Consider the following 144,179-nt stretch of genomic DNA (forward strand, 5'->3'; position numbering starts at 1 on the left):
AGTCTCTTGCAGGCAGCATATTGTTGGATTTTTCTTTTTAGTCCAATCTGCCAGTCTATGTCTTTTTATTGATGAGTTCAGGCCATTAACATTCAGGGTTATTATTGTGATATGATTTGTATTCCTAGTCATTTGACTCATATTTGTTTTTTGACATGATTTGGTTTCTCCTTTATTTGGCTATTCCTTTAGGCTAGTTCCTCCCGTTGCTGATTTGCATCATTGTTTTTCATCTCTTCCTCATGGAATATTTTGCTGAGCATGTTCTGTAATGCCAGCTTTCTTTTTGTAAATTCTTTTAGCCTTTGTTTATCATGGAAGGATTTTTTTTCATCGTCAAATCTGAAAGTAAGTTTTGCTGGGTATAAGATTCTTGGTTGCCATCCATTTTCTTTCAGGGTTTGGTAAATGTTGTTCCAGGCCCTTCTAGCCTTTAGGGTCTGGATTGAAAAATCTGCTGATATTCTTATTTGTTTCCTCCTGAATGTAATTTGATTCTTTTCTCTCGCAGTCTTTAAAATTCTATCTTTATTTTTTTGTGTTAGGTATTTTCATAATAATGTGCCTTGGTGTGGATCTGTTGTAATTTTGTATATTTGGAGTCCTATAAGCCTCTTGTACCTGGTTTTCCATTTTATTCTTCAGATTTGAGAAATTTTCTGATATTATTTCATTGAATAGATTGTTCATTTCTTTGGTTTGTTTCTCTAAGCCTTTCTCAATCCCAATAATTCTTATATTTGGCCTTTTCATGATATCCCATAATTCTTGTAGATTCTGTTCATGATGTCTTACCATCTTCTCTGTTTGGTCAACTTTGTTTTCAAGATTAAATATTTTGTCTTCGATGTCTGAGGTTCTGTCTTCCAGGTGTTCTATCCTATTGATTATGCTTTCTATGGAGTTTTTAACTTGGTTTATTGTTTCCTTCATTTCAAGGATTTCTGGTTTTTTTTTTTTTTTTTTTTTTTTCAGTATCTCTAACTCTTTATTGAAATGATCTCTTGCTTCCTGTATTTGGTCTTTTAACTGTTGATTGGTGCGATCATTTAATGCCTGCATTTGCTTTTCATCTCCTCCTTCAATGCCTCTATTTGCTCTTTCATCTCCTCATTTGCTTCCCTGATTGTTTTAATTATGTACATTCTGAACTCCCTTTCTGGCATTTCTTCTGCTGTGCTGTCATTGGGTTTTATTGATATAGTATCTAGGTTTGTTTGAGACATTTTCTCCCCTTGTTTTCTCATATGTGTCAGATATCAGTGGGACTCAGAGATATTGCAGATTTCCTCTTTGGCTTATAGTGTCCCTGTAGATTTTTGGCAGCAGGCTCGTTACACAGCCAGCTTCTTGGAGCAGGCCGCCCAGTGAGAGCCTTTCCGCACAGAGCCAGCTCCAAGCTCTGGACCCAGTGGTGGTCCCTGGCCCGCAGGTGGCTTCTGGGACCAGGGCAGGGAAGCCAGAGACTTCCCCAAGCAGCCCTGCTCCCTTTGGCAGCAGGCCCTATCTATAGCCAGCTTCTAGGAGCAGGACCGCCCAGTGAGAGGATTTCTACACAGAACCAGCCCTCAGCCCTGGAACCAGTAGTGGGCTAGGGGCAGCTTTCTTCGGAAGCACTGCATTATCAAGTTCCTCCAAGACTTCAGGCTACTGAAGGCTGGGAGGTCACAATTTCTTTATGCCGTCCATACACACAAATATATTTGAAATGGATTAGGTTTAGCAAGAGCTTAAACTATAAAACTTAGAGAAGAAAACATCTTTCTGACAACAGTTTAGGAAAATATTTCTTGAACAAAACCAAAAAGAACATAAATACATTGCTGATAAGGACAAAAAAAATTTCAGTCATTTGTAAATTAGTAATACGTTTTGTTAAAACTTCAAGCCTGCACTTACCACATAGCAATACCACTCCTATGTATTTACTTAAAAGAAATGAAAACATGTCCACGCAAACTCTTTTTTTTTTTTGGTACTGGGGATTAAACTTAGGGGCACAGGATCACTGAACCTCATCTCCAGTTCTGTTTTTGTCTTTTATTTAGAGACAGAGTCTCACTGAGTTGCTTAGTGCCTCACTTTGCTGAGACTGGCTTTGAACTGGAGATCCTCCTGTTTCAGCCTCTGAGCTGCTGTTGACATTAGGGACTTGCACCATCATTCCTGATCCCCACAAACTCTTGTACACAGAAATTTTTGTATAACGTTAATTTACCAATTGGTGAATTTGGCACATCATACTATGAAATACCACTTAGCAATAAAAAGGAACAAATTACCATGGATCAATCTCAGAACAATGCCAAGTGAAGGAAGTAAAAAATAAAAGACCACATTGCATGTTCCACTGAAACTAAATTCTTAGAGAAGTAAAATTCAGTGAACAGCATCATATTGATATTTTCCAGAGATTGAGAGTGGAAAAAAGGCTAAACCACAAAGTGGCATAAGGAAAATTCCTTTCAGAGGAGAGAACACTCTATATCTTGGTTATGGCGGAGGCTACAGTGCTGTATATTCCTGAAATTCGCCAGACTCTACGTTTAAGATGAGTGGGCTTTTATTACATGTAAAAAGTACTTTACTAGAATTTCAAATATGTTAAATTATATTCTTACATCACAACATATACAAAATTCTCTTCCAGGTATTATTTAGATTTAAAGATGAAAGCCAAGATTTTAAGCTTTCTCAACAAAATACATTTTTTTCCTGATCTACGAAAGGAAGTATTAAATACAGTAAACATTAACCAAACATGCAAACATTCATAAATTTAATTATGTTCAATCTAAATATTTAAAGTCACCTCAAACAAGGGCGACCGATTTGCCCTGGTTTGCTTGACGTTTAGCACTTTAAAGTCCTGTGCCTGTGCCCGGGAATCCCTCCCTCATGACCATATGGGCAGCCAGTAACCCCACTGAAAACTCATTCCAGAAAGTGAAAACAGGTCCCAATCACGAACCAAGTAACCAAGTGTAAGTGACAAGGAATTCTCTCTTAATTGGTAAAAATGGCAAACATTTTATCAGAGAAGTAAACCAAAGGTTTGAAGAGACAGTCAAGGAAAGGAAACCTGAAAGACCAGGGAACATAAAAGGACATTCTGCTCAGTCTCACTTTCAATCTGTGAGATGCAAATTAAAATAAGAAAGTACAATGATAGACGGTTAGAAACCAACACCACTGTCAGAAATCTTTAAAGTATAATACCACCCTGGAGAGTCATGTTTTGGTGTTCTGGGTGATTTTACATGTATGCGATCCGTGGAAATGCAAGTTCATTACAATAAAGTGATGTGTTTGCATATAATTCCCTACATTCTCCTATATACTTAAAATCATCTCTAGATTACTTGTAAAACCCAATATAGCATAAATGCTATGTAAGTAGCATTTTTTAGGAAGTCATGAAAAGAATAAAGAGTACATACATATTCAGTACAGATGTGATATTTTAAAAAATGGTTTGGGAGCTGGTGAGGTGCTTGCCTCACATGCACAACACCCTGGGTTCAATCCCTAGCACCACAAAAAAAAAAAAAAATGATTTTGATCCAAGGTTGGCTGAACTCATGGATGTAGAACTCAGATACAGAAGACCAACTCTACAGGCAAGATTAGAAGAAATAAGGTGGCTATCATCAAGAACACAAACAACAATAGGTGTTGGCATGGATGTGGGGCAAAAGGCACACTTTTACATTGCTGGTGGAGCTGCAAATTTGTGCAGCCACTCTGGAAAGCAGTGTGGAGAATCCTCAGAAAACTACTTGGAATGGACCCGCCTTTTGACCCAGTTATCCCACTCCTCAGTTTATACCCAAAGGACTTAAAATTAGCATACTATAGTAATGCAGTCACATCAATGTTTATAGAAACACAATTCACAATAGCTAGATTGTGGAACCAACCTAGAGGCCCTTCAACAGACGAATGGATAAAGAAACTGTGGTATATATACATAATGGAATATTATTCAGCCATAAAGAAGAAGAATATTATGGTATTTGCAAATAAATGGATGGAACTGGAGAATATCATGCTAAGTGGAATAAGACAATCCCAGAAAACCAAAGACAGAATATTTTCCCTGATAAGTGGATGATGATATATAATGGGGTTGGGGCATGAGGGGGTGAGAGAAGAATGGAGGAACTTTAGATTACATGGAGGGAAATGAGGAGGGATATGAAAAATGGTGGAATGAGACAGACACAATTACCCTATGTACATGTATGATTACACAAATGGTATGAATCTACATTGTGCACAACCATAAAAAGGAAGAGATGTACCCTATTTGTGCACAATGAATCAAATGCAGTCTGTAAAAATAAAAAAAGAACTAGTATAAAATTCTAACTAATATATAAATTTATAAAACTTAATTAGAAAAGTTGATGAATTATGAAGTGGAAATTGATATCTCATAATCTAGCAATCTCATCTCAAAGAATAGAACTACATAGACTTTGAACATGTTTATCAACTGATAGTTTCAGGTATCTTTATGGTAGTCTCAATACTAATAGAAACAAGTAGGAAGACATAGAAATACAAATATCCATTCAGGGAAAAATAAATAAATAAATTAAACAATCCACAAAGTGGAATAGTATTCAGCTACGAAAAGAGAACTGTGGTCACACTTTTCAACATGAATTTTAAAAAGATAAAGTGAAATAAATCAAGTTGTAAGAAATATCCATAGAAGGATACAGTATTTTCAAGTTCAAAAGGAGAAAAACAATTATATATTTTACAGCTATATTTGCATTTGGTGATGTTTTTAAAAGCAATAAAAGAATTCTACTTTTGATTTATTATCTCACTAATATAAAAATAATGATAGCATCATGTGCTGGTGAAGATGAAGGGAAATGCTAGTTCAGCTCTGTAAACCACATCCCCAGCATTTTGATTCAGAAATTTAAGGCTTAGAATTGATCTCAAAGAAATAAAATTACTTCTAAATAAAGAAATGTGCAAGAATTCATCACTGCTTATTTTAAAATGAAAGAGGAGACAAATGAAATATCCATCAACAGGGAGAAGACAGAGTAAACTGCAATATGATTTTGCACAATTATCTAGCCATGGAAGAGTCAAACTGAGAGAGAGAGAGCTATAATTTTGTTCAATGAGTATAAAAAGTTGTAGAACAATATGTAAATACCATTTTGCTTTTGTAAATAATTACTTTGGAAAAAGTAACACCAGTCTTAAATATTTGTGTACACGTATGTACATGCAGGTATGTGTATGTATTGGGACTGAGCTGGATTCATGCATATCCACATGCTAATGGAAATGAAAATTGGATAAGAAGAGATGATTAACTTTAAGACTGCATCATTTTACTAGTTCAAAAGAGGACATGTTGCTCATAATATGAAAACAAAGGAAAAAAATCAAAATATTAAAAAGATTTATGTCTGCTGAAAAAGTTTAAGAAGGTTTAGTTCCCAAAATGTGTTCTAGGTCATTGAATTGGATATGATACGAAATTTAGAGGATTCTCCTAAAAAGTTTGAGTATCTGGGGTAAACAAAGTCAAAGGTAAATTTTACTGAGTGCTATCACATCCCTTAATAATTGTGGAATAACCTGAGAAGTGGATTTCAGAGAACAGCTTTTCCCTTGTAGTATTCCTAACCATGGAGCAATGTGGAATAGCTCAAGGACCTACTCCTTTTTAGAACTAACTTCTCCAGACAACACCCCCATCCTTCCCCTGGATGTAGCTGCCGTCAACACAAAGCACAGACTTTTCTAATCCTTTGGCTGACATTTTTACTGAGCCTAGAACTTACGGTACAAATACTTTATTTCCTTTCCTTCCTGAGCACTCTGCCTTGAATAGGGTCCTGAGGATTGGACACATTTTCATGGACCTCAGTTAATTATTGTGAGTTGCAATTGCGAAGTAAATATGGAACATTTTACTGACACAATCCTAAATGCTGATGCGGGATAGTAAAAAGTGTGATTGAACCACAGATAATAGTACCCACTGAACGTTCATAAGGGGCTGACCAAAACTAGGTTTATGGAGATAAGAGAAAACCTGTCATCCAGGAAAGGAATTGGGGCAAAGACAGGAAGACGGAAGTTAGGCCCAATGCTGCCTGGTCAGGAAGGGCAGGTGCACCTATCCTGGATGAGAAATGAGCATGCTCCACCGTGACTCAAGGTTCTAGCCAGAGAGTCACCTGACTGGCTAATGTAGGAGATGGGAAGACTCAGAATTCCCAGGAAGTGATTCTAGTCATTAAGAGATGCTGGATCTGAAATTTGGCCATTGAGACCTACAATAAAAAAGGGTTTTCTGCACACATGGAGTTTGTCTTTGCGGTTCTACAAACCCATTGCTCACGGAAATGACTATCCCCGGAAAAGTAAGCCGAAGCCATTGCGGCCGTTCAGCTGGAAAATGCATTAGTCCTGGAAGAGTAATAATCGGTACTGACATTTTTAGAGTAATTTACAAATTCCTCTTAGAGGCATTATCTAATTTTATCTGCTCAACCAACCTGTGAGAGTTAGGTATCATTTTCTTAATTTTATCTGTAAAGCAAAGACCCGAGTGGTCTGCTTACAGTCACAAAGTTAATTCTGAGGGAACCAGCTGGGATTTCCAGATGTGCTGTCTTCTGCTCTTTCCGCTGGACCACCTTCCTCCTCCAGCACTGGCCTGCTCCTGATAAGGACAAAGGATGCTAAACTGATAACGATATTACTTGTCCTTGCTTGGCTTTCATTTAAAATTGGGAAGTCCTTTGTTGTCATTACTTCAGGTAATTTTTTTTCCTCAATAATGATACAAGATTGGCATATTCTAAGCGATTCCCCATCTGAGAGCAACATTCCATTGTCAGATGCACCAAGATAGCCTGCACAGGTGTGAAGATTTGGGGTCATAATTTCGTTCTCTTAGAGCGGATGAGCCGTCATAGGCTCATCCTGACTTGTGGCAAATCTGAGCCAGGTGGAGCTGGGCTCTTCGTTGGCACCTGTTTTGCTTAATTTTTTTCTCAACTGAGCTCTCGTCTGTGTCCTTTATCCCAGTATATCACAAATTTTGTGGGAGTTTGTCTTGAGTCTTTTTTTTTTTTTCACGAATTGCATCAGAGAAGCAAGAGTTTTTATTGTTGTTACATTCTGATCTTATTTCTTATGAGGATTTTTTAAAAAATCATACCTTTGTTGCCCATTTGGCAGTCACTTGGATTTTTTTCTCCCCCTGGTGTGAAACCTCAATGTATTTCAAATATTCTTTCTCTGTTTTCCATATCTATCCTTTCTGTGGTGATTTTGTGACTTTTCTTATTTTTAAATTTTCTCTAGCACTCCAGAATAACTTCTCTGTTAATTCTCTATTCCAGAAACATCTACTCAGTGTTACTCTGTCATTTATAAGTGTTAGAGATACTGTAGAGAATAGGAGAAAATCCCTGTCTTTGTAGAGATTAGGAAAGAAAACAAAGACACCAAGATAATTTTAGATGGTCCAGAATACTTTCAAGATAAATAAGCAGGTCAGTGAGGGTTGGAAGTAGGGAGGTTTCACTTTTAAACTGGATGGGGAAGCAAGGTCTTGCTAAGAAGGAGATATTTGAGGAGAGACTGAAGCAGATGAGGAAGTGAGAAGATGGATATGGACAAGAAGGTCGTTCCAGGCAGCAACAGCAGGTGCAATGGCCCTGAGGCAGGGAGCACGTGTGTATTCAAGGAGGAGCAGAGAGCAGTGTGCCTGTCAGGGTGATCCAAGGGGTGAGTGATAGGATGGCAGGCCACTGAGGTCATCTAAGTCAGATCAGGCAGTTACCTGGGTAATAGTATAATTTGTTTTACATTCACAGATCTGTAGCAGGAGTAGGTAAACTTTCTGGAAAGGGAAAGATAGGAAAAGTTTTGGCTTGCAGATCAATTTTTTTTTTTAAACTAGGTATTGAACCTATGGATGTTTGACCACTGAGTTACATCCCCCGTACTTTCAAATTTTATTTTGAGATAGTATCTCACTGAGGTGCTGAGGGTCTCCCTCAGTTTCCCAGGCTGACCTCAAACTTGCAATCCTCCTGCCTCAGCCTCATGAATCTTTGAGATCATAGGCATGCACCACCATGTCTGGCTAGACCAGATGGTCTTGCAATTACTCAACTGCTGCTATAGTGTGATGGCGGTCATTACCAATACATGAAGAACAAGCATGGCTGTATGTTCAGAAGCACAAGTGGTGGGCCAGATTTGATTGACAGGCTGGACTTTGCTGATAACTGAAGTCTGTCATTCTACTGTGTAGACTGTACCATGGTTCATTCATTATTCCACTGTCGGTAGGCAATGAAGTAGTTTCAGTTTGGGGTATTAAAGAAGGCTCCCCCCAATCTTCTTGAGTATGTCTTTTTGTCTGTGTGCTCACATTTCTGTTGGATAAGCATAAAAGTGGAATTGCTGGGTAATGAAGCAGTATTTAGTTATGATCTTACTATATTGTTTTCCAAAGTGATTCTATAAATTTTACTTCCACCCTGTGTGAATGAGAGTTCTTGTTATTCCACAACCTCACCAACAGTAGGCAATTATCAAACTTTAATTTTAGTCTTCTCATGAGTATTGGTTTTAATTTCTATTACCTAATTACTGATGAGGATGCACACTGTCACACTCCTATTGACCACAGAATTTTTGTCTCATATGGGATTGGTTAAAGGACTGTGTGCATATTCCTGAGGCCATTTTATTTTCTTATTATTTCACAGATTTATTCATAAATTCTTGTTACATGTTGAAATTATATTTACCCAGGTGTCTTTCATTTTAATGTCCTGTGTTCATTCTTGAATTTCTCAGCCTCTGTGTCATGTCTTCTCTCTGCTCTGAGGAACCCTTTCAAGTCTTTGTGTCGGTTCAGTTGTGCAGGTGATAAAATCCCCTAGTTTTGTTTGCTTGAAAAGAATTTAAATTTACATTAATTCTTCAAGAATATTTTTAGCATTTTAACTCAACTATCACTTTCTTTCAGCACTTTGAAGATACTATTCTTTCATTCTCTATTTTCATTGTTTCTATTGATAAAACAACTACTCATCTTATTACCGCTCATCTGAAGCTAATGTCTTTCCCACCTCCTGTTTGTTCTTATAATTCTAATTATTGCCATTAGTTTCTAGCAGTTTTCATATGATGTTCTTAGGTTTGGTTTTCTCCATATTAATCCTGTATAGGATTTAGAGGTTTCTTAAATTTGGATCTTGTTTTCTTCTGCCATTTTGGATAAATTTTAATTTATATATCATTCCTTCTGCTCTTTCTCCTTTCCTTCTGGGTCTCTAATTATATTCATTGAAGACTTTATTTCATTAGATTTTCTATTATAGTGTACTTTTTCCTGTATTTTCCATTCTTTTGTCTTTATATCTTTATTTTAAATATTTTCTTTTGACTTATCTTCTAGTTAACTAATTCTTCGTTTAACTTCATCTAATCTGATTCTTAACAATAATACATTGTTATCATTTTAAGCTATTATATATTTCTCATGTCTAGAATTTCAATGTATTTCCTTTTTCTAAATCCTCAAAATTATCTATCCTATACTCAATATTATAGAACATATTTATCAGAGTTTTTTTCTTGCATTTTAAAATCTGTGTCTGAAACTTTTATTGTATGGATAACCTCTGGGCCTATTTTTGTTTGTTATTTCTCTTCACTTTGTATCAAGTTATCTTGCTCCATAAATTTATGTTGATTTTCTACTTACCACTGAAAACTCTAAATAAAAATACATGAAAAATTAAGCCAAGGATGTTTCTGCCCAAAGAAAGGAGAAACCTAGACTAGCTTATATATATTTTAATCCTATAACAATTATGAAATGATTCAAAACTAGACTTAAGTCCTTTGGAGTTGACTTAGTAACCCTTATTCCCATGACTTGGGCCTTTGGGGTTATGTGGTCATGTTCTAAGACCTGGATGAAATACTATAGTTCTTTAACCAAACATGAAATCACTCTCTAGCCCTACGAGGTTATTGAAATATCTGATTCAATTCTCTATCTCTAATCCTCTTATTGATGAGTTGGTAGGACTCTAGGAGGAAAAATCAGTCTAAATGAACAGCTTTTCTCAAATTTTGTTTTATTATGGGATATTACCATTATCTGCCATAAGGAAGCAAACTTTCTGACTCTTCCTCCTATTTTCCCTATCTTCAGTAATTATTTTAACTGTGCTATGCATATTTTTAGTCTCCATGACATCTTCCTATCACTTATCTACACCTTCATCTCATCCTAATATTTTACTCAGTCCATTTTCCCTTACGGTGTTATGCTTCGGTTTTAGAGAAGCTATGTCTTCTTGTATCCTGCTGGAAGTACCAGATGGTTTTCTAAAATATGTTCATAAATTTGTGCTCTTCTGAGTCTTTATGGCAAAGTATCTTTTCTTTATTCTGCAATTTTCCCAGCATTTACAAAATTGGTCTCTCTGTTTATTGCTCTTTTAAGAGATCTTTTCAAACTTATTATTGACAGAGTTTGTATATCACTATTAATTTGCTTTTTGCAAGTTAATAGTTTTGTTCAAGATTAGATTAAATGAAATAAACCAAACCCAAAAAATCAAAGGCCAAATATTTTCTCTGATATGCAGAAGCTAATTCACAATCAGCGGTGGATAGGGAAGAATAGAGCTACTTTATATTAGGTAGAGGGGAGTGAAGGGAGGGAAGGGGTAGGAAGGGATAGGAAGGATAGTAGAGTGAAACAGACATTATTACCTCATGTACCTACATGACTGAATGACCAATGTGATCCTACAATATGTTCAATCAGAAAAATGAGAAATCACTCTTTATGTATGATCTATGAAATTTATAAATGCATTCTACTGCCATGCACAACTAATTAGAACAAATAAAATTTTAGAAATTTAAAAAAGATTAGATTAATACCTATAGCTGAGTGTCAGGTTGGTTCGTACAACTCCCAGGGTAATGTTCAGAAGGCTCTTGTTGAGTCGATTTTAATTAGGCTAAAATAACCTTTGCTTTTGATACATAAAAATTTTAAATAAGAAACATTGTAAACCTTAGGGTAAGTGTGCCAGCAGAGTTCTCCCTGTTTCTGCCTTTCCTCTCCTTCCCACAGCACCGCTTAGCAGAATGATGCCTCCAGGATGCAGTTCTATGCGGCATGCAAGAGTGTGTATTTAAAATGGCCCAACCCTAACAGTTTTATTAACCTTTCTAAATCTTATATTTTTTATTTGTAAAATGAGAATCCTAATATAACTGCTCTTGTAAGATGATTAATTGAGATAATCAGTGTAAACTCATTAGCATAGTTTCTGACACTTAGAATTAACTAAATGCTAGTTGCAGCTAATATTTTCTGATATGTGTCGTTGTGCGTGCCTGCCCAGGGTGGGCCGCGGCAGAGGCATGACGCCATCTCTTTTGCGCGTAGTAAGCCCACTGTGACTCAGGGACTGACGGCAGCCTGCAGCGCACCTCAGAGGGCTTCGTATTTCCTCGGTTGCTATACTACAGCTCCAGTTCATTTATGCTACCTGGAGATGTGTGTTGAGTCCTTTCCTCAGAAGACTGTCATTGAGATTTGTAGGCCAAAGATTTTCATGCTTTTATGAACGCATTTTTAAACAATATCCTGACTATCACACAAAATCTCTATCAGCCTTCATGTGTGCGGTCTAGTATTTTGTGACTTTTAATTTAAAAGATAAGCTGATGACCTTGCAAATAACATCCTATGACCCAACTTCAGGAATCTTTCACGGAGTTGGTTTTCATCTTTTCTTGACTTTTCTCTTTTTACTCAGGTGATGCCAAATGCTTCCCGATGTCATGACTGCCTGCTCAGCCCCAGGCCTGCGGCTTTCCTACAGGTTTCCTCCCCCCCCCCCCCGGTGCTGGGGATCGAACTCAGGGACTTGTACTTGCAAGGTAAGCACTCTACTGACTGAGCTATCGCCCCAGCCCCAGGTTTCCTTCTTTTGAGTCACCAACGGACTTGCTGCAGAGTGAAGACACGTGTTTTCCATCAGCCCATTTACCCACAAACTCCTTGAAGCTGAAGACCGCATTGTATCCAGAGCATCTAGCACAGTGCCTGGCAGATACAGGCCCTCAGATAACATTGGTTGAACTGAATTCAGTCCGTTGCAAGGAATGTGGTGTTACAGTCCATCTTCCCACGAGGAGAAATGGAGAGGAGCATGAACAGAGACATGTTACTCATTATTCTCCTTACTCTTAATTTTTGAGTATAAATAACCAAAGATCTTGAAGGCAAAATATGTGTCAGTCACTTCCAAAAGGCTTAGTTTCCCATATAACAGTCAAAGAGCAAAGACAAAATTAGCGTAATATAACCACAGCCATCATTTATTTAAGTGGCCATGAAACAACTTTCTTTCCTAAGCAATTTACAGGAAATATTTTTTTCAGTCTTTATGCTATCCACAAAAGTCAGATACTATTAGGATTCTCATTTACTAGATGAAAAATTTCAGACTTAGAGATATTTTTCACATTGATACAACAGAAACGGGCAGATCCAGGATCGAAACCCAGGTCTCACTTCACTTCTTTACACCATCTTGCTAGGGACCAACCATTACATCAGTGACCTATGGATGATTTTCTTTCCTGAAAAACCCGCAGTCTTTTGTGATTTTTCTCATGACACTTTTGATGAGGCAAAGAACTGGAACAAGATCAGAGGCACCATGGATAAAAAATGACTGCATTTCCGAATCCTGATTGTGCCTGTAAGCGTTCTTTCACACACACTTTTAGAAAAAGGGCACCCTAACTAATAGAGAGATTTTGGAGAAATCACTTCTCCCTGCCTGTGCATGCTGGATAAGGCAAGGACCCTGGAGTCATGTATTCTTGGGTTCAAATCCCCACACTGTCATGCGGTGACCTTCTATGAATTGATTATGTTCCTTCAGACTTATTTTCTTCATATTTAACACACCTAATAATAACACAGCTGGATTCACACGTTTGTTATGAAAAGCAAATGGTGAATTGCCTGGGAAAGAGTTTTTGAAACCGCAGGGTGCCCTACACCCAGGAAGAAGACTACTGTGCTGTTCAAATGTTACTCCCAGGTTGTGGAGATGTGGGGCAGGGATGAGCGAGGCCCTGTGTGTAGTGTTCTTGCTTTGGTAACAGTGCAGTGAAGTGACCAGGAAATCAGTGGAAACCAGGCTAAACGCGATACATTAGCATGGACTTTGACTTTGCCAAGGGACTATAATCCCACCCTGTAATAAAACAACGCACATATTTTTCTTCAATACACATTAATGAGCAATGAAATGCAAAAAAGAAATAACCACAAGAGACTCCCAACAGAAAAGCAGATCCCTATGGAGATGGAGAAAAAAAAAACCAGTGTGTGCTTTTTGTTAATACTGTGTAGCACTTATCCAAACTTGTCTTTATAAGATCCTTAAGCAAGCAGACATGATTTCCATCATATTAGGTCTACACAACAGAGAGGAAATTTCCACTCAACTGACAAGTGATGCTAAGAAAAGGAAGCAGGGATTTTTCTTTTCCCCAAGCTCTATGTGTACTAAATCCCAACCTTCTGATTTAAAGCTGTCCTTTGTATGATATTCAGTTTTACAAAACAAAACCAATCTCTCTTACTCCCCCATGTTCCTTTTACTGGGAAGTAAACAACTCATTTATTGTTGATTTCTCTATCATAGAGTCACTCTGAGAGTACCACGGGACTGTGGGACTCCGTGCTACTGACTTACCAGATGCGATTTTGATAACATTTGATAGCAAGAGAGAGCCTGTCTCACCAAGAATCCCCCTGTGGACCGTCAGTAATTAATAAGCAGCAGATGAGTCTGCGCAATAAAGAAGCCAGTAGATAAGTGAGAGGCGTACCCGTGTGTAAGAGGACAGGCTCACTAGGGAGGAGAAAGGCAATTTGAAACATCTGAAGTAAGAATGACGGTGATAACAGGCGTTCACGGCTTACTATTTACCAGGCACTACACGAAGCCCTCATAGGTGCCATTTAATTGTCACACAACCTGTAAGGGACACAGCATTAGTATCTCCACATTCTAGATGAGACCACTGAGGCAAAGACAGGCCAAGGAAATTCTCAAAACCTTATAAGTGCAAAGAGACAAAGAAGCAACAAAGTCCAACACAAAATGAATCATTCACTCTTTTTTGACCAATGCCTTTGATTAATACACAGAAATTAATAAACAAAAACAAACAAACAACAACAGCAAATCATTCCTGACTTCCAAGAGCTACTTTCTAACTACTTCGCTTTTTCTTTCTCTTGCTGACCTCAGTGTACCTCCTGGGCCACTACCTCATCTTTCCACTTGATGACCACCTTCTACTTCCTGGATCATGACTGATCTTTTTTTCTTTGTTTTACTGCCCTACTTCAACTTCCTGGGTCAAGAGCTCACTTTTCTGCTCCTTTCTGCTTCCTAAGTCTTTAGCTCACATTTCTTAACTGACTTTCATTTACCTGGTTATTCTGCCTAGAATGCAGACATGTTTAGACCACAAAACAAAGATGCAGAAGCATGAGATACGACCTTCATGGTTTCTGCTTTGTAAGAAACACCAGCAAGGCAAGAGGCTTTTGTCTGAAATCTCTTTATCCCCAGAGTAGCAAGGCATTAAGGAACCCAGTGTTTAGACATAGGCCACAAGGGTCTTCTGAGATTGTTTTCTCTGAAAATAAGAAAGGGGTGTCACAGGGCTGGGGATATAGCTCAGTTGGTAGAGTGCCTGCACAAGGTCCTGGATTTAATCCCCAATACCACAAAACAAACAAACAAACAAAAAAAAAAAAAAAAGGAAGAAAGAAAGAAAAAAAGGGGCTATCACAGATATGAACTCAGCTACTGCAGCTCTCACAATACAGACAGTTCTGCCTAAAAACAGTGAATCCAGAAAAAAACTCTATGGGTCTTTATATTTTTATGGATATGTCTCTTTTTCTTTTATTAAATTATTACTTCAGTGGTTCAAATTTATGGATTACTGTGTGGTAATTCAGTATACCTGTACGGTGTTTAAAAATCAAATCAGAATAGTTTTAATTTCCATTTCCTTAAACATGTTTTAACATTTTGATGAACACACAGCAATTGTGCATATTTATGAGGTTCACGGTGAGATTTCAACCCATGTATGCAATATATATTAATCAACTTAGGGCAATTGACATTTCCATCTCCTTATCATTGTTTTGTGTTTAGATCCTTTGAGTTTCTCTCTTCTGGTTATTCATAAAATATATAAGAAATTATTGTGAACTCTAGTTGTCTCACCATCCTCTTTAATGGAGACTTCTATAATGAATCTTCTCTTAAAAATAAATAAATAAACTAAACATTGTGGCACACGCCTGTAATCTCAGCAACATGGGAGGCTGAGGCAGAAGAATTGCAAGTTCAAGGCCAGCCTCAACAACTAATGAGACCCTAAAGCAACTTAGTGAGACCCTGTCTGAAGATAAAAAATAAAAAGGACTGAGGATGTGGCTCAGTGGTAAAGTCCTCTGGGTTTAATCCCTAGTAGCCCCCCCCCCAGATAAATAAATAGACAAATAAATATATGCATAAGGCCTTTGAAGCTTCTGCTTATTAACTTTCTGAAGTTAAGACAAATGTGCTGTACAACAGAGGTAAAAGCAGGAAAAGTAAGGTTTGGTTTTAAAAATGATGGAAATCAGGTCAGCCCCAGAAGCGTACACTGTCCACGCTCTTGCCACCCACTGCTGAGGAACTGAGGCTCAGCATCGGAAGGTCGCGGCTCTGGCTCTGTCACATCCTAGCTCAGCTCTTTGAGCTTTAGATTCCCCATAAGTAAGAAACACCCAACACACACACACACACACACACACGTACTTGTTCTCAAATAAGAATAAACGACCTTGTTCTCAAATTGTTCTCACATAAGAACACCTAAGTTTGATCAAGAGCTTGCTGAGTGCCAGGCACTGGGCTGGACTTTGGATGAGATCACCTGAGGCCTCAAACTGTGCATTGCGTGTGTTATACACGTTTGGATGAGTCTCACCTACTCCACGTGCCATTCTTTTAAAATTAATCCTCCTCACTTAAGAATGCAAAATTTCTCTGTGTCTGTTCCCTTGTCTGGCTTTTCTTCTTACGGAATGAGAAAGCTGCGTAGCAGATGCCTGCGTTCCGTCAGACACTCGCTCTCCCGTTGCTCAGGCCCAGCCTGCCCTGCGGTGGGCATCGCTCACACTCACCTGACTATTGCGCACCATCTGCTTCCCACCTATGGACTTTCAAATTCGATGAGCCTGCATCACATGTGATCATCTAAGAAGTTCTGTGAGCTACACATTGCCTTTGTGTGAGAATGTACATGTAAAATCTATTTATTTTATTTTATTTTATTTTATTTTATTTTATTTTATTTTATTTTTGGTACTTGGGGATTGAACTAAGGGGCACTCACACTGGGCCACATTCCCAGCCCTATTTTGTATTTTATTTAAAGACAGGGTCTCAGTGAGTTGCTTAGCCCCCCACATTAGCTGAGGCTGGCTTTGAACTTGTGATTCTCCTGTCTCAGCCTCCCAAGCCGCTGGGGTTACAGGCGTGCACCACGATACCTGGCAAGCTTATTACCTTTAAAAATAAAAAGTTGTTCAATATATGCTGTTAACTTTCTCTCTCCTTTGTTTTTATCTGTCAAATTTGGTTTCACTTCGGTGTCCATGGGAAGATCTATTCCAAAACATTTAATTAAATATTGCTGAAATAGAGACTTTGATAAAGGTTTTATCCCAAGCACAATAATCTGCTATTCAAAGGGAATCCAAATGCAAAAATAAATCCACCACATATCCACTCTTGTTACTGAAGATAGATGAGACATACTTGATTTCAACCAAACCACCTATTACAGGGAGAAGGTTTTAAGAATATGTCGCCAGCACCACAAAAAGAAAAAGAAAAATAGAAAACGTTTGGAAGTGGGACTTGGCTACTACTGCTGCTGTGCTACTGCCCGGAGAGTTCAACGTTTGAAGAAAAAGAAATGCATAGGGACAAATTTTGGAGATGGGTTGTACATAATTTATGGGCCTTTTGAAACAAGTCAGCATTTTTACTCGACTCCATCAGGGCCCTCTGAGGAATGCAATACTGCCATTCTAGATACTTCTTTCTTAGGAAGCCTGCTCTTTATTGGCATCCTGTCTCCGTGGTGATGGGTTACTACTCATCCCCTCTACCCCATGCTCAGCCTCCCCGCCCACAGCAAGCTTTAGCAGGGGGAAGGGCTCCCTGGGGCCACGTTCTGAGGCTCTAGGACATAAACAACTTCAGGGAAGGTTGTCACCTCGGTTGTTCATCCACAGTGTATTGACCCCAAGGCATGTTGGCCCCGCACTCAAGTGCATCCAAACAAGAACTGATACATTTCAATAAATCACTCCAACTCGGTGGTCGCCAAGCAGGGTTCTGAGAAGCTGAGGTTACCAGGCTACCACCATCATAATTCATCATTAGTAACAGAGGTAGGACTGGGGTCCAGGCCAGAGTGCTTCTCTAGTTTTAAATAAGACCATACAGCCCCAAGGAAAGAATATATCAAGCAAGTTCGAATTTAGATCCGAGTAAACCTGGGGCTGATATCTGTTTCACTTAGCATTTGTAGGGACTGGGTTGGATCACTTCACCTGGCTGAAGGCAGATTTGCTCATTTGTAAAATGCAAGTGATAATATACACCTCATGAAATTTTGAATATTAAGGGTTTGTCATACAGATAGTGACCAACATATGATGGCAGTTATTAATATTATTTTCATATTATAATATGAAAGAGGGTCTATAATAAAACCCTATAATAAGAGGGTCTATAATAAGAGGATATTTTAAAATGGGTCTATAATAAGAGGATATTTAAAAATGGAAGGTAGACAGGGAGTAACTGAAAGATAAAATTTTCCAATAAAGAGCCTATTTTTTCTCACTCCTCCATACAACCACGTACACATACCACTGTGGCTAATACCTCCTTGTATTTGAGGATCCATCCTGCAGCTGGGGAGCTCAGGTCGACACTCCACACATGCCATCCACAGTTCCATTCCTCCATCCCTTACTCTACTGAGATAGCACGCATTCCATTCCACAAAGTGGACATCTCTCCCCATGCCATCAATAATAAGAGCGGCATATCTAACTGAGGTTCAAAATTGTGTCGATAAAAAAATGAAACTCGGCGTGGATGCTCTTTCCTCCAAGGCACGTATGTGTGCAAGTATGTATCACCTCCAGTATCAAGTCTGTCTTTCTGTTAATACTTCATCATCCACCATTCTTGGTTTTCCTGATCTTAGAATTTGAACATTCTCCCTATCAGCAAAATTCAGAGTTGCATGAACATTATCATTCCTACTTTAACAAGAAAATTGAAGCACTGAGAAGTTCATGACTCATCCAAGTCCAGAAGGTTTCTGAGTGGCAGTGCTGATGAGCATGCAAGTTGCCTGATGCCTGCTCTTAATCCATTATCCTGCACCAGGATGCTTCTCATAATAACCTGTTGAGTAAATTATTTCATCATTGCAAGAGTGCTACTGATACTATCAGAATTAATTCCATGTTCAAAGACTCAGTTATTTCAAGGAAAGGTAGAAAGAAATCTCATCGTAATTGAAGTGGTTGAATTCTTTGAACAATCAAGGTTGAAAGTCACTTGTTCTTTGCTCATCTCAGCTTTTTCTTCCTAATCACAGAGATTACCTGCTGAATCCCATGGATACCTCCTTCATTTTAGTTAACTTTGCTGGTAATGTTCATGCTTATGTTTAATTCCATTTTTTTTTTCTCTTTTTTGGGGCCAGTACCTGGGTTTGAACTCAGGGGCACTCGACCTCTGGGCGACATCCCCAGCCCTATTTTGTATTTTATTTAGAGACAGGGTCTCACTGAGTTGCTTAGTACCTCTCTTTTGCTGAGGCTGGCTTTGAACCCAGCCTCAGCCTCCTGCCTCAGTCTCCCGAGTCACTGGGATTATGACATGCACCACCACACCCGGCTTAATTCCATTTTTGATCAAAACTGCCATAATAATATCTTTTTGTAGTACATGCTATGAGAGGAAGATAAAAGCCCTCTACCAAGTCAGCCTGCTTGTCTGAATGTGTTATTTTAATTTCAAGTTATCCCTGCCCTTAAGGGATTCAGGACTGGAAAAATTCTTGGTCATAACTCATTGTTTTACAAGTTGTCTCTTTTATAACCAGCCTTCTCCTCTTTGTCAAAGGTTTCACAACTTTCTCTATCCTTCAAGATGGAAACTTTTACAGATTTCTAACATCAGCATAGGGATCATGTGGTTATAGAGAAAGCCTGTGAATGAATGTGTGAGTGCTTCCGGTATCTAAATTGGAGTTTTCAACCCTCCCTTCAAAATTCCTCATGTAAATGGACCAGGAAAGGCATGCTTTCCTTTAACATGAAAAACTGTCTGTGTGGCGATAGGACATTTTATGGGCCCCCATCTGTTCTTTTATGTTAAAATGTATATATTAGGATATTTGCTATAAAACTTCCCTTGCAGGTGTGTGAATTCAGCCTCTAAGAGAGCTCTGCTTTTATCATCCTGAGCTTTGCTGCAGCCGTATGTTATGTTTCAGTATCTGCCTGATCTGTCTGGGGGTGAGCGTGTGAGTGTGCATGCGTGTTTGAATCGCACTTCAGTAGCACAACTATGTGGTCACTGTCGAGTCATGAAGTGCTTTCTTAACTTAGACACAACCAACTCAGAATTCAGGCTCCAGGACGCACAGGTTGAGGTACTTCATTGACACTGTAAAGGTGAGAGAGAAGGAGGTGTTAAGGTTATAACAAACAATTTTCAAAATTTGATCCTTGCTCTTTGGGCCATAAATGTATGTAAATTACAGATGATTCTCTAAAGTTCACTGAATTCACCTTAAATAGTTCCTTATGACCTAATAAACTAATTACTTTGTTAGATGCCTATTGAATTATTGTGTTATATCAAATACTAAACCTGGGTGCTTATGGTATAAAAGCACACTTTTCTCTCACGTTCTTTTGAATTAATGGAGTTTAACGATTCATGAGTTTTTCCAATATTATCCGAAATTTCAAATTTCAAAGTATTTTAGCAGAGGAGACTGTGTCTCACTCTTTATACATATACACACAATTTAAATCAGATGCAACAAAAATGGATGGTGCATATGTGATACAGCCTATGTAAATTTTACTATTTATTTATTTATGGTACTAGGAATATAACCTAGCCTTTTTTTTTTTTTTTTCCGATGCTGAGGATTGAACCCAGGGCCTTGTGCTTTGAAGAAAGCACTCTTACTAACTGAGCTATATCCCCAGCCCTAACCCAGTCCTTTTTAATTTTTATTTTAAGAAAGGGACTGGCTAAGTTGCTTAGGACCTTGCTAAGTTGCTGAAGCTGACTTTGAACTTGAGATCCTCCTGCCTCAGCCTCCTGAGTTGCTGGGTTACAGGTATGTGCTACAGCACCCAGCTTGCAATTGATTTTTGTAGGTTGGTGCAGTCCAGAATTTCTCCACTTGGGCACCATTGAGATGATGGACCATTGGGATGATCACCTTTTGTCCTGTGGGACTCTTGTCTGCTTCAGAGGGTATTTAACAGCATCTCTGATCTTACCGTGTTACATGCTCACAGTACTTTTTCTCCCTATTTGTGTCAAAAAACGTCTCTGGACATGGCTAACTGTGTCCTGAAGGAAATATTGCCCCCACCAGTGAAGAACCACCAGACTTTTCTTTTGTTAAAAAAATTAATTGTGCTTATTCTAATCCTAGTTAGCTCAGCTGTTTAGTATAGAGGCATAGAGTCCAAGGTCAGAAGACTGATCATCAGGAGGCTTAACAGTGAGCACGTATGGAGTGATCTCTGATTGTGTTGCGCTCTGTAAGGGGCTAAGGGAATACCACAGAAGGAGGAAAGCCACACAAAGCCCACCAGGAGTGCATCCTGCATGCTTAGAGAGAAAGAGGCCAACAGTGGTGGAGTCAGTCAGAGCTGACCAGGGGGTCACCACGGGTAGAGAAAAGCCATGCCTGATTCTGATGTTGAAGAATAGGAAGTCCCTGGATGGGCAGACAGCAAACTGGGTCGGTTCCTCCCAGGAAGGATGATTATTTAGTAAAACTTTAACATGTGCTGAGTACCTGAGACGTTTGCTTTGTTGTATCATATTCCACACATGCTGTCTCTGGCACCAACAGACCTCCGTATGATTCCTTCCTTCTCCTGTTGTACTGGACAGGCAGGATGCCATCCTCTGTATGTAGTTTCTGTGTGTACAATGGTAATGATTATATAGTATAATTGTTTGGGGGACCATAGAAGATAACATATGAAAATTTATTTAGTATAGTTCCTATACTACTGATAAATAGTGAATATTTTTATTCTGCTTATTTCTGCTATTGTTATTAAATAAACATTTCCTTGGTCTGTCTGCCTCTGGGCTGTGTATTCTGCAGTTCACTCTTTCCTGGGGTGCACAGTTTGTGTTGGAGCACCGTGGAAGCTGCGTGTCCCACCTGGTGTAATACATTGGACTACATAATGAAGAGTTTGCACTATTCACAAATAAATGATGGGAGCTGCTTAATGATTCTGAGCATTGCTTATCTGAAGAACTATTTTTAAAAAGGGTAAAAAGAGTAACTGGAGTGAAAAAATGGAGTCAGGCAGAGGGAAATAAATTCTCCATCTGGAAGAGAAAGGGCCCCAGAAGCCGAGTCACGCAAACCCTTCTAGGTGATGTTAAGGAGCCTGAAGTGGGAAGTGTTGACGAATTAAACAAAGCAGTGGCAAAATCAGTTTTTCCCTGTGAGAAGATTGTCATCACTATTTGAAAGATGGAGAATGTTTGCAGATATGACAAGCCTAGGAACAGTAAGGTCTATGAAGAGGCAGAGTTATAAATGATGGCGGCTGAGGCTTGGCTAGTTATAGAAAGTAGAGACTAGTAGATGGTTCCAGAAGTAGGTGGAGAAGGGGTAGGTGAAGAAGACATTTTTGATGCTAGAACTGATAGGAAGTTCTTCAGCTAAGTCAATGATAAATTGGAGTATTTGTCTCTAAATCAAATACTTTTAACCCAACTTTTCAGGTAACTCTCTTCTGTCCTAGGTAGCTATAATCCACCAGATGCTGAGAGAGCAAGAATAACTACATACATAAATCAGTGTTGCATCCCCAAAAGTGGAAAAATAGCTCAAATTTCACAGTCTTCGGATTTTTGCTGAAAATAGTAAATGCATATGGAACAAATGAATGCATATATTGGGTCAGTTGTATAATCTCTGTATATGAGGGAAACATGGCTTGCTTGGAATGTGGTATTTACTTCAGTGCACCCAATTAGCATTTAGCATTTACCAGATTACCCATTCTTTTCCAGATCAAGTTCAAATAAGTGTATGCTTTAAAAACAGACTGAAGCTTGTGGTTTGGTTTCCAGTAGACTGCCATCTTAAAAAAAGGTAGGGGCGGATGAGTGCTTCTCCATAAACACATCACTGATCAACTCTGAATGCTTACTGATCTAGGTAATAAATATATTTTGATCTAATATTCTGTGCCAAGTATTGGGTTTGAAATTGGTCATATAATGAAAACAAGAGAGAAAATCTCTGTTCTCAGCTGGGTTACAGTCTAGGGAGGGATAGAGACAGGTAAACAAGGAAGGTCAATGAAGTCAGCAATGGCTTTGACGGAGTCATCACAGGGTAATGAAGGAACAGAAGGACATCTAATCCCTCTGGGAGGAGCTAGTATGGCTGTGGAGTCTTAGGATCATTAGGACTGGCCTGGCCAAAAAGGCGTAAGAGGGAAAATGTTCCATGTGGAGATAAGAGTGTTCACAAAGTCCAGAAGTGACTATTAAAATAACATATTCCTAGAACTGCACATATTTCAGAATGACCAGAGTGGAGAACTTTACAAGCAGTGTTCCCTTTGGGACAAAAACATAAAGGAACTTTTAGTTCATGCTAAATGGCCTAAATTCATCCAAATGGCAAGAAGAAAATGAAAGAATTTTCAGAAGGGAATTGACATAATCAGGTATGAAATTTAGAAGTCTGCTTTGACTGCAGGATAGAGAATATATGGTGGGAGTAGTGAGGTCAAGTTAAAAAAAAAAAAAAGCAAATCCAAGCAAACAGGGAAGTTGATTGGAAGTTTGACACATTGTTATGGATTGGAAATTGTGCCTTCTTAGAAACCCAGGGGAAAGGGAGAGAAGCAGGTCAATTTTTGAGAGTGAGTTTAGTTGAGAGAAGGACAGGTGTTGGGGACAGACTGGATGTAACAGCTGAGTTGGAGGAGGTGTCCAAGACAATGCCCAGATTCCTGACTGGCAGCTGAATGAACAATGTTGCCAGGGAGTTAGGGGATCTCAGAGGAGTGGTCACAAATGATAAGACATGGTAGAAGCTGTACCTGGACATGTTAAATTTCTCTGATCTACAGGTCACTTAACTAGAGGTGGCCAGCAGGTGGCTGGATTTCCTGAACTCTTTGTGCCAGACTGGGAGCTCTGGTTGACCTTAGCACACACTGCAGTACGAATTTTGATTGAATACAGTGCATGGACAGAGGAGTCAGCGATGTGAATTAGGCCTTCACAGCTGCCCTGGGGCTGCTATAATTCCTCTCTATAATCAATAAGGCACCGAGGGAACAGTTTCCTAAGGCCCATTCCAATGACCTTGTTGCATTAATCTATTATTAATTCTTGTTTAATATGATTAAAATCTGCAGGCAGTATGCTAATCAATACCAATATATCGAGTGGCCCAGATGTGCTCAGCACAACTATCTGAACCTCCTTTAGACTTTTGGACATGGCAACCAGGAACTAGAAAATCTTGCAGAGTACATCACAGTCTTAGACATAAAGAAGAAGAAAATGTCATTTTTTTTTCTTAATTCAGTACCAAAGAACAAGCAGGTGCAGAAACAAGTCCAAGTGCCAAGAAGCAGGTAGAACAAGTTAGAACAGGTAAAAATCCAGGAGGAGAGCAGAAGGGTCCAAACAATTATGGGTATGAGTATCCGTCACTTGACTTTATTTTTTATTGAGGACCTAGTATTTAGATGGGCCAAATCAGCTTAATACAACTAAGCTGTGACAGGCAGCAAGTGCTTATTTTAGTTAGATTCCTTCACAATTGTGGAAGTTCATTCCAGCCACTTTTGATTAAGGAAGTATTTTTCACTTATGATAATCCCTCCATTGTCTAAATTCTTTAGAGGATGTCTGAAATAATCATAAGTAGATCCTTCTTAATGGCCTCTTTTCTCTACGTCACGAAATGGGAACTTTGCATATTGATTCCACTAATCCTCCTAACAATCATATGGCATAAGTTTTGATTTCGTTATTACGCTTGTTCTACAAATGAAGAGAATGAGTCTCAGAGAAGTTAATTGATGTGCTCATTTCAAAATATCTATTGAATTCTCTTGGATGTCGATCAACACTAGAACACACAAATAAATTGTACTCATGATGGAGTACTACATAACAATGAAAATGAATAAATTAATGCTACATGCAAGAATATGGAAAAATATCACCAGTGTTATAAGAAAAAGAAGTTATAAAAAAATCATATGAGTCCACTCTTCCAAGATTCAAAGGAGGCAAAATGTATTCAATGATAGCAGAAATCCAAGTAGTGCTTAGCACCAGGGGAGGGAGGGTGGCAGCAGGATGGGAGCTGGAGACGGGTGGAGAGGGGTGGTAATACATTATTCCTTAAGTAGTGGTGCTGCTATACATGCACACTTTGAGGCTCCACCAAGCTGTCTATTGATGATCCATGCACTTGTCCATATGTGTATCATATTTCCATAAAATGTATTTACTTGAAGAAATAGAGACGATTTTTCTTTTAGCAAGTAGTCCACAGGATACTAGTATTGGATTTGCTGAGGCTAGTATTAATCTGCTACTTGATGTTCATTGCAGTGATAGGGAGAGAAAATATTCATAAGAAAATGGATCCGGCTTTGTGAACATGCAGAAAATAATGACAATCTGTTGAAAAGTAATACTAACAGTGAAAGTTAGTTCGGAACATGGACTGAGGAAATAGTTTATAGCATGCCTACTGTATACCATTTCAGTGCTGTATGATTTACATGAGTAATCATCTCTTTACATCCATTTCCCCGGCTTTTAAGGGAGGAAATTGCTACTGGGAAGAAAATCAAAACTCTAAAGGTCTCCTGCTAGACTCTTCTTTCTGGCCTTGCTTCTCTCTGAGAACTTGTTCCAGATCACATTCTTTTCTGCAGCAACCTTGCCATTTTTTCAGTTTAATGAAGTTACCTTCAACCAGACCCCAGGGAATTTGCATATGCTGTTTGATCAGTCGGAACTGCTAGTCTCTCATTCCCTTTGTTTTCTCTCCTGTTTCTCCATTAAATCACAACTCAAGATACACCTCAGGGAAGCTTTCCCCATATTCCCAACATCAGCCAGTTCCTGTGTTTATGCTGTAGGGACCATGTTTTCTGCTTGCCCAGCCCAAAGGTCAGGAGGAATAACTTTTCTATTAATAGGACTGGTGTTTAAGAGTTGTCACCCGTAGTGGACTGTGAGCACAGAGCAGGACTTACCACGCATTTTTTTGGTTGGCACAGTGGTATACATGAACTTGTTGGTATCCCTGACACCAGCCACAGGAGTAGATAGGATAAACATTTAATGAGCATTGGTCAGAAATAAACATTCACAATGGAGTTTAGCCATCCATCAAGAAGAGTGAAATAATGCCTTTTGCTGGTAAATGGATGGAACAGGAGAGCATCGTGCTAAGTGAAGTGAGCCAGACTGAGATGTTTCTTCTCATATGTGGAAGCTAGAGCCAAATAAAGGAAAAAGGGGGGCGGAGATCCCCATGACAATAGAAGGGAGGTCAGTGGAAGAGCAGAAGGGGATTGAGGAGGTAGCAAGGAAGGGCAAGTGGGATCTGCAGAATGAAATTAACCAAATTTTGCTGGGTACATGTATGGACATACCACAGTGAATTCCACCTTCATGCGTATCTATATGCACCAATTACAAAGGCAATAAATAAATAAAAGAAAGATCAGTAGAATGGAGGAATAAAAGCAGGCAGAGGGAGAAAAGGAGGGAGAGGAGAAGCACGGGGGAAGGAAATGCAGCAAGTTTTATTCCAAGAAGGTACGATTATATCAAAATGAACCCCGCTGTGGAACCATAATGCACTAAAAGCTTTGTATAGTTTATTGGACTCAGTGATACATTGTCCACTTACTGGATTGACTCGTGAGGAACATGTATTTTTGGTGGGGGGACCATGTTACAATTAGGGGCATTCACTTCATTTTAAAAATAAATAAAATTCTGATATGACCATGAAAATAAATGCATGAACAAGGTTGAACTTCAAAATTCATCAGCTGGTATAAATCTACATGTATACTATTTCATCAAAATCCTACAACGGAGTTAATTTAAATTATTTTGTAAACTGAAAATGTGGGCTAGAAAAATCATGACTTGCCTAACATCAAACAGCTCACTGATTAATATAGTAACTACAGCTTAGAGCTCCTGGTTCTACACTCACTACCTTTCAAAAATCTTAGTTCTGTTTTTCTTTCTCTTTGACTTCCTTTAATTGCTTCCATTCTGATAATATATACTGAAGCCCAGACAGTAGGTCCACATGCTAGAATTAATATGAGCTCCAAGAATACACCAGAAAAATAATTCACCATAAAATTATAAATTAAAGCCATAACTAAAAATATCACTTCAATCTAACAATGGCACTTATCCTCTCGGTTAGTGCAGGTTTCTTAATATACTGCAGATTCCCCTTCAGAGAAAATTGAGAGCCTCTATTGAATTGTGCCAGAAAGAGTCGTGGCTGTGTTGAGCATTCTACAAACATTCCTTTAAAAGTATGTATCATCGTGATGTTTTATTTAGATATATCTTTCAACAAAGAAATCGCCTGTGTGCTGTCAGTTGGTGGAAAGTAACTGCATTTTCTCTCTGAAACCATTTGGGCTCCAGGGGACCGACAATTCAAATCATGGCTATCCAGCCACCACTTACGAGTTCAGCCTCCCTGTGGCAAAGTTCTTGGTTAAGCCCATGGATCATATTATTCCCAGTCAGTTGATTCCTCTTCAAATGTTATTGCCTGTGTGTCTACAACTAAATTTAAAGATGAGTCTTTGCAGCAATAGTGATGCAAATTCTTATATTTTTTTCTGGATTATTTCTGCTCTCTTTTTTCACCTTTCTCTTTGTTTCTATTTTGTCAGGTGCAGACGCTGAACAGGAAGTCTTAGAGCTAATAAATGAAAAATACGTTCATTCACTTAAAATGTGAGGATGCTCTGGTGCTTTCTAGAGGGGTTTTCCTCAATCCAGCTGAATCTTTAGGTAATAACCGATGGAAGAGAGCAGCTGAATATGGGTCACACCAATTTACCTTTCTCTACTCTCATAACATCATTGACCAGGTCTAAAATCAGAAATCCATTCACATAGGGCTCTGCTGAGGATAAGGCACTATCTTCATTAACACTTAACCAAAAGACTTAAAAGCTACCTGCCTTTTGAGAAACAGCATTAAAGGTGGATACGAGGAGATCCGGAGAAGTGATAATAAAGACCTCAGCTTTGGACTCTGCAGATAACTGATGCACAAGAGCAAAAAGCAAAAGGAGAATTGGTCAAGAACATTCCAGTTAATTTCCAGGCACAGGGAGGACATTGAAGAGAGAAGAGGGGCACAGGCTCTGTCACACACACACCTAGGTTAGTGGGTTTGCACATTCATTTCTTTATTCCTTCATTCCACGGTGTTAGGATGACATCGTGGCTGGAAGCAGAAACTCTACAGCCAGACTGGAACTAAATCCCAGCCCCACCCTGGTCAGCCTCGAAGGCTTTGTTATGGTGACGTGTTCCCGAAAAATTCGTGTGGGACATTGCAAGAAGGTTCAGAGGAGAAATGATTGGGTTAATCCTGATAGGAGGAAGCCAAGCTGAAGAAGGAGAGAAACCCTGGCCCCAGAGTTACCACTGGACCAAGATATTCCAGAAGGTGCACCTCTCCTTGAAATATCTAACTGAACATCCATAGCTTCCAATCAAGTCCTCTGTTGCTAGTGCCTAACAGATCCCTTACTGGCACACGCCCCAGGAATCTTCCAGATCCTAATATAGACCTCCTTTCTCTCTCTCTCCTCATATAATTTTTTTCTGTGTCTCCTTATAGCATTTGTTTCCATACCTGTCTTGTGGAATTTATCACTTTCCCTCAGTTATCACCATTGCTTATGTGTATGTCTAACTTACTACAATTTAATCTTCTTAAAGAAACTAATCATTTCTGATTTGTCTCTAAATTCTCCAACTTTATTCTTATTAGGTAACCAAGAAATGGTGTAAGAATAGAAGAAGGTTGGATATATTTTGGTTGGTTCCCTACTTTCTCTGATGGTGAATTCCAATTGGAAATCCCTGAGCAGTTGTGGTTTTATTGAGAGTTCTTCAAATCTATATGCATACTAGTCATTGCATGATAACCAAGTCATTTATGTATTAGTAGCATGCCTCATACATAAAATGCAGTAAATACACCCCATCTTTTGTGTCTGTTACTCTGTCATGATTAACAAAATATAATTTAATCCTAAATCTGTTAGGGAACCCAGGGAGAATATTTTTCGCTATGTATTCTCTCAGTGAGCTTGATTCTGGCTAGGTATATACCTTAACTGAGCCCTTGAAATAAACCAGGCACCTTGGGAAGCACACACTTCAGATACATCATGTTGCCTGAGCCTCTTGGAGCTTGGCAATCTGGGGAAGTCTTCCATTGGTCGCTATTACTTATAGCAGCCTTCCTACAGAACTTTACATCATAGCACTGGCAGGAAACAATATTTATAGGCTCACTGACATCAAAGGTCAAGATGGTTGCATCTGGAAGTGATGGGCAATGGGTGTAGCTCTTTGAGGTCCCACCCAGTCACCTGGAGGACTGAGGGATGGGTCTCTTGGTAAAACTCAACTGTGTTCCTGACACTGCCTGTTATATACCAGTGGGTCATTTCCAAGTCCATGGCATTGTATATAGCAGCTTAAACATCACATGACTGCCACACACCACAATCTGGCCTCTGCAATCCCTCCAGCCCCAACACTTACACAGATGCATGTATGCAAAACAGCCCTACATGAATACACACAGGCACATAGGTATGTACATATTTGCTACCTTATTTCTGCATCAGGTTATCACAAATTCCTTGCATACATCTTTTACGTCTCATCTGCATCCTTTTTTCAAGTGAGAAACTGAAGCATAGAAAGTCTGTTGTCTTCAAGGTCAACATTTGAAACCAGACAAATCTTAATCTAGAAGTAGCAACTTATTCATCACTGTATACTGATTGCTATTGCAACTTGAATTTGAATCTCGTTATCTTCTGACTTTGTTCTGGCTGAAGAATAGGGCTGAATCAGATGACTTTCAGATCGGATGTTTGCTCCACATTGTCCTTTAATTTAGACCTGTGGAAGTATGGCTTAAAAGTTCTTGAACCTGCCCTTACTTCGTTCCAGGTGAGTATCCTCCTGAGGTCCATTTCACCACTCTCTCCGGTTTTGGGTGGCGGCTTCATGGCTTCCCCCTTCACAACAGTTGCCTTTGAGAATTATTGGTTTATATGATTTCAATCAAAATTATATACAAGAGGGACCTTGTATGTATTTGGGTGAGAAAGGAGCCTGAAGTCCAGTCTCCACAGTACAAGGATTCCAGTTGCCTAGGGTCCTTCTGTTAATGTGCCATGTCAGCCCAAAGTTGAAGTACCAGGAGGTGGCAGAAACAATTAAGTTATACAGTGTTAATCTGATACAAGTAACTGCTTGTCAGCACCTTGGAAATGCAGGTTGATTAGGCTTTGGTCTTTTTCTGATAAAAGTCTTGGTTTTAATAAGACAAGAGGTGATATCTGTCAAATTCTAATTCTTTTGATTTCTCCACCCTCCAAATTACTCACCATCCCTGGGAGAATTTAGAAACAAGTTTTGGTATGACAATGCTTCATTGACTTTGATGTTTGAAGTCATGCTTCAAGTAATTTGCTTATTTTTAATTGACAAATGAAATTCCTTATATTTATGGGATACAATGTGGCATTCTGATATTTGTAGATATTGTAGAATAATTAAACCAGGTTAATTAACATGTTCATCATCTCAAATACTTATCTTTATTTGTGGTGAGAACATTTAAATCTACTCTCATAACACATTTCAGCTGTAGTCACCATGCTATGCAATAGAGCTCCAGCAGGTCTGTCTCCTGTCTCACCGAAACTTTGTACACCTTGACCAACATCTCCCCATTTTCACCCCCACCCCAACCCCTGGCAACCAGCACTCTACCCTCAACTTCTGTGGATTTATCTCGTTTGAATTTCATATACGAGTGAAATTGCGGGGCACTTATTTTATTCAGCATAATGTCATCCAACATTCCCATTGTGGCCAATGACAGGATTTTTCATAGTGGAGTAGGTACAAACCATGGCACAGTGTAGTCATCACTAGGGAGAATCCAGAAAGAAGACTAGAAAGGGGGTATAACTATGTTTCTATCAATACAGAAATTACTCAATGTGATAAATAAACAAAGGAACTAGCAATAGCATTTAGATAGTTGATGACTTCCTCTCCCTACTTTAATTCCAGTGAGGTGGTTTGTCCCTAAGTCACATAGAAGAAAGTTGACAGCATGCCATGACCAAGGAGTTGTTGCTTATTAAGGTTAATTTAACAGTGTGGAAGCAGACTTTCTGGGTTCCAAGCTGGATATCAGTGTGACCTTGAACAATGACTTAACTGTGTATCATCTTTGCCTCCGGAAAATGCTATTGAGAGTATTTATCTCCTAGGGTTGTTATGGAGTCAAATACATTGATATAAGAAAAGAACTGAGAGTTGAACATGATCAAAATTACAAGAGATAAATGTTGGAGAGGATGTGAATAGAAAGGAAACTTTTATATTATTAGTAGGAATGTAAATTGGTATGACCATTATGGAAAACAGGATGGATATTCCTCAAAAACAAACAAAAAACAAAAAAACAAAAAAAAACAGTAGAACCCCCATATGATCCAGCTATTCCATTCCTGGGCATATTTCCAAAGAAAGTGACATCACTATCTCTCCTGTTCATGGTAGGACTCACAATAGCTCAGATATTGAAACAATCTAAGTGTTCTTCAATGGATAACAAAATTATAGCACACACAAACACACACATACAAAGTGGTAGTGGAGTTAATATTCAGTCTTTAAAGAGGAATAAATTCTGTCATTTGACACAAACAGATAAACCTGGAGGATATTATTTTAAATGAATAAGCCAGGTACAAAAAGACAAATACTCAAGATCTCCCATGTAGAATCCAACATCACAAAAACAGAGAGTAGAATAGCAGTTACCAGAGGTTAAGGGGTGTGGTTAATGGGGAGATATTGGTCAGAGGGAACAAACTTGCAATTCCAAAATGAATAATATCTAGAGACCTAATGTACAGCATGGTGAATATACTTAATGATAAGGTATTACATACTTGAATTTTCAGAGAGCTAGTCTTAAATATTTTCACCACCAAAAATGTAATCATGTGAAGCAGTAGATATTCCAATTATCTTAAATGTGAAAATCATTTCAAAAACATGCCTATAGAAAACACCATATTGATCCAGGTGAGGGGGCACCTACCTGTAATCCTAGATTTTTGGGAGGCTGAAGCAAGAGGATTTCAAGTTCAAGGCCAGCCAATGCAACTTAGCAAGGCTCTGTCTCAAAAATAAAAAAGGGTGGGAATATACCTCAATGTTAGAGCATATTGGGTTCTATCCTCAGCACTGGGAAAAAAGTCCTATTGTAAACCTCGAATATATATAACTAAGGCATAATTTGCAAATGATGCCTTCATTAAGAATTGGACTTGGCACAGATGAAGAACTATATGCATGTTAGTTTTAATCATTAATATTAAGATCACTTTACCTATTATTTCCTACTTAGTGATTCTAAAGAAGTAATGTGGTCTGAGATTAGAAACTGGGTAAAATCTACACATACCTAGTACATTATAGTCCTGTTTCTTGTGAAGCATTTGAACTAGAATTTCATTTCCTTCCTCTACTGCTAATAACATGATAACTTTAAGATTTGCCAAGCAAGTGTCACAAAAACAGGATACTCTTCCCCCCAGCTTTAAATCGCAGACTGTACACATGGAAGGAGATGAAAGGGAAAAGTGGTAAGCAGATAGAATTTTGATCCAGCCACTTTTATGGTGACTTTTCACATCTTGGGTTGAAGAGCTGAAGATTTTTGCCCAAGGTAATAGCTTCAAGTAATAGGATTATCCTTTTTTTTGTCTTATCCTTTGTGCAAATTTTGTGTTCTCCTCCATAACCTTCCTCATTCCAGATATCCAAATGGTGCTCCAGGATTTTTAACTGAGTCTATGACCTGAATCTTCTTTATCTTCCTAGAATATTGTTGGCTACAGACGATATTCCTCTGTGTACTTATACCCTAATTTGAAAATCACAAACATGCCTCTTCTCACAGTTTCAGAGGTCTCCATCCATAGACAGCAGGCTCCATTCCTTGGGGCTCGAGGTGAGGCCCAAGGGGGACATCATGGGGGAAAAGTGTGGCAGAGGGAACCAGCTCACATTATTATCAGAAAGCAGAGAAAGAGAGAGAGAGAGAGAGAGAGAGAGAGAGAGAGAGAGAGAGAGAGAGAGAGAGAGGTCTTCACTTGCCAGATACAAATATAAACCCCAAAGCCACACCCAATTCCCACCTCCTTCAGCCACACCCTATCCCTTCAGTTACCACTCAGTTAATCCCTATCAGTGGAAATCACTAACTGGGGTAAGACTCTCACAACCCAATCATTCCTCCTCTGAACCTTCTTACACTGTCTCACATGTGAACTTTTGGAGGAAACCTCACATCCAACCCATAACAATTCCAATAACCCACTCTGTGCTAGTGGCTCTCAAAGCTCCATCTTTAGCCTTGCATATACCTCTGAGTTCTAGATTTATATCTTTCTGATTAATCCACATACTCACTGGGCATCTCAAACGTGGCCAAGAAAGCATTCCACTCTCCCTGTTGACACAACAGCTTCACCTCTGGACTTAGGAGCTACTCCACCATTTCTCCTCCTGGTCTCTGCTCCCAATGAATGACACCACAGCTGTTCAGTGGTACAAGTGAGAAACTTCAACTTCAATCCTTGAGGTCTCCTTCAGCTCCAATAATTTCTCTGTCTCCATTTTCATTCACTTCAATTCCTTATTTTTCTTGCATCTGCCTACTCTTCTCCATCTTTCCTGCCACTCTCTTGGTTCAAGCTACTATCGAGTCTTTCAAAGACCCCCAGGGTTTACCCTTGCTCTGCTCTAATTGGGTCTCCACACTGCAAGCCAGATTGCTATTTTAAAATGCAAATCCAATTGAGTCACAGGAGGTTTAAAACCCTTGGGTAGCTTCCCATTGCTTTGGGGAAAATGTCAGTATTTCCTACCCAGCTCTTTAAAATCCCCTGTTATCTGCTCCTTGTCCAACTCTCCAACTTTGTTACCTATCACAGATCACCCCTCCCCAACTCTGTTCCTGCCACATTGTCCTTCTTTAGTTTCCTGTACAGGAATGTCACCCTTTCTCCCAGCTCAGAGTCTGTGCATAAGCTGTCTCCTCTTCCTGAATTGCTCTCCATATTTGAGCCCTTCTCCAGGTTGAACATCCCATCCTCCAAATCCAACTCCGACATCCCTGCCATGCTGTCAGGGCACCCTGAATCTTCTATTCTTGGCACCGATCACAGTTTGCACTTGAACATTTAGGAAATCCTTTAATAATGGTTTAGTTTTTGCAACTGTATACACTCAGAGCTCTTTACAGGAAATGATAGTGACAATTTTACTCACTGTTAGAGTCCCTTCTAACCATATTCACATCAGAACAGATGTTCACTAAATATTGAGTGAATGCATGGCTAAATTAACAATTCTGTGAGTGAGTAGGTGTTACTATTTCACATTTTATAAATGAGTAACAGGAGACTCAAATAGGTGAAATGATTTGCCCATGGATACATGCTCAGAATATGGTAGTCAGAATTTGAACTCAGATGAGTCTCTATAACCATTCTGTCTTTGAATTTTAAGAAAATCATGTTAATTTGCTAAACAACCAAGAATAGATAATTACACTGTAAATGTAATGTAATGTGATATTCGGGTAAATAAGTTATTTCTCAAACAATTAATTTATACTTAGCATATACCTTAGAAAAACAGGATTCTGTGTGACTCTGCCAGTCACCATACAGCTGTTGGAATTTTAGTGGGTGGACTTGGTCATAGTTTTACATTTAATCAGTACTTCAGTTGAATCTTGGGTACCATTAGCACTACATCATTTAATTTAAATTAACTTCTTTCTTTTTAGTAGGGTTTTTGTTTGGTTTTCTTTTTCTTTTTCTTTTTTCTTTTTTTTTTTTTTTAGTTCTTAGTATTTTGGTTTTTATATTTTAAGTGGCTTCTGGGATCAAATCCAGGACCTCACATACGGTTGTCACATCTCTACCACCAAGCCACTCCTCCAGCCCCATTCCACAAGCTTTATCGAGGTATAATGGACAAATAAGACATGTCTATTAATTTTAATACCTATTTAAAGTGTTTTCAGAACAATTACGCTTTGATTCAGCATCAAAACAAAGTAAGTGGTTATGTTTGTACAATAATGATAGGAGATATGTTAATATTCAGTGAAACAAATATTCATCATTGGAGAAATTAACTTAAATTCTGTACTTTCACGTAAGAAGGCAGTCAAGTGCTTTATGAGACCTAAGGAAAGGGACACTCATAAATAGTGGAAGTTCTTTTCCTCTTGACTTCTGAATTAGGTACCAGAGAATGGCCTAGAATAAGTGAGGAAATACATCTGACCAAAAGAGAAATGATTTCTCAGAAGAGATGAAAGGAGCTAAGGAGAAATGAGATGCTGGTCTGATCAGTTTATGTGATGCACAGGACTATTATTAAGGCTACAAACACAAGAAACTTCTTCATAGAAAGTCAAGTTATGTTATGCATCTGTGCTTTGCCAGAACCTTACATTCAGTGAAATATGAAATTTTGGAATCGCATCACATGCACACATTGTCCAGGGCAATGTCTTCACAGTCTGTGAGGATGTCCTTCCTCTTAGAACTTCACCCATCTGCAAGGCTAGACCCAGTAGTCATGTTTCTGCCCTATAATATGATTCTCTGAGCAGATCCAGGGTGGACTCCCACATCAAGGTAAATAGCTTGGCAAAAGGGTCTCAGACCATTTCCTGTCTTTTGGAACCTAAAGACACTCTGAAAAAATCCATTTATGGCACTATTGTTTGAGTTTGGTTACCAAGCTATATGAGAAATCAATGCAAATGATAAACCTTACAAATGAAGCTGCTGATGCAATTCAATCACAAATAGTTTAGATTTAACTACTGACACTCTATGCAATTGGCTTCAAGTCTTACGGGTTCTTTTGTCATTGTTGACTCTTAACATTAGGTTATTTGAGAAACTCAATCCCTCAATACCCAGTCAACTGGCTAATTAGACTGTCTCAGCCTTCCTTGCTTGATGAGAGTCAGAGTCAGGATTACACCAGCTGTCCTGGTGGCATCTCATGTCCCTGTATCAGGACAGTCTAAGACAATAGGACATACTGTGCATCTGGGCAGCTGCTGGTGTGTTTCTGTCCCAGGAGGAAATAGGAGCTCCTTCTTCATCCTTGGGAAAAACTGATCATTGTATCAGAAGTCAGCAAACTATGGCCAATAGACCAAGACTAGCTTGCAGTTTATGTAAATAAAGTTGTTTTGGAACATAGTGACACACATTACTTTATGTATTGTTTATAGAGGCTTTTGTGCTACAAAGGTAGGGCTTAGGGTTGAGAAGGACTGTATGACTTTCAATATCTGCAATACTTTGCACACAGCCCTTTACAGAAAACAGTTTGCTAGCCCCTGAGTTAGGTATGATCATTCATGCAACCAGTTTTATTTTATTACTTATTATTTATTTTTTTCTGAGCACCATGCTGGGTAGGAGACTGACTGCTGAATTATGTCATAGGAAAATGGATGTTTTGACTGACAACTAGTGTCCTCCTTAAACACAATGAACTTTAAATCAAAACAAAGTTTTTCCCTTTTATTTTATTAGACACTTCTTAGGTGCCTTTGTCTTCTTACAATTTCTATGCAAGATGCCAGATATCCCTCAAATCATTTCAAACTCGGCACTGCTTTATTAACAGAAATGAAATCTGTCTTCAAGTTTCTGGAGGCTTTGAATATCAACTAAGCTGCCAGATAAAGGAAAGAAAAGGAGGAATGAGGGAGAGACAATTAGAATTACGCAGCAAGCCAAACTGGAGACTTGAAGGCCACTTCTGGATTAAAGGACACACAATTTAGGATCAGACGGTTTTAGGATTAAGTTCAAAATTAAATCCTATTGGTTTTAGATTAAAACCTTACTGGTAACTTCATAAAAATAAATCAGATTGAATTTAGTCACTAATAATAGCTTGACTTCAGAAAATTCACTTACAGTCTCTGAATTTCAATTTCCTTGCCTATAATATGGAGAAAATAAAAAGTTACTGATAATATGAATGTATATATATGGCATTTGTGTATCAGCTATAAGTACAGCTTAAGTCTCAGCAAGTATTTATAAGAAGTGAAGTAATTATATAAGTATGTGTAAGTATTATAAAATAGTACATGCTATAAAAAGAATTATATTTGTTACTGTTAAAGTTAAGAATTTACTCATATGACATATATGTGATTGTATATAAAATTTTCCATGTAAATTTATTTATATGGATGAGTTATCTGTTGGCAGCTCATAATAAACATTCTATAAGTACTTGTGGGACAAATAAGTGAATAAATGAATCAATGAAAATTGCTGTTTAGTATAAAAAGTAAGTGAAGTGTTTGTTCCTTTTGATTCTACAAATTTGTTGGAGTCCACAGAGGCTCTGAAGGTAGAGAGAGACATAACAACATCTGATTTTAGATGCTGCCAGGTTAATCTTTAACTGTTGATAAGGAAATGTGCACAGTATATTATTCTACCCAGGTCTAGAAGCAGACATTTACTGGGTTTACCTGAAAGGATGCTATTAGTCAGCTTTTCATCACCGTGACTAAAACACCTGACAAGAACAACTTAGAAGAGAGAAACTTTATTTTGGCTCAGGTTTCAGATATTAAATCCATGGTCAGCCAACTCCATTTCTCTGACCCCAAGGTGAAGCAGAACATCATGGCGGAAAGGAATGGCAGATGAGTGCTACACTGCTCATAGTGACCAGAAAGAGAGCAAGCGAGGTGCCAGGGAAATACAAACCCCAAAGGCATGCCCCAGTGACATACTTCCTCCAGCCATATCACACCAGCCTACTGTTACCACTAATTAGCCCATTCAGATCATTACTTCAATAAATGGATTAATCCACTGATGAGTTTACAGATCTCATTACTGCTGGACAGTCCTGCATTAACACAGGAGTTTCTCTGGGGCACCTCATGTCCAAACCATAACAAATATTGACCTGGATTTCCTGAGTGCAGTTTCAAAAGCTAGCCTTGATGATATCCTATCTTTTCTACTCTCTTCAAGGAAAAATAATTGTCAGATATATTTTCATGGTTCTACAAGTCTATAACAATCAACCAGTCTTAGGGGTTCTGATTACTATAGGTAGCCCAGGTCAATGGAAAGTCATTTCCCTTTGTGTCAAATAGACTCAGTGCTCATAAACACTTGCTTCTGGTGCTTCCTAATAGAGTCTTTCTCTTCCTACTTGTACTCAAGTTTCTCAGAGGAAAGCACACCCTGCTATCAAGTTCAGCAGAAATTAAATTTACCACTGATGGCAGGGATGGGCATTTGAAGACCTCAGACTGTTGAGTGGGTCTAGAAGCAGTGACATCCCAATAGCAATGAGCACACATAAGCTTATTGTTTGTTACCATTCTCCCCCAAAATGAACCAGGGATGCTTGGAGAAATTGATAGTTACAGGAGGTATGTTTTGGGTGGGAGATGAGAAAAGACAGGCAATAAAGTACAAGGAGGGCCTGAACTGATCTGAGTCAGAGAGTATGGAAGGCTCTGGGAATGATGGGGAACAGTGGCAGGATGCCACCTTGAGTACGATCAGAGTGTCAAGACAAATAGTGCCCATAACAGACTACGGCTTACGGAATAAAACAGAAAACCATGAGTACTATGTACATAAATGAACAAATTAGCGGAATCAATAAATAAATACATACCTAGAAACTTTTGATGACCAATGGGACATTTACTTAGTATCAAATAACCTCACTAAATATTTATACACTATGAGGAATAGCATAACTTTATAGTGAGAAATTTGACACCATGTTAATCCAATTTTCAGAGTTATGGGACAAATCAATATCATGTGGTTCCTGATAAGATACGATGAGAAACGTAAGACATCATTTTGGTGATCTCCCTTTCAAAGATGCATAACCTGAAACCAATCATAAAGTAACATCGACAAAAATGAGGGGCAATCTACTAAGCCCTTGATAATATCAAAGACTGTAATGGACAAGAATGTCAAGGTCATGAAGGTCCAGGAGACCAAAACACTGCTCCAGGTTGAAAGAAAACAAACAGATGTGATGACTAAATGTGACTTGAGATTCTGGACTGAATCCTTTTGCTATAAAGACATTATTGGGACAGGCGGTGATATTTCAGTGAGGTTAATAAATTAAAGTACATTTCCTATACACAGGCTATTCTCCTTTATAACCAAATGCAACATCAAAATCAGTTGGGCTAGCTAACCTGCAGACCTCACTGAAATTAGAAATTCTCAAATGGTTTAAGAGAAACACCTTTGTTCTGCACTTAAAACTTGGTTGTAAATTTGAGATAATTTCAAATTAAAAGTACCGATAATCCATACGTAGAACGTGCCTGGTAAGATGCACTGCAATGGGAAGAGAACAGGGGTCCTCCAGGGAAGAAATTCACTTTTCATGCTGTTGAGATATGCTATACTGTAAATTTAAATCTATATGAATAGAAATGGTTATGTGGGAATGTTTGGATGAAAGTTTAAAAAAAATACATGCATATTCATTATCAAAACATTGAAAATTACAGTTATGAAGAGCTTGACCAGGCCAGTATTTTGATGTTTTTTTTCTGTGACTACACATCATTCCCCATCTTCCCCTGGTGTTACAACATTGTGATCCTGTAATCTTACAGTACATGCAATTTCAGTTTTAAAATTAAGGTTATTTTCCATGCTAATGAAAATTCTTTTAAACATTAAAATATGAACAAATAAGGAATTCCTTCCTTCAGTCTGTACCTCTAGGCTACTTAATTTTGATTGCCAGTACCTATCGCTATGATAACATGTATAATTAATTCTTTTAATTGTTTGATTTTTTTCTGTGGCTTCCATACTGGAATCTCGACTTCCCTGGTAAAACTATAAGACCGAGGACTTTGTTTTTTTCTGTGCTGAAACTTTGGTATCTAATGCTATACCTGGCACACAATAAGCACTCAATAAATATTTACATAATCATTACAGTAACAGAAACTAACACGTTCCTGAACAACTCTAAGGAAATGACTGCCCCCACATGCGGATGAGCATCATAAGCTTAGAAATGAGCCAATGGATTAAGGTCACCTAGCTGACTTTTGGGGACCTGAGAGTTTAACCCAGGCCTTCCTGGCTCTTGAGTCCTGGGTCTGCACTGCCTCCTTCATCACGATGCCTGCAGCAGCTACATCAGCAGTGACGTACACCGCCCTGCTCCTTGTCCTTGGCTCAGTTCTTCACTGCCTCTCCTCTGGACTCCTACTCACCCTGGAGTTACTGGTCAGATCAGGCTTCCAAAGAAAAACCAGTGATGCCTCCATTCTGACCAACCACTTTCTGGGACCATTTGTTGCCTACAGCAGAATTACCCAGAGCTTGAAGAACATTTAGACCAATGGAGGACAAAGTGGGGATTTCTCTTCCCAAAGCAATGGGGAGGAGAGGCAAGCATTGCAACCAAAAGAAAACTGAAGATCACAGTGTTCAAATGGTGATCCGCTTGATAAACAGATTGTCAGACTGGGGTACAAAAATGTCCCTAGGGCTACAGATGTAAATAGCAAGGGGTGGGCATGAAGCTCATTAATTAAATTATGAATCAGTTGTTTAGTCTTTACCTTCCCAGATAGTATGGTTTAAACATACCCCCGAACCCAAGAGCTGTCAGCGTGCTAGTAGAAGGTGGTGATTAGCCATGATGGCGCCTTCCTTGTGAAGATGATTGGGTGCCCAGGTACAGGGTCTTCACAGGCAGTTGGTCTTTCTTGCCCTTTCATCTTCTGGCATGTGTAGATAGAACAAAAGAAAAAAAAAAGTCTTCATCAGTTGCTAGAAGCTTGATTTTGAACTTCCCAGCCCTCAGAACTGTGAGAAATAAATTTCTGTTCTTTGTAAATTACCCAGTGTCCGGTGTTCCATTAGAGCAGCACAAAATGAACTAAGATGCCAGAAATATTCCATGAGAGAATAAATAAAAGAGTAGGGAAGAAATTAAAAAGGGAGTTATAGAGAAGATGCAATGGCACACACCTATAATCCCAGCTACTCGGGAGGCTGCGGCAAGAGAAGCACAAGTTCAAAGTCAACCTCAGCAAAAGGGAGGCACTAAGCAACTCAGTGAGACCCTGTCTCTAAACAAAATACAAAATAGGGCTGGGGATGTGGCTCAGTGGTTGAATGCCCTGAATTCAATCTCTGGTCAAAAAAAAATAAAATAAAAAGGAGATTATTGTAAGGCAGGAAAAAGATTCTGGGTTCTTTTCCCTTGAAACCATTCAGAGATTATATTCTAAAGAATAATTCTTTATAAAAGCAGAAGTTGCTTTTTACAGTTTGCTTTTCGTTTGTTTTCATTTTAAACTGTGATTAAGGGAAATAAAAACTCCAGAACTGAAATCTATAAGGATGATTATCTGGACCTCACACAGAAATGTCCCGAGTCCCACAACATTTGTGACCATTCTCACAACATGGCCCTTTTGCTTAGAAGTTCAAGTGGTCACTTGGTGAGATGTGGTGGAGGAGTCCTGAGCTTGACGTGGGTGCTTTGCTTCTTGCCCTGTTTCAGTGGCCTACAACTTACTCATCTCCTTATGCATTCACTGAAGAACCGCTCTGTGCCGGCTTCTCTTCTGGTCCTTAGGTGTCCAGAGTTGTGGTCCCCGCCCTCCAAGAGCTCACAGTGTCAAGATGGACATGCTGTCATTAAATGTTGCCTAGACTGGTAGGACAAAGGAGGAATGTTGGAACGATGCCTTGTGCTGGAATTGCTCTGGGGTGACTTTGCAGAGATCACGGAGCCAGGTTTTGAAAGCAGTTGAGAGTATGTGGGGCACATGCGTGTGCCCAAGGAGGTGGTGGGGAGCAGGGGTGAATTTATGGATGGACTCTGGCATAGTGATTCATAAAGAGCAAATATTGACTTCTCTTTGCTTTAGTTTCCATATTATCCAACAAAAAGGGGGAAAATGGTGAACTCTAGCATTCTTTCCAGCGAAGACTTTAAAACCTGGAGTTAAAGCAGAGACTCATGAAAAGAAAGAGGGTTGTAACAGAAGTACAAGGTTCCTATATGCACAGAGAGCCCCTTCCATCCTCTGCCACCAGCATGAACTCTAGGGACTCCAAAACCAGCTTGCCTTAGTCATATCCCAGCCCTGCCTTTTAATAAATCCCTGACCTTGGACAAATTATCTCTAAGTGCTTCAAATATCTGTATCTTTAAAGGAAACTTCTAGTTTGTACCTCATCATATTGCAATGGAGATTATACAAGGAAATGTTTCCAAAACTTAGATCTGTGCCTGGTATGTGATAAGGCTATACAAGTGGATCGCTGTGGTGATAATAATGGGGATGACATAGTGATGTTGGTGGTGATGTTGTATATGGTAGAATGGATCCCTCTTCTCCATGTGCCATCCTTTGGAAACTACTTTTTTTATCCATGTCACCCTGTGACTTCTATTTAACCCTGTTTTATCTGTATTCATATAATTGGAGAGAGATGTTCTCTTGCAGTGTGATATTGCACAGTGTGAGGAATCATAATTATAGTAGGAAGAATGATGGTTGTCTTATGAAATCTAACAATGACCTCTATACTATAATTGGCATATCTCAAGTCATGCTCATAGTAGTCCTCTTTTTCCCCATGTTTTTTAAAATTTTTTTTAATTTGTTCTAATTGGTTGTACATGACAGTAGAATGCATTTATACATTTTGATAGATCATACATTTTTCTGATTATACATGTTGTAGAATTACATGGATCATGCAGTTATACATGTACATGAGGCATTAATGTCTGATCACTCCACTATCCTCCCTACCCCCTCCTGACCTTCACTCCCCTCATAGTAGTGCTCTATGAGAAAATTGATGCTTATAGCTTTGATAAACTTGCGGAAGTTCACCCATGTTCAAAAGGATAAAGGTATCTCCAAAATCTTGATACATGATTCCTGACTATCTTAATTTAATTGTTCTCATGTTACCCCCTGGGGTAGCTTTGAGATAGGAAACATGAAGAACAAATGCCAGAAGATATAAGAGAAACTTCAGAATAGTTTTTGAGTTCTAGATCATGGCCAAATCAGATGGAAATGGCCTGAGAGACAGGCATGCTTGGAGTCTTGCATATCTGACTATATCTGGTTCAATATATTCCTTCCCTATGGGTATAAGGAAGCATATTTTAGTATGCTCACTCACATATTTGACTCCCTTTGAACTCTCTCCCACGTCTACCACTTTGTGTGGGTGATTTTCAAACAAAGAATGATATACCAAAGAGTATCTCCTGGTGTACAAATGGACTATGAAAGACCCTGGCATCCAGCCACAGGATATCAGTTGACTGTGTGGCCAGAGATGTCCATCACAAACTGAATTCCTTCAGACGGACTCACCAAGTGCTACGTGCATGGGGCCATCGGTAATCCATCCTAAAGCAGCATGGTACAGGCTCAGTAAGCTCTAGGAGGAGGTGGCCCATTTCCTCAAGTCACCCAAGACTGTTGAATTGTTGCTTATTCATCATTTCACAGAGGAAGAAAGGGGCAAGCTTGGTCCTCTAATGGGTCAGCTTCAAATGTGAATTGAAGCTGAAAATGAACTGCTGCTGCACCGAAGTCCCACTGAGGGGTACCCCTGAAAACAGTGGTGAGTTCAGTTTTCCCAGTGAGCAGAGCTTAGGTCAATGCACCTGGCCATCTACTTCATATTGGAAGAGAAGTGGCCCGAAGTTTGTAAATGTGTGGGCACAGGGCATGCAAATGAAAGGTTTGGTGGGCACTGGTCTGGAAAAAAGATATATGGGTGATCAGGTCCCAAGTAGTTTGGAGAAGAGACCTGAGGATGGCACCTATGACAGAGGAGGTCAGAGGACTATCTTTCAGTTGCAGTTCGTTGCCTATGAGAGCATTCCCCATGCATGTGGCACTAAATAGCCAGTCAGACAGAAGGACTCCGTCAGCTGACATCAGCCAGTCCTTGCTGCTGATGGTAAAAAGACATGACAGTCTTCTTACTCTTTAGATCCTGATAGATAAGCAAGCTATTTCTCAGGTTCACCAGAACTCCTTATGGTGCCCTGCATCTATATTCCATTTTACAATTTCCTATACCCTGTTTATTTCCCAGTTCACAGAAGAAAGGTTTTTAAATTACAACCTTCATACTTGGAACATGTTGGCATCTTGTAAAAATCACAGGTGAGCTTTGAAGGCAATCAGCTCTATCCTTTGCCCCTTTATTTACAAACAGAATAGCCTTGAACATAATTATAGACCTCTCTGAAACTTAAATAGGAACAAAACCGACCTTTAGAGCTACTCACAATGACTGTATTAAATGATGTTTTTAAAAGGCTTAGTGCAGTTCCTGCTGTACAGTTAACCCTGGGTGAGGATCGGATGTTGTCTTCTGCTGTCAGATCTCTCTGATCCTTGTTATCCATCTAGAACTCTCCCTCTCATCCTCCATCAGATTTCCAGATACTTTTATCTTAGTCTGTTCAAGCTGCTATAACAAAATAGCCTAAACTGGATAGCTTATGGATAATAGAAACATGTTTCTCCAGTTCTGGATGCAGGGAGTCCAAGATCAAAGTGCTAGCAGTTTCAGTACCTTGTGAGAGTCGCTATCTAGTTCATGCATCGAATCTTCTCCCTGTGTCCTCACCTATCGGTGGAGCAAGGCAGCTCTCTGGGGTCTCTGCTGGAAGGGCACCAATCCCATTCACAAGGATTTTACCCTTTGGACCTAGTCATTTCTAAAGGTCTCATGTCCTAACACCATCATCCTGGGAGTTAGGGTTTTACATAACATATGAATTTTGAGGTCCACATGTTTTCAGAATATAGCATTTTAAAATGACATTACACCCAGAATGGCAACAAGGTGAAGATCTTAAGCTACTTCCTATCCCCTGGCAATGACTTTCAGAAGGGCTATGTTGAGATACGTTACCCTTGATTTCCACCTCATTTTTCTGTATGCTCTCCAGAGCATTCTAGAGGCCCCGAGAGTAAAGGCAGTTTAAATTCTACTGGCTTAGAGCAATTGCTGTAAGCCTGTGACCAAAGGGAACTTACTTAATGAAAGGTCTGAGAGATATATATCATTTAACAAAGCAATTAAACACATCATCCAAGGCCATGCCACCTGGGCCCTGCAGACCCCGGCAGTAAGCCTATTAGCACCACCGTGATTATGCACCTGCATCAGCCCCCAAATGCTGGTTAATAAGAAAATGCTAATGCAGAAAAGACACCAGCTCAAGAGTATAGAGAGAGGGAAGGGTGACAGGTTAACATATCCCGACCAACGAAACACACCTTCTGCAAATTAACAGAACCAACAATAGCTTATTGTTAGAGCCATTCTCACAGCATTGGTTTATTGGTTAATTTTCCCCATAAGGTGAGGAAACATACAAGAAAAAATTGAATTCTAGCTTTAACTGCATTGCTAACTTGTGATGCTCAATGAAAATGTTCTCAATGATAAGTAACAAAATATAAAAGCTCATGTGACCAGCTCTTCCAGGAGACCTGTGACAATTCAAGTCAACTCTTTCTTTGGTTTTTATCTCAATGTAAATATTAGGGGGAGGGTGAAATTAAAGGCTAGAGAGGTAAGGGGAGTGTTCATTTCTGAAAGTTGGTACTACCGTTACTATTCTCTAATCCAGTAAAGGTATTTAACCCAACGTGGAAACAAAGAGAAAAACAAAACAAAGCCAGCAAGCACCTGGCAAAAGGAACAGGTTTCCTACAAACAGAGAATCAACAAATCCAAGGGAGTTTGTGTTCCTTGGGCCCAGAATTATGCTAAGTATGAAGGGGATATGAAATCTAGAAAATAGAGTGCTTGCTAAATTAATTGAGTATTTACTTTCAGTGTTCACATTTCTTTCAAGGTTCATGAAGATTCTAAGAGAGCTGGGCGTGGCAGGGCACAGTGGCACACATCTATAATCCTAGCCACTTGGGAGGATGACAAATCTGAGACAGGCCTCAGCCATTTGACGAGACCCTGTCTCACACAATAAAAAAGAGCTGGGGCTGTAACTCAGAGGGAGAGCACCCCTAGGTCAATCCCCAATACCAAGAGGGGAAGAAAAGGTCCTTTGAGGTAGTGAGCTTAGTTTTGAGGTCATTGACCATTCACTAGAGCGCTTTGGCTAAAAGTGACCCTGTTCTGAGTCCACCGGTGACGAAACACACCATCACCTGGAACTGAGAATGTCATAGCACTGTCGTCTCCAGCTATCCCACAGGGACCTAGTTCTTCCCTGTTGTCATTGTCCCAGCTTCATCTTCTCTATGGGCCACCTCATGTTCATGCAGGGTGTGTCAGAGTCAATCTGAGACCAATGGCTTTTGGCTCCAGTCTCATCGCAGGTGTGTACTATCTATTCTTCCCTTGGAACTGCCTGGGAAAACCTGGATCTGATGGTAATGCCTAAATTAATAACTGCTGCTAAGGAATGTCACATGTTGGAAGCTAAAGCCAGGAAGTCCATTCCCAGAGTGGAACCACCTTCCCCTGAATCAGGAGGGCAAAGGATGCATACAGGAACGGAAGTAGGTGCTCGTAGGAGGAGGAAAGGAAATGGAGGCTGGATGTGTCAACAGTTGGTTTTCCTTCATTTGTTCAAAATCCAGCAGTTGGCAAGTGACGAGGCCAGCTCTGGATCAGGTAAATATCTCACAAAACAAAAACTAACTTCTCCAGTTGAGAGAGCTATTTACCACATCACCAGGCAATTCTTTTCCCTGACATACAACAATCAGGCTCTATCTCTACACCCCCAAAGATGCATGATGACCATTCTTACCCAATAGCAGCAATCAATCAAATTGCTTGATCTAAAGAACGGCCCACTTAACAGAACAAGAGAATAAACATTTGAAGTCCAGAAAGTCAGAGACTATGAAACGCATCTGAGTGCCATGCCCACAGAAACCATTTGCTCTGAATGAAAGTCAACTGAGTATAAATATATAATGACAATATCTGCACAGTAATAAATATTGATGTGCCCTTTAACCCAACTTATTGATAGCTGTTCATTGGAAAGCAACACTGTTGTATTTAAAAATTGCAAAAGGTATAGGAAGCAATTATGATGTTTTTAATGACTTGTCGTAAACAAAACACCTCTGCCTGATAAGCCTTCTCTAATTTCTTCTGGCTGCTACTGATAATGGTCTGTAAATAATGCTGCCTCAGTGTCTGGTGTCTCTAAAATATTTAACACGGAGACAAAGATGAGCCGGCTGGGGGCCGGCCTATTTTTCAGTTGAGATCTCCATCCCAAAATATTCACTCCTGATCTAGGGTTATACCACTGCCATAGAAATAAATATCCTCTTTACAGCAAAGAGTTTTTGTCCCCTGGGGGAAGAGGATGGACAGCAGGAGCGCAGGACAGCAAGTTGGTCTACAGGGTTAGTTCCAGTTTGCTCTGCAGGACACAGGCCAGGAAATTCCACCATTGGAACATCTCCCAGTCACTGTCTCTGCCTGGGGGCATTACCTGGTGTGCCCGGCTGAGCCACTGAACCTGTTAGGATTCTCTCCCCCTCTTCCTCTGAATAGATGCTGAATAATGTTTTTGGTGAACGAAAGATTATAATAGACAATAAAAATCTTTGAATTGAATCGGAATGCCAAAATGAGACACTCTGAAATAGGAAATGGCCAGGTTTATAGTTGCCTTTATTATTTCTACAGTATTCCCCCTTCTTTTTATTCCTCCTGCTGCCATTCTTTCATCTGAAGTGTCATGGGCTCTTGCCCTTCCCATCATGAATTCAACAGGAAATTTACTCCGGTAGACATCTCCTTGCTCAGTACTTCCCTGTTCATAAACCTTCATTGTAATCCCAGTTTCTGTGAAAGATATTCTCGACCAGGCAAAGGCAGATGTTTCCTGTACAGGGTCCAATGGTAAATACTCCTGTCCCTGGGAGCTGGATGGTCTCTGTTGCAGCAGATCAACTCTGTACTCTGTCTCCGGCGTAGATGATCAGCAGACAGATGGGTTCACACAGTCAAACAAAATTCTATGTCTGAACATTGAAATTTGAAGTTCATGTCATATTTACATTATTTTTCTTCTGATTTTTTTCCAACTACTTAAAAATATTAAAATTCCTCTTAGATTATACACTATCCTAATACAGGTGACAGGCCGGATTCGACCTGTGGAGTACAATTTGAAGACTTCCATGTCTTCAGCATCAGCTCTCCTTCTTTGACACTATCATTCCTTCTGTTCAGCTTGCAAGAATCAGCCTAAGTGTCCTTTCTTTCACAAAACTTTTCCTAATGATTTTAGCTTAAAATGATGTCTTTGTTCTTTACAATAATCTTTGCCCAGCTGTGCATTAAGCAATTTGCATACAGTAGGCCCTGCAAATCTTAGACGATGAAATAGGTGTTATTGAAACCATTTTACAAAGAAGAAATTGAGATTTAGCATGATCGCCTTCTCACTGTCATAATAAATGGCCACGCCAGGATTTTATCTGAGATATTTTGGACTCCAAAGTCTGTGCCTGGCCTTTTAAACTGCAAATGCCCACACATACTAGCACTGCAATGCTTTTATGATGCTGATTTCATTTCTATTCACTATTAGAGCTATTTGTGTGAATTTCCTCATCTCTCTTTCTATGCCTGGGATTCTCAAAGGCACAGTCCTGTCTTACTCCTGTTTGTATCCTCAGAGGGATTGCATAGAATAGGTGCTTAACACATCCTTGTTGAGAGAATGAGCTCCATTCAGTAGCTACTTGTCTCGAACTCCTATTATTAACGTTTAGATTTGATTTCCTGTAATCATTACCCTTGATGAAAGGGAATGGACCTGATTTTTTTTTTCTTTCCAGACGGCAAATCCAGAAACAAACAGAAAATCAAAACTGATTTCATCAGGCTGTGTGGAAAGATTTTGTTTGCGGTCAAGTAAAAACTGCACAGCTACAAATACGAAGTGCATTTGACCAATTGTAATTGTTTAGGATTTTAACAGTCATTTTTATGTTAAAAAAGAAGGCCCAGAATTGTTGCTACTGAGTCCCACCAGCATGGGAGCTCTGAGGTTGGCACGACCGTCCGGGGTCTGCACAGAGCCCCTGACATCAACAACTGGCACTGTGGGTCACTGGGCACATGACCTGCTCCCAGCCTGGCTTCTGACAGGAGGCGGTCTCTATCTAGATGGCACACTTGGGTCATTAAGAATAGGACTTTTGTCTGGCCATGGCATTTGGCAACAAAGACAGGCACAGCAATCAGCAACTGCCATTCTTTCCGTGATGGAACTTGCCAAATCTAAAAAGAGACCGATTTCCCTGTCTTCTGGGATTGGGTTTGTTGAATCTCTCCCTCCTCTAGATGTGATGCCTGCTGTGTTATCAAGTAAGGCACTTGGGGTGCTGAGTAGCCTTGCACCGTGGCCCAAGCTGAGCCAAGGACCACCAGTGTCTCCCTGAGCAGCCTCCCCCGTGTCTTATCATGAGTCTGACCTCGGCATACATAGCTTATTTAATAGAGAAAATAATATTCTTTATAGACTTTTACATAAGGAGACAGCGTTTGCATCATCCCGAGTACAGCATCTGGCACTCTGTAGGTGCTCTTCACCAAACACCCTTCCTTCCTTCTTTGCATCTTTAGATACTGCTTGGGGGAACAAGCACTGACCCTAGTTTATAAATTAGTTTGTTTTGTAACCACAGGGTTTCGTTGCTTGGTTTTGTTTCACATGGCTTGGTTGCTCTCTCAGGAACGTGACTGGATTTTACTCATGAACTGCATCATAATTAAGTCTATCTTAAGTGAGTAATGAGTCTTAAAGTTAAGATCCCGGATTTGAAATTGATGTTTGGAGAGCAGAGAATAAGTTGTGCTACAGAAAAACTGAAAGTCTGTGACTTATCAACACAAGAAGCAGAAATGGAGATGTGAAGGGAAGGGACCATCGCATGTGGTGACCTGGAGGGCTCAGGGACCAACAGGGTGGCTGCTGAGGGGCACCTTCCATCTTCAGCTAGCCCTGCCCTTGGATCAGGAGAATCTGCTCCCTATGAGTTTCATTCATTCTTCCATCCACCCACCCATCCATCCACCCATCCATCCATCCATCCACCCATCCATCCATCCATCCATCCACCCATTCATCCACCCATCCAGCCACCCATCCAGCCACCCATCCATCCATCCACCCATCCATCCACCCATCCATCCATCTATCCACCCATCCATCCATCCATCCATCCACCCATCCATCCATCCATTCATCCACCCATTCATCCACCCATCCAGCCACCCTCCAGTCACCCATCCATCCACCCATTCATCCATCCATCCACCCATCCATCCACCCATCCATCCATCCATCCATCCATCCATTCACCCATTCATCCACCCATCCAGCCACCCATCCAGCCACCCATCCATCCATCCACCCATTCATCCATCCATCACCCATCCATCCACCCATCCATCCATCCACCATTCCATTCACCCATCCACCACCCATCCATCCATCCATCCACTCATCCATCCATCCATCCATCCATCCATCCATCCTTACTTCCTTTTTTTCCTTTTAGGGCAAATTATCCCAACCTTACTGTTTTCTCTCAGCCTTTGTCCTCTAGTCACAGTCATGTTGATGTTGTCCTGCATAGATTTTTTTCTTCTAAAACCATATGCATTCCACTTAGATGATTTTCCCTACCCCTTCTTCTTCATATTTTCTTCAATTATTTTAAGAACCTCTATCTCCTTTCCCAACCTGTTAGTGTTTTCAACATCCAAGCAACCTAACTTCTTGAGCTTTCTATGAGTAGGTCACTCAAATAAGAGAAAGTCTCGAAGATGCATAGCAAAATATGTACAATTTTTAAGTGCCCTCAACATCTGAAACCCATGAATTTGTGCAGGCGTCCCCCTCAGAAATCTCATCCTTTGTATTTTTCTAAGTTTATTGTTCAAATAAATGAATTCAATTACTCACACAAATGAAACTATATTTCTCCATCAAGACTTACCTGTTTTGGTATTATTTAGCTGCTGCAATATTTTACCAGTTTTTCAATTAGTGAATTTGTCTTTGCAGTTATAGTATTGTTTACATTATATTTGGGCAGGTTTATGGCCTAAATAAGATATTTAACTACCATTCCTATATAGGGAGGAGGGGTTACATTTTACATGATCCACGCTCAATTACATATTTAGGATAGAAGTTATTTGACTGGTAGTTGCTACTTGGATGAATACTATAGTCAGCCTTTTGTATCATGGATTTTATGTCAATGGATTCAACCAACAAATAATTAAAAATATTCAGGACAAAAAATTGTGTCTGTTCTAAACATGTACATACTTTGTCATTATTTCCTAAATAATATGGTCTAACAGCTATTTGTATATCATTTACATTGTATTAGACATTATAATCAATCTAAAGATGATTTAAAATATATAGGAAGATATATGCTGGTTATGTGCAAATACTGAACCATTTTATATAATGACTTGAGCATCTGCAGATTTTGGTATCCTCAGGGTTCCCAGAATCAATCCCCCGAACATGCCAAAGGATAATTACATTAGTTGAGTTTAGAAAATTCATAGCTTTCTTGGTACAACTTGTTTTTCTTATATTCTTAGGGAATGTTTGTTGTCGTGTATTTACACTGCTGGAATTTTTCTCAGGAAGGTGAAGGACACACCTTTACCTACGTTAGGTAGCATGATTACTGATGATTAAGAAGTTGTCCTGTTAGATAAACGGCTTCCAGTGGTGGGATTTGGTGAGCCTGATAGGTCTCTCCCTAACTCTTTACCAACTGTTGTGTTCCCACAAACATTAGTCTGAGTGACTTTGGTCAGGTTTTCAAGTGTTTATTACTAAAGTAGCATAAGAAACAGAGCAATTTCACAAACTGTGCAAGCTTGATAATATCTCTGTGTCAGAGTGGCCCATTTTAACTTTTGAATATAGCTGCTTATTTTTAAAAGGATATGCCTTTTCTTTTCCTCTTCTCCCTCTCCCCTTTTCTAACCTGGAGGCAGGGAAACAGATTACCTTGAATTATCTGTTCTCAAAAGGAAGGAGAAGTCACCAGAAGAAGTAGGAAGTGACTGTCTCCCAAATTAACAGGTGAATTTCAACACACCATCCAGGACCACAACTGGGACCCTTTCAGGGCACACCTGGAATGCAGCCTTTGAAGAACTTCTTTAAAAACCCTCTGCTTTCCCTGAAGGGCAGAACCTCTGCCTCTGGGATTGGAGTCCCCTGTTTTTCTCGTTTGCTAGCAAAGCCATAAACCTTCTTTTTCCTTTCCTCAAAACATTTCCTCATTCTTAAATTGGCATGAATTAGCATCAGAGACAAGAACTGAGCTTTTGGTAATGGCCGTTGTCTGTTCTCTTATACACCTGACAGATGCCTTGGAGAAGAGCTTCTCTTGAGGTGGTTTCACAGTAGCCTGGAAGTAGGTTTGGTTTACTCCTCGAGGGATTAGGAGATAGAATCCTGCATGAGGAGCCCTCAGTGGCCTGGATGGCATCCAGAGGTTAAGGTTGTGTTCTGAAGAAGAATGATCTTATCAATACAGTCTTCCAGTGTGCTCCTGTAGAGTCAGAGGCCTAAGGATCCATCTGATCAATTCATATACCTTAGACCCACTGATTTCTCCAAGTTAGAAGCCAGGTCTAACATCCATTATACTGATTAATAAAGTCCCTGGTGTGGATCATTCATAAACCTGAATTGTTTCATTTTAACCACCTCTTTACGTTCTGGTGAGTTTGGAGATCAGCAGATACTCCTGAAACCATCACTGCAATGCCATAAACACTTTTTTTTTCCAATACCACCACTCACCTGTGGGCTTCTGATTGGCCTTTCAAGGGCTAGCTTAGGATATCAATGTTGTCAGTGAAGGTGCTTCAGGTGTTAACCAACTGGAATGAATATAACACATATGCACACACACCTATGTACAAGCACAATACAATGATAAATTCTAAGTAATTTAAAACACTTGAAAATTACAATTTTTATGACTTTTTAATTTTTTTGTTCTAATTAGTTGCATATGACAGAAGAATGCATTTATACATTCTGATAGATCATACATAAATGGAGTGTACTCTCTCATTTTTCTGATTATACATATTGCAGGATTGCATGGGTCACGCAGTCATACCTGTACAAAATTTAAAGCATTAAACGTCTATAGATTCTTGTCTTTTCACACGGGGGGTCTGCAGCAGTCACACACATATGAGAGAGGAGTGGGTCGAACACAGAAAACACAGGGCGGCCCTAGAACACCACAAGAGACTGCTGTCATTTTGTGTTAGGGAAATGTTGACAACTTAATTAAGAGAAACTAAATAATTCTTTAAACAGTATTTCTGGACAGATATAAATGAAGGGTGGGTTGGGGACCATAGCAAGGTAGGAAAAGAACACTTAATTGAAGGATCTGAAATTAAGAAAGAAATATGACCAAAAAAAAAAACTATTTTCCTGCCATGTGATATTCTTTTAATAATGAGTGTTGTTTGTCCCTTAAGAAAAGCAGATACGTAAAGGAATTGCTATACAGAATATACAATATAGATTGGTATATTTGCCTTTATTATCCTAGTGAAATTTATACTTCCAGTTTCTAACATGTTGATTGAAGATTGGCTCATACAATTAATGTAAAATGCCACAGGGGTGATAAGTGTCTATATTTAGGATTTTATTGACCCTAAAAGTTATGTTTATGATAATGTTATTTATCTGAAATAAAGCCAGCATGGTTTAATTTTATAATTATTGAAAATGTATTTTGATTCATAAAATATTTAAGTCATTAAATATAATTTAACAATTAACATGCATTAAAATAAATTATCAATATTTAATCATTAATAATTAATTTTAAATCCAACCAGTAAGTCAATTAGGTGATTTTTTCTTTTGGTTATTTTTCGTTAACTATTAGCTGAGTCTGAGATTTGGACAGGAACAATGTTGCTCCTTTAAAATAGGGTGGACTGGGGGTGTAGCTCAGTGGTACAGTGCTTGCCTATCATGTTTGAGGCACTAGGTTCAACCCCCAGTAACAGAAAAATAAAAATAAATAAATTAAAACAAAATATGGTGCTAGTTACCCTTGATCTATTTATAAACTAGGTACTGGCAGTGTTTCAAAAGATCAAAATACATTTAATTACCACTCAATTCTCAAATGCTTTCCACAAGATCACTGCCAAGATTTGTCCAGCCTAAGCTCGAGTCTCTTCAGTGATGGGGCTCTCATTGCACACTGAAGCCTGAAATTCAGTCTTGAGAGCTCTGACCATGGTAGACCTATTCCCATGTGTTTTAGTTCAACAACATGTACGACAGACTTCCACTTAGAGCACCATCATTGCCCCGGGATCCATCATGAACAAGTCCTTCTGCCTTCATGGCAAGCATTATAGCAGGGGAGACAGTCAGTAAGGATAAAGATCAGTGCGTGAAATATCTAGTCTAGGTTGAGAGAGAGAGAGAGAGAGAGAGAGAGAGAGAGAGAGAGAGAGAATCTATTAAAACCCCCAAAGCAGGGAAGGGTAATGGCTAAGCCCGTGGTGTGAGTAAGGTCCTGAAGAAAGTGAGTTATCAAACTGAGAGGGTAGCACAGGCAGGGGACCTTCAAGTGCCAAGACACCAGGAAGAGATGTACCTGGAGAAATCAAGGACCTCCAGGACACCGTGTGGCCACAACATTGTAAGGAAGGAGGGAACCAAGGAACTGAGGCCAGAGAGGAAACAGGGTGGGACAAGGACAGGTATGGAGGAATGGGCAAGGTAAGAGCTATCTCCCAGAAAATGCCAAATATGAGGAATGGAAGTGGGGGGCCCAGATAAAGAAGCCTTCAAATGGTAGAGTTCTGAGAAATGTCCTCCTGTGTCAGTTTCTTTTGTTCCTCAGATTCAACAAACCTACCTACTCCATTCTCTTGCTCTCCCTGTTCCCTGGATGAATAGTTAGTTAACCAGGGCATCTTTACACTTGAGTAGTGACGTGCTGTGCCCAGAGCCTCACATGTACGTGGTCCATATAGTTGAAACAGCCTCATACACAGCTGGAGTTAGTTGGGTATTTACAGCTGAAAAATCTGAGGCACAGAAATGGTTAGCAATCTGTCTCTAGTCACAAAGTTAGTTAATAGAAGAGGTAGGAGCTTCCCCCAGCAAGCAGTCTGTGTGAAGAGTCTTTCCTCTGACCCCACTGGAGAATAAAACACTGATGCAGCTTCTTACTTCTCTTGACCGTCTTCCTCAGTAGACTCAGAAACCCCTGGGCCAACAGCTGTGTCACCTTCATCATTGCATCCATCATACCTAGCAAAGTGCCTAGCAAGTTGGGATCTCATTGTTGAACAAATGGAAATTTGTGAAAGTTATTTGGCTTTTGATCTTATGGAATTAATCTAGCTGAGGGCATAATCGATGGCATTTGCAAAAAGACTGGATTTCATATCAATTGATCAACATTTGTGCAGATGTGACACATGCAGCATGGCACTCAAATGGGACAGAATTATCCTCTACTTGCTGTGAACACAAACATGCCTGGGTCACCACCCATGGCTTTGGGGGACCTCAGAGAATGGAAGTACAGGCTCGATTCTCTTAAGTAGGGAAGATGACCCAGTACAAACCAAGCTCCCCAATAAGATGGATAGCTCAAAGAATAAAGAACACATGAGTGGCATAGGGATAGCAAGTTGGTAGAACAGTAGTCATTTTTGTTTTAGAGGGCAGAAAAATGGACTTTTGGTTGATTTTATCGCTGTACATCAAACCAGAAGACAATGTTGCTGTGGAGAGCAGCTGTGCCCTGCTCAGAGTTAATCCTTGGTGCAGAGAATAGCAGTTCTCAGACTGTGCCTAAGCCAGAGTTGCTCCATTTCTTAAAGCAATAGTTTGCCGTAGGTGGCTCCATTTTGAATTTCAGTGCTGAGGTGGAATGACTCAACACTTCTTTATGCAAGTAAACAACCACCATCTGCCTAGCACAATCATAAGGCACAAACTGATGAATAAATTAATTATGCCAATAAAATGACCACCATGATGTTTTCCAATTAATTAGAAGCACATGGATGCATAGGTGTAATAAACTCATTAGAAAAACCAGGTCCAGAGCTTCTGGAAGACACCAGACCACTGAATGAAGCAATACCTCATTTGAGGTCTCTAAAAGGAGCCACAGTGTGAGACTGACGTGCTGGCACCCTGACACCATCACCTGGTCATACCCTACAAGTCTCACCCAGGAAAATCATCACAGTGACAAACTTCTGCATCTTTGTCCTTGAGCTTCAGCAGAGCACGGTTGCTCCTGTCTGTGATGACCACACAGCCCACTCCAAGATGATATTCCAAACTGTCACTCCAAGCTGACACTGTGAAACCGCCATCTGTCTGGGCCTTGGCCTAGAATAACTTCCTGTGCTTTGACAGCTCTGTACCTGAGCAAGTTCTTCAGCTGGATCATAATCTTATCTTACCACCTACAGTTTGCATGTATCTGTTCTCTGCCTTTACTCTCATTTCAGCCTCCTGAACCTCTGTGGCTGCCTTAACCTTAGCCTTTCTGTAGTATCTCTATATCTACATCTATCTATCTATCTATCTATCTATCTATCTATCTATCTATCTAAATTATGTAAAGTGTGAAGTGTGACTTGAGTGTTAGAGAATATTAGAAATTAAGATTGGAATAAAAGAATTTGTGATTGACTAGCCTATAACTACCAGGGAATTCACAAGTATTCCATGAATTTATTGTTATTCAATAATGTCTGACATCATGGAAGAATACAACCATGTTTGATCTATGTTAAGGTCATAGCTCTCTCATGACAGTTGCAATGTAGTACTTCAGGCAGGTCTTGAACTCAAAAAAATCAAACCCAATCCCTGACTCTTATTCACCTTGAGTTTTCTGTTTTGTAAGACAAGATAAAATCTTCATCCTTCCTGCCTCCAGTGGCTTCTAGGAGCTTTCAATGGAATCATGTAAACAGCACTGATATGCCACACAAGCCTGCCTCGTGGGATGTAATCAGAAGGTAATTTTATTTTGTTCTCCATGACCTCTAATTAGATGCATTTCTTGGGGGCTGGCTGCTCTGTCACTGAAGGAAAGCTTGATTGGCCCCTGTGGCATTTCCGCCCACTTTAAGCCAAAATTAATGTCAATTCAATCACTCAGAGTGTCTAGTCTATATAATAATCACAACATCAAGCTTGATCCAAAAGTAAAACTTCCCTGCATCCCCACAGCTAGGGTCTTTGTGAGGCGGTCCCCAAATCTATTCCCAGTTTTGATGAGCTGCTGAGAAGACCTACGGGATTCATCCTATGATGATACTTGTGATGATTTATTATGGCAAAAAAGATACAAAACAAAATCAGGAAAGGGGAAAGGTCCATGAGGCAGTGGAAGGAAAAGACATGAATTTCCATCACTTTGCTGCTAATGGAGTTACGCACATGAGCCCAGTTCCTCCATCTATGTGTTGTGACCACGCATGTAGAAGGTTGACAACCAGAGCTGCTTGTGAGAGGCTCATCACAGGCTCTCCTTGACAGCTCATCACATAGGCACACCTGCTTTACATATTCCAAAACTCCAGACTCCCAGGAGGAAAGCAGGAACTCAGTAAAACACACACTCCACACAGTTTAAGTGCATAAGTTATCCTATCAGACAGAGAGGGCAAATCTTCTGAAATCCACATTTCCAATGCAAGCCTAAGGACCAACCTTGTGCAGGAGCCTTTCTAAGGAAAAGTTGTCGACCCACTAGGTGACCTCTAAAGGTTAGTTGCCTTCAGTGCAGAAAAAACGAAAAAAAGAAAAGATATGAACCCTCCTCCTTTTCTTCTGCATCTCCTTCTGGCCACCTAGACGTATGCAGGTAATGGAGGAGAGAGGACAGAGGGGAGGAGCCGGAAGTTTTTTACTTAACTTTGCTTCAAATTCTGGGTCTGACTGGTGGTTAAATGTTGGCCCTGTGTCTTACCGGCATTCCTGTGTGTTCTTCAGATTTCCCCAGATTTAGCAGGACTTTCTGTGATGTGGTGACACATTTTGGGCAGAGGTAGCTTCTGAGCTCCTGGTTTTTCAGTAGACACCTACATGTAGCCTATTATCCATGACACCAAGCTTCCGAGTATCCCTCCTTGGCAGGATTTAACAGCTGCAAATGATCTCTCAATTGTGCACAGCCTGCATCTGGCTCATGGGAAACACTTGGCATTTCTACCTCCAATAAATACTCACTCTGGGTGTCCATGACCCAGTAGAGTCACCTCTCCTTGATTGCCACTGCAATCTCCCTTTCAAGTCACCAGCTGTTGCTCCAGCTGCACAGGCATAGCAGCAGGCTTTCTGGAGACCCCACTGATGCATGTCTTCTCACTTGATGTAAAGAGTCTTCCTCACCATGGTGACTGGGGCGGGGCTCAGGGAAGATGGAGGAGCTCAGGCACACAGCAGCTCTCTCCAGAAATTACTTCTATAAATACTCCAGGGTTTTCTGTCAAAGTCACTTTGATATCTAAAATCCTGGTGTAAATCCAAGTTTCAAGGTGTCTGAAGTTTATAGAATTTGGGAGAAGCACTTTCTTTACAAACAAAATATAATTATAATGCAACCCTAAGTGAAAATTTATTTTGAATCAGATAATAAGCCACAAAGAAATGAAAAATTTTAAAAGCCAGTTGTTTTGGAATTTATTTTTATTATTAATGAGCTAGATAATTTTCTTTCAGCATCACGACATGTCATGTAAATATTTAGGGTCATAGTAAAAATTGGGACAGTCCATCAAGTTTCTTTCCTACACAGGATTAAGATTTGGGAGAGATCTCCACTGACTGGCCTGAGGTTCCATCATCTTCAGCTTTTCTTTCTGCTCTACCCCATGAGCTGCCCTGTTCTACACCTGTCAGTGGGCACTCTGGAAAATCAGAATATTTATGGAATACATGCCCATGTTGGAACTATTAGCTATAATGTCAACTATGACACACACTGTCTTTAGCAACACAATCAAATATACTTATAAATCAGCTTCCCCTTAGTTCAATGGTTCTCAGTGGTGGGGGGTTCAATTTTGTCTTCCCAAAGAACTTTGTCTCAAATGTGGGGAGGATGGAGAGTTGCTGCTGGCTTCTAGTGGGTAGAGGCCAGGAATACTGCTACCTATCCAACCATCCCAGCAAAGAATTGTCTGACACAAGATGTCAATATTGACGAGATTGAGGATGGTAAGTGGGTACTGCCACCTGGACCTCCAGAAAATTGACAGCAATTGAGGAATCTTGAAGTTTCAACTTCATCTCTTTGGGGGTAAATACATTCTAATCTCATCTTCCCACACTTATGGAAAGAGTGATAACATGTACAGGTCAAGATCGGCTTACTGCTAGACATCAAACACAAACAAACATTTTTTAAAAATATGTATTTGTAACAGATTAACATATTATTTCACTTTTATCAAGTCTAAAGCAGAAACAGGCTATAAACTGACCAATGGCAGGCCGGGACCTAGTATACAGATATGATTCATTGAGTCTTATAGGAACTGCCAGTTCTTCTAAATTATGATCTATACTATAGAACTTCAGATTTCAGGCCTTCACTGAAAAATCCAGTAGCAATGGGCTCCCACTCTCACCTGGTAACGGGTTCATCTGCTTTGGGAGTTCTTTCTGTTGTTGTCATTTGTTTTGTTTTGTTTTTCAGCTTTCCTAAGATCCCACTCAGTCAATGACCAATCCTCCCTGCCTGGCCCTCCAGGTGTTTGAATCTACAAGACTTGCCTATGTTATCACGTGGCCACTTCAGATGAAAGGCAGTGCAAATATTCAACAGAGCTATTGGTGTTTATTCTAAAACTTTTCCTTCCAGCCTCTTCTGAATGCTGGACAAACACTCCCTTGTTTGTCATGGGTCACTTTGCTTTTCTTGGAGAGTCCCCAGGTATGTACTTTAATCGAAGCCACAAGATCTCTGCAATTTGCTATGTGCTGGACCTCTTAGGAAAACGCAAGGTGTGGAGTGGAAAACGAAATGTCTTCTCAATGTCACAGCTTTGATTCACTATGACCAAAATGCCTGACAAGAACAACTCAGAGGAGGACAAGTTTATTTTGGGCTAACAGTTTCAGAGGTCTTAGTTTTGGGTTGTCAGACTTCATTGCTCTGGTCCTGAGGTGAGGCAGAACTTCATGGTGTAAGAGTATGGTAGAGGATAGCTGTCAGCTCAAGGCAGCCAGGAAGTGAGGCTGAAGGGAGGGACAAAATATAATCCCCAAAGGCCACCCCCAGTGACCTACTTCCTCCAGCCACACACCACCTGCCTACAGTTACACGTAGTAAGCCATTCACACCATTACCCATTAAATGGATTAATCCCCAATGAAGTCACATCTTTCATAACCTAAACATTTTACCTCTGAACACCCCTGTATTAATCTAAGAGATTTTCAGGGGACAGATCATATTCAAACCATAGCATAAACCAAAAGACGGCAGACCTTGGAGAGATGACTAGCAGTCAGTTGCTCTAGGAAAGCCATGTTTTGAAGAGACCATAATAATTTCAAAGCCCAAAAGGTCAATTAGTCATGGGAAAATTAATGAGCAAAATTAAAGGCAAGAATCAATAAGGACAACACAAAAATCTCAAGGTGTCTAAAATTAAAATTTGGATTTATTTTTCATTTGGTATAGGAAGATGCTATGCATTGACATGTAGCATAAAGAGTGAATGCACCCCTTTTGAAGCCAAGTCTTCAGGTCCCACCCACAAGCAATAGGGATTCAGGGGCAGGCATAAGGTATATGTTAGATGTCAGGCATCAGAAGAGGTAGAAGTATTTTAATATCCTTTACAGAATCCTGAAACTTGTCCTATGAGTTTTGTTCCTAAACAGATAATATTTTAATTTTAGTTGGAAGGTATCAAATCTACTTTTCTTATTTTTCATTGGAGGAATTTAGATCAAGTTGATTAGAGACTGTGTGATAATTAATATTATATGTCAACTGCTCTGGGCCTTTGTGTCCTGGTATGTGGTCAGACAGTATTCAGGATATTTCTGTATGTTTTCGAATACTTTGAATAAACCAGATTGATGTCCATAATGTGGGTGGGTAGGCCTTATTCAATCAGTTAAAAGCCAAGATAGAATGAAGGACTCTACTGAGAAAGAGAGAATTCTGCAGCAGATGGCCTTTGAACTTGAACTCCAGCATCGACCTGGTTTGTCCTAAACTGCAAGTTTTGACTTGCTAGCCTCTGTAATCACATAAGTCAATTCCTTAGACTATCTATCTATCTATCTATCTATCTATCTATCTATCTATCCATCCATCTACCTATCCTTACACACACACACACACACACACACACACACGTACACACACATTTACGTATCTTATTGGTTCTATTCCTCTGGAGAACTCTGACTAATACACTGCTCTAGGGAAAGATTTTATAGTACAACTCATGTTTTTTGCCTTTTCATTCAGTGTTCTTTCAATATCTAATTATTAGAGGACAGACAGATGTGAATTGTGGGAACACAAGGTTAAGGGAATCATTCTATAAAATGGGCCCACTGTGCTCACCCCCACATGGAGCCCTGCCTGGCCTCAGTGGACAGGATATGTCACATTCCTCAAACTATCTGTTATCTGCAGGAGAAATGCAGGCCTAAGATACTGTAGATGGGAGGAACCCAGGAGACTTTTGTGACCAGATCCTGAAACTCAGGGAGATAAGAATAATTTCTCCTAACAATAAAATCTATAAGAATGTATAGTTAGGAATCAAATTAGAACTTCTCAGCGTGGGCCAAGGAGATCTAGAATCATCATGGCAGTGGGGACTTGAAAGTCTGATATCACCTTGCTGTCAATCAAAAGTCAAGAGGTAGACCTGGAAACTTCTCTGAGATCCCCAATAAAATTGGAGTACCACAAAAACAAATAACCCAATCCATAAATGGGCTGAGGAAATGAACAGACACTTCACAGAAGAAGAAATACAATTGATCAACAAATATATGAAAAAAATGTTCAACATCACTAGCAATTAAAGAAATGCAAATCAAAACTAAGATTTTATCTCATGCCAATCAGAATGGCAATTATGAAGAATATAAGCAACAATAAATGTTGGAGAGGATGTTGGGGGAAAGGTACACTCATACATTGCTGTTGGGAATGTAAAGTGATGCAACCATTATGGAAAGCCGTTTGGAGATTCCTCAGAAAACTTGGAATGGAACCACCATTTGACCCAGTTATCCCACTCCTCAGTTTATACCCAAAGGACTTAAAATCAACATACTACAGTGATGCAGCCATATCAAGGTTTACAGCAGCTCAATTCACAATAACTAAACTATGGGAACCAACCTAGGTGCCCTTTAGCAGATGAAGGATAAAGAAAATGTGGTGTGTGTGTATATATATATGTTTATATATATATATATATATATATATATATATATATATATGATGTAATATTACTCAGCTTTAAAGAAGATTGAAATTCTGGCATTTGCTGGTAAATGGATGGAGTTAGAGAATATCAAACTAAGAGAAATAAACCAAACACAAAAAACCAAAGACTGAATGTTCTTTCTGATATGTGGAAGCTAATTCACAGTAAGGGTGGTGGGGTAGGGAAGAATAGAGTTACTTTATATAAGGTAGAGGAGAGTAAAGGGAGGGGAATGGATATGGGGGAAGGAATGTTAGTTGAGTGAAACAGACATTATTACCTCATGTACATGGATGACTGCATGCCCAATGTGATCCTGTAATATGTATAATCAGAAGAATGGAAATTATACTCTATTATGTATGATTGATCAAAATCTATAAATGCATTCTACTTTCATGTACAATAATTAGAATAAATAAAATTTTTAAAATAAAAAACTGGAGTGCAGAAGAGGCACATTGTCCCTCTCCTCTCTGAGGACCCACTCTTTCTTGAGGGTGACCCTTTCCTTTTTCCTATCCCTACAATCATCTCATTCTTGTTACTCTGAGCAACGTCCCGGAAATCTTTCTGACTTGATCACAAGTCAGGGTTTGGAGGGTAGGTATTTGCACAGCCTCTGTTTCTCAGAAGGCCCCAGCTCTGTAAGATAATGGCCATATTACAGATGCCACTAAAGCAAGTTAAGCAGGCGAATGGCTCCTTTTGGGGGGAGGTATCACTTGGATGTACTATTCATCTCCATCACCACAAATATTTTCAAAACCCCTCACCTTGAGACCAAAAAATGGCCCAGATTGGACCAAGAGCCAAAGTCCAGTGGCAGATGTGGGTTCTAGAAAACTCTAGACCTGAGGCAGGAAGTGCTGTCCCAAGAAGGTGGAAGATGTCAAGGCCTTGCCAAAAGACAGAGTAAATAGCAGGCAGATACCAAAGCACAAACTGACTGCAAAAAGGAACACAATGGATGCTCCCCTAGTGCCAAGTCAATAAGTGCCACCATGGGACAGATGGGAGAATAGTGAAATGATACTTCTTGCAGCAAGTGAGGAGGGTGCCGGAGATAACTTCCAAGCCAGTGCCTCGCTGAACAAAGAAAGCAAGGGGCTTTTATTGCAGAAACTTATACAAAGATCATCACATGTGAGGCTGGAACATTCCTGAGCATGTTCAGTTCAAGGTTATAATTGGATGTTAAAAAAAAAAAGTTCAATGGAAATGGCCCTGAGTGAAGGATTTACTACTACAATGGGCAAAGTTTACTTTAGTTCACCTAAAAAATGGAGTCAGAGTGACTCGGCAATTCTGGTTGTTTCCTTGTCCGTCTCTCTGGAGGCCCTTATTTGAGAGAACTTGGAAGAATCCTTAACAGTCTTTTAAAGGGACAGCAGCTCTCCCCACCCCCAGTAAGAATAGGTGATCGCCTCGCCTCTGAAAGTAAAGGCCTAGCAACTAACTCATGGAAAGAAGCTAAGATGAGAGGGAAGTCCTGGGGAGACAGGATTAGGTGTTCGGGAGTCAAGAATTCAAACTAGACCAATAAAAGCAGGAACAAATACAGAGGGGGTTGGAGGGAGCATCTGCCTGGTGACAGGCCCTGGGCTAAGTACCCAGGATGAACCGTGAGCAAAGGGCACCTGACGTGGTCCCTGACCTTGCACCTGCATTTAGAAATTACTGGGAACGGTGATTCCCAGCTGAGGAGCAGAGGGCGTGCCTTGCCAGGAGCTAGTTTGTGCATCTCCAAGGGAAAAGAGAAGGGATGTGTGTTTTTTGTTGTTGTTGTTGTTGTTTTAGTTATAAAGAGCTATTTTATTGCTTTAATGGCTTTCTCTTTAATGTGAATGTGTCTGTGTTTTTTTTTTTAATTATTTATTTTTTAATTTTTTACAGACTGCATTTTGATTCAAAATATAAAAAAAAGGAGAAAGATGTGTAGTTTTTAAAAAGCACATTCCAAATGATCCTACTCATTTCTACTAGAAAAGAATTCTTAAAAATCTATTGTTTCCATAACATAAACTACCAAGAGTACATCTTGGCAAATACTTCTTGCAGATAGGGCAGTTTGAGAAATCTTTGCCAAGAATAGTAGTGAACATTTGCAGCTGGCTTTTCTAAAGTGGCCAGGCTGGTGTAAGGAAGGTTGTCAGCTTGATTTAAACCACCAGAGTGGAGCAGATCATTGTATGTTCACGTGTATGCACCAGTTACACAGCTGCCAACTCCTGCTTCACTCCTCCCACCCCACATTCGCACATGCTAATGGAAAAGGGTCTCTTCCCCTTCCGCCTCCTTCAGTAGGGTGAGTCAGACCCCATGCGAAGCAACGTAGCTCTGCCTTCACACTAACTTTCCACATGCTTGACTAATATTTGCTCCTTCCAAACCAGGTGCATAGCTAGAAGAGAAAAACATGGAATATGACAAGAACACAGCTAAAGGGCTGTGACCTGGCCCACATTGTCAGGAGGAAGTTGGAAATAAGAGATTTGACATCGTTAGGTATGAGACATGGTCCTTCTTTTCAGAGTTGCGGAAACATCTTATTTTCTCCATCCCATTTTTTATGTGCATATGAGACATGAAGGTAGCAAGAAAAGGGTGGAGAGCATTAAATTCAGTGTCAGAGTGATTGATGGAAGTGCCAGAATCCTTCTGAAAATGTTACTTGAAGATCATTCACACCATACGTGAGACTCTTCCACAGTTCTTTAAGATTTTCATAAATCCTGAGAAAGGGTGCTGCTAACATTCACGACACAGCAGTTATTTGCAGCCTTTTGATTTTCATCAGGTCGTGCACAATCATTACTGATTCAGTCAGATAGCACAGCTTCAATAAGCCATTGACCCCAGCAGTTCCTGTGTGGGGGAGGAGGGAAGGCAAAAAACACCACATATATTCCAGGTCATGTTAATGACCTCGATGCCATTAGTGTTTAGGGATGTTTCTTTATGAGATTTTCTAAAGGAACCAATATGTTTGTTCATTTTTACCTTGGCCCTCTTCAGATAAATGAGACAATTGGGTTCATTCCGGCAACTCAGACACATTTATTTACCTCTGCTGATATAATCAGTAAGCATTGTTGACTATCCACTAGGAAAGGGCTCTGGAGTTCCTGACAAATAAGGGGAAAGAGAGATGCAAATGAACAAATGCAGAAAACCGGGGAAGTGTGAGTCTGGAGGCTGAGACCCGATGCCTGAGAGGGGAGAGGTCCAGGGATTGCTTGGCAGGGAAGGTGCTCTGTTAGCTGCTGTGGAAGGTGAGCAGCAATTGGCCAGGCAGGTGGGGAGAGGAGAGCGGGAAGGGGGAGGAGTCTTCCAAGCAGAAGAGGGACCACCTTCAAGGCACAGAGGTGAGGTCCTGTCAGGGCAGGTCTGAGTGGTAGGGAGCGGCAGCAACTGGGCTTGGAAGCTATCAATGCCGTATTAAGAAGTTTGGGCTTTTTCTAGAGGCAAAAGCAATCTCTGAAGAATTTTCAGCAGAAATGATATTACTATTGGATTTATGTGTCAGAAGCATCACCCTGGTAACTGTGCGAAGGATAAACTGGAAGAAGAGAGCCAACGCGGGGACAGGCACCAGGAGGCCACAGCAACAGGGGTTTGGGCCCAGAAAAGCTGTTTTATCTGCCTTTATTACTCCCCAAGCCTTTTCCCTTCACATCAGTCTCTGCTCCAGGAATAAGCTTTTAGCCAGAAATTGTTGTGTTTATTTGTATTTATTTTTAACTTCTCTCCTGGGATCCAGCTCTAGGTATGCCAAAATGGGCAAAAGTCAGGAGGTTTGAAAAGCTTGAAAGAGCCAATGTTCCAGGTCCCTTCCTGTGCCTCCCCCGCAGCCTCAGTTCTGGAGAGTGTCATTCTGATCACTGATAATCCCTGGTTTAGATTCAGGCCTTTGTTAGCCCTTAATTGCTCTCTCACATAACATCATGAAAACCTGTACTTAGACACAGAGGACACCTAATCCATACACTTCATTTTGCAGAGAAAATAGAATCAGTGACAGATAAGTGAAGTGACCTGGTTCAGGTTATCACAGATAGTTAATGGCAGAGTCTAAACCATTACTGATCCCGAATGATGGCTTTTCAGGGTTGTTTAAAAGCAATATGTTGGTAGGTGAATGGATTAATACCACTACTTAATGTGGTTCATTGAGACAATGGAATATTATTCAGCCATAAAAAGAAATGAAGCATCAAACCCTGGAAAGACATGGAAGAAATGTAAATGTATATTACAAGAAAAAGGCCACCAAGGCTAAATGCTATATGATTCTGACCATATGGCATTCTGGAAAAGGCAAATGGAGGCCATCAGTAACAAGATCAATAGTTTTCAGGGGTTGATAGGGGAAGGATGAATAGGTGCAGCACAGAGAGTATTTAGGGCAACAAACTCCTCTGTATGATACAACACCAGTGGAAACCTGCCATGTACTCTCTTCCAAACCTTAGAATGTGTAATGGCAAGGGTGAACCCTAGCATGAACTCTGAACTCTGGATAACAACCATGTGTCGATGAAAGGTCCTCATTGCTGCCAATGGACACTCTACTAAGACATGTGGATAACGGGGGTGGAGGAGGCTCTGCGGGGTTAGGGGCAAGAGTTATATGGGAAATCTCTACCTTCTGCTCGATTTAATTATACACCTAAAACTAAGAAGTAGCCCCCTGTTATGTACAATAAATTAGAACAAGTTAAAAAAAAAGAGAGAGAAGTAGTCTAGTTTGTGTACAAAGTTGTATGTCATTAATATTGGTGGTTATCATGTGTTCTGAAATGTTTTCTTGGGTTGGTGAGAAATGGGTAGAGATGGTCAATAAAAGAGATCCAGTGTGGCCAGTTCTCTGTCCTGTCTGGATAGCACTGTAGCTAGCTGGAGTCCTTGCTATGAGAATATGTGGTGGCTCTAGTTGAGTTTAGCTTCAACACGAAGGGCAAATGATTCCAATCCTATTTAAATGCACAAAAGGCTTCAGGTAGTCTCAAAATAATAGGAAGCTCTCTAACCCCGCAGGACCGCCCCCATTACACATTTTTACTCTGTCCTCCAGAGTACAACTGTCTTCAGTCTCTCAAACTCTCTTCATCCTGTTGGCAGAGGTGAAAAACAGGAGAAACATGGTGGCTGGAGACTCACAGACCACGCCTCTTATCTTTACCCAGGAAAGAAACTACGCCCCTCCTCCACCTCCGGAAAGGCAAAATATAATCAGGGAAATTGTGATTGGCCTGACTTACACTGAGTTTCCCACCCCCATCAACCGATGAGGTTCTCTCACTGGAAGCCACCAACATAGCCACATAGCTGTATCTGGGGAAGGTATACTTTCTCAAACGAGGAAAAGAAGAGATTCCCCCAAAATCATCTAAATTGTGGATGCTTTCTGTAGCAACTGGTTTCACTGATGTACTGAAGTACAAATAATTATAGAACTCTATTCTCCTGCAAAATCTTCTGTAGATTTCATCATTGTGAGGATGCAATGTGGTTTATGTACCTGTCTTTACTGTGCATATTGATTTCTGTTTAACGTATACGAAGACTGTTCCCCAAACGAATCTTTAAACTTAGACAAAGTACAATCTGAGGAATATTTTTCTCATTCCCTCCCAGGACCTAGCCGTCAGTGCATGTGACAAGTACTTGAGCTACACTCATCCCAGCACCAGGCATGCTTATATTTAAGTGGAGGAGAAGAGCTCGCTAAGGAGAGGAAAGGCCACGTTAACTACAGGTGATGTCTAACCTCGGGGGCCAATCCATGGTCATCAGTCAGATATGCTCTCTGAAAAATATGCAAGAGAAAGAGAAGAACCGCTTTCCAGTTAGTGTGGACCATGAAGAACAGGTGAAGGGGCCCGGGCTGAGAGGGTGGAACTCTGAGATGCAGGGTGAGCTGTGATAGAACAAGAGGGGGTGTTGAGGTACTCTGCCCACAGATGCTGAGGAAAGCTTGGTAGCACTGACCTCTGAACACGTCCTTGAAGAGGGAATACAGGCTTTCCAGGTAAAACTAGAAGAAAGGCAACAGTGTCGGAGAATTGCTGGATGCAAAGTAACGGCACATGGAAGTGTGTGAGGTGTGTTCTCGAAAATACTATTGTAGTTGTAGGGGAAATAGACTCACTGAATCTAATGGAAAGAGAAAGACAGGGTAGAGAAAAGAAAGAGAAAGAGTTTGAAAGTACAGAGCTCTGCTGCTGGAAATCCAGGGCAAGAGCTGGTGCACAGCTGGGGCACTGGGGGGTCACACAAGCATGAGAAACACGGCCTTTCTCTCTGACGCTTGCAAGCAAAGGCTCTCACCTCACTCCCCTTCCATCACCTTTATGCCTTTCTGCACGTATCTCCTCTGTGGTTTTGCTCAGGGTTTTCCACTCACTCATCAGCCTGCACGTGGCATGAAATGACCACTTACTCCTAGCCTCAGGCCCCTTATTGGGTACAATCTTTCTCTTAGAGTCACACAGCTCTCTGAAAAATCCCTATGTCCCTCTGAAAATTAAAAAAGGAAAAGCAAAGCAAAGGAAAGAAAAATCTAGGTGTTTGATGGTCCCTGTGGTTTGCTTTCCTGATTGAGATTCATCTTTTGAGTGTTTACTGGAGTTCTTGAGAAAGGCCTGCCTGGGGGTCTTTTAAGGTTGAGAAACAGGCATCTGGTAGATGAATTGAAACCTCAGGCTTGGCAACGGTGTGAAGCATGGGGTAGCCAGAGCACCGAGCACAACTTCACTGGTCTGTTGGTGAACTTTAGGAGAATCAAAACCACAAACAAGCAGCCTCCATAAGAGAGAGGTAGGACCAGTTCCTGGGATGAGGGGCAGAGTGACCACGGGCAGTTTTGGACAACATGTGATAATAAAAGGAGATGCCAGGATCCATTCAGTGGTGACACCCAGGTTGGAGTGACAAATACCACTGAGTCAGCCAGGTTAGCAATGACCATGTGACTATAGGGTCACATTAGTCCTACAAGATAGACATCTTGTCTCATCCTGGTACTCATTGAATGGACCAGTGGCATAAAAGTCAGTCACTGCTCGCCATGTTTTCCAGATTACAGGTGAACATTTTTTACAATAAGTGCATCTTTCTAACACTTCCTGATGATCTTCCAAATGACATGGCCATATTCAAATCTGATCTCATGGCATGAAGTATTTCCTCCCTGTTCATGTTGTAAGAGCTGATGTTTTAGAGTGAAATGGTTAAAAAGAGAAATTTTCTTTTAAAATTTGTAGAGAAACAGGGCTGGGGTTGTGGCTCAATGGTACAGCACTTGCCTAGCACGTGTGAGGCACTGAGTTCAATTCTCAGCACCACATATAAATAAACAAAATAAATAAAGGTCCATCAACAACTAAAACTCATTTTTAAAAAATTGTAGAGAAACAGAAACAGAAGTTTTATGTAAGAAATATAAAGAGTTCTTAGGACTATGTTCTTCCAGGAACCAGCAAAACCCTAGGAATGAGCTGACTGAAGCTCTCTGTCCCATTCCCTGTCCTTATTCAAAGCTGGCAGAGAGAAGAAGAGAAGAAAGTAAAAAACAAGATCCTTAGCACTTAAATCTACGTAATGTCCCTCTCACCTTTGCTGAGAATTGGATTTAAATGAAGGCTTTTCTGTGATTTTTTTATTTATTTGTTTATTTGGGGGCCAAGAGTTTGTTTTTTAAGGCAGAAGTAAGAGGAGAATTGGGAAAGAGGTGAGCAAATCTGTCTTCAGTATTACCATGTCAGTGGATTAATCTATTGATTAGGCCATGACGCATAATCTAATCGTTTCACCCCTGAACATTCTTGCATTATCTCACACATGAGTTTGGGGGAACTCCTCATACTAGACCATAACACCAGCTCATAGAGAGAGCATTATGGAGAGACTCAAGGACTGCTGCAGTTCACCCATCAGTAATCTTTTGGTCTTGGCAAAGTTGCTTACCACATGGACCTTAGTTTCCCCATCTGTGCTGCCAAAGGTTTGGAGCAGTTGACCTCAGAGTTCTCTTCCATTTCTGTCATTCTGTGACGTAGTACTTTTTAATAACTACCAATCCACGCTGGGTTTCCTCAAAACCAAAGAGCAAGTGGTCTCAGCTTGTTTGTTTGTATTTCAATTGGCATCCAAGTACTCTATTAAGAGAGGTCAACATCCATCTGATAAGTTTTGCAAAAGTCAGGTTCCTGTTCAATCCCTGTGTCTAATCTTCTCCCACATCTCGAAAGAACAGCTCCTCCCACGGCCCTCAACCAGGAGCAGATGCACTTAACCCCCTGAGGCTCTGCAGACTCCAAAAACCTTAAAGACTGAAAAGGATAAGCAACTCTTACTTTTATAATCACATTCTTTGCCTCATGAAAAGATCCACTAAGTGAACCCTTTAAATAGCAATCTTTTTTAGCACATTTAAAAGTAATTCATTTTACTTCTTTAGAAAAACACTTAACATACCAAGCAAGACCTACCTTTATCTCCAACCAGAGCTTTAATATTTATCAATCTAATAGAAGCAGGGACAGTCTATTCTTAAAAGTGAAAAGATACAGATTCGCTAATTGAGTGCATGCTCATTGCTGGCCTATTTATTGAGCACTGACCTCTGGGCCAGGCCCTGGTGAAACAAGTGTGAATGAGATTGATGTGGCAACATTCTGTACAGCATTCTCAAGTCCCCGATATTAGTATGTAGTTAAGATGTAATAACTTAAAATAGAATGCATGCCATGCCAGGAGAAGTGGAGGTTTTATAGGTCTTCCAGTGTGAGCATGGCATGGGAGACTTCCTGGTAGAAGTAACATTTTACTACAACCTACTGCCAAGAGATAGGTGAGGAAAGGTGGAGGAGTAAAGGAAGGGATTTTTCGGGTAAAGGAAAAAGTAAGTACAAAGACCCGGGGGGGCAGGAGGGGAATGTGAAATACTGAAGTAGCTCATAGAAATATAAGAGTTTTTTGTTTTTTGTTTTTTGTTTTTTTAATGTAGTTTTTCAGGTAGGTGGAAAGCGCCCATAGCTTTTTCAAAGGCCAGTGTGGTGAATTCAGGCAGGTCACTCCACTTCTCTGATGCATAAGTTCCTTATCTGAAACACAAGTGGCTTAGAATAACAATATCTAAAATCCTTTTCAACTACAAAACTCACTGGCATAGCTAAAGGCAGAGGAGGAAACCAAGAAAATAACTTCACCAGTTCTTCAGTGCAGTAGGAAAGAGATCAGTCTGGGGTTGCATTCATTTATTCAATCAATATTTCTTTGATACTATGTTTCAGTTACAAAATTAGGGATAGTCATTAAAATAATTACAAAAATGAAGATAAATATCATTAAGTAATCATATAGTTTAAAAAATAATTATAAGTTCAAATCTTATGAAATGTTATGATGGAAAATTAAACTTTGATAAAGAATATTTATCATCTTTACCATAAACCTAGAGAAAGAGTATTTTATCACATTACCTGACAAAATGTTAGGAACACATCAGGAATAAAGCAAGGCTGATTCTGTCATTTCTAATCCATGTTGTACAGAAGATCCAGCCAGTGCAATAAAACAAGAAAAATTAAAAACACAAAGGTCAGAAAGATGCTTTTAGTAAACAATAAGATAATCTAAGTAGAAAGTTTTGACTGCTTTTAGTAAACAATAAGATAATCTAAGTAGAAGGTTTTAGAATATTTCAAACCATTGGAATTTGTTTTTAAAAAGTGCATCAAAGTTGAAGGAAAAGGTGGATGAAGAAATAATCAATTGCCGTATGATATAAGTATACAATTGTTTCATAACTAATTTAAAGTTTAACATGTATTTACAATACCATTTCTAGTTAGTCTTGGTGATGCATGCCTGTAATCCCAGTGACTTGGAAGACAAAGGCAGGTGGATTGCAAGTTTGAGGACAGCCTCAACCACTTACTGAAACCATGTCTCAAAAAATAAAAAGGTCTAGGGATGTAGATCAGTGGTGGAGCACCCCAGTACTAAATAAATAAACAAATAAATAAATAACATGTTTAGCAAGATATGCAAGGTCTTTAAGAAAAAACATGACAAAACTTTAGAAGCACACTTAAAAAATCCTAAACAAATTATTGATACCTATATTAAAAATAGATTAACCCAATATTATAGCAATGCCTTTTCTCCCCCAATTGATCTGTAGATTATGTGCAATTCTGATCAAAATCATAAAGAGCTATTCACAAAATGTGGCAAGCTATTTTTAACATTTATTTGTAAAATGAAAGAATCAAGAATATCCAATATCCAAATATGATTTATAAGATATAAAGTTTATGGTAAATCTTTAACATTGGAACAGGGTGGCAGTTGCCTATTAACAGACCAATAGAACAAAGCAGAGAGTACAGAGACAGATTTGTGACCATTTGATGCTTGACTAGATAAATCAGTGGGGAAAGAATAGACTATACAGAACTGGAGAAATTATCTGTTTTAAAAAATGAAATAAAATCTTTACATAACACTTTATTCCAAATGATTTACATGAATTAGAAATTTAAACATAAAGAAGTAAAATTTATGTGGGCGGGAAAGAGGTATGGGGGAAAGAATGATAGTAGAGTGAAACGGACATTATTACCTCATGTACATGTGTGACTGTATGACTGATGTGATCCTGAAATGTACAATCAGAAAAAGGAGAGATTCCACTTCATTTATGTATGTTCTATCAAAATGTATAAATGCCTTCTACTGTCATGTACAACTAATTAGAACAAATAAATTTTTTTAAGATAATCATCTAACAACTTTTTCATATCAAAGAGTTCATAAACTGACAAAACTGTAAGATATTGTATGGACTAAAATAAAACTTTAAATTTCTGCTTTGGAAGACATCATATTTCAAAACAATGTCTTGAACAACTTATATATTTATTCAAGAAAATACTAGTATACAGAATACATGAGTAATTCTTATCAATCAATTCAAAGAGGTAAATAGCCAAAAAAAGAAAGAATGGGAAAAATACATAAATAAACAAGTCACAGAGGTGGAAATATAAATGGCAAAGAAGCACAAAACTCTGCTCAATTTCCCTGTAAATGATAAAACACAACTGATATCCATTCAAAGGAAGGAAGAAAGGCAGGAGAGAATTTTAAAAAGGAATAAAAAAAAGAAAGCCTATTCATACAAAATGTAGGTGAGGGTATGAAGAAGTGTTGTTTCCCACACAATCAGAGGAAAGCACAAATTGGTACAACCATTTTAGAGACTATATTGATAATATCTAGAAATGTAAAGATGAGTGTACACCTAGAGGGACTCTTACATATAGAGTGAAGGATTCCTCCATAAGAATGGCAATGCAGTAATGTTAGTAGGAGTGAAAAACAGGAAACATGTAAGTGCCCCCACGGGAGAGGTGACAAATAAGTCCTGGCATAATCACAGAGAATACTGGTCACTATGAATGCTTTTGTGCTACCTGTGTCATCATAGATAATTCTTTTTTCCATATTTTTATTGGTGTCTTATTACACACATGTCCACTATACATGATAAAATGATAAATGTACATAACATGTAGCTTTAAAAAATTATAAAAACATGCATGGAGATGATAAACAAAAAATATAAAAAATGATTACCTATGGAGAGGTAAGAAGGAAAATGACATTAATAAAACACTGAATTTTATTTTATTTTTTGAAAACTGAGTTTTATACAAGAGGTATTTTATAATAATTTTTAGAGGAGAAGGAAGACATTTCCAAGTCTTGTGTTGAGGGCAGGTAAGTGTCCAAGACTGGAAAGGATCCACAGGGTTCCCAAACATGCATAGCATTGGTAGTCTACTATTTTTATGTAACAAATTACCCCCAAATTTAGAAGCTTTGAGCAATAAACTATTATCTCAGCAGTTTCTGAGTGTTAAGAATCCAGGAGTGACATAGATGAGTAGCTTTGGTTTAGGATCCTTTATTGGTTTGCAGTCAAGATGTTGGCTTGGATTCCAGGCACCTAAAGGCATGAGTGGGACTGGAAAATTGCTTCAAATGTGGCTCACTCACAGGACTGGCAAGCTGGTTCTTATAGTTGGCAGAAGACCTCAGTTTCTCAGTGTGTGGGTCTCTCGAGTACCCTTGTGACATAGCAGCTGCTTCCTGTCCAAGAGAGTGATTCCAAAAAGAACAAGCAATAAGATACAGTATCCTTTATGACCTAGTCTCTGGCATCACATACTATCACTTCTCCTTTATGTTATTCAATAGAAGCAATTTGAAAACTACGGACTACACTCAACAGGAGGCTAATTAAGTTTCATCTTTTAAAGGGAGAAGGGTCAAAGAATTTCTGAATTTAATAGCCTCCCCTTTTCTCTGAACGCCTTAAAACATGGATGGCACCAAACTCCATTTATACTATGTTTTTCCTCATACATGCATGCTTATGATAAAGTTTAATTTATAAATTAGACACAATAAGAGGCCAATAGTAATCATAAAATAGAATAATTATAAGAATACATTTCAATAATAGGTAGGTGAATATAGTTTCTGTCTCTGTCTCGAAATATCTCATTGTCCTTTCACCTTTTCACATGAAGGAAGCACTTTACAGTTTCCCTTTGGCATATTCAAATTCTAACAGTAAAGAATTCTATTCAACATTTTTAAAAATCTCATACTTACTTTACCTCCACATGTCTTACATTCTGTTAACTATGGTAATAATAATGTATGGCATGGTGCTGGGAACTGTGTGACATATTCACTGGCCCCTCACAAGAAACTTGGATGTGGTATCCTTATATTGCCATGTGTAGATGAGAAAATCAAGGCACAGAGAGGGTCAATAACTGACCCCAGCACAAAGAGCTAGGAAACAGCCACATCAGGGTTTGAACTGGGTCTCCTTGGCTGCAGGTCTGTGGTTTAGCACCAAGTGAGCTAACCTGTCCTGGGGAACATTTTATGGAAAACATTTCCCTCACCCCTTCCAGTGCTACCTCCTTCGTGCCTGATGGTATGTCTCCACCTCTTCATCCTAAGATCATCCTCTAGTCTTCTCCCCAGACTGTCCTGGCTCATGGTAGAAGTGGATCAAGCATTCTATGAGTGGATCATCCCTACTAATCCTAACTGTGCAGTGGACAACTGTACCCTGAGGAAAATCATTCATCATATATTTCTTGCCAATTCAATACTTGAAGAGAGGCTGCTACAAAGTAAAAATATTTTATATTTAATATGGTGTGAATTTATTAAAATATATGTATAAATAAAATATACCAAAATGTATTTATTATAAAATATTTAATATAAAATATTTTAAAGAATAATTTATAGTTTTCTCATAATTTCTTAAAGTTTCCCAGTTGCCTCTGTTTATCTTCATCAATCCTGTGCATTCTAGAAGGACCCCTCATAAAAACTACTCAGCTGATTAATGCCCACTTTTGCTAAAATTAACATAACACACAGCTTCTGCTTGAGCAGCTCTTGGTGGGTAAGACTTCTCGCCCTGTTCAATGCTGCGGAACCAAGAACGGTAGCAAAGGGATCCCCACAAAGGACTGACCCAATTGCCAGAGATGAGGCCTGTGGGATTAAATGAAGGATGACAAAGGCATTTACTAGGGAAACTTACCGTCAGAGGGGTCTGCAGTGTGTCCTCAACACGGGCAGTGAGAGAGATGATCTGTCCTGGGGTGTGCTGCATCTGGGGTCGAGGTCTGGAGCCCGCAAGGCGTAAGGGATTTGACTCAGGGCAGAGCTAGTTTCTTTCAGTGTTTTAAACACAAACTAATAAATTTTGTCAGAACCTGAAAATATTCAAGGCCCCATCTTGGGTTCAGGGGTACAGAGGAAAACACATAGCTGGCCAAGCCATAGAACGGTCAAAGGACTCTCTACTTCTTGGTCAGGACAGACAAAAGAGCGGGGATACTGGCGGGTCCCGGCAGACACGCACGTGCTCACACACACTGATTACTATTTCACCGTGTTAGAGGGACCACAGAAAAACCTCAGCACTCCTCTTTTTCAGTTCCCAAGAAGCGCTGAACATCAGATGAATCTGGCTTGACGCACAGCTCTGAAATGGCAGGTGCTAATGAGCTTGCTAATTATCATCTGGGCATCCCTGGCTAGTCACCTCATCTGGCTACTTGGAGGAGATCTGCCATCTCTCCTTGGGAATCCCCCGTGTCTCTCCTCTGAAAAAAGACTGTCAAGCTGGTAACCTGAAAAATCTCTCCAAATGACCCGCAGGTGTCTAAGCTAATAAAGAAATTCAATGTGAAATATTAATGTCCCTCACTGAATGTGAACTTCTGAGGGTGTCAAGGCCCTCCCGAGCCTTCTCCACGTGGACCTTGGTCTCTGTGTTTTATTGTTATTGTTATTGACGTTATTCAGCCAGAGCTTAGACTGCCCTCTAAAAGCACCACTACTCCCACCCAGAAAGTCACTTGTGTGTATCTTATGGCCTTGAAGATGATTAAAGGATGATTTCTATTCCCCTCTCGTCATTTGTCATTTTGCCTTGGATCATAAAAGTCTAGGGTAAGTTTCCAGGGAGATTTAATCAAGTGACTGGAGTGGAATTTTACAAGACGTCTCTCCAGAACTGAAGGAATGGAAAAGGATGATGCTGAGTGAGACAGATCGGAGTTCTCTCCATTTTCTGAGTTTGAGAAGCGTCAGGCTCCTTCATCTCCCTGAGCCTCGGCCACATTATCGGTGGAATGTTCTGATGAACTAACTGATATTCACAAGCACATTTGCAGGTGTGGCTGCACATGGTTGCTCTCTGAGTCCCCCACACACTTTTAAAGACAGTTCTGAGTGTTGTCCTTGTATGACTGGCGGCTCCCCGAGTAGGAAAGATCTGGAACCTACAGATACACAGCTGAGATATTTCTGGAAGGCCATGGGGAGACCTCAAGTATTGGTGGCAGCAGAGCTGTTCGACATGTCCTTAGGGATTATGGCTGCTGTGCCCTGCAAGAATATTAATTAATTAATTTTCTACAGGAGAGTTTACATTCAGATGGGTTCAACAACCTCTTCTAACTCTGGAAACCATCCCCTACCTGAGGTCTGCACATCCTGGAAGCCCTGGCAACACGCGGACACACTGTAATACTGCATGACATGCCTTTTTTGGTTCAAAATTTTGACTTTGAGTTTTAGCCATGTTGATTCACTCATGTTATTTTCACTGAAGTGTATTAGCCCATTTATCTAAATATATAACTTCTGTTCCCTCTCCTTGTTCCTCTTCCTCCCCCTGCCCTTCTTATCTCACTCTTTTATTTTGTGTTTCCTTTCCTGAATTCTGTGATTGTGGTGGCTTCACAAAGAGCTCAGGATGGGATGGTTTTCAGAGGCGGCTGGCCGGAGCAGGCGGCCAGCTCTTAGCATCACTGGAACAGCCAACCATTAGAGGCTTGCTTATCTAGAAGAGCCTTATTCTGGGGTATAACTCAGAGACCATTCCTGAAGTCTCCAACTATTTTTTTCAGTGCATCCCCTAACAATTTTCTAAGCCATGGAGTATCCTTAAATGTTTCTCATTCAGCTTAAATCACCCAGGGTAAATAAAGAGTCCTAAACCTAGATCTTTACAAACCTAGACCTGATACAAATTATCTACCCAATTTATAAATTTATTTACTAATTTATATAGGATATTTATATTTTTTAAAAATTTATGTTGTTATAAGTAATGCTACAATAAATATCCCTATATGTGTCTCTTTTACAGTATATGCAGGATTTTTTCTGGATACAAATGTATGTCTTCAACATTACTAGATAGCACCAAAGAGTTATTTTGTTGCTTTATGCTCCCTCTAGTGAATTATGAGACTTCAGTTTCTCTGCATCATCAACAACACTTGGAACTATGGTACAATTTTATTTTTGCTGATCAATGTGAAATGACATCTTTGTTATTTTATCTCTTTTAATCACTAGTGATATTGGGCATTTTCTTCATAAATTTACTCATCATTCACATGAGCTCCCTGTAAATATCCTTTGCAACTATTTTACTTAGTTGTTTTTCCTTCCTTTATTGATTTGCAAAATTATTTATGTAACATGGACTATAATCCTTTGTTGGTTATGTGTCTTATAAATGTAGTCTTCCATCTGTGGTTTGTCTTTTAACATTTTATAATGTCTTTCAATTATGCAGAGGTTTTAAATTTTTAAGGTAGTTCAGAGCTACCATCCCATGGTGATATTGAACAAATCTCAGAAAGAGTTGTGAGGTCAACTGCAAATTCCCAGCCACTGGTGTCCGTGGTTTCAGTCATGCATTCAAAGCAATACACATATTTTTGAGTCAAGTACTGTAAGTATAATTCTCTTTTTAAAAAATATTTAGTCTAATTTGACATTTGTTTATACCAAGAGAGTACATGAAAATGTAAAGGAACCGTTTTCAGTCTCTGAGTTGCTCTATTCAAGATTCAAACTGGTGTTGGGGGGTTGGGCAACAGGCAACCAAATCAGTCTAGTTTGAATCATGTGCTGATTCTTGGCTAGGAGAGGGTGGGTCATTTTGTTTGATGGTTCCACCAATTATGCCAGTAAAAGAGTAGCAGATCCTGTCTGTGACTCCCACGTGCTTTTCCGGCTTTAGAGCTTGTTATTATACTACTGCAAATGAAAATCTGCCAATTTAATCCAAGACCAGAGAGGGACTATTCCTCATGTTCACCCTGGCTAATGTCTCTCTGAGAGTGGCAATGTCAGAGTACTAACTTCTCAGCTGTAGTAATAGAGTTTTAGTTTGCAAAACAATTTTTTAAGAAAGTGATCAATTCTTTATAACGTATTTGCAAATGGTACAGTGGGAACAAAAGGGAAAGGACCCTCAATTCAGTCTGAGGAATTAGAGGATTCAGAGCAAGTAATGCTTCAGCCAAAGGGAAGGGGACTACTCTAGGCAGAAGCAGCAGCATATACAAAGAAAGAGACATATAATAAGCAAGCCACCATTAGAGAACTTAAAATACTTTAGTGGGGCAGGAACGTGAGCCACAGGAAGGCTGGTTGTAAGTTAAGCCGGATAGGATAACACGTCTATGACCATTGACTAAAGGAATGTCTTCAGAGAAATGAAAGAGGGTGGGAAGGCATTTTTAATGATGGAACCCAAAATAAGAATATTGAATTTAGGTGTTAAAAATATCTCGAGCTTCATGGAGACTGCCCACTGTCTCACAGTAAGCTGCCGCTGAGAGAGAAAAACACCTGCCAGGGTAGTTCCTCTTGTGTTTTGGGGTAAAATTGACAGATTTCCATCTGTGGTGACATAGGAACAAGCCCTACAGTTTGAGCAGCAGGTGTCAGTCATGGGAGGAGAGAATGCAGAGTTCCAAATGAACAAACTGGGGTTTCCTCCAAGATGAGCTCCTCGGGGGTGTTTCCACTGACAAACTCCAAACTGGGTGTTTAAGAGTTATAAAATGGATCAGGGCAGGGCAGCCAGAGACCTCTTCAGGCGGCTCTGCCCACTCCGGCTGCAGGCTCTCTTCACGGGGCGATCCAAGATGGCAGCCTAGAGGGAGACTGCACCCCCTGTCGCTCCAGAACCCAGGAGTTAAGAAGGGGAGGCATTGAGAGACTCGGACTGAAATAGAGCCACGGGTGAGTCTGCCCACTGGGTAAAGCTCGGCCCGGGGGGCAGGCCCAGATAGAGGTGGCTTATCGGAGCCGGGCAGGGCAGCTAGAGTCATCCACAGGCAGCCCTGCGCACTCCGGCGGTGGGCCCCGCCCACACAGCCAGCTTCTCCAGGTTCTCGGAACGGAACTGGCCCGCTAGTGAGAGCCTTTCTGACCAGAACAAGCTCCGAGTCCCGGAGCCAGCGCATCGCAGCGTACTCCAGCACGCAAGCAGATTCAGGGACCAGATAGGGCAGCCAGAGACTTCCCCAAGTAGTCTGGACCCCTGCGGTGGGAGGTGCCGTTCAAGGCTAGTTTCTCGGAGCAGACCGCCCAGTGAGAGATTTTCTACATAGAACCAGCCAGAAGCCCCCGAACCAACAGAGAGCTTCGATCCGCAAGCAGCCTCTGGGATCAGGGCAGGGCAGCCAGAGACCTCTTCAGGCGGCTCTGCCCACTCCGGCTGCAGGCTCTCTTCTCGGGGCGATCCAAGATGGCGGCCTAGAGGGAGACTGCACCCCCAGTCGCTCCAGAACCCAGGAGTTAAGAAGGGGAGGCATTGAGAGACTCGGACTGAAATAGAGCCACGGGTGAGTCTGCCCACTGGGTAAAGCTCGGCCCGGGTGGCAGGCCCAGATAGAGGTGGCTTATTGGAGCCGGGCAGGGCAGCTAGAGTCTTCCCAAGGTAGCTTTCCACACTCCGGCAGTGGGCTCCTCCCACACGGCCAGCTGCACGGTGCAGGCCCACAGTGAGAGCATTTCAGCACAGAGCCAGTTCCAAATCGTGGAACCAGTAGGGGGCTAGGGGCAGTTTTCTTCGGATGCGCTGCTTTATCAGATTCCTCCAAGACATCAGGCTCCTGAAGGCTGGGAGGTGATACACTGGAAATCTACCAGGACACTATAAGCCAATAGCGGAAAACTGCAATATCTCAGGGTCCCACTGACAACTGACCAATATGAGAAAACAAGGGAAGAAAATGTCCCAAACAAACCTAGATACTACATCAATAAAAACCAATGACAGCACAGCAGAAGAAATGTCAGAAAGGGAGTTCAGAATGTACGTAATTAAAACGATCAGGGAAGCTAATGAGGAGATGAAAGAGCAAATGCAGGCATTGAAGGAGGAGATGAAAGAGCAAATGCAGGCATTACATGATCGCACCAATCAACAGTTAAAAGACCAAATATGGGACGCAAGAGATCATTTCAATAAAGAGTTAGAGATACTGAAAAAAAAACAAACTGAAATACTTGAAATGAAGGAAACAATAAACCAAGTTAAAAACTCCATAGAAAGCATAACCAATAGGATAGAACACCTGGAAGACAGAACCTCAGACATTGAAGACAAATTATTTAATCTTGAAAGCAAAGTTGGCCAAACAGAAAAGATGGTAAGAAATCATGAACAGAATCTACAAGAATTATGGGATATCATGAAAAGGCCAAATTTAAGAATTATTGGGATTGAGGAAGGCTTAGAGAAACAAACCAAAGGAATGAACAATCTATTCAATGAAATAATAACAGAAAATTTCCCTAATCTGAAGAATGAAATGGAAAACCAAGTACAAGAGGCTTATAGAACTCCAAACATACAAAATTACAACAGACCCACACCAAGGCACATTATTATGAAAATACCTAACATACAAAATAAAGACAGAATTTTAAAGGCCGCGAGAGAAAAGAATCAAATTACATTCAGAGGGAAACCAATAAGAGTATCAGCAGATTTTTCAATCCAGACCCTAAAAGCCAGAAGGGCCTGGAACAACATATACCAAGCCCTGAAAGAAAATGGATGCCAACCAAGAATCTTTATCCAGCAAAACTTACCTTCAAATTTGACGATGAAATAAAATCCTTCCATGATAAACAAAAGCTAAAGGAATTTACAAAAAGAAAGCCAGCATTACAGAACATTCTCAGCAAAATATTCCATGAGGAAGAGATGAAAAACAACGATGCAAATCAGCAACAGGAGGCGCTAGCCTAAAGGAATAGCCAAACAAAGGAGAAACCAAATCATGTCAAAAACAAATATGAGTCAATTGACTGGGAATACAAATCATATCACAATAATAACCCTGAATGTTAATGGCCTGAATTCATCAATCAAAAGACACAGACTGGCAGATTGGATTAAAAAGAAAAATCCAACAATATACTGCCTGCAAGAGACTCATCTCATAGAAAGAGACACCCATAGACTAAAGGTGAAAGGATGGGAAAAAACATACCATGCACACGGACACAGCAAAAAAGCTGGAGTATCCATCCTCATCTCAGATAATGTGGACTTCAAACCAAAACTAGTCAGAAGGGATAAAGAAGGACATTACATGCTGCTTAAGGGAAGCATAAATCAGCAAGACATAACAATCATAAATATCTATGCCCCGAACATTGGCTCATCCACGTACGTCAAACAAATCCTTCTCAATTCCAGAAATCAAATAGACCACAACACAATAATACTAGGCGATTTTAACACACCTCTCTCACCACTGCATAGATCCTCCAAACAAAAATTGAATAAAGAAACTATAGATCTCAACAACACAATCAGCAATTTAGACTTAACAGACATATATAGAATATACCATCCAACAAAGAACGAATACACTTTCTTCTCAGCAGCACATGGATCCTTCTCTAAAATAGACCATATTTTATGCCACAAAGCTACTGTTAGCAAATACAAGAAGATAGAGATACTACCTTGTACTCTATCAGATCATAATGGATTGAAATTAGAAATAAATGACAGAATAAAAAATAGAAACTTCTCCAATACCTGGAGACTAAATAATACACTATTATATGATGAATGGATAACAGAAGACATCAGGAGGGAAATAAAAAAATTCTTAGAAGTAAACGAGAACAAAGACACATCATATCAAAATCTCTGGGACACTATGAAAGCAGTACTTAGAGGAAGATTTATTTCATGGGGCGCATTCAAAAAAAGAAGTAGAAATCAACAAATAAACGACTTAACACTACAGCTCAAAGCGCTAGAAAAAGAAGAGCAGACCAATACCAAAAGTAGTAGAAGACAGGAAATAGTTAAAATCAGAGCCGAAATCAATGAAATCAAAACAAAAGAAACAATTGGAAAAATTAACAAAATAAATAGTTGGTTCTTTGAAAAAATAAATAAAATTGATAAATCCTTAGCCACACTAACAAAGAGAAAGAGGGAGAAAACTCAAATTACTAAAATTCGGAATGAACAAGGAAACATCACAACAGACACGAGTGAAATACAAAACATAATTAGAAGCTATTTCGAAAATCTATACTCCAACAAAAAAGAAAACCTCGAAGACATCAACAAATTTCTAGAGACATATGAATTACCTAAACTGAACGAGGAGGACATACACAATTTAAATAAACCAATTTCAAGCAATGAAATAGAAGAGGTCATCAAAAGCCTACCAACAAAGAAAAGTCCATGACCAGATGGGTTCTCAGCCGAGTTCTACAAAACCTTTAAAGAAGAGCTCATTCCAATACTCCTCAAACTATTCCATGAAATAGAAGAGGAGGGAACCCTCCCAAACTCGTTCTATGAAGCCAATATCACCCTGATACCTAAACCAGACAGAGACACATCGAGGAAAGAAAATTTCAGACCAATATCCTTAATGAACATCGACGCAAAAATTCTCAACAAAATTTTAGCAAATCGCATACAAATATATATTAAAAAGATAGTGCACCACGATCAAGTGGGTTTTATCCCAGGGATGCAAGGTTGGTTCAACATTCGGAAATCAATAAATGTCATTCACCATATCAACAGACTTAAAGTTAAGAATCACATGATTATTTCAATAGATGCAGAAAAAGCATTCGATAAAATACAGCATTATCACGCTCCCTCTGGCCACAGAGAGAGACACGACAAATGTCTGAAGCTTTGGAAGTTTATTATGCACAGTCCCTCTCCTACACTTCTCTTACTCTCAGCTTCCGCGCACTCCCAGCTTCTCTTCTCTCAGCTTCTTCTTACTCCCAGCTTCCAGCTCAGCTTCAGCCTTCTCCCCCTACTCTCCCACCCACCAGGCTTATATACACTTCAACCAATCAGGGGAGAGTACACGAGGTAAACGCGGACAGCTGCAAGCATAGGATAGGTACACGAGGGGGGCATGCTCTAGTCACATCGTTAACTAGCCAATCATTGGAATTCGCTGGTTGTTTACTGTATAGCTGGCCGCTTTTGGCTCAGCGTCAGGCGCCATCTTGACCATGCCCAAGGCTGGGGGTCCCGGAAACCCCGACACAGCATCCCTTCATGCTCAAAACACTAGAAAAAATTGGGGTAGTGGGAACATTCCTAAACATTATAAAGGCAATCTACGCTAAGCCCATGGCTAATATCATTCTAAATGGTGAAAAACTGAAAGTGTTCCCCCTAAAAACTGGAACAAGGCAGGGATGCCCTCTTTCACCACTTCTATTCAACATCGTCCTTGAGACTCTAGCCAGAGCAATCAGACAAACCAAAGAAATTAAAGGGATACGAATAGGAAAAGAAGAACTCAAACTATCCGTGTTCGCTGATGACATGATTATATATTTAGAGGAACCTGGAAATTCCACCAGAAAACTTTTAGAACTCATAAGTGAATTCAGTAAAGTAGCAGGTTACAAGATCAATGCTCATAAATCCAATGCATTTTTATACATAAGTGATGAATCTTCAGAAAGAGAAATTAGGAAAACTACCCCATTCACAATAGCATCGAAAAAAATAAAATACTTGGGAATCAATCTCACAAAAGAGGTGAAAGACCTCTACAATGAGAACTACAGAACACTAAAGAAAGAAATTCAAGAAAACCTTAGAAGATGGAAAGATCTCCCATGTTCCTGGATAGGCAGAATTAATATCGTCAAAATGGCTATACTACCTAAAGTGCTATACAGATTCAATGCAATTCCAATTAAAATCCCAATGATGTACCTTGCAGAAATAGAGCAAGCAATTATGAAATTCATCTGGAAGAATAAAAAACCTAGAATAGCTAAAGCAATCCTCAGTAGCAAGAGCGAAGCAGGGGGTATTGCAATACCAGATCTTCAACTCTACTACAAAGCAATAGTAACAAAAACGGCATGGTATTGGTACCAAAATAGACAGGTAGATCAATGGTACAGAATAGAGGACTTGGACACAAACCCAAATAAATACAATTTTCTCATACTAGACAAAGGGGCCAAAAATATGCAATGGAGAAAAGATAGCCTCTTCAACAAATGGTGCTGGGAAAACTGGAAAACCATATGCAATAGAATGAAATTAAACCCCTATCTCTCACCCTACACAAAACTCAACTCAAAATGGATCAAGGACCTCGGAATCAGACCAGAGACCCTGCATCTTATAGAAGAAAAAGTAGGTCCAAATCTTCAACTTGTTGGCTTAGGATCAGACTTCCTTAACAGGACTCCCATAGCACAAGAAATAAAAGCAAGAATCAACAACTGGGATAGATTCAAACTAAAAAGCTTTCTCTCAGCAAAGGAAACTATCAGAAATGTGAAGAGAGCCTACAGAGTGGGAGAATATTTTTGCCAACCATACCTCAGATAAAGCGCTAATTTCCAGAATCTATAAAGAACTCAAAAAACTCTACAGGAAGAATACAAATAATCCAATCAACAAATGGGCTAAGGAAATGAACAGACACTTCACAGAAGAAGATGTACAAGTAATCAACAGATATATGAAAAAATGTTCAACATCCCTAGTAATAAGGGAAATGCAAATCAAAACTACCCTAAGATTTCATCTCACCCCAATTAGAATGGCGATTATCAAGAACACAAGCAACAATAGGTGTTGGCGAGGATGTGGTGAAAAAGGAACACTCATACATTGCTGGTGGGGTTGCAAATTAGTGCAGCCACTCTGGAAAGCAGTATGGAGATTCCTCAGAAAGCTTGGAATGGAACCACCATTTGACCCAGCTATCCCACTCCTCGGCCTATACCCAAAGGACTTAAAATCAGCATACTACAGAGATACAGCCACATCAATGTTCATTGCTGCTCAATTCACCATAGCCAGATTGTGGAACCAACCTAGATGCCCTTCAGTTGATGAATGGATAAAGAAACTGTGGCATATTTATACAATGGAATATTACTCCGCAATGAAGAATGATAAAATTATGGCATTTGTAGGCAAATGGACAAAATTGGAGAATATCATGCTAAGTGAGATAAGCCAATCTCAAAAAACTAAAGGACGAATGATCTCGCTGATAAGTGGATGAGGACATATAATGGGGGTTGGGAGGGGTTAGCGTTAGGTTTAGGGTTAGGTTTAGAGTTAGGCTAAGGAGAGCGGTAAGAATGAAGGAAAGAAGGACTGTATAGAGGGAAAAGAGGGGTGGGAGGGGTGGGGGGGAAGGGAAAAAAAATAAACATCATTACCCTATGTAAACGTTAAAAATTAAAAAAAAAAAAAAAAGAGTTATAAAATGATAGGGGTTTCTGTCCCGAATCTCTGAGTTTGCTAAACGGGGCATTTATCTTGAACTCTGCCATTTCACTGAGCCACGCACGTCAAGGGCCCATACAGGAGGATTTTTGTTTGTTTAATACCTAGATATTGTCTTGTATAGTCTTTATTTCAAATTCCATGCTCTTGTCTGAAACACATGTTGATTTCTGGTTCAGAACAAATGAACAACTTAGAACCAGGCATGCCTGTGGCAAAGGAAAACGGATGCCATCCAGCCTCTGCCACCTGCCAGCTTTGCAGCCAGACTCCTCCAAACTTGAATTTTCATACACATAATGGTAATTAAAACGACCACAGACCCACCTAGACCTGAAGCAGAAGAACAGACCAGACCATGTTCTGCACACCTATGAAGGCAGCTGTTTGTAAGATCTGATTACATAGCACTCCTTTAAAAACTACAGGCCAACATAGAGTGGATCATTGCTTTGAAGTAGCTCAATGTTTTTCAGTCCATAGGTTCAGAATCAGTTGGCATGATTTTGACTAGCATTTAAAATGTAAAAAATAAAAACAGAATAAATTACAGCAGCCTGGAATAAAACAGATTAAATAGAAAATGTTAAAACAATATTGCAGCAAAGAACATGTCAGTTTTAGAAAGATGTACTTTTGTGAGTCTTGGAGTGTGTGTGTGTGTGTGTGTGTGTGTGTGTGTTATGTATCAGATTAAAAATATTGGCTCAAATTAAAAATAAGTAATTTTAAATTGGATGAATCAGGATTTAAAGTAGAACTTTGGGCTCCAGGCCTAGGTCTGTTGCTGAACAGAGATGTTTGTTCAGTGGAAAGAAGGGTCAGGTGCCCTGTGAGTCCATAGTGAATATTAACTGCTACTCATGGGATGAAAGATGAAATTATCCAGAGATATGCCTAGGAATTTGTGTCCTATGGGGGAACTGACACCCTACTGAATGACTAAGGGCTCTAAGCACCAGCTCAGCTGTACCTCACCTCTGGGGAATGGTGAAATCCAACGTCAACACTGCTCACAAGAATAGCAAAAGGAGACTCATAGGCCCATAAATTCCCTCTTCGATGGTTTCTGGACTTGTGTGGCCCAGCTAAAAGGCAGGGTTCAAAAATCAATGTCCTGTTTAGCAAACCCAGATGTTAGGGGCTGAAATACCTATTATTTTGTAATTTTCTTAGAACCATCCAGTTTAGAGTTCAATGAATAGAAACTTCTCTGAGGAAATTATCTTTGAAGACACCTCAGCTTGTTCATTTGAAATTGAACTGTACGATTGGTAAGTTTTCATTCAATTTAACAGTCTATGAACTGAGGCAACGATTCCACCAACAGTCGTTAGTGAATGAGAACGCAGTGGTCTTGGAGCTTCAACTTTAATTCCTTCATTCACTCAATTATATCTTAAACAGAAGTGTACTGTGCTCCCACTGTGATTTTAGCAACAGCTCAATTGAGAAATTGGAACTGAATGAGACAGACATGGTGAGTATGGGTGTATTGAATTTATAAAAGATGAAATTCAGGATGCTATGGGAGAAGGACAGGAGTTCATGCAGTGTGTGCATCATATCTGCCTCCAGACTCATGGGAAACTCTTTTGAGAATGTAACATTTAAATTAAGACCTCCTGATAGAATTATTAGGAACTAGTTTAGTAAAATCTTGGACTTGGGGTCGGAAGTGTTCCAGGTAGAATATTAACATATTTGAGATTACAGGAGCAATAAAAGGGGCTTCAGGAAGGAGTGGAGATGGAGAAGAAGCCAGAAGTCCAGCAAGGCCTTAATGCTCTATCAATACACATGGAATTATCTAAGGGCAAGGCAGAGCCACACAGAAGAACATAAGCAGTGTTCTGACAAAGCCAGTGCCTGACACTGAAGAGTTAACCAGAACTGAGTCTTAGGGCTCTGTGTAGAGTCTATGATGGATGAAGCAGCAAGAGAGGTTTAGGAGTTTCTCACTGATGTTCCAGAAGATGTCTGTCCCCACTCAAGGGGAACTGGTGGACCACTGGCACAATTTTGAGGTCTACCTTACTAGTATTTCAAAGAGTTTCTTCCTACACTTTCTTTTCCCCATCTTACTTTTGCACCACAAGACTGCTGTGTAACAACTATCCCGAAAATCAGGGTCTTGTTTTCATTTCGACAAGCACTGTAATTATAGCTATTAGAATAAAGTAACCTCTTAATGCTTTCAATACACAATTAGTAATCAACTGTTTTGTATACTTGTTTTCAGTTTTCATTTTGAAAATCAGGGTCTTCCACCATCATCATTAATCTCATTCAGTCAGTCCTGTGTTGCTAAATTTTGTCTGATTTTAGCATGGTGGATCCTAGTGATTCTGTCTTAAGCTGTGGTTGCAAATTCTGGCTTTTTCCTGAGGTTTGACTCAAACTTGGTTTGTGTGTGTTTGTTTAGTCTGAAGTTCAGACTGAATGGGCTTCAGCTATGCTGGGGATATAAGGCACATAAGGCCCCTAAAGACCAGACTCAATCTTGGCCCACTATCACTCGGCCTCCTTAGAAGTATGACTGGCGCATTCACCACAAGATAGTAGTGTCGTCCATGTTGGAGCATGTGTCAGAATTCTCTCTCTTTTAAGACTGACTAATATTCCATTTTATGTGTAGACCCCATTTTGTTTGTCCATTAATAAACCCTTGAGTTGCTTTCACATTTTGGCATTCACAAATAATACTGCTGTGAAAATGGTTGTGTTAGCCAGCTTTGTGTCACTGAGACCAAAATACCTGATTAGAACAACTTAAAGGAGGAAAGTTAACTTTAGCTCATGGTTGGAAAGGTTCAGTCCAGAGTCAGCTGGTTCCATCACTCTGTGCCTGATATGAGGTGAAGTACCATGGCCAAAGAATACAGTGGAAGAAAGCTTCTCAGTTCATGGTGACCTAGAAGCAGAAAGAGAGGAGAGGAGCCCCAGGGAAGAGGTACCCTTCCAGGGTAACCCTCCCTCCCTGCAGCGATCCACCTTCTCCAGTCACATCCCCCCTGCCTACAGGTATCACCCAGTCAGTCCATTCAGTCTAGGATGGATTAGGTGACTGCTTTCATTTCACCTCTGAATATTTCAGCACTAACTCAGAAGCTCTGGGAGGACATCTCATATTCAAGCCATAACAATAGTGGATAAATGTCTGAGTCCCTGCTTTAGCTGCTTTGTGTTAAATAGAAATCACTGGATCATTTGGCACTTCTGTTTATATATTTTTTTAAGAACCTCCAGTCATTTTCTAGAGAAACCATACCATTTTACCTTCTTACACATGCACAATTACTTCATATTCATGCCCAAACCTTTTATCTGCTAGTTTTATGATAGAAGTCATGCTAATGAGTATAAAGTGATATCATGATTTGTTTTTCATTTCCCTAATGATTGGTGATTTTGAACATTTTTCATATGCTTCCTGGGCATTTGGATACCTTCTTTAGAGAAATGTCTGTTCAAGTCATTTACAGTTCTTAAATTGGAACAGTGGGTTTTCCTGTTATTGAGAGGACTTGGAATTCTTTATATATTCTAGATATTACTCCTTTATCAGATGTATGTTTCTTCAACTATTTTCCCCCACTCCAGGAGTTGCCTGTTTGCTCTGTTGATGGTGTCCTTCCATCTGTAAAGTTTTCAATCTTGGTGAAATCTGACATCTATTTTTTTTCTTTTGTTGCCTCTGCTTTTGGCATCATACCTCAGACATCATTGCCAAATCCAGTGTCATGAAGCTTCCCCCTGACTCCATCCACCGCTAGGAGAGAAGGAAAGAACTAATGTTATATAGCAAATGATAAGGGAGGAGTGGAGACAGATTGGTGCTAAGAAATCAACCTGCTACTCCTCTTTCCCTCCTGCAAATGCTCACCCTCCTCATATCCTCTTCCAGCTCTGTCACCTTCTTTGCTCTTAGGAAGAAACTCAGTCAACTCTGAGGTGAGTGTGACTAAACTTGCCTTGAAGAATGACAGCCAGGACACATGCACGTCAGCCACTGGAACAAAACTCTAAACCCAGGGAAAGAAGACACGAGTCTGACGTTTTGCTCTCATCTCTAAGAACGTGATAGAAACCTCCCCACACACTGAAGCCACAAATTAGAAGACTGGCTCTGTTCCCCAGCTCCACACTGTGCTACTGCAGCCTTAGGCATCAAGCTGCTTTGTTAATAGCAGCGACCAGGATCCGACTACAGATAGGCTCCAGTGGGGGAGTTACCCTTCAGGCAAGTGGACCCCATTCATGAAATAAAATTCCTAGAACCTGTCCCCATAACGTCAATCCCCTCTTCAGGGGGACTTCCCCACTCTCACCCTAGATAACTGCTTTTCCTTCTTTCCCAGCTGCTTTTCAAGTCATATTTATACTGTGGAATTTGTTTCATAAAACAGAAAAAGATGGTTTCTCAGCATCTTCTCCAAATGTTGTCAAGTTGTTTTTTATATTGTGTGATTTATATAAAACAAAGGATTTCTCTCCTGTCTTCTAAATGCAAAGTCATAATGCTGAATAGGCTCTCTCAAGCTATAACCCGGTACCAGAGATTCGGATTTTATTTTCCCACTAGTATCCCAAGGTACCCACACATAAAACATGTGTGCATTTGCACACACACACACACACAGAGTCAGAAATCAGAGGGACAGGAATGGCTGCTGTTGTTGGTTATTGTTTTTTGATGTATCACAGAGAATGTAAAGACTAATAGAAATGAAGGGTTGTCTGTACATCATACAGAGAGGAAGGAATTAGAGAGAGAGAGAGAGAGAGAGAGACCCATGAACCAGGCTGGTTGCCTGAGGACATCAGGGATCTGGGAAGAATGAGGTGGTTGGTAAGAGCAAGTTTATTAAGGAAAAAAATGAGAAGAAAGTACACAACTGGGAAAATAAACTTCATCCTCCACTGAGTTATGCCTTGGGTGAGCCCTGGTTAAGTTCACCTATTGATGTCCACTGTGAACTCACAGATGTGGGCAAAATAAGCAGATTGGTACTTCCTGTGGCCTTTGCACTAAAAATCTCAGAGAGGCTTAGGGATAATGTAGAGATGCAAAAATTATGCTTGACCAAGGTTAAAGGAAAAGCTTTCTAGGCCTAATTGGTTGCTGAAATTATTCAACAATAAGTCATCTGTGAAAATTTGGCCACGGAGACACTACCAAGGTTAGTGTGAATCATTAGGATCTGTTAAGAAAATGCTGGCTACGTAGTCAAAACCTGCTTGGTTGAAGCTTCAACTTAAGTAGCAATTTTTCTCATCCCCAATTTTAATAGGGTAATGGTGTGGGGAGCAGGCTGAGGTGACCACTTTACAGGTGATTGTGCTGAAAGGATGAAGTGGCTCCCGGTTTTTGTGCCAGACATTTCTGCTTTCTTTTGTTTCCTCTCTCTCTTTTCTCCCTCAGTACCTGGGAATTCACCTCAGATCCCACACAGAAAATGACAGGAACACACTGGTGTTGCTGGGGTTTTATCAGAGACCTAGGAACAGTTCCATTTTCATTCAAATTGGTCAATTCTTGGCTACATTCAGGGACATAAATAAGAGCCAAACAAAGCTTGAAAAGCAGAAAAAGGGGGCTAGTGAGAGTGAAGGGCTAATCACCTCATATGGGCCATAAATTAATCAGTGCCTGCAGATGAAAAGCCTATTTGATAGTTCAATGACTATTCTACCAAAGGTAGATTTCCCATCATTCCCAAACTTTTAATTTTGCTCACCACCATCCAATAGAATTCTCCTCAGATTTCACTCTCTAATGGCCATATAATAAAATGTAATATATATTCTTGCATGGAGCAATAAATAGGGAAAACTCAGCAGCACTGTCTTCCTGAGGAAATCTCAGGTCTTCTGGGATGCATATTCATTCGCACAATAAGGAGACACAAATCAACATGGTGGCCGAACCAGTGCAGGGTGAGTGATGGCCTTGGCTCCTAATGAAACCAAACCACAAAAGGCATTAGGAAGATTGATTGGAGTTAAGTTAGCTACCAGTGTTAGCTGGGGCACCCGGGGCTGTAATGAAACTGCCAGGGGTTATTTATGGAGACAGAAGATTTGAGGTGTAAGTTATGTCCAGCAGGCTACTGTTACAAACAGACAGACACATGCTTGAACCTCCACAGTGAAGGGAACAGTGGACACCCAGTTCCATTGAGCCCCTCTTCCACTGGCTGGGGTGACGTGCTTTCCCAGGGCAAACAAAGGTATGCCCTCACCTGGAAGGAAAAGCAGGTCACAGGCAACGTATTGTTTGAAAATGTTGACTTTGGATAGGACAAAAGAAGGAGTGGAAACCCATACTAAATAATGGATTTAAAAGCAAATCAAACACATGTACAAAAACAGTGTTTTTATCTAAGTCAGAATACAAGATATATGCTTACTTTCAATATTTGTTAATCTTCTTTTGACCATGACTTCTTTCATGAGAACCAAAAAGGAGGAAGACAGAAGGAAATCAATATTAATTGCATGCCCTAACAAAAACCCTGAGAAGGAGATACCCGAAGGCTCACTGGGTAGTTGCAAAAAATAAGTAACTTTTCTAAAAAAAAATGCTGCTAGACAGTAGTTTGGCATTAATCAGTATCATGGAAGGAAATAAATGGCACTCTCAAACAATGTTAAGTAAGAAGAATTCATAAACATCTAATGCATCAAAGATGAAGATAGTTAAGGCATTCATTGTGAAGCACCCAGGCAAAGCTCTGACCAATATATGCCTGAAGGTCCACTAAGCGAACTCAATCAAAGGCCAAAAGGCAAAGAATTTGAGATAATGCAGTACACACGTTCAGTCTCCCAGGGTAGGGAGGAGGGTGGAGAAGGAGGGAGGGTGAATTTGAATAAGGAAAGAAAATAACCAGCACATTGTTATCAGATTCTTTAAACCAGCTTCATCTGCCATGTATTTTGGGGTTGGTGAAAGGTGAGTCTGGGGGAAAAATGGAAGTAAGTTGAAAAACAGGACATTTGCAGAGCAACTAGGAATGTGATTATAAGAACAATAGCACAGCCAAGATGTTGGAAATGTTGGCCAATCAGAAACTCTCTTTAATTTCCTGACTGGCTCAAACAGAAGGAAAAAAGAAAATTGCCCATCAGCCTTGTGATCCAGCTGTAACTCCTCAGACATGCCTCTCAATCCATTGACTTGAATTCTGCAAAGGTTATCAAAATGTTGTGGAGGGACCTGTGGAGGGGACAGATCAGAAGTCACAGCAACAATAGTTGGGGCCACAGAAGCTCATAACTATGGAAAGGAGAAAGAGGGGACCTGGAGAAAGTGGAAGGTGAACCAGGCAGAGCTCATGCTGCGTGGTCTTATCAGGGCTTCATCAACATAGACCCTGAGACAGAGACAGGTGGCTTGAGGTTTGCATGGGAAATGCACACGAGAAATATAAGTGAAGAAATGGAATAAAGAAAAACCAAGACACTGAGGAACTGTAGAGAATGCCTTTCAGAATTAACCCACTAGGGGAAAAAGAGGTTGGAATTCTGACCTGCCAAGTCTCATTCTCTGTGTTGGTCCCACAGGGTATTTCTGGGTTGCAGTTACATGTGCTGGAACAAGTTTTGAAATGACAGAGAAGCTGGCAGAGAAGAGAACAGGGTGGCTCACCAGAGCTGCAGGTGATTTCAGGTGACTACGCTCATTATGCCTCAAAGTCATCCTAACTGGGTCACCTGAGGACACTACGTTTGTTGATGTGGTCAGGATTGGCCTTCAAGATGTAAAGTTCAGAATGAGACTGATGAAATTGAGCACCAATCACAAAGATTCAGGATTAAAAATCAAGAATCTTTGCTAATATCACTTGACTTTCACACTAACTCTTGCCAGGATGATTTTTTTTTTTTTTCAGGAATGTGGCAGGCTGAGAAATGGCTTCCTCTATTTCCCAGGCTGTTGTAACTACTACAAACTGAGTAGCTCGAGAAAACTGAAATCTATTCTGTCACAGTTCTGCAGTCCAGGAGGCAAAAATCTAGGTGTTGGCAGGGCTATGGTCTCTCACATGGCTCTAGGGGAAGGCAGTTCTTTTTCTCTTTCTAGCTTCTGGTGTTTCCAACAATCCTTGGTGTTCCTTCACCTGTAATACCTCACTTCAATCTCTTCTTCCATCATTGCAGGGTGTTTTTTCTATGTGTTTCTGTATCTCTGTCTTTTCTTCTTCTAAGGACACTAGTCATTGGATTGGGGCTCTCCCTAACCCAGTACAAACTCATCTTAACTAATTACTTTTACAAAGACCTATTTCTAAATAAGGTCACATCCTGAGACTTCAATTTTGGGAAGTCTGATATTTAACTCAATTAACTCCCTAAAAGATATCTATATGATATGTCTGAGAACTGTAAATATTATCTTATACTGACATTACCTTACAGGCAAAAGTCGTAATTACATTTAATATTTTGAGAAGAAGGGTTCATTTTGGGTTCTCTATGTAGACCTCATTAAAATAGCAAGAACCCTTAAAAAAGAGGAAGAGAGATTAGAGTTCGGGGAAGACACATACACAAAGAAGAAGGCAATGTGGTAATGAGGTTGAAGAAGATGCAGCCATAAGCCAAGGAATGCCAACAGCCACCAGTAGCTGGAAGAGGTGATGGGGAGATTATCTTATGGCTTCTGGAAGGGGCACAACCCTGCCAACCTAGATTTTGACTTCTGTTTTCCAATACTATTAAAAAATAAATTAATGTTTGTGCTACTTCATTGAAACTATCTCAAGAAACCAATGTAAGAAATTTTCTGAAAATCCTTGTTTGACACTAGAGTCCTGAATTCCTTCTAATTAAAGATCCCTTTCTTAGTATGCAAATAGCATCAGATGACTAGTACGTCTAGATATATCTTGAAACTTTCACCTAACTCTGGCCATCAGTCCTGAACTTTATATGCCTACATTCCCCCCAAAACACTCCCACATCAAAAGACCTGGCTTTAACCTGACCCCAGAATCCCCACCAACATCCTATTTTGACTCCTCTTCAATAAATCTACTTACATCCTATTGAAATAGTGATCTGCATGTCAGTTTTGGGGGGAATCTTCTTTCAACACTGATAACTATGGTGTGGTCTTTTTCCATACTAAACATTTAAAATAGAAAATATGGCCTAACAGAAGATTGAAAAAAAGGTTTGGAGATTTCCCAGGGGCTCCTACCCACGCCACCCACCACATACATATCCTCTCCCATTATCAATATCTCTATTCTACGTTTTCATCCTTCCTCACCTCCCACTGACTCCCAGCATCCACTGATCATTTTATTGTTTCCAGTTCATCCCTTTTTCAGAATGTCATGTAGAGGAATCATGTAGTGTGCAACCTTTTCAAATTGACTTCTTTCACTTAAGTTTTCTTCTTGTCTTTTCATGACTTGATAGCTCATTTCTAATCAGAACTGAATAGTATTTCATTGTCTGGATGCATCAGGATTTATCTATTTGCCTATTGAAAGACATCTTGTTGCTTCCAAGTTTTGACATTCCAAAAGAAAGTTTCTGTAAGCATCTGTATACAGATCTGATGCAGTCACTCCCGGACTAAGCGTCCCACTGCTCTCCTCCTCCAGGCAGGCCACCAGTGTTCTGGAGCAGCTGCTCTGAGTTCAAACAGCTCGTCACGCAGCTCCTCCTCCAGCAACTGCCCGCGGCTCTGATGCAATCACTCCCAGGTCAAGCAACACGCCGTGCTCCTCCTCCTCCTCCGGGCAACCTCCCGGCACTCAGGAGCGCTCGCTCTGAGTTCAAACAGTTCACCACGCAGCTCCTCCTCTGGCAACCACCTGTGGTTCTGATGCAGTCACTCCCAGGTCAAGCAACATGCTGTGCTCCTCCTCTTCCTCTGGGCAGTCCCCCAGCGCTCAGGAGTGCCCACTCTGAGTTCAGACAGCTCACCACGCAGCTCCTCCTCTGGCAACCGCCCGTGGCTCTGATGCAGTCACTCCTAGACCAAGCGTCCCGCCGCGCTCCTCCTCTTCCTCCAGGCAACCCCCCGGTGTTCAGAAGCGGTTGTTCTGGGTCCAAACAGCTCGCCACCCAGCTCCTCCCCAGGCAGCCGCCCGGAGTCCAAGCGCTGTGCTGAGCCGCCTCCTCTATGATGATCCCAGTTGTCCGTGTTTACTGCTCCAGCGGTGGGAGGGGCGTCTCGCCGAGCAACTCCACTTCACAAATTCCCTGCGTTCCGGGGCTACCGCCCCATCCGGGACGCCTCCCCAACAGGAGAGACTCACTCGGCAGCTTTGAGTTGGTCCCAAGTCTCTCACTATCTCCTCTTTTGAATCTTGCGTCCTGGAGCAGCGTGAAATGCAGCCGCCCTCTAGTCCACCATCTTGGCCCCGCCCCCAACTTTTCCTTCTTTTCTGTATACAGACCTGTTTTAGTCAGCTTATTCACTTCATTTTTTTTTATAAAATTGATATTTATTTATTTATTTATTTAAAAAGAGGTTTATTCTAGTGAAAACTTTGCCCTATCTATGTGACAAAAGCAGAGAAAGAAAAATTTTAAGGAGGAAAAGTTTACTTGGAGTGCATGGTTTCAGAGGTCTCAGTTCATAGACAGCCAACTCAAATCCTCAGGGCTCGAAGTGACACAGAACATCATGGTGGAAGAGTGTGGTGGAAGGAAGCAGCTCACGTGATGATCAGAAAGCAGAGGGAGACGCCAATCACCACATATGAACTATATACCTAGAAGCCATACCCCCAGTGCCCCACCTCCTCCAGCTACATCCTTGCTGCTTTCAGTTACCACTCGGTTAATCTCATCAGGGGACTAAATCACTGACTGGGTGAAGGCTCTCAAACCCAATCGTTTCTCCTCTAAACCTTCTTGTATTTTCTCAAACATGAGCTTTTGAGGGATACCTCACATCCCAAACCATAACAAGGTTTGTGTGTGGACATGTTTTCAGATATTTTGAATGAGTAATAAGGGATGCTAGATCACACGGTAACAGTGGGTTTAGTTTTGCAAGAGACCATCCTCTGGCTCTACCATTTTGTATTCCCACCAGCAAGAAATGGGAGTTCCTGTTGCTCCATGTCCTCACCAGCATTTGGTGCTATCAGTGTTCTGGAGTTTGTCATTTAAATTTTCATTTTCCTGCTGACATATGATTTGGAGCATCTTTTTGTATGCTTATTTGCCACCCACATGTCTTCTTCAGCAAAGTGTCAGTGAGTTGTTTGTTTTGTTTTGGTTGAGTTTTAATAGTTCTTTATATATTATGGAGAACAGTCCTTTATCAGACATATCTTTTGCAAACATTTTCTATCCCTGTTTGTGGCTTACCAATATCTTTTGCAAGGCAGAAGTTTTTAATTTTAATAAAGTCCGGCTTACCCATTCTCTCTTCATGAATCATGCCTATGCTGTCACATCTGAAATATCATTAAACTCAGGGTCATCTAGATTTTCTTCTATGTTATATTCTAGGAGTTTTATTGTTTTGCATTTTACATTTAGCTCTGTGATTCATTATGAATTGTGAAGATTTAACTCTGCAACAAGATTCATTATATTTTTGAACACACTAACCAACTTAGAATAAAAGCCCAGGCAGCAGCATGGAATGTAGGCTTAGTGATTGACAAAGGCAAAGCAAAGATTTGGGGCTCCTGACAAGAGACCAAGACTCTGTGGCAGAATCCACAATTGAGAACTTTTATGTTTATCTACCTGAACAGTGGGATCTCTAATGTTATCACAGTATATCTGCATTGATAAATTTTTCCTTAATATGCATATTAAATACATATGCTTTTTATATATTTTTAAGTTATACTGTTTCATTATAGTATAAATCATAGACAAAAATAAAAATGGAAATGTTTGACAGAAATGAAATAAAAATGCTTTAGAATTTTAATTTATTTTCTTTTTAATTTTTTTATTTGTTCTAATCAGTTGTACATGACAGTAGAATGCATTTATACATTTTGATAGATCATACATAAATGGAGTGTAATCTCTCATTTTCCTGATTACACACATTGTAGGATCACATCAGTCACGCAGTCATCTATGTACATGAGGTAATAATGTCTGTTTCTCTCTACTATCATTCTTTCCCCCATACCTCTTCCCCTCCCTTCACTCCCCTTTAAGAACAAAGTAACTCTATTCATATTAGTATCACCAAAATATTTTGTAATATCACTGAAAATGCTATTACTAATATTTTTGTGAAAATACACAATCGGTAAAACTATGAAGACTTTGAAATGTTCAAAGATTACTCTGTGCCCTTTCAGAGGAATGCTGAGGGTATTCTAGCACACCCTTCAGGGTTATTTGATTCTGTCAAGCTCCACGCTCACATTGTCTTTAACAAGGCTATTTTACAACTCAGTAAATTGTAAGGAACTGATGATAATGCAAATTATTTTTGTCCATAGAAATGCAAATAAATTTTCTCTGATAGAGACTTAACGATTTCTGTTGTGTAGGAAAACATAGTTTGTTGCCTTATAGAATATTAACCAACCAGTTTTGCAAATTCATTTTAGCCCTGGCTGTAAATATGTCTACTCTTTTATTTTCCTTTGAATTAGATTAATCATCTTACAGGGTTTCTCATTAATTAATAACCTAGATTCAATGATACATGTTTACTTTATAGGTGTGTGCATGTGTGTGTGTGTGTGTGTGTGTGTGTGTGTGTGTGTGTAGCAATGATTTTATCTTCTTGGAAACTAAACATTAACAAATAAAACCAAATATGTGTGTTTTTAAAAATCTTGGTTTAGTTTTTGACACAACATTTTAAATGTCTGATTTTCAGATAAAGCTGTATTGGGTTTAAGATAAACTAAATTTGATATTTGGTTTTAACACTTCATGGGGATAAATTAATCCAAATATGACATTCTGATATTCATTTTTTTTCAATCCCAACACCAATTATATAAAATGTCTTTGATTTAAAAACTGTCTTCTCTGATGTTCATCAGTTATTATTGTTGGGGTTTGTGTATAATTCTCTGTGTGTGTCAGTGTGTACACAAAATGTACATACATATTCATAAAACCAAACGAATTCATATAGCACTGAACCTTTATTTAAAAGATTTTCAAAAGAGTTTAAAATTCTGTTTCCCAGTTTTATAAATGCAGATGTGAGAGTTACCATAGTTCTCATACCTAACTCATTTTTTGGAGGGAAAATAATCATAATGCTGAAGATATTTTAAATGCTCTTTCCATATCATATGTTTCATTTGAAAAAGTTATTTTTTATTACAATTAAAATTTCATCTTCACCTTAAAGGATATGTTAAGTATATAAATTTCTTTTTTCAAAACCTACACTGGATAGTATCATTTTGACCACGACTTTTCATCACAAATAAGCCAACAATGTTACAAAAGGAAAAAAAAATATGGGTTATGAACTGAATTGTTTCATCCTCAATTTTAAAAATTTCTCCAGTACCTCAGAATGTAATGTTATTTGGAGATAAGCTTTTGGAGCAGAGATTAAGTTAAAAGGAGGCCACTAGGGTGGAACCTATCCCAACACGGCTGGCACGCTTAGGAGAAGATGAACGTAATACCAGGGTTGCACAGACACCGTGGAAGGTAGCCGTCTCTACCTGGAAAAGAGAGGCCTCAGGAGAAACCAACCAGCCAGAAGCTTGTTCTTGGACTTCCAGCCTCTGGAGTGTGAGAAAACAGACTTCTGCTCTGTAAGTCTACTAGTCTCTGGTATTTTGTTATGGCAACCTTAGCAAACTAACAATGTGTAGCCCCTTTTAACCTTTGGCAATATTTACTAATTCGTTGCTGTGAAAAACCAATCAGCTTGATATTTATCTCTCTATGCAATATTGTAGAGATCACATTATTTGGAATCATTCAGATAATCTATAAATCTCCTTAACAAGGGGATATAAACCATATAACATCATACATAAAGTACAATATTCTGCAGTCTATTAAAAACCACTGCATTTATGTATGATCTATCAAAATGTATAAATGCATTCAACTGTTATGTAAAACTAATTAGAACAAAAACAATAAAAAAATAAAAATTAAACAGGTCATGGCATGGGTAGGTCATGGGTAGGTCACCACTGCCAAAACTTCCATGCTATGGAATGTTTTTCATGCCTGACAAGGTGTTTGGCCCACTTTAAGCTCATTTCTTTTTTCCCTTTGTGTTAAAGATAAAAACAAAATATAAAATAAAACTTCCGGAATTTTCTTTCCATCATCCATATGATCATCTTTTGCCAGTCTGGGAGGCCTGCCTCTGCCCTGGAGATCATTGTCATTGACGGTGGGTACCTTTGAAATGCTTAAGTAAGGGAGACACGATTTAAAGTAAGGGAGACACAGAGCAGTGCTGGCTGAGTGGAACATGGATTATGGGGGGAGCGGAGAATAAAGGCAGGGAAGGAAGTCATGTTAGAAAGAAGCGGAATGATGTGTAATCAGGCAAGCCAAGGGCTGAGCTTCAAATGAATAAAGAGAAAGTTTGTGTCAGAAAGAGAAAGAAAGAGAGAGGGGAGCCAGGAGAGGAAGGGCTGGTGGAGTCTTCAAGAGAAATAATGGGTGTGTGAAATGCAGATCTGTTGGTCAGAAGGCGGAAGGTGGAGATTCCCAGCATATTTGAAGGCCAAGTTGATTGGTGATGTGAAGGACATTAACCTGCCAAGTGAGATGGGAAAATGTTAAATGAATGTTAGAGTGTGGATTCAGAAAATTTAGATGTGGGTAATGGAATGGGTGGTGAAACTATTAAAGAGATAAGGAATGTGGTTCGGTGAATTTATTGTGGACTGCTGGGGGAGGCGATGGGGGAAGGCACTCTCCCAACGTCCACTTCCAAGAAAACGGAGAAGGTTTAACTTCAAAGGACCTATGATCATGCAAACTATTCAAATGAGACTTTAAAAAAATTTTTTTTGATTCATTATACACAAATGGGGTACGACTATCATTTCTCTGGTTTTACATGAAGTACAGTAACACTGTTTGTGTAATCATGCATGTACATAGGGTAATGATGTTTTCTCAACCTATTATCTTTCCTTCCCCGCAACCCCTTCCCACCCCTCATTCCTTTCTACACAATTCATTGTTCCTCCATTCTTCCTCTACCCCTCCACATTATGTATCATCATCCACTTATCAGAGAAATCATTTGGTCTTTGTTTTTTTGGGATTGGCTTAGTTCACTTAGCATGATATTCTCCAACTCCATCCATTTACCTGCAAATGCCATAATTTTATTCTTCTTTATGGTTGAATAATATTCAATTATATATATATATATATATATATATATATATATATATATATATATATACATACCACAGTTTCTTGATTCATTTGTCTAGTGAAGGGTGTCTAGGTTGGTTCCACAATCTAGCTATTGTGCATTGAGCAGCTATAAACATTGATGTGGCTGTGTCACTGTAATATGCTGATTTTAAGTCCTTTGGGTATAGGCCAAGGAGTGGGATAGCTGGATCAAATGGTGGTTCCATTCGAGTTTTCTAAGGAATCTCCACACTGCTTTCCAGAGTGGCTGCACCAATTTGCAACCCCACCAATAATGTATGAGGGTCTTTTTCCCCACATCCTTGCAAACACCTATTGTTGCTTATATTCCTGATAATAGCTATTCTAATTAGGGTAAGTTGAAATATTAAGGTAGTTTTGATTTGCATCTCTTATTACTAGAGACACTGAAAATTTTTTCATATATCTGCTGATTGCTTATAGATCTTCTGTGAAGTGTCTGCTCATTTCCTTAGACCATTTATTGATTGGGTTACTTGTAATCTTGGTGTAAACTTTTTGTGTTCTTTATGGATTCTGGAGATTAGCACCCTATCAAAAGTATATGTAGAAAAGATTTTCTCCCACTCTGTAGGCTCTCTCTTCACATTGTTGATTGTTTCCTTTGCTGAGAAGAAGGTTTTTAGTTTGAATTTAAACCATTTATTGATTCCTGCTTTTATTTCTTATGCTTTGGGAGTCTTGTTTAGGAAGTCTCATCCTAAGTCAACATGATGAAGATTTGGGTCAAATTTTTCTTCTATTTGGTGCATGGTCTCTGGTCTAATTCCTAGGTCCTTGATCCATTTTGAGTTGAGTTTAGTACAGGGTGAGAGATAGGGGTTTAATTTCGTTTTGCTGCATGTGGATTTCCAGTTTTCTCAGTACCACTTGTTGAAGAGGCTACCTTTTCTTCATTGTATGTTTTTGGCACCTTTGTCTAGTATGAGATAACTGTATTTATGAGGGTTTGTCTTTGTATTCTCTATTCTGTACCATTGGTCTATATGCCTATTTTTTGTGCCAATACCATGCCATCTTTGTTATTATTGCTCTGTAGTATAGTTTAAAGTCTGGTATTGTGATACTTCCTGCTTCACTCTTCTTGATAAAGATTGTTTTGGCTATTCTGGGTCTCTTATTCTTCCAAATGAATTTCATGATTGCTTTCTCTACTTCTATGAGATATGTCACAACACAATAATACTAGGTGACTTTAACACACCTCTCTCACCAATGGATAGATCTTTCAAGCAAAAATTGAGAAAGAAATCATAAAACTCATTAACACAATCAATAATTTAGACTTAACATTCATATATTTAATATTCTATCCATCAAAGAACAAATATACTTTCTTCTCAGCAACACATGGATCCTTCTCTAAAGTAGACCATATGTTATGCCACAAAGCTACTCTTAGCAAATACAAAAAGATAGAGATACTACCTTGTATTCTATCAGATCATAATGGAATGAAATTAGAAATCAATGATAAAATAAAATACAGAAACTACTCCAATACCTGGAAACTAAATAATACTGAATGATGCATGGATAGCAGAAGACATCAGGGAGGAGATTAAAAAAATTCTTAGAGGTAAACCAGAACAACAATACAACATATCAAAGTCTCTGGAATTCTATGAAAGCAGTACTAAGAAAAATTCATTGCATGGAGCATTCAATAAAAGAAGAAAAAGTGAACAAATAAATGACCTAATATTATATCTCAAAGTTCTAGAAAAAGAACAGATCAACAACAAAAGTAGTAGAAGACAGGAAATAAGTAAAATCAGAGCTGAAATCAATGAAATTGAAATTAAAAGAAACAAGTCGACAAAACGAAAAGTTGGTTCTGTGAAAAAATAAACAAAATCGATAAACCCTTAGCCACAATAATGAAGAGAAGGAGAGAGAAAATTCAAATTACTAAAATTCGTGATGAAAAAGGAAATATCATGACAGACACGACTGAAATACAAAACTTAATTAGAAACTATTTTGAAAATCTATACTTCAACAAAATAGAAAATCTTAAAGACATCTACAGGTTTCTAGAGACATATGATCCACCCAAACTGAATCAGGAGAACATACACAATTTAAACAGATCAATTTCAAGCAATGAAATAGAAGAAGCCATCAAAAACCTACCAACCAAGACAAGTTTGGGACCAGATGGATTCTCAGCCGAGTTCTACAAGACCTTTAAAGAAGAACTCATTCCAATACTCCTCAAAGTATTCTGTGAAATAAAAAAGGAGGGAACCCTTCCTAACTTATTCTGTGAAGCTAGTATCATCCTGATACCAAAAGCAGACAAAGACACATCAAGGAAAGAAAACTTCGGACCAATATCTCTGATGAACATAGATGCAAAAATTCTTAACAAAATTTTAGCAAATCACATACAAAAACATATTAAAAAGATAGAGCATCATGATCAAGTGAGTTTCATCCCAGTAATGCAAGGTTGATTCAACATCTGGAAATCAATAAATGTAATTCGCCATATCCACAGACTTATACGATTATTTCAATAGATGCAGAAAAGAGCATTTGATAAAATACAGCATCCCTTCATGCTCAAAACACTAGAAAAAAAATTGGGATAGTGGGAACATACATCAACATTGTAAAGGCTATCTATGCTAAGCCCATGGCCAACATCATTCTAAATGGAGAAAAACTAAAAGCATTCCCTCTGAAAACTGGAATAAGGCAGGAATGCCCTCTTTCACCACCTCTATTCAACAATTGTCCTTGAAACTCAAGCCAGAGCAATTAGATCAAATAAATTAAAGGGATACGAATAGAAAAAGAAGAACTTGAACTATCACTATTTGCTGACAACATAATTCTATATTTAGAGGGTCCAAAAAATTTCACCAGAAAACTTGTAGAACTCATAAGTGAATTCAGCAAAGGAGCAGGATATAAAATCAACACTCATAAATCTAATGCATTTCTATTCATAAGTGATGAATCCTCTGAAAGAGAAGTTAGGAAAACCACTCCATTCACAATAGCCTCAAAAACAAAATAAAATACTTGAGAACCAATGTAACAAAAGAGGTGAAAGACCTCTACAATGAAAACTACGAACATTAAAGAAGAAATTGAAGATGGCCTTAGAAGATGGAAAGATCTCCCATATTCTTGGATAGGCAGAATTAATATTGTTGAAATGGCCATACTACCAAAAGGGCTATACAAATTCAATGCAATTCCAAGTAAAATCTCACATAAGTCTTTTATGACTAAAAGTGACAGAGGACTTTCAGAAGGGCTATGAGTCTGACTCTGGACTGCTCAAGGGGTGGGGATAGCATGAAAGACGGTGGAGTTTAGTCTTTGTGCATACCCCATGGGGCTGTACTCTCTCACGGGAAGAGGTATAAAAGAGACTGAGAATGGAGGATGTTCAAGAATGGAATGTACCCAGAACTGCCACTCCTCAGGTAGAGGTGGGAGAGGAAGCATGAGAGACAGGAAGAACAGCAAGGAAGGAGGGTGGGAAACCAGGAGCCAGTGATCTCATGAAAGTGGGTGCCTTCCTTAAAAAACTACTCTCTTTTCTGTCCCCTCACACCCCTCGCCACTTAGACACACACAGAACCGTCCTGGGACATCTGGCAGGCTAATGTGAGCTGAACAAACAGAATGGTCCTGCAAATACTTTCTATCCACCTGTCTTTGCTTTAAAGATCACAGGACTCTGTATACTAAAGAGGTTCTTGCTTTACAGAACTATGAATGTTGAGCATGGATCTGGGTTTATGATGCCGAAATCAGTTCAGACCGATGAAATGTGAGGTGCATCTGGTGCATGCTCTCTGCTTTCCACAACGCTTTCATCTGACACCACGTGATCAGTTGAGCACAGCACACCCCTCCCAGACAGGCAGGGAGAGCAGGTGTGTTCTCTCCACTGGGCAGACAGAGAAGGTGTGATTAAAACAAATGGCTGAACTGCCAGCTATGGCTACAACAGGGCAAGACACAAGGAATCCTGAATCTTGGGGGCTATTTTCTAGAATATTCTGCTCTCTCCCTGAAACACTGAGTTATTTGGCAATGCTTTTTGGCCCTTTAAGTTTACAGAGCACGGTTACACATTCACTTGAAGCTTCTCCATCCTCTTCAACATATCAGCCCCTAGTTACCCAACAAATATCTCACGTCTCTTGAAAGTTCTCTACCCCTTCCAGATGTCAACTCCTAGCAACTCTGCAAACTTCAGCTGTTTGTCAGCATATCCAATCTTCCCTAAATCTCTTATGCCTTAAGTGAAAACCTTGGATTATTTTGGATGCCTATTGTTCATTTAAATAAAACAGGAATAATGCTGTTCCCTTTCACATATGAACATTGAGAGGATTTAGAAGACACAGTATCCACTGTGTAGACACAGTATCCCAGCCTGTAGAAGTCCTTCAATGAGTGACGACTAATTAATAATCACAGTCATCAAAGGGTTCCTTTACTCCTGTGCCATAGGACATAGGGTAGGGAAAGGCATTGCTAGGCCTTCAGCTTTTCCCTCGGGGATACTCCACTGCCTGCAGATACGTGCCCCTCTCCCAGCATCTAAATGCAAATCTTGCCTTACCCAAGATCATCAGGAAGACACAGAGTTTGTGCTCGGTTGGCGCAACACAAAAACAGTGAATTTCAGGTGGCTCCCAAGTCAAAGCCATTCCAAAAGAGTCTCTTCCCTACTTAATTGCAGTGATAAATACCATGTAAAGAGCTGAGGCTAAACGCCAAATGCATAACCCAGCTGGAGAGCAGCAAAAACATGAGCCATTAGGCCCCTTTCTCTGATGCCAGGGGAGCTTACCTGTTCCTCCTTTGCACCAGGCACCACAGTCAGAGTACTCTTTGATACTTTTCATAAGTCAGCATAGCAACAGCAGGGATATATATATATTTGAAGTGTCCTTCATCTAAGTGCTTTTAAAGACCAGCTTGTACTATACAGATCAGCAGGAGTTGGTATTTAATAACAGAGCTAGCAAGAGGTTCAGTGTCCCAGAAAATCACACCTGTTTCCAATGCTGACCAGGTACAAGGCACTATGCTAGGCCTTCTCATGAATATCCATCCACGAACCTCAGAGCATTCATGAGAAGGTGGTAATATATTAGATTCAGGGGAAACCAAGACCCTAGGGACACTGGAAAACTGAAACCAAAAGGTTAAGGGGCCAGAAATGACAATGTGATTAGTTAGTATCATGGCAGAAACTCAACCTAGCATCTTGCAGCCCCACATTCCATGACCCTGATGCCTTGGCCTTCTAGATTCTCCTGTAGACAGTAGGAGAGTAAGCTATGGTTCACTGGGAACTCAGTCATCAACCAGTGTAGGGATTTTTATTTCTTTAAAGATCTTTATCTGAAAAATAAACTTCAACCGGAAGATTGTTTTATAAAATAAATACAAGTAGAACTAATTGTTTTCAGTTATAAATTTTGGTGAGAGATGAGTCTGTCTTCTCCGACAGTGAAGGGTCCTCCTGCTGTATCCTGAAGTTCCCTGCTTGGAAGACAGTTTGATTCAGACCAAGTCCTATATAAGGGTTAATTTGAATTGTCAACTTGATTGGATTAAGAGATGCCAATGATTAAGAGGCTTCTGGGTGTGTCAGTGAAGGTGTGTCTAGGAATGATTGGAATGTGGGATAGGAACTTAAGTGGAGACCCTCCCTAAGGGTGGGCAGCACCGCCCAATAGGTTGGAATAAAAGTTGGAAGAACAAGGAAACAGATGCAGTTGCAAGCTCAGCTCTCCTTGAATGGGTTCTTGATTGCTGCTTGGATCTTCTGAGGATATAGGACTCTTGCTTCTTCACTCTTACAAAGCAGACTCTGTCAGAGATTCTCCAAGTAATTTCCAGAAGCCTTGGTCTCAGACTAGGGTACCACTGTTGATCCCTTAGAATGCACAGCTGCTGGTTCTTCCAGCTCTCCTGTTGCAGTGGACTATTCAGCTTCTGGTTGTGTAAGCCAATCTAATAAGTCCCCTTTCCATGATCATACTTCCTTTTGATTTTGTTCCTCTAGAGAACCCTAACGAAAACACCCTATATTTTATCATTAGGAAAGTTGAATCGCAGGGAGAGAAAGGACCCTCTGAAAGAGCTTTATAAAGTTTTCAGAGCAGTGTTATTTTCATTCTCTCATGAAACCCTATTTGCCATGTGTCGTTTATATCACCATGTTATGAAGGTTTAGTGTGGGGTTTCCCTCGCTCCATCAGGAGAGAAGGATTAGAGGTGGGATCCACCCCAGGTCTTCTGACCCCAGACTCTGCCTCCTTCCTCTATTCCATACCTGTGTCTCGGGTTCTCATGGGTAAAGAAAAGTCATGTTTCATTAAAAGGAAAGTTGGCGTAGCTCCGGAACTCTTCTTCATGCTTTGAATGGCCTGGGTCCTCAGTTCCCAGTGTTATTAAGCCGGCATCGCGGCACTGGCTCATATCTGGATCACATTCTCAGAGTTCAAACTCAGCATCACCACAAACCTTCCTGTGTCCGCCCCACCTCCTATCCCACCAGGGGGAAATAATTATTTTTCACGAGGTTAATTTGTTCCTGCTGCTCAGCAAACATATCCTTCCATGCAGCCCAGGGCAATGGTGTCGGGGGACAGAAACAAGAAGGGCGATGTGAGTATCCAGTTCACCGTTGGCTGCATGGCAGGAGGACAAAGGAGATGCAAACAGACTGCCTCCCCAGCTTGACAGTTTCCAGGTGTGGTCCCTGCGGGAGTCGCCAGGCAGCACTTCTGAGCACCTGAATCTTCTGTTGTGTCGGCTGGAGAGCAGGAAGAGTGTTATGTATGCCCTGTCTCCTCTGGCTATTTATCCCACAGGCAGTGACAGGCTTAAATTTTAAAACTGGAACCTTTTTAAATAAATATGGATTGAGTCTCTTGGGTAGCAACTCAACATGTATCCAGTTCTCTGCCATTCTTTAAATCACTCACTCAGCCATCCATCCTGTGCTTTCTATAAATACCGAGTGCTTTCATAGGTGTGCACTGTGTTAGATGCTGCAAATACAACAGAGATTTCAGCTGAATACAATAGCTGATGCTTACTAAGTGCACACTGTACAACACACCCTATACTAAGCCTGTGCATGAACCATCGCATTTAAGTCCCCAGATTCCCATGATGTCATCAGCCCCACTTTAGAGCTCAGGCAACTGAGATATATCACCTGAATCCATGCAGCAAATTAGTGGGGGTGCCTATAGTCAGTCCCGGAGCTCAAGAAGTTGGCCATCATGCCAGGTGGGCATCACAACTGCCCCTATGGACTTTGTAGTTAATCTAGGAATAGTAATAACTGACCCTGAGCTGACCTTTATTTCCCTGTGTTAGTTTTGCATTGCTTCATAATAAGTTACCATAGAATCAGCATCTCTTAAAAAAAAAAAAACACATTTTTCATGTTACTTTACATAGATCAGGAGCCTGGCAAAATGTTTGACTGTGTCCTCCAGACAGTCTCACAAGGCTGGGATCAAGGTGTTGGTGAGGGCTCAGGGGTCACTGAGATCTGCACGAGCCTATTGAGTTAATATGATCATTCTTTAGCACTGTGTGATTATTTCGGTAAAACTTACTGCTCTGATCATGCTCTTTGCTACCCACAAGTGAAAGTTCTGTGCTTGCTATTAAGTCTTCAGCCTGAGCCTCTCATCACATTCTGCCACTTGCCCCATTGCTTCAAATTGAAACATGTGTCTTATTCCATAACCAACATAACTTCAGCAAATCTTGCTGTAATGATGCAATGTGTGTGTAGGTGTGTGAGTGTGTGTGTGTGTGCCTTTGGTGATGGCAGAAATAAATGCTGTGCATTAACCAGTATGGGTAGCACATCTGTGAAGTAGCTGTGATGAACCCCTATTCCGTGGTATGTGCATTAGTTACCTGTTGCAGAGTAACGAACTATTCCCAGGCAACGGCTAGATATTTAGCTCCCAATTCTTTGAATTAAAAAAAAAAATTAAAAACACTTAAAAAATCAGGCAGCATTCTGCTGGGTGGCCCTTCTGGTCTTCATTCATCTACTCACAGATCTGTAATCCGTGGATTGGCATGAGAGTGGCTGCGTCTAGGATGCTCTAGTCTGGAACAACTGGTCTTCGAACATCTTGTTCCGGTAACTCTTCCCTCTACTCCTGCTTCCAGACATTGCTACTCTCGTTTTAAAAGTTCATGTGATTCTTAGTGAGGAAGAAGGGATTTTAATCACAGGAACCCCCTCCCTATTCCTGTTATAGGAAGAAACACATAGCTCTGGTTCAGCTAGACAAGCATCTTAACTTCATGGTCATGGTGTTTGGCCAAAAGCAGGGACATATGATCTGACTAAGGCCAATCATAAATCTTCCCTGGGAGATAGATAGATAGAGAGAGAGATAGGTAGATAGGTAGATAGATAGATGACATAATAGATAAATGATAGATAGATAGATAGATAGATAGATAGATAGATAGATAGATAGATAATCAAGAGAGAATTTTGTTCTTCCTTCTAGGTTGGTGGCTGCATTAACATAAGCCTGGAAGAGTCACTAGTCATGTGCCTTCTCCCTCATCATGTGAGAAGAGCTCTGGATTCTACATCAGAGAAAGATCAAAGCAAAAGAGCTGAAGAATGAAGAGACAGTGAGTTCTAAAGCCTGAAAACAAGTCCCCGGGTTCAAGTGGCCTTTTGCATAAGGCCAGGTCTTTGCTTTTGGTTTGTGTCAGAGTACTATAACGTGTCCAGTTTGAGACTTTTCCATCTCCAGAACTGTGATAGAATCAGCAGTGAAGAATTAGACCAAAGGATGTGAAGGTCCCCCACAGGCAGCTGGAAGACCTGGAGTATAAAGGCCCCTGCTACATACACTTCCACTTTCTTTAAGATGCCCTTGATGGAAGGGAGAACCTTCACCAATCTCAGCCCTCCCCGCCTCCTGTAGACCGCAGCTGCACAGGGCATGAAGCTCCCACTCTACCCCTCATTCCTCAGGAGTTGACAGTCATTGACCTCATGCAGTTCTTCACCCCTGAGCCGACAGAGACCATTGCTGCAGGACAGTAACAAAGGAGAAGACCTAGAAAACCAAAGAAAGAAAGGCAGGGCAAACCGGTACTTTCCATAGGGCAGGGCAAGATGACATTTCCTGGGTAGAACTGGGACCCAGAAGTGGTCTGGGGCTTAAGCATCTCACTAGTATCCTCCAAGATGGGGAGAAGCCTGCCCCCTAGATGGGGAAGAGGTTGAGCGCCAAGCCTCTCTCAAGGAAGCCAGCCGTGCAAGGTGCAGACCCCTCAGGGCTTCCCCAAATGCAATACTGATGTGCTCCATGAGAGCCAGTGTTGAATTCATGACATAGAGGAACCTACGAGAAGAGTGGCAATAATTAAGAGAAGCAGGCTGTAAGAAAACCACCAAAAACAGCCATATAAGGAACCCCTCTTCTCTCTCTTTCCTTCCCACTGCTAAGATCAGAGAGTCAAAGACAGGGCTGCTACAGATTTACCTGTGCTGGCAACCAGGCAGGTGAAGAGGCTGGGTTCCTGAGTGGAGAGGAGAATAACTCAGTCCTTGAAGGTGACCAAGGAGTTATAAAATCCAACTGGGATGCCACTAAGATTGTGACCGTATAATCTATTACAAACTCCAGGGCATTAATGAGAGTCAAAGGGGGCATTATTTATAATTGCCTGAGGACAAAAGGTGTAAGGCAGAACATTCCCAAGCAAGCCAGCACTTATGTCACTGTGCCCCTATGGAAAGGGGCTTCAGTAGACCAGTTATTAATAGATTTAAGAAAAATAAGAGTGCTTCAGGATTATATTTAAAATTCAATTATGGAGCCAATTAGTACTCACTTAAATTTTTTTTTCTGCATTGAAGCTACTTTCAGATAGGTTTCTGTCACAACCAAAAGACCTCTCAATAATACGCAAATGTAGAAATAACCAACACGTAAGTGTAAGAGAGCTAAGCACTGGTATTAGAGGAACATGGATGAGAAGCCTCTATCCCAAATTTGAGGATAGAGAAGGAATTTTCAAAGCAAGAAACCCTGGGATGCACCTTTAAGGACAAGCAGGAAACAGTGAAGCATATGTAAATAGAAGAAAGAGTTTATTAAAGAGACGAAGGTGATTAGTATCCAAACAGAACAGCAAACTACAGTCCCAAGGACCAAATCTGATCCTCTGCCTGTTTTTGTTAGTAAAGTTTTATTAGAACATACTCAGAAACATTGTGTTATATATTGCCTATAGCTGTTTTTATACAACAGCAGCAGAATTGAGTAGTTGCAACAGGCTGTCCTGTGAAACCTGAACTCTTTACCACCTAGATCTTTATAGACAACATTTGTTGACCCCTTCTTATCTGAAGCACTAAGTAGTCACTAGTTGCCCTGTTTGAATCACTATTAGTTCTAAGAGAGGAATAGCAAAGGGTATATATTGCTACGTATAGATTCTGGATTTCACATTTCTATTTCGTTTTCTACCTAGAGACTTTGGTCTGGATTCAGCAATAACAGAGAAGACACTTTTGAATGTCAGAGGCCTGTCTAAGGTGATGGCTTCTAACACCTTATCCCCTTAGCTCTGTTTTCTAAGTTGGTTGCCCAAAGACACAAACCCTGAGAGTCAGATTGAGAGCATGTCATATATTTGGGAGGGCAGAGACCTTGGCAGAAGGGGAAAGTGATGCAACGAGAGGAATGTAGAAAATAAGGAGTATGTTATTTAGTCAGCTAGTACAGTGAACAGTTGGAACTACATCCTCAGGGGCTAGATGGGGATTGCATACTGCTCCTATCTCAGAAATGTCCCAGCTGAGAGAAGAAAAGGTTTATATTCCACACTGGCAGTCATTAATTATTGCCCCCAAGTGTATGCCAATCCCCCAACGTGGGCTGGGCACAGTGGACTCTGGTAGCCTGATGGTCTCCTTAAAATATGCAGGCAATGGTCATTGGAAATGAGACTCATATGCAGGTAAGTGATACACGGATTTGATAGAACACCAGCACCGTGAGCTGGACTCCCTAAGTGATACTGAAAGGGTTCCGTGGGACCTGGAATTTCCTTTTGGAGAAGACCTGGGGTTGACCTGGAAAGAACTGGAGTGACCTTTCTCCTCAGTCCACTCTGACTCATGGACATCTCCTAAAAAGAAAGAAGTTCCTGTCCCTGCTTACTTTGTCAACTGAATGGAAAGAAAGAAGAAGAAAAGAAACAAGAATAGAAGTGAAACTAAAAGAAGGAGAGGAAAGGAAAAGAAATGGGGATGAAAGGAGGTGAGGAAAGAATAGAAGAGTTTAAACCATTCAGATCCACACAATAGCTCCAGGCCTTTCTAAAGTGTGAATCCAAACTTGGACCCAAGAGCATCATGGAATCAAAATCTCGTTTCTTCAGACTGGCAGTTCTAAGGAAATGATGTGTGAGCTGCACAAGAAGCTGTGGTGTGCAATCAACCCATGGATTGGGCCAATTGAGACGTTTCCACAATATTTAAATAGAAATTTCCCCATGTATAAATTACATACATGTAACAGGTCAATGCATGCACTAAATATTAGTAAAACTCATTTTATGTAAAATAATATAGAAAAGTTACATAATAAAATTTATAAAAGTTATAGCATATTTGCCCCATGCTCAGATGAATGTGCACCAAGTAGAAAATCAGTAGAATTTAATATTTTTTTGTTATTGAACATTTTGATAGTACTTTGCATTCTATGTGGAAAAATTTTGTTCAAAAACATTTTAGGACAATGAGTACTATGACCATGATCCATGGGTCAGGGTAAGTTAAAAAGTATATCTCTAGATACTTCCATTTCACTGTTTTCTCCAGATCTCTGAAAAGGCATTCTAATCCCATGAGACCCAGGGTCCTGAGTTTCTAAAGATGTATGAAATAGTGGTTTATGACTGCATAATATCTTATTATATGATATAGTTAAAATGTATTTATTATTGTATGATATAGTTTAAATACATTTGCAAATTATTTGACACTAATTTACGTTAGTTAGCTTTCTGTCACTAAAACAAATATCTGAGGGAAATCAACATATAAAGAGAAAAGTTTGTTTTGTTTCATAGTTTTGGAAGTTCCAGTTGCCCCCTTGCTTTGGGCCTGTGGTAAGGCAACACATCATGGCAGGAGCATATGGCAGAGTAAATTCACCCACCTCATGGCCAAGGAGTAAATAAGAAACAGAATGGGGATTAAGGTGTCCCACAATCCCCCCAAAGGTATGCCCATTGGCCTAAAGATTTCCCATTAGATTCCACCTCTTCAAAGGTCTAGTAACTCCCATTAGTGCCACTCTGAGACAAAACTTTAACATATGGGACTTTTGGAGATAATCAAGATCCAAGCCCCTCTCTATAAAGGGTGAAGTCTAATCCTTCTCCAGTTGAATGGGGCATGGGTAGATATGGAGCTATTGACTTTCTTTTCATGAACAGAATATGGCAGAAATAATGCAACATGACTTCCAAGAGGTTGGGTCGTAAAACAGATACAGCTTCTTCCTGACTCTCTCTTGCTTGGATTGCTTACTCTGGAGGGTAAAGGGTAAGACAGCTACCACAAAATGAGGCAACTTGAACATCCCCAAGTAGAGGCCCACATGGAAAGAAACCAACCTGCCAGCCACGTGAGTGAGCCACTTGGGAGTGGATCCTCCAGCCCCAGCCCAGGTTCAGATGATTTCAGTCAGAAAACATGATTTGACCCTCATGGGAAACCTTGAGCTGAACCATCCAACTTACTGGTTCCTGGATGCCTGACCCATGTAAATCATGGGAGGTAAAAACTAATTAATGGTGTTTTAAGCCGTAAATGTTTAGGATGATTTGTTACACAGAAAAAGGTTATCAATACATATGACTTCAGAGTTATTGATTGGAGAAGAAGGAAATAGAGGAAGAGAAACAAAAAAAAGAAATGATTACCATTTACTATAATTATTATAATTTATGACTTACCCATCACAAGTCTGAATCACGTAGCAATTCCTTATTTAGCTATTTGCATGGTTAATTTTATGTGTCAACTTGACTGGGCTGAGATAGTTGTTAAATATTATTTCTGAGTGTGTCTGTTAAATTGTTTCTGGAATAAATCAGCATTGGAATTGGTAGACTGAGTAAAGCAAATCACCCCCAACAACATGGTTTGGACATCATGCATGCACTGAGCGCTTCCATGGAACCACAGGGTGGAAGAAGAGAGACTTCCCTCTACTTGAGCTGGAACATAATCCTCGCCTGCCCCCAGACACCAGCACTCCTGGTTCTCAGACCTTCAGGTTTAGGCTGGAACTGCACCACCATCTTCCCTAGGTCTCCCCTGTAGACAGCAGATAGTGGGACACTTCAGGTTCATCACATGGATAATTCTTCATAACAAATCCCTTTCTATCAGTTATCTATCTGTCTGTCAGTCTGTGTGTCTATCTTTCCATCTATCAATCATCGATCTATTGTCTATCATCTATCTATCTATCTATCTATCTCTCTCTTTATATTGGTTCTGTTTCTCTGGAGAACCACGATAGAAGAGCTATGGAGAAGATATTCAAACACATATAGGTACATGCACCCCAGTAGGATCTACCCCCTGTTATCTTATACACTTCGTCTTCTACTTTCAGGCCTGACCGAACCCCTAGACACATGACCAGAGCTTCATACCCCAACCCCAATCCTCCACTGCTTACCTCTCTCATGTGAAGCCACTTGAAAACGGTGCTGCCTCCACAATGTCCTATACAATTTCTCTTTCTCTCTCTCTCTCTCTCTCTCTCTCTCTCTCTCTCTCTCTCTCTCACACACACACACACACACACACACACACACACACATACACACACACACACTCACACACTGGTTTTCAACACAGGTGTACAGTTCTTTACCCATGACGCCCTGCACACCGGCCACAATTATCCTGCCCTTCAGGGCAGCTTTCCTGGCTTTCTTGTCCACCTACTTCTGCCACCAGGACCATTTTCTTCTCTGAATGCCGCACCAATTCAGGGCCTCAGCACACGATACTGGATCTGTTGCCAACTGGCACCATTACCTATGTTTACATCTGTCTTCTCTTTTGATGTGGATTAATAATGACATCTTAATTTGTATTTGCATAGTGCTAAATTGATTTTACATGTACAGAAAATCACACAATCTTTGAAATACCTCTGTGAGATATTTTCATATGTTTATGTATAAGGAGGTATACTTATATGTATGTGTACTTATATATTATTCTCATTTTATATATAGAAATATTTTATTAGAAAAAGAACACAGCTGTTAGCAAGGGAGAGACTGAAATTTAAATACTCATTTGGACTGAAACTGAGAGAGTGACCTTGGAGATGGACTGAAGCTCCTTGGTCTCATCAATGGGGGATGACAATGTCCATCGCATAGGAATTTTAGGAGGACTAAATAAAGGAATGCAGTGAAATATTAGGTACCATTTGTGGAAATCTACCATGTACCAGCACTCTGCCTACTTTATTGTACATACTTTATTTCATTTAATTATCTCAATCTTAGGACATTTGTCTCAACATTATACCCTTGTAAGGGCTGAGAAAAGTGAGCAAACTTCTGGAAACCATATAGAATTCTCTGGAGTACCTAGTAGGAAAGCAACGTAGTGGCTGGTCTTGTGGAGGCTATTGAACAGGAGTGTTGTCCAGGAAGAGCAGGAGGAGGAAGACCAAGAGTCTGAGGGACACCTGCAGTGCAGTTTCCACACCCCTGCCAGAGACACTGTCCTGTGTGGGACTGGGACGTGGCCAATGGCTTGACAGTTTACAGCTTTCAAACAACATTCCTGTTTGTTTCAACTGCTATACTGAAGATGGCTCTCTGACATAAAAACATTATTTCTTCAAGAATAAAAAGTTATTCACTTATAGGACGAGAGTAATGCCACTGTAGTCTCAATATGCATTCAAAATGGCAAGCATAGGAAATCAACTGTGGGTAGTAATGAGAGAAACTGACCCTGTGGGTGGGGCCGTGTTGGCAAGCACCAGTGTGTGTTCCCTCTGGGTCTCTGAATACAGGGGTGTTTGGCAGCTACACTCAGCAATGAACTTGAATGGAAAAGCTGGCAAGGTAGAGATGTCACACTGGCTCCATTCCTTACTTGGAACTCATAGAACACAACATTTTGGCATTTGCTACCTCTCTACCTGGAAGAGTCTTCCCCAAGATAGCACATAATCAATTCCCTCACTTGGCTGAGTTCTATAACCAAATACTGAGCCACCAGAGACCTGCCCAGTCCCCTTGTCTGAAATAGCTTCCTCCTGATTTTGTTACACAGAGGCACGGTTCTTAGCATTCATGACTACCTGACACTTTACATGTCACTCATCACTTGGTTACTATGATTTTGTCTATGCACTTGTTTATATTCATGTTTATAATCTGGTGCTTTGTATATTGTCTGTCCACACTGAAATGTGCAATGCACAAAAACAGGAACATACAGTGTTCACAGAAGTACCTCAAACATGCACAACAGAACAGGAGCGTAAACCATGAACATCTACTTCTCACGGTTCTGCATGCTGGAAAGTCGGAGATCAAGGGGTACGAATCGCAGGGTTCTGGAGAGCGCCCTCTGCTGGCTGGTGGGTGGCTGCCTTCTCATGGTGTCCTCAGGTGGCAAAGAAAGGGCACTACTATCCCATTGTGGGGACCCCCACCTCATGACCTCACTTAAACCTAATAATCTCCCCAAAGTCCCACTTCTCAATGTCACCTCATGTAAATTTTTGGAAGGTGGGACACCCAGTCCATAAGAGTGAGGGTAAATGGAGTATTTTTCTAAGAAAGTTTTATCCTTATCCTTGTTTGGAAGTTTGTTTTATTTGTTAATCTGATCTTAAATGAGAGTCATAAATAAGGTACAAAAACGATTAAAGTTGTGCCTTTTGTCCTTTCTCTTAGGACTCTTTCAGTTTTGCCTATTTTATTTAATAAGAAAAAAAGAATACGTATTAACTATGGGTTTTAAAGAATACCTATTAACTATAGGTTTTTTATATTAGGTTTTGTATAATAATTTTAGACTGACCATTCTGCCCTAGTTTCATGCGATGCTAGGAGGATTGAGTTGTATTATTGTTTCCATTTGAAAGATAAAGAAGCTGTAGTTCAGAGAAGTTAAAAGAGTTTGCTCAAGGTCACACAGCAATTTAGTCAATGGGGGAAAGGGTGGCTGAGGTTAGAGGACAGAAATCTGGATTCCAACACAGCAAATGATTTCATTAGGCAGAACACAAGTGATCAGTTGAATGCCCATCTCCATGACTGTAACAGACATGGATTGTTCTCCATCAATATATTGTACCTTCCCCTGAACTGAACATGGATCCAGAGCTCTCTTTACACAGCCAGCTTCCAGCACAGATGTCTGGATATTAAAGTGATAACCATTCCAACCTGTCGCCTCTACCTGTGACTTCTTGCCTTCTCCCAGTTTCCCATCCACAAGATGAAGACAGCACTGAACTTTGGTTCTAGAAAGGGTCTTTTAGGAATTACTTACTAGAAAGTTCTGCTCGGCATCATTATGTATATTACTGTTATTTTGACATATTGCAGTGGAATGAACTGTGTATTTTCTACACACACAGAGTCATAAAATAGTATTATAAATTATGCGTAAAGACAGGAGTAGGGGCATTAAAATATTTATTTCATTGCCATTACAGATACATCGCATATTTATGCTTTACAGAAACTAGAAAGAATGAATCTAATCTTTCGGTACCAAATGATTACATGTTTCAAATGGTCCTAAATCTTTCATGCCCACAGTATCAAATTCAGCACACCAGTTCTGAATAGGTATGTGTGTTTATTTATTCGTATTGCACAGGTCAAGACCAAGATCAGCCTTCCGTCTGTGAACTATTCAGAGGAATTGGTTTGTGCCTGCTTGGATTTGGATGTGTCATCCCAGGACCCATGTGCAGAAGGCTTGATCCTCCACTGTTGCTATTGGGAGGTGGCGGAACCTTTACGAGGGGGATCTGGGGGGGAGTTAGATCAGTTGGGGGGAGGTGACCTTGAAGGGGACATTGGGACTCCGGCTCCTTCTCTCCCAATTTTAATTTCCCAACCACCGGGAGGTGAACAGATCTCCTCTGCCATAAACTCCATCATGGTAGATGGTGTTGCCACAGGTCCAAAGGAAAAAGGACCAAGTGACCTTGGACAAAAACCTCTGAAACTTTGAGGTTTAATAAACATTTTCTCCTTTGAAGTTGATTCTCTCTGGTATTTTGTCACAATGGCGGAAAACTGACTAACAGAGTACCAAGCAATAATTGTGAAGCCTAATCATTCTGCAAATTAGCAATGAAGGTAAAATTTCTATATACCTGATTTCTTAGTCACCACCTGGGGTTCTAATTAAAATTCACTCTTGTTATATGAAATAGCATCAGATAACATTATCCTTATCTCATTATGTAATAATTACATCTGTGGCTTTCGGTTTGGTTTTTAATTAGCATCCACGGTTCTCTACAAATGTTAGAGGGCAAACAATACAATTCATTTTTTTAATGATAGACAAAAGCTTAAAGGACAAGGAAAACATCCAAAGGTAATTAGCATACCATGAATAAAATTTCAATGACTTTATTTCATAGATTTCTTTTTCTCTTACCTAATCTTTTTTCTAGTATTTACTGAAATTTCCCATGATGAGACCACTGTAGAAGGGCCTCACCAATACTTTGTAAAGGCAGACACCGGCGGTAAGTGGCAGACCCCTCCCCTGACGAGGGAGCATCAAGACTGGGGTCCTCCTTAGCTCGTTCTTCATCTGAGTTGGCACCATACTCGGTGGGTCTGGAAAGCCAGGGGTGCCATGCTGGGTGTAGGAAGAATCGGAAGAGGAACCCCAAGAGTCAACAGGAGTGCTGAACCCAGGAACTGGTTGCAGAGCCCCTGTAGTGGGGAGTGGGTGGGGTGGCTACCTGCAGCTGGATAGGTTGAGGCAGGATGCAGGAAGCTCTTTCCTGCCAGGCAACATAATGCAGGTCAAGGGAGAGAACAGGAGCCAGAGGATGATAGGCAAGCCCTCTGTGAGAACACTGTGGATGGAGCTATGGGGACTACGGCTGGCTTTTAAGGCAGGAGCTGAGCACAAAGGCAGAAGACAGAAGGAAGATGGGCAGTTCTCTTGTCCATCAGGCCTCCCAGAAGCATTGAGAGTGGCTAATGTTAATTAGGTATCCCATGGCCTTGGGTTAAGGATTGGGAACAGAAGCCAGGAGACTTCCTGACCAAGACAGAGTCCCAGCCTCCACTTGTATTTCCTCTCATCTTCCTGGTTTGGAGGTCAAATGGCAAGATACCTCTGGAAAATCAGTAAGAGGCCACCTGGCTAGTTTCCGGGATGCCATGATTATACAGTACATAGAACCCAGATTCAAGGGAGTCCTCACGGATGCCTCTATACTGTCTCTAGATGAAAAAAGCACTTTGAGTCACAAGATTTTGCCAGTAAGTTTTAATAGTACAAGAAGCCTCAACGTCCCCATTTGTAAAATTGCAGTCAGGACATAATGCACAGAGTTGGTAAGAACAGGTGAAATCATGTCCAGAAAAACACTTTGGAGACATCAAAGTGCTACATAAATATACAGAATTGTTATTATTTCTCAACATGAGTCCAGTAAAATTTTCAACAAGATAAGTACCTATGACCAATTTCAAAATTGCAGGAGTTGGGAGTTAGAAGGAAGAGCAGGGAGCAGAGAGGTAGAGGAGAGCGAGGGCAGGGTGTTGAACGCTGCCTCAAGCCCTTTCGCATGTTATCACTGATCCACCTTCACACAGCCCTGCCTGGCTGGCACAATCATCTGCGTGTCTACAGATAAGCACGCTGCAGTAATGAACTTCCCCAGCTCGCACAGCCGCTCTGCGGAACAACAAGGCTCTGACCTTGGCGGACTCCAAAGTCCAAGTGCGTCCCGTATGCTGCAGTGATCTCTGGGCTCCCTGCAGCAGCTTTAATTATTTCCTCTACTTTGCTCTTTCCCTATCACTTAGTCTCCCCCAAACTAACCTCTCAGTACTAAGTCCAGGTAAAGTCCCATCTTCATCATTGAACTGTCCCTCATTCTCCAAATCTCTGATCACCCTCTTGTCTGACAATCTTTCTACCAATCTTCACTTAGCATCTGTCTTCATGCTGTCTGGAATCATTCAGCTGTCTAGGCTGGAAAACCGCAACACCCTGGCAAAGGGCCTTCCTTCCTCAACACCATCCATACCATTTTCATTTCGTACCTACAGAAAAGAGTAGGTTAGTGTAGGGACAGGTGGAGAAAGGAGGTTGGGGAACATATGTTGTCTGAGTCTCATCCCTTCGACTGGGTTCGTGCAGAAGAAATAGTCACTCGGGTTTGAAACAAATGCAAAGTCACGGTATATTGAATCAAAATGCAGTCTGTAAAAATTTTTTAAAACATAGAAATAAATAAATAAGTAAAAATTTGGGAAGGACAGATGACAACTGAGCTAAAGCAATTTTATATTCAAAATAAAAATTCAGCAAGCGTATGTGGACTACCTGAAGCTGTGCGCCAGGGGACTGTTCTTGAGTTGAATACAATAATTATTCTGGATAATAACTGTCCCCTTTCCTCATGAATTTGCTAATTCAGTTTTACCTCCAGTGCTTGAGAAAATGTCACCACCTTGTGTAGGAACTGTCCATGGCTCCCTCACTACCTACCTACTATTCTAAATGCCCAGGTAGCCTCAAAGTCTTCATCAAGATTCTAAACCACCTTGTGCCTCATTGCCTAATATTTCACTGAAAGGACATTCCACTCCACTCTTTCTTTCCTGGAAATTGTACTTTATACAGATTTGTGATTCTATTTCATCCTCTTTCTCCTTCTTCCTTGCCCTCCATTACTCTGCTCATAGAAGCATAAAGCCCAAGCAGGGTCTTTCTGCTCTTATTTCCCTTACACAAGCCTAACACATCTCATTTCCCTCCTCAAACCCCAGGTAGCACTGTAGAGCATAAAGGGATGTCACCCAGCACAAGACCTACTTAGGAGCAATGGAGAACTGAACATCATGTGAGTTAGGAAAACAACGCCGCACTCTCTGGAGCCACGTAAGTCTGCTGCCTTCATCCCCAAGGAGCCCAGCAGGCCACAGGCTGCAACCTCATGCACCAAGAGGATCCCATCAAGTCTTCTAAGATCCCGATGCCCGGCAATCACTCCTGAGTGCTGACCTAGGGAAGCACCTCACTGGGTGCTTCACATTTCACAGCGACCCTCAAGTACCTGTGAAGTTGGGACCAGGGTCATCTGCAAGAAGATACTGTACCTGAGGCTTTGCGGGGGAGAGATCTAGCCTTGGTTTTCACCTGTACAGAGGGTTCCTACACGGGGCTTCGCAGGAAGTATTCCCAAGGAAGCCCTTTCCTTTAACAGGGACTGTGACATCCGTGCTGCTAGTGGCATTTTAGCCCAGGATTTTTCCATTCACTGCAGCTCCTTCACCCTTAGCTCTCTGTTGTCTCTGGTCTGGGGAAGAAGAGAGGAAGGGGCTTGGGCATGCATGAAACCCATCACCGTTGAGGGGTCCTCTGTACTCCCACTTCTTTTCAGTTCCTCACAAACTACTTCCTTGCCCTCCTACCACCGAAGTCACTCACAGATGAGGAAACAGGGGCCTGCGAGGTGGAGTACTTTACCCTAGGTGCTCATCCAGATAAAGGCGCGGACAGGGTTTCCTCTAGGCCAGATTGCAAACTGAGACATCAGACAGTATATGCACGTGAGCAACGGAGCGGTTCAACAGTGGGGCCTCCGTGGAGGGGCTAATGAACTTGGCTGGAAGGGGTCAGCACAGGAGAGTCTTGCAAGGGGCCTCCATCATACCTGGTGGTCCCTGAGCTTAGCTTAACAGCCACTTGTGAAAAATATACTACACGCCCCCACAGGGCACCAGGGGCTTCGCTGCCTTGCTCCGGCCTATTCTCGGATGGTTGCAGATGGCAGCGTGGCGGCTGACTCTTTGTCTAGACAGAACCTACTCCCTACAGCTCATGTAATTTCTCAGAGATTGCCAGGCCACCTCCACCTCCTCGTTTCCCTCCTCCTCGCTGTTCTGTATTCTCCGCGCTGCTCCCGTCCTGTGGAAATGAACACATCAAAGCCATATGGAGTCATTCTTGCTGGGCGCCCGTGTCCTTTCTCTCTTCTCCTCTTCCTGGAGCATTAATATTAATAGCTTGTTTCTTCGCAGTTGCTTTCTTCTCCAACCTCAAGGGACCGGAACCTTTTCTTGGTCTTTGTGCCAGACGGTGTGCTTGTTTGAAGGCTGCTGAGGCTTGCTGGGACAATGACGTCTCTGGTGTAATCTGAGCCACACGGCGCGAGCATGTGATGCCACTCCACTGCCAGCTCCATCAGGCTGAATATTCTTTTTAATATTTGTCCTTTCAGAGGAGGAGGGAGAGTGACAGGCAAACGGTAGAGCAGAAGTTCAGTAAAATCATCCCTTGCTTGACCGGTTTGGGGGCCAGGCTGTACAGGGAGCATTTTGACCTGCTCCCTTTTCTGGCATCAAAATACTGCCAGGTTAAGATGGGTCTCCCCATTTTATAGACATAGAAACCAAGGCCCAGCGTGTCAGTCACACAGCTTGCAAGTTTGAGACCGGAAATTCAAATTCCATTTTACCGAATTCCGAGCCCATATTTTAAACCTCCGCTCTCAACTGTTTCCTGTTCTATAGCCTCGATTCAAGCTGAATTCCCAGAAAATGGAGACCAGAAAAAGGCTTCTTTTGTGGGCTGTTTCAGTCCGTTTTGTTGCTGCTGTGACTAAAAGATCTGACCAGAACAATTTTAGGAGGAAAAGTTTATTTGGGGGCTCGTGGTTTCAGAGGTCTCAATCCATAAACAGCTGGCTCCATTCTTCAGGGTTCTAGGTGAGACGGACATGATGGTGGAAGAGGGTGGCCAAGGGAACCAGATCACATGATCATCAGGCAGCAGAGAGAGGTCTCCACTTGCCAAATACAAATACGTACCCAAAGCCACGCCCCAAATCCCAGCTCCTCCAGCCACACCCACCACTTCAGTTACCACTCAGTCAATCCCCATCAGGGGATTAAATCACAGATTGGTTAAGGCTATCACCCAACCATTTCTCCTCCAAACACGCTTGCATTGTCTACATGTGAGGTTTTAGGGGACATCACATCTAAACCATAACATGGGCAGTCAGTGGGACCCTCCTCAGAGCAGGAGCGCTGGAAAGAGGTCCTCCTCCTTCTCACCCGTTCCGGTTGGCCTTGGCATCATCCCCCAAGGTTCACAGAAGGTCTGGCAAAGAAGGGTCGTGAAGCCAGAGGCCCGTCGTGGCCACATCTGTGATTGCCAGTCCTCGGGAGAAGGCCCCATCCGTGCACAGAGCTCTCCCTCCACCAACCAGAGTGCCGCCGTGGCGCAGGATCACCAAGCACGTCCAGGCTCACCCAGGTGAATCCCCACAAGGCAGGGGCTGGGTTGGAGTGGAGAGGGGTGACACATTTCAAGTCCATGGGGACCAAGGATGTGGAAGTGGCAGACATACTGTCCTTGACTTAAAAAAAAAAAAATTAAATGTATTTCCTGGAAAATGGAAGGCTAACATGATCAGAATGTCCAGGAACTTTAGTTTCTGAGGGTGTGTGTGACGCAACTCTGGTGGGCTTTTTCATGCTCACCATAAACAACCCTTCCCCACATTCCATTCTCCCTGATCACAGCAGCTTTCTGTTGGTTCTTCCACTACCTCTGATTCCTCTGACTGAGGACTCTATAGCCTGTGTCATTTATCTGGTTTGACTGCATCCTTTTGGGCCCCATCCCTCCTGTCATTTCAAATTAGAGGCGTTCCCCAGACTCAAAAGCCATGGGGGCACTAATTCATCCAGCTTGCTAGAGCAGGGAGGGACATGTTTTTCCACAAAGGACCAGACAGAAAACATTCCCAACTCTGTGGCCCATATGGATTTTGACACATCTATTCAACATTTTCTTTCAGTGCAAACTCAGTCCTAAGCAATACATACATGAGGGTGTGGCTGTGTTCCAATAAAACTTTATTTACAAAAACAGTTGGGGCATCAGACCTAGCTTATGAACCACAGGTTGCTGATCTTTTCCCTTGGACATCACTGATATATGGAAAGCACAGGCAGTTAACTCAGGTTTCCACAGTAACTAACAAAACTGGTATCATATAACTTGGTTCCAAAAAAATAGATTCCCACGCCTAAGTATGAACTGAAGCAAATACTTCTTGTGCCGAGCCCATCTTCTGATGAGCATAGTTTCAAAGAGAAACAGATGTCAGTTCTGTTGAGATTCTGAATTCCCCAAAACCCACGGTGTGAATTGGGAGCAAATCATTTCTTTGAACATCTATATTTCACACCATTTATAACAGGTCTCCCCAGATGCTGTCTAGCTTGGGAAATTGCAAAAGAAAATTTAACTGAGAACAAGGACCTCAGAAAATTAGAAAACATTTTGCCAGAAATGTTCTGATGATCAATTCTGTTTCTCTCAGGGGAAGTGTATTCATGGGTGAAACTATCATGGTACACAGTTTTATTAATGCAGAATGAATTTTTTGGAAGCCTGGTGGCTTGTGGGCTGGAAGCTCTGTGGCTCTTGTCATCTGCTCTTTGCTTATATCACCTAACATCCTCTTAAGTGTCCTACCCGGTCTGACTATATTACAGGCTCGGCTGCTTTCTGTTTCTTTATGGATAAAAATTCTTCCTGCCAGTCCCAGTGTCTGGAAGCGCCTAACAAGAGTCAGCTAGAGAAAGTTTTCTTAATATATTCATCAACTATTTATTAGACACCGCTGTGGGCCAGGGGACTCATGTGATGATGCACAGACTACCTGCAATGAGCTCCCAGATGGGGCGAGGTGGTTCTACTTACACATGGAACACAATTCAAAGGAATAAGAGTGACATGTACCAGAGACGGCACCATAGCCACCTGCACCATGTGGCCTCAGCCACTCATATCCTGATGGTCAGCTTGCTGCCAGAGCATCAGGTTGTCTGGACATAGGCTGAGGTTGGTGAGGGCCTTACAAGACATCAAGAGTGTAGTGTAATGGTGTTGCTGGAGAACATAGGTGACCAAAGCAAAAAAGGCGGTTTTATACTTTGCATGAGTTCAGGGTGCCCATGACTCTTTTGCAAATGACCATTATATTACCTGGTTAGTTGGGAACTTATAATTCCTTACTATCTTGTGGGTTATGGGTGGGTTGGCATTGCCAATAACAGATTGAATTTCTTTAATTCTTGCTCTTTCTCTCCTACTCATACTTTGGAATGACTTCCAAGTAGCCCACAAATATGCCACCCAGTCATTGCTGGGAGTCACCAGGAACATTTTTAAGGGGACATGTGACCATGCAGTCCAGGTGGGTGCAGGGAGAAATAAAGACCCTTAGGATGTGTGAGATGTTCTGGAAGCACTCTGTCTGCTTTCTAACTGTGGCAGAGGGAGAAACTGGGCACCCAGAACACTGATGTTAAGGGCCCAGTCACCACCCTGAGTGAGAGTGAAGGGCAGGTAGCTGGAGTGTCAGTATTGCTCTGATCCAGTGCATCTGCACAGGTTGCTGAGACCCTCCTGCTGAAACAAACACATCCAGGGGTTCGTCCACTGAGCCTCACACATCAACATGTATTCTTGCTCTCACGCATATCCTTGCAAGAGCTTGTTGGCAGTTTCTTCCTTACAATGGAATGTGCTTTTAAATTAGTTTCTTCCTGCCTCCACTAAATAAAAGGTAAGTAAGTATTTTTAAAATTTGTTTGAAAGCATTCCAAAGCTCCTCTGAGTCCCCTTCTCGCTGCAACTTAATCCTTCTCTTTCATGACACTTTTCACAGTGCCATGAATTTGCGTTCTGTTTCCTGACTGTAGCTATCATGCGGACAAGAGCTGTTTCTGTCGTGCCACGTCGAGTTTCTTCAATACTCATCTGCTGGATGAACAAACGAAGGAGTGCAACGGAGTCTCCACGGCCTGTGGCATCACGCAGAGGGGGACGCCCACGTTGGGCTGATCAGAACTGATCGCCCCACTAAGCAGATCAGAATCAGTGCTTCTAAAATGCCCTCTCCCTGCATGTGGGATGAACACATTACCACTGATCCTTATAGTAGGGAAAGAGAATGAGACGGGAAAAGAACAGGGTGACTGGGAGGGGAGACACTTGCCCACTTGTAAGCCAAATTATTAACCTTCTGCATAAAATAGAAAACCTATTTAATATTCCATGGCCAATAGGAAAATCGACACTATAACAAATAACTTCCTGCTGGACGTTTCCAGCAATCCAGACTCTAATTCTACTGCTCATGAAAAACTGTGTGAGTCCTATAGACAGAGAGCCAAGGCTGAGTTACAGTTTGCAAGGCCAACATATTTCTGAGATCTCTCCAGGAGACCTAATGGGAAAATTCAAATGAGGCCACCTGCTTTATTACATGTCGAAAGAAGCTCCCCCGCAGCCCCCCCAAGTGCAATTTATTCTCCTAACCTTACAGCATGGCAAATGGGATTTTTCAATGGATTTTTCTTCCAAAGGTCATCGTCTTTACCAAGCCACCAAGCTTTTTGTTGAGAAAGGATTTAGATAATTTGGGGACTGGTGTGTCAGTCTTTTTTTCTTTTCTTTTCAATTTTCTTTTTCTGTTCAGGAAGAGACCCATTCTAGTATAGTCATGCCCCATTGAACAGAGCCAAACCTGGATATAATTATTTCCTCTGAGATGAAAGCAGCCTAATATGGAAGAAGCTATTGAAATTGAAATCTCAGAAAACCACCAATCCAAGGAAAGAGTATTTTTATCAATGATACATTCTCCCAAGAGGCATGTTATTAAAATTTCAGATGTGTGTGTGTGCGAATGTATGCACACATAAAAGTTGAGACATAAATGCATGTGTGTATATAAATATATATAATTATATATCTATATAGTCTTCAGAAGAAAGATAATGCAGTAATTAGCGAAGAGGGCAGAATCACTAACATCTAATTAGAATGGAAAACAAAGTCATTTTTTAAAACTGTCATATATTTAATTAAGAAAAATTAGCATTTGGATGCAGGGCTACCTGTTGATAATGAGGTGAGGAAGAGCAGGCTTCAGGGAAACTGGGACAACTTCTATATTTACACTCTGCTCCGCACCCAAATAATCAGACTTTTCTCCCATCTGGAAAAGTCACACGGGGCGTTGGGACTCTTTTCTCTGTTTTAAGGGCTGCTGGAAGGACATCTGCCGTGAACCTCGGGTTTAAGAGACTTCTGACATCCAGAGTTGTGTGCAGGCAGGTCACATGACATGGAACTGCCCCTGTCTCCTTGCCTTTGGTGTTGCTCCAGAGACTAAAAGAGACCTTTAGATGTTTAGAGTCTGGTCAGAAAGCCCGGGTAAGAGCCTGTCACTCCACTTGGCCCTACCTAGGCAGGACCCCAAGGAATGACAGAGTGCTCCTTCTACCAGTTCTGCTTGTCTCCTTGGTTCTGGTTGTTTTTGTTGTATTTCGATCTGTTAATGTTTTTATTGTTATTGCTGTTGTTGAATCCTCACTAGCTTTTAAAGAAATTCCACTGGGGCAATGGATTCTAAAATTGTCACCTTATTCTGTGTGTTCCAAATATATGCCTCTCCTTGGTCTTACCTCAGAAATTACAGACCCCAAGGTCCTCAGCAGGCTTGAGCTCCCTCTATTGTTCTTCCTGGTCCTTCTATTGTCTGGAATATTCTTTCTCATCTCTCCAGACTAATTCTCTCCTAGGCATCCTTGCAGATTGGTTTCGGCCTCTTCCAGTGAAGGCTTCCTGAAAGGAGGCCTATGTAATCAAATGGCCCACCGAAGTCTGCCCACAAGACCTTGCAATAGCCATTCACCAGCCTCATGGCAGCCAAGTGATCTGTTCATGAGTCCACCCCTGCAGGATCTCTAAGCACTTGGCTGGGAACTCCTTCTTCCCTTTATATCTACAGCACTTAATAGAGTGGGCAAATTTTAAATGATAAATAATTATTAAATTTAGTTATGAAATCATGTATTTAAAACTCTGTTTTCTATTTTGTACTAACCTACAAAACAGCACCTAGTGGGCAAGGTTCTGCTGCTATAACAAACAATTTCCATATCTCAATGGAGCACACAGAATTATCTTGAAACAAAACATTTCTTGTCACTCTCATCCTACTTGGGGTCTTTCTTCTATGAGGGCTTCTTTCTGGCCTCAGGCTGATGGAACAGGCACCATGAAATACTGCAGGATTTTCATCACAGAGGGACTTTCAATGTCAAGAAAATACTGGCCAGAGGGGATGCACAACCCCTCCATCCATAACTCTTTGGCAGGAAAGAGTTATATGGCCCCCACCTAACTCCAAGTAGATAAGCAATTTCACCCTGTTCCAAAAAATAGAGTGGAGTGTGTGGATTATTGAACAGTAGCACTAGAGATTTTTGACAGCTGTGGAATCACTCTGCTGCAAAGCCCTGGTGTGAAGAAGTGAAAGGGGCCTGTTACAAAGAAATGGAAACCGTGTCTCAGTCAAGAACCTAAACCCAGCCCTGTACCTCTACTCACTGAGTGTTCAGGTGGACGACGAGCCTCACAGCTAGGATCTCACCAAGTTAGCAGGCTCGAACTTCTGGACTCAAACACGTCCTTACACCTGGATGCTTGCCAGCTCTTCTCTGTTCTTACCTGCTGTCACTTGATTGTGCCCTCCTTGTTTTCAGACATGTGATTACATAGGACTTTCTCCAGGAAGTCCTCACTAGAAATCTTTCACATACACTTCAGAAACCCCTTCTGGGCCCACCTCCTAGAATTTGATGGCCTTTATTTCAATCATCCATCACCTCCCACTAGATGAAATGTCCCATGAAAGTACAAATCCTGTGGCACTAACCTCTGTGTCTGAAAGCCTGAACACATTAGTTGCTCAAGAAATACATTTTTGAAGGAATGAAATAGTGATTGCATATGAACAAATGATATCTTTGCTGTTTCTGTATTTTTTCAAGGTAGTTTTCTACAATGCAATTTTTTAAACTGTATTCCAAGAGAAGGGATTCATTTCCTTTACTCATCCTCAGATTTAATCTAGAACCACTTCCTAGTTCATTTTCAAATATACTTCTCTCTAGTCCAAATTCTAAGTCATCATTTCGGTTTTATTTCCAACTTGTGAAAGACCCCTTCATTTGGTAAAAGACATTTCTATTTCCAGAGTTCTCCACTCTGAAGTTTAGAGACTCACTACACCCTCCTCTGACACACACATGCATTGGGGGACCTGATTTCCTATCTAAAAAATGGAACACTTATCTTTCATGAAGCCAGGATGCCTATTGCTTCTAAGAGTTGGTGATTTCGTGTTTTCAAACCCATGCTGCATTCCAATCTCTTCATTAGTGCTTATTTTTTTCTTAAAATAAATCCCTTGCCCTCTGACAAGCTCAGCTGCCTCTAAGCAATCTTAAGGCGCATTAGTCTCATCTGAAAGAAGGTTGCACGCTAGGTCACCACCCCTTGTGATGCCTTGTTATCACCAATATTGCCTGAAATGCTAACATACATTGAATTTATTTTCCACTTATGGGTCAAATGCTATGCCAGGTATTTCCCCATAGGTGAGCCATAGGTGTAAAGTCAATCTCCTTCCTTCTCACAGCCCTCTTCCTTGGAGATGCTATCATCTGAGTAAGATATGCAGCGTCCTCTTTCTCCCTGTGTAATGTGTTTTGGCCCCATTCATCCTCCCCAGGGGAGGGTTTCTATGACCATAGCATCCTGCACACCATTCTGACAGCATGCTCTACTCCCCCCATGGGAGCCCACACACATCCTGTGATCACTTCTTAATATCTGTCTTCCCCAGCAAGGAATAACTTTCTTGAGAATCTGGTTCAGGTTTATTTTGCTCAGCATCTAATTCCTGGTGTTTAATAAGTTATTCAAGCACTTTATTAACAGGCATATAACAAATATTTGTCAAATGAATGAGAGAGAACTTTCTGGTTTGATTGAGATAGAACTGGGAGTTAAATTATATAATCAGTGCTGAATTGTCCATTTCTTAGGCCAGGTAAATGCTTAGAACATGAGGCAGAAAAGACACTGAAAGACATCATAAAAACTTCTTTGACATACTTATCCAGAACCTGGAATCAAACTACCCCGTAAGTAGCTATTTTAATGTTAGAATATATAAATACTTTATGTTTTCCAAAACACTTAAGTTTTATTTCTGGGAAGTTCCCAGAGTAAGAAAGCAGCCATCATTACTGGTTTAATTACTTAATGAAAATAAAGTCTATGGTCTCCTTAATCTTAACCCATAATTTAAGCATCTTAATTTATCCTCACCCAGTTGTCTACTTGTACTGTAGCTATTATTTCCCATATAAACAACCTTCCAATGAGATGCTAAAAAAGTGAAAAAGACAAACCAACACTTGTGTGCCTATCAACCGTATGGAGAAAGGAAGGAATTCTAGCCGGACTTATCTGGACTGAGCACAAACCTCCTTTAGTACCATGTTAGGCATTACTGAGAAAGCATTCCAGCAAATTCATCTGCTATTTTGTGTGTGCAAACCTAGTGCATTTATCATTTCCCAACTTTCAGATGGGTTTAATTCCAAAAGCACATTTCTGCTTCAGATCTTTTGAGAATTCAAAACCATTTTCTCATAGAAACAGCATTGTAAGTGGATGAAAGTTTTTCAGGCTAGTCACCAAAACCCACTTATTCCATTATTTAACAGAAATACATTTGCAATTATAAAAGTAAAAAATAATGCTGTAAAGTGCCATTTTTAAAAAATCCATAAGATATCGAAAGATGGAGAATATAGCAAAATGCATTTCAAAGACAGATTTTTCAGGCCTTGACATTTGTTATTACACACAACTAAAAAGAAGGAAAATTAACAAGGACCCAGTTTTATATTGCCTATTGTAAAAACAGTGCAGGACACAGCTAGCTGTCTCCTCCCATCTTCATTTAGAAAGATAAATTAATATTCAACTTATAGCTGGATGTAAAAACAACCAGAAGAGTTGACTTTACAGTTCCTGTGCAGCTAGGTGTGACCATATGGTTAATTTGACCAGTGTGGTACACACAGAATATTGTATGTGACTTCCAAGTCATGCCCCTCAAGCCATGTACCCCCTGCCCATCCATGGACTGGAATATGTGAATACCAAGGAGTCGTCCTACACAGTGCAATTGAAGGTGAGACCCGGAGGGTAAGGGAGCACCAGGCAAGTTGAGAGGACCTGTCTAGCAAAGCTTCCCTATCAATTCTGAACCATCCACGTGGCAATTGCTGTCCAAGAAAAATAAACTTGTAACTGATTTGAGTCACTTACTTTGGGTCTCTCTGTGATAGCTGTTAAATAGATATCTTAACCAATATAGGCAACAAATGATTATCTGGGTGAAGAATGCTGTGGAGATTCTGAAGGAAATATCCTAGAATTTCCAAGATAGTGCAATGTAAAAAAGAAAAAAATCTATTAAAAATTCAAGATTTTTATTTTCCTTGAAAAAAACACTTTTCTAAGTCTGATGAATATTTACTAAAATCTCCGGTGCAGATATTCTCTCTGAACCACATTCTGCAGTCTAAGCAATGTGCTGATAATTCCCCTCCTGTCTTCTTTTCTTCCTCCCTTCCTCCCTCCCTTATCTGAGCTCCAAGATAGGCCAGGCTTTGGGCTGAGAGTATTTGTATAAAGTTCAATAAAACATATATTTTTTTTCTTTGAGAAATCACAGATTCATAGGAGAGACAGAAAGGGAAACAAATAATAGCCCTGTAATTCAGTAAGTGCTATAATGCAATTATTTCCAAAACTGTGGGGAAGCACAGAAATACAAATAACTTTTGATAATTACCAAAAACCTTGACCAAAAAACTAAGGGAAGTGGTCTTGGGGATTCATAGTTAAAGGACGCTATGAGTTGATGAAAATGTCCTATAATCAATTAGGTGGTGATTGTTCAACTCTGTGGACATACTAAAAGCCATTGCATTATGCACTTTAAAGGGCTAAATTGCATGGTACATGAATTATCTCTCAGTAAATCTGTTAAAAGGGAGTGAGGAAAGATTCAGAGCTTCATTGGGAAGAAATTTTTGTTTTAGCCTGACTTCCAAGATGACTGGATGCTTGTACATATCCACAGTTGTACATATTTGATTAGATCAAAATAATGCTCAAAAGCTTCTGTTTCAGATTCAAGTTAGCTTGATGGTAAGATCCAGAGGCTCAATTACCTCTCATAGAGATATGATGCAGAAGTGAATCAAGGAAAATATTTTGTCTCTTTTTAATTGTAGTATTCATGTTTGCATAAATATTTATCCTATACCTATTTATGTAAATATTCCTATGCTAGTATATTTATATTCATGTAAATATTTCTAAGCTAGTATATTTATTTAATTTATCTTTGGTATATTTAATTAAAGACCTGTGGTGAGGTACATTAAACGCTCCAATTTTCACCCTTCCTTTTGCCTATGTACTATCATGGAATTCAGTGGGCATTATGTGAGCAAAGTTTGGAAAGCACTTTGCACACTTGGAGTTACTCTTGCACTTCTGACATTGTCCTGAGGAAAACACCCCAGTGGACAAAGAGAAAAACAAGAGACATATGGACTTCAACTGTGCCCAGCCCAAAACAGATGGACCCCAGTCAACCACAAATTCATGAGCACACCCAGCTGAGACTGAAGACCAGACTCCCTGCCAGGCAAGTTCAGCCTAGATCAGCTGACTGACCTCCATCCAACTTATGAAGCCACGTGGGGTTAAATAGATGCCCCTGACATGTGGTTGTCATATAAGGAAATTATAGGCATGGTTAACTGATAAAAGTCCAAGAGGTGTTTATGATCAGGTGAGTTGGGGACACAATTTTGTGGTCCTTATCCCCACTCCCTCCTGCCCCAAACTCCAAAACCAGCGATGGATCTTAAAACCCCAAGAATAGCTTTTTCACTTCTCGTAGGCTCACAGCTTAAGAACCATTGATTCAAACTCTGAGATTGGATGAACAGATATTAATCAAAGTCTTCCTACTGGTAGACAGAGAAACTTCCAGCAGCTTTCTCTTATTACCACAGCTTCTATGGTCGGCTGTTTGCTGCTAGTGAACATTCACATCTCAAAGCCACCGCTTTCACGTGTCATGGAGCAAAATCGATATCATTGATCCTAGGAAACAATAGAGGTCTCTGCCTGCAGAGACAAACTCATTTTTCTCTCTCACTAAAACCCAGGCTTTATTTTCAAGTTCATGTGACTTATTCACTCAACATGGAACATGCTCCAGGAGAAGAGGAAGAAGATGGTTGCTGTACAATTTTTGAGTTTTCTTTATATGTGGCTTTTATCCATGACCCTGATTCATGAAGTTCTCAGTCAGGACAGAAATAGGATTTAACATCTGGTGCTACTCTCCAGGGTCTCCCAGACCTAAGACAAGTGAGGACATATTTTTTGCAGCAATCACAGACCAGCAATTATTTAATTAAATTAATTGGTCTGTTTTACTAAACTATGTCTATATTCTCAACATTATGTCCACAGTGTTTGCCACAATATAAAGCACATGCTCAGGAGGTACTTACTATGCATCTGAAGACAATCAAAAGTTTTTATAGAGAGAATCTATCTTATAGATTCAGTATCAGATGGTAGCTATATGATCCTGAAGTTTAGACAATGAATGCCAACTTCCAACAATTTGTGTGTGTGTGTGTGTGTGTGTGTGTGTGTGTATGTATTTCAGAGGAAAGAGTATGACAGTTTTTTTTTTTTTTAATTCTGAGTAGAATTAGACAAACATGGATTTAAATCCATCTTCCATTATTTTCTAGTTGTGTACTTGGAAAATCACTTCAGCTATATACATCTCTGTTCCCCTATTTGTAAATTGGAGATAATAAAGACCTCACATAACCATTGAAAAATTTTAAAAAATTATGTAAAACACTTAGCATATTCCTTGGGCTCAGAAATGTAATAACTTGGATGATTTTTAAAACCCTTCTAGATTATTTTGGTGTTTTATAAAAAGAAATGGAAGACAGTAATCTTAAAGGAAGAGTGAGTTACCAGTTCAGAGATGTCATTCCCTTAGACCTTAGAAACTTGTGTTTGAGTAACTAGTTTCTCTGCTCATATAACTATGGAAACAAGTTACACATGGCTGCATTGGCAGCTCCCAGTCTCACCTTGTGGGAGGAATGGAAACTGCACAGAGACTCACAGGCGCACGGGAGTAGGAGACTGGGAAGTGTTATTAGATCTCTTGGCGCTGTCCACTCTACTGCCAGAGAACCTTTACATTTGCTGAGCACCTGGTACATGCCAGGCACTGTGGGGGCGTCGAGTATTAAGTGCAAAGTCCTTAGTATATTCCGCTACTGCAACAGCCTTTTAAACCCAGTGTTTCCCAACTAAATCCAAAGCCTCTGTAGTGCCTCATTAGGATTTCCTCATCACTGAGAACCCAGAGTGAAAGAGTAAAATATCTGACATGTATCAGGACTTATTAAATATTCATTTATGGAATGAATTAATTCCTTTTATAAGAATATCATGAAAGTTACAGTGGCAAATAATGTCCTTTTTAGGTAAACAATAAAAGCCTTCAATGAGAGACAAAGCACCTGAGAGACAAAGCACCTTGGCCTACATGGTGCCTACACGGCTCTCTCTCATCTGTGTTGTCAGACTGCAACTGACTCCACACAGGGCATCCCATGTGACATCTGGGATTATCAGGGCTCAGATCATAAACTCTTTGGAATCAACTACTGAAAGCACTGTGTAAGTATACTTACACACACATACACATGTGTACGTAGACATGTGCACACACGCTTTAGAGGAAGGAGCACCTTAACTGAATGCCCATTCTAAGATTAGGAACAGACATTTAACTTCCCAAAGAAGCACAGCCCTCAGAGTATTCTGACCTGGTTCCAGGAATCATAAATTTACATAAATTAAAATATTGAAATCATGATTTTCTAAGGATTATTCCAGAAATGATTACTATATTTAAAATAATGAACAGATTGATGACATCCACCACAAGAGGCTTGAGTGGCTTAGTTTTCCCATGGACTTCCCTTACATAGCATTTAGCTTCCATGAACAAAAATATACAGATTTCCCATCCTCTTCCCTTGAGATTGTCTTAATTGTCTCAGTATATCTATGTGCCAAGTATCTCTATTTTTACAAGTTCCCAAGTAATTCTGGGTCTAGGTATGGGAACACTTCAATCAACACTAGGATCTTCCCATTAGTAACTGAGTCAACCAGAAGAGGAGACTGCACATCCATCCCTCCCCAGATCTTGAGCTACCTGGAAAGATGCACCCTCTTTCTTTCACTGTCCTTGTATGTCCATCTGAAAACTTTCAACAAAAAATGAAAGACTGACCAGTTAACCTTCCCAGTTAGAGCTCTTCAACCAAGAGCATTATTTTTACTGTACTCTCCTGCACAACTTCCTAAGATTATCTCAGAGTCCATGTGTGAATCCAATGAGTGTAGATGTCAATCACCATCCCTCCTCTGAGTTCACTAATCTCCAGAAGCTGAGCCAATAATGCAGAGGTGTCAGCTTATGGTAGAAGATCCCACCCCCTCAGTCTACTGCTTCTTTTCTTATTGGAATTCCAAGCCCCATTTCATCTGGACCCCATAATCCAACCTCATCCTTTGCAAAGATTCCAGAACTAGGAAACGAAGTTGTAGCTTCCCCAAGTGGATATGAGTGAGGGGTAGGGGTAAGTACAGCTCCAGTGGCAGACTAACCACCCTGTCATCTTCCTTCACATCCCACATCGATATGATTAAAGATCTGTTTGTACGCCATTATAAAGGCAACTGACATTGTCATTTGATAAACATTTCTGTAATTATTTACGTCTTTCTCAAGAGACTAAGAGCAATTAGATGACAGAGACTTTCATTGACTTGCTCACTCCCACCCATCCCAGCACCTGGCACAGAGCCTGGTACCCAGAAGAGCTCAGTGACCACTTGAATGCCCGATAAGATGGGGATAGGTCTTGATATCATTGCACATGGGTTTGGTTTCCTGCCCTCTGGAAATACTCTTTCAGAATAAATTAGTGTATATCTATTACTTATGTCAACCACGGGAGTTATGTGTTCTTAGCGTGGGTTCTAAGAAGATGAAGCAATCTGAAGATTCATTAGGGTAAGACAGAGGTAGAGGAAGAAGCTGCAAATAACTCTGGTTTGACCTGTTTGAGCCGTAAGTCCACAGACATGAGCCGTGAATTTGTCCAGGGGAAGAACGAGGATCAGAGGGATGTTCAGCTTTGATAGGCCTCCCTCGGCTTCTCTGAGGACATGCCAACCTCACCATAGACACCGTGGGGTAGACGTGCAGTGCACAGGGAGCATTCTGCATCTGCAGGTGCATCCAAACAAAGCCCATGTTCTGAAGGCTATCACCTGCCATGGGAGGGATAGAGAAGAGAGAGAAAAGGGGGAAAGGGATGCAATGTGAGAAAAGTCTTACGAGAGAATGGAAAAGTGAGTTCACCAGTGTTAAACAGGTTGATGGAGATACGTTTTTATGCCTGACTTGCTCATAAAACCTCCTTCTCCCAATAAGCTAGAGCCTCCCTCCTAAGTTCTCACCTAAGATCTGAACAGCAGAGTGGGTATGAAATTGGGTTTTTCATGTTTTACAAGACCAAAGATGCTAAAGAGAATTTGTAATACTCCAGAACAATTCAAATCAGAGGTTTTAGAGCTGGGATGGATTTTTTTCAGAAATCTTCTAGTTCAAATACCTGCCTTCAGCAGATAATGTTCAATTTTCCCCATTTTCTAGATCCCATGAGCCAGCATGAGGTCTGTGCTTAGGAGAGAAGAATGGGAAGGGACTTAGAAGGGAACTGGTCCTCTAAACAGTTTTTGCTAAAAATCCGCTCATGACCTAACAGCCAGGACCCTGTACAAGGGACCCATTGGAATTCCCATTCAGAATCATTCTGATTTTGATTTTTGAAATAAATTCTAACAATTCTGTCAATGTGTTTCTCTTAAAGAAGGAACCACCTTCTAGAAGTGCCTTTTTCTTTCTCAAAGAAAACCATTTAGACTGCCCTGATAATCCCTTTCCAATATAAACACCCCAGAGGAGTGTGAAAATCAAGAGTCAAGAAAGGTGACTCCGGGGACCAGCTCTGACTCACCTCTCAAAAGCTAAGAGGGGAAAATACACACAAATCATTAGCGCAGAGACAGATGGGAAATAAGCACCAAGAATCCTTCTGCCCTGGTGCCCTTTCTTAATCGTCGTTTCCCCATCTATGCGTGAGAGTGTGTTGCAATGACTTTCTCTTTCTGCGGGAGTTTTTATTTCCCCACTTACCTGAAGGCCCAAAAGGTCAAAACACATAATTTATTAAGAAGTGACTGGGCACATTCAGGTCATATGTATTCCCAGGATATTGGCCCAAAGGATACCTGGTTCCCACAGGCCCCTGATATAGCACTTGCTCAGTATCTCAGAACAAGAAGTCTTCCCTCCCCACCTAAATGAAAGAGAGCATTTACAGGAATCCTTGGGTCATGGGTGCACAGCCCAGAGCTTTCCCAGGGGGATATTCTCAATAAATATTTAGTGCATGTACAATCTGCTTCTTGCCAGTCATCTGGGGTGATTTGCTCCCCAGGGAACATTTGATAACATCTGAAGACACTTTGAGTTGTCACAACTGGGATGGGGTGCAAGTGTTATCAAGGGGGCTCAGGCTAGGGCTGCTGCTGAGAATCCTACAATACAGGACACCCCATCTCACCATTAAGAATCATCCGGCCCTATCAGTGCTGTGGATAGTGCATCAGTGCTGTGGATGGGGAGACACACTCTTTCATTCAATGTAGTCCTTTTAGAAATGAAAAATTAGATCACTGAAAAGATGAAATTTCTTGCCCATTGGAAAGGTGACAAAGTCAGAGTTGGGTCTTGACTCCCAGATACATAAACTAGAAACCAGGACAGGTCTCTGCAGAGCGCTCACGTGGTTTCCTAGGCCAACAGACTCACACTAAAAAGAGAATCTTAGATTACAGAATGATTTCCTCATGTCTATTTTTACTTTTTTTTTTTCTTTTAAAGAACCTCATAGCTTGGAATATATACAGAAGGCAAATATTGTTATGGATCTATCTTTGATTTTTTTTCTTTGGATTTTCAGATTGATAAGATGTTGCTTTTTATCATTCATTTTTCTAAGATACATGAATAACTGGTAAAATAGCAATAAATTAAGGTCATGGGAGTGACTCTTTAGTGCTCTCTTTCCTCTCTTTTTCTCTCTCTTTCTCTAAAGAGAATGATAGGAAACAAATATAGGAAAAATTTCAATCTGCTAACTTTGAGTGGCAGCTGGGTTATCATATTTTCAGCCCCAGGCAATTAGTTCCTCCTGCAGGAGGAACCTGGGCTGGAGCACCCCCAGAATTCACTGATGATCCCCCAGGACTGCTTGTTTTGCAGGTGTTTGCAGGGTCCAGAAGGCAAAGTGAAACAAGAGAAGCAAAAATCTTTGGGTCTAGACAGCTCTGCCATTTACTTGGGTGAGTTAATTAACCTCTCTGAGACTGAACTTTCTTTTTCAAAATTGAAATTCTTTAAAAGGAAATAATTATAGGGATGTTAAAATAAAAGATGAATTAAATTCCTCCTGAGAAGAGTGAGCAGAGACTTGGTGAGGAGAATAGATGTCTGCTTCTTACTGTTGACGGTGTTTTTCCTTTTTTTTCTTTTTACCCCTCCTAAGGAGACTAAAAATACCTAGGCAAGAATTAAAGGTAAAATGCTTTCTTCCCCCTCTTCCTCTAAGTCAATTATTGTAGCCCCCAGATTCTTCAGACAGTACAGCCTCTTCGGTAGGTTGTGCAGTGGGTCAACTGGGTGACTCAATTCCGTTAGCAGCTCACAGATCCATGGAAGCATGGATTTCCCAGTGTGTGTCGGTCATTGCACTGGGCACTTGAGGGATTCCAGGGAACAGAGAGAAGTGACTCTGATCCAGGTCCTGTCCTTGGGAAGCCTGTGATTCAGTAAGGAGACAAGACAAGGGTATACACAATTCTAGAATGTCAGAGTTGGTATATACTGTACAGAATATGCAAAGTATTCATTCCTTAGCTTCAAAGGGCAAAAACCACTACTGGCTGGGCCCAGGGAAAAGGTTTCATGGAAGGGTGACATTAGAGGTGATGATGCAAGGAGAAGAGAGAAAGGATCCAAGTAGAGCCATCGGGGAGGAGCACATTCCAGCAGCAAGCAAGATCCGCCTGGTAGGAGAAGGCAGAACACTTGAACCTGAGAGCAGCTTCTCAGGGAGGCAGGCTCTGTGCAGGGAGCTAATGTGGCTCCAGACCAAATGAAGACAGATTTTGAAAAGGGGAAGGTGCTATGTTCATTCATTCATACATTCCATTTTATTTTGTTTATCCCATAGGCAAAAAGGAGCTACTAAAAGGTATAGAGCGGGGGTGAGATAGGAGATGTGCTTTGGGGTTATTCTCCAACTTCTGCAAGAAGTAGAAGTGTTGCTTGGTGCAGGGCAGGGAGGGGAACATGAAGACAGCAGGAGCTTTGAATTGCAACCTGTTTTTTTCTCTTTTTTAAATTAATTTTAATGTTTTTGGAGACAGGTCTCACTAAGTTGTCCAGATTGGTCCCAAACTCACTATCCTCCTGCTTTAGTCTCCCCAATAACTGGGATTGCAAACATGTTACCAGGCCTGGTGCAATTTGCTCTTTCTCTCCATGAACTGGAAGCACAGGGTCTGATATTTTGAAGGGGTCTTCAAGGTCATCGGGTGCAACCTTATACCGGATGCAGAAATTACTGAGGTTACACACGCTGCCTGGACATCTTCCCTGATGGGAGGGTCCTGGGTGCACAGAATGCTCCAGGGCGAGGGAGCAGCCCAGCTCCACAGAGGCAGAAGCAGAGAGGCACAGGAGACAGGTCACAAACTCTGTCTGCTGAGACCAGGGCTTAAATACATTTTTGCCTCTATGAGCAGGACAACCCTAGCAGGTTATTCTCCAAATCTTTCCTTCCCTTTAAGTGAACAAAAACCTTTACCATGCAAAGATGGGGGGGGGGAGTATAATGAGATATCTTACCTACCACATCGAAGCACGGTAGATACATATCCTTCCCAGTGGTCTGAGCTCATCATCATCCTCATTTCACCCGAGCATGGGGCCTAACTTTGCCTTCTCAAAACAACAGAACACGTTTGTTCCCGATTTCTCAAGACAATATTAGAAGACAGCAACCACATCCCTACAGGCTTTTTCTTTCTTAAGCTAAACATCACTCTCCTCACATAACATATTTTGCAAAGCAGTTTTCCTTGCAATCCTAATATATGCACTGTGATGATGTCTAAATTCTTGGTCTTTTATATAAAACTACATAGGATGAGGGGAGCAAGCAGACTTTCTCAAAAGCAGTCCAGATTAGCTCACTCCCTCTCAGGAGTGAGTTTACTTAGATAAAGGACAGAGGGTGGATGGTGTTGATGATCTTTGTAGAGACTCCTGACCCTGTTTTTAATTCCTCCAGGCCCTAGTCTGACAACTTTGCAAATGTAGTGTAGGACAAAGTACTGGTGGGGGGAATTGAGAACCACTGGTGTAAGACACATGGATCAGCGTTCATCTGACTACCCAAAATAAACCAAGACTAACAAGACTAAAATAACTCCAACACTTCATGTTAAAGAGGCACAGACAAGATCCTGTTAAGACCGTGCATAAAAAGTGCTGTAGTTTTTCGTACCGTTGGCCTGGCCTTGGGATCCCAGTGCATCTAAAAATGAGTAAAGAAATAACACTGGGAGAAGAGACTCAGTGTCCTTCCTGCTAGTGTAAAGAACAAACTCCTTCTGCCTTTCGAAAACTAGAGCTGCTTCTCCAACTGACCCGTGGCCCAGAGCAAACACTTAGTGATGTGAGTTGATTGCTTTCTGTAAACCAGGCTCTGCATAGAGTCTTGAGGATGGCAAGACAATTATCAGAGCATTGCTGAAGGTCAGCCTGAGGAGACTGACAGCCCAGCCTGCCCTCTGTGTCTGTGGGTTCTGCCTCCACAGATCCAACCAACGGCAGACAGAAAGTATTCGATAAATAAATTGCATCTATACTGAACATATAAAGACTCTATCTTGTCTTTATTCCCTAAACAACACAGCAAGACAACAATTCATGTAAAATTTGCATTATATTAATACATTATTAGCAATACAGAGATGATTTAATGTACCCAGGAGGATGTTCAAAGTTTAGGGACCTCAGCAACCAAGAATTTTAGTATCTTTGGGAGTTCTGGAATCAGTCCTTCATGGTTACCTAAGGACAACTGTACACTGTGCCAGATGAACAAGGATAATTGAAATGTAGATTTTGTACTTCAAATCCAAGGTTGGGGAAGGGGGAATACAAAAAATGCAAATAAAGCTAAGTTTAATACGCTGGCGTAAGAGCTGTAGCTGTTTATTCAAAGGGTCACTAGCAGGTATGAGGCCGTCAAGAAGGCCCTCTCAGGGCAGCTTTAGGTAGAAAAGCTCAAATTTATCAAAGATGTCACTAAACTAAAAAAATAGGGATGAGTTTTCTAGGGTAATGGACCCGAGGAGTGTCCAAGCCAGTTCAGGGGAATGAGAGGTTGTAAAACAATGTGGATTCAAAAAGGAGAAAAGGGTTTGTTGAAACGGAAATGGCATAGAGGATTCTGGCAACCCTGTAAAGAATGAGTTGGAAGAGAAAGAGCAGAGGCAGGAATATTCGTTAGGAGACTATGCCCAAGCCCAGATCGAAGATGAAGCAGTGCTTCCAGGTGGTGGTTTTAGGGATGGAGAGGAGGCAGTGGATTTGATAAGCATCCTGGTCCATTGGCCAAGTTGAGATTCCGGAATGGTGGCATCCCACAATTGGGGCATGGGAATTAAGGGTGAACCTTGATGTCTCTGGGCACCAGCACAAGAGAGTCATTAGGAAGAAGAAGGGTCATTTTTCTTTTAAGTATTTTTTGGGGGTACCGGGGATTGAACTCAAGGCACTGGGCCTCTGAGCCACATCCCCAGCTCTGCTTTGTATGTTATTTAGAGTCACTGAGTTACTTATTCCCTTCTTTTACTGAGGCTGGCTTTGAACTGGCAATACTCCTGCCTCAGTCTCCTGAGCTGCTGGGTTTGCAGGCATGTGCCACCAGGCCAGGCTATTCCTTAAGAATTTATGCAAAGATGCCAGGAGGAAATAAAAACTTTATCTCACTAAATACTTTAGATTATGTAGAAGGAAATGAGAGGGGTGGTATGAAAAATGGTGGAATGAGACAGACATCATGATCCTATGTACATGTATGATTACATGAATGGTATGAATCTACATCATGCACAACCATAGAAACAAAATGATGTACCCCATTTGCGTACAATGAATCACATCGCAGGCTGTAAAAAGTAAAAAAAGAAATAAATAACTATATGTGTATATATATATATATATATATATATATATATACGTGTGTGTGTGTGTGTGTGTGTGTGTGTGTGTGTGTGTTAAGCACTTAACGCATCCCCCGCTCTAACTGCCAGGTACTGGACTATGCTTACTGAATCTGTAATCTCATTTACTTTTTAAAATCATTTTTAAGTTATTATTTTACATTTGTAAGCTTAACTGAGTGGAAGAACCTTGCCCAAGGTCACAATAAACTGTGAGCTTATATATAAAGAGGAACAAAGCAGGAAAACATTTCAACAGC

The sequence above is a fragment of the Sciurus carolinensis genome, chromosome 1 (genome assembly GCF_902686445.1).
Source record: "Sciurus carolinensis chromosome 1, mSciCar1.2, whole genome shotgun sequence".
Lineage (NCBI taxonomy): Eukaryota > Metazoa > Chordata > Mammalia > Rodentia > Sciuridae > Sciurus > Sciurus carolinensis.